The 144,179-nt window shown below is 48.2% G+C and overlaps 1 protein-coding gene and 1 long non-coding RNA gene across 2 annotated transcripts; one reads left to right on the top strand and one right to left on the bottom strand.

Moving 5' to 3' along the window:
* Window positions 1–33,422: 33,422 nt before the first annotated feature.
* LOC125947479 (uncharacterized) lies at window positions 33,423–37,005 on the bottom strand. Its single transcript, XR_007468327.1, has 3 exons — window positions 36,881–37,005; window positions 35,000–35,096; window positions 33,423–33,504 (listed from the first exon to the last, which is right to left on the bottom strand). It is a non-coding gene; the product is annotated as an uncharacterized LOC125947479 (long non-coding RNA).
* A 15,374-nt stretch (window positions 37,006–52,379) lies between these two features.
* LOC119462570 (uncharacterized) lies at window positions 52,380–128,807 on the top strand. Its single transcript, XM_037723907.2, has 5 exons — window positions 52,380–52,870; window positions 99,650–100,840; window positions 122,116–122,458; window positions 122,544–122,699; window positions 128,314–128,807. The coding sequence occupies exons 1-5, from the start codon at window positions 52,446–52,448 to the stop codon at window positions 128,455–128,457; spliced, it is 2,259 nt and encodes a 752-aa protein (XP_037579835.2). The 5' UTR covers window positions 52,380–52,445; the 3' UTR covers window positions 128,458–128,807.
* Window positions 128,808–144,179: the final 15,372 nt, after the last annotated feature.

Raw genomic sequence — 144,179 nt, 5'->3', positions numbered from 1 at the left:
CGGTTGTCGGAGCGCTTGGCCGCGCTGATGCAGCGAAACTCATCCACTTCCTAGGGGGACTTCGGGTCCATCCAAGTCTCGGTGAAGCACAGTAAGGTAGTCTGTGTTAGAACGAAATTATTGGCGACGTCTGCACAGTGTGCACCGAGGGAACGAACGTTGACAGAGCCAACGGTGACGAAGTACTCGGCCAGGATCTAGTTGCACTCGGCAGGGATGGTGTGGAGACGGTGATTGCCGAGTCTCCTGAATTCATCGTCAAGAGCGCGATCCGAGTTGTCCTTGACATGATATAGAACCGATGGTCGTTGTCCTTGTTCGTCAGATACAACCCGTCGATGGTGATAACCCTGCTAAGAGTGACGTACACGAGCTTCTGGTTTTGCGACTTTCAGTAATGGACCACAACCTCATCGTAGGTGCCACCCTCGGACTTCCGAATGGTTATGGCGCTCGCACGACCATGGGGAATCGGTTGCGCCTGACGGTTACGTGGCCCATCCCCTTTCCCTTCAAGTGTCACCCGATGGTTATGAGCTCGATAGGAACCCAATTACCGCAAATGTCAGGATCGTTGGCTCGGTAGCGTCGTGCCTTCAGCAGGGCCGCTGCACCCACACCAGTGGGAAACTCAATCCATTAGCGCAGCGGGTTGTTGTCGGTGTTTCTTTGCACATACCTGAGAATCCCCACACTACCATTGACGAGACTGTCGGACACGTCGATGTTACGTAAAACATGTCGGGCTTCCCCACGCATAGCAGGATGTTGTGGGTCAAGTTGCCCCCTTCAACTTTGGACATGTTCGTGACTCTGGCTTAGGCGTGTGCGTACTCCTCGTCGGACCTGTGCCCACAAATGGTGTCTAGAGCCGAGCAGTGGATCGCGTATTCGGTGCAGGCTTCGGCGGTCGCGATGTGAAATGCGTCAGCTTCTTTTTTCGTGTAGAAGAGGCGCACTCCGGATGGGCACTTCTGCGCGGCTTCTCCGGTGGTGACAAAGCCGCTTTCCAAGAGAGACACCTTGTCCGGAGCGAGCTCCCTCCCATCTCCGATCTTGGTCAGTATTCTGGCAAACCGCTTCTCGCTCTGGCGCACGACATCCTTGAGCTGGAAGTAGGAGAGGTTATGCCACGGCATACTTTTCGTATCAAAGACACTTTGGTGCAATTTAGATGAGCAATTTAGTCAGGGCAGTACCCTGACAGGCGGAAGCTGCCTAAGGTCGCCACACGGAATCAGATCGAATCTACCGAAGGCTTTGGTGTACTTCAGAGAGATGGTGCGAAGTCACCGATCAATGAGTACGAGCGCGTCCGCCGACATCATACTGATCTCGTCGATAATGATACACTTCATATCTTTGAAGATGCAGCGGAAGGAATTAGCGTCGCTTGAGCTGAGACCTCTGTCCTGATTCTTGCCCCATATGATGAGTTTGAAGGCGACGTGCGCGGTAACCCCACTGATTGCAACGGCTGCTTTGCCGGTGATCGCACAGGCCACGAAAGAGTTGATGCTCACATCCCGGTTTGCACTTCTGAAGTAGCGGTTGTAAGCGTCCATTATGGTGCGCAGCACGAAATCTTGCCACAACCCGCTGCTCCAGTAAAGAAGACTTGCAGGGGCTTGGAGTCGGGCGTGGTCAGGCGATGAATGACTTCTCGCACGATCTCAAATTGCCCCGAATACATCATCCTCATTCGCTGCAAGTAGACGTTGGTTGGCATGACGTCGGCGCGCATCTGGACGGCCGGACGTCTCGCGGCAGCCGCTTGAGCACTCTCGCCCTGAGCCTCCTGCATAGCCGTTCCTTCAGCGACTTCACCAAGGCTGTCGGTGTCGTCGTTTGCGTCCACGAGTGTATCGGTAATTCTGCGCTCCGCCTCTGCCTGTCTGTCGAAAGCCTCTCGCTGAGCAACTTCTTGGTTGATTATGCTGTTACAGAGCTCTTCTATGTCTGCAAGATCAATGTGCGGGCTGCTGAAGCGAGCTTTGACGGCCAGGATGTCCATCACGCAGTTGTAAATTTCAACGAACTTGTTCTTGTCTAGGATATCCACTTCACGCCCAAATGGGTGGAATAGCAGCACGTGCTCACGCTTAAATTTGAGCACGTCGGACAATGGATACGCGTGGTAGCGAAGAACCGCAGGCTGCGCTCTTGGTCGGCCGTTGTCATTGAACGACGTCAGGTTTTCGGCGTACGTGAGCGCAGCTTGATCTTCTGGACGGTCTTCATACTTCTGTACGGTCGTTTTGGACCACACGTCCGTGCTGCTCTCATCCTCGTCATGATCTATTAACGCCCGACTCTTTCGGATGCGAACTCGTTGTTCCGACCACTAGGTGTTGGCTGTGACTACGATGTGACTTGTGTGCGACATGCCAAGGCCGAGCACATACCAGGCCGCCTCCTGCGCCGACATCTCGACTGCCTTCAGCATATTGCCACTGAGTTGTCGGAGAGCTTGGGTGTAATTTGCGCTCCAGTCGGGAGATTCGTCCGCGACTGTTTTCCGCGACTGTCCGCGACTCGATTTTCCTTGTTAGCATACTCGACAACGTATGCTGCACACGCGTACATGTCATTGACGATCTGTAGATCCACGTTCGAGTTCAGCACCCAGGCTATCCATGGGTTGAAGTTATTTAAGTTCACTTGATCACAATCCCTTTTCAACATCAGAGTCGGGCGATAAATGCCAGCACGTGCGATTGCAATGTACTCTTCGGCATCCGCGACGTTATGGTGGCGGCGCATATCCTCTATCGATTTGTGCATTGTCGTTTCAAGAGCGTCATCAATCTTGTTGTACCTCTCCTTTAACTTCATGTGAGACTTCACGTCTTCATGTGAGACCTCGCTGCCAGACGCACCAGCCTACACGTCTGTGTAGGCTGGTGCGTCTGGCAGCGCGGTCTTCAAATGCTTTCGGCGTCCAGAGACATCAAATGTTCGGCCATGCGGACTGTTTCGGCCATTTCGGGAGCAATCTCTTCATTGGGCACATTTTCGAGCCAGAGCAGCAGATGAGGATGAGCACTACCCCGGCGCTGAAACTCAATGCGTTTTACGTACTCATTCGCCACATAGGGGGCGAACGGGGAAACGGTTTTGTGTTGGAGAATCTGCATCATCACCCGGACAATCTCATCGAAGTACACTGAGCACAACACCGGGTCATCGCTCACGAGCATCGACTTCTCATAAAGGCGGAGCTGTTCGAATGACCCTTGCGGATGGTTCGGATCTATGTGCAGGCGTTGCAAGAGCCTAACCAATCCGTCCCAGTGTATTTCAGAGGCTGAGCAAGGAACGCAGTTGGCTTACCGAGCTGGCGGATCATGGCGACGTCCTGCTTGCGTCGGTGCCAGTACTGCACCGTGTTTGGGACACCATTCATGAACGCCATGTCATGATCTACCGCATTCTCGACAAACTCTCGGTCCTCCAACTGCACCTTACTCACAACGCCCATGCCAGACGTGTTTCTAAAGAAGACGTTCACCGATGACGCAACTCCTGTACGCATCACTTTGGCTGCCATGTAGAGCACGTGGTAAGATGCCGCGCCCCTTTGGTCTGTTCTCCGACATTCGCTCGATGCCATGGTGAAGACACTCGGCTTGCTGCCTGGGTTTATATTTCTAGGCTCACCAAGGTAGATTTGGGGGAACGACAGCTCCTCCGCCTGCTAATCGTACACGATGCTCACGGGTGTAATTTCTTCGCCTGATGCTACAACCAGAACGTTGCTGTCGTCGATTACGAGTGTCTGTTGACTGAGTGACATAGCCAACGCTGCCTCCATCGGATTAGGCTCGTCTTCAGGATAGTGTACACGTTCGGCATTCTCACGGGTCGGGCCTGGCAGGTTGTCGCACACTTTGTCCGCCTTCTCTGGACTGATTAGTAGAGGCCGGATCTTTAGGCATTAAAAAAGCGCGTTTTAGGCGCCAAAAATAGGCAGACAAAGCAACGTTTAGGCCTCCAACGTCGTAAATATAGGCATGATAAAGTTTTACATAAATGCAAATAATTTCAAACGAAGACGTGCGCGACCTGTATCTACGACAGGAAAACAAGAAATGTTATTGTTTATGTTGGCACAAAGGCGCCAACAGTTGAACGTAGCCCTTGGAATTGTCCCATAAAACTGTTGTACTAATGACGATCATTTGGCGTAATTCAGCAAGCACGCTGCTCATATTCATGTTCAATGGCCACTGTACTCGAGCGTTGCGCAAAGTGAAACAAGCATGAAAAATAATACATGAAAGCTGGGAATACTGATTAAAAAAAGCGCTACGTTATGTCTGCCTTAAGCAATTTCATTAAGACTCAACAAAAACAGACAAATAATAAATGCAAGAGAGACTACAATTATTTAACAAATTAACATGTTCTTACACCAGGACTGATAGGTACAACTCTGGCAATTTTCTCATATACAATGACATTATCGGAATTGTACAGGCAAAACGTCCCAACACTGCCAAATATCCGCCCATTTGAAGTGCACATGTTTGAAGAAATCTGTTTGGAGAGCACGCAGAACGTAGTCTAAGAATCACTGTGAAGATTGTGGAAACAATAGCAAACTACCACTGTCTCCAGATTTTTGGATTAAAAATTGTCCCTCTTGTCACTGAGAATGATCTTGTACGCTGAGAAGGAACGCTCGACGGCAGTGAACACCTTAAAGAGTAAATTACAAACAAAACAAAAGCCGTGTGCACATCACATTTCTTCTTTCTTTTGCTCTTCTTTCCACTGACCGCTCTCCGCGGTTTCGCATTCGCCAACCGCGGCGCGTCCCATTTCACTGCTGCTAGCGGTTGTTTTCCGAGGGTTCGTTGAACTAGATGACTAGGTTGAACCCCATAGAGTTCCGAACAGTCAATGTTGCCTGGTAACATGAATTGGTCTCTAACTGCACTCGAAAGCGAAACTTGATGCTAAATAATAGTCATATAGGCACCGATATTGAAAATAGACATTTATAGGCATTGATAGGCATTTAGGCACAAACGCCAAAATAGGCATTTATAGGCACTATAAAAACACTATAAAGCCCTCCTTAACCTCTAATTCATGCTCATATATAAAAGTGGGGCGATAGCAGCGCAAGGAACAAAAAAATGCCATTTGCCTAAAATCCGATCTCTACTGATTAGGATGCGATACAACATAGACTTTTCCGGAAACGCAAACCATGGTAGTAAGTCAGCCTTCCTGACCATACCAGGAATCTACACACTGTTGTATATCATGCGGCGCTTGATGTGAACACGCAAAGCTTGATCTTAAATAGCTCGAGGGAGCATTTGGACGGTTATGTCGACGTTGATGGGCACGTTCACAATCGGCCCCCTGATGGCGCTGTCACTGTACACCAGCCTCCTGATCTGCATAAAGGGGATCCGCGGCGACACAAGCCGCTCGCTGACGAGATCAAGCTTTGGTAAATGCGGCGGCTTTGGTGGGTACACACACCCATTCGTAGGGATGCGGTCTCGCCGGATGGCCTACATGCAAGTGCGACACACCTCAAACCCAAAAACATCGGTGTGAAATGCAGCTGCAACCGCTTCGGCATGGGCCTCTGCAAGAGGCTTCAGATCGTGCTTGTGCCAAAGCCGATCGCATACAGAGCAAGAGCAGCCAAATGGGTTCTGTGTGAAGCGTTTGTCAAACATATTTATCGCACTGACATGCTGGCTTAACGTCTCTCGCGCTCGATGTTTTGCCTCGGCTCGTCGCCTCAGTCGTTTGGCTTCGGCTTCCCTGGCTCGAATTTCTGGATAATCTTGCCGCTGCTGTCGCCTGGCCTCGGCTTCACGTGCTCTGAACTCGGCGTCTTCTTCCCTATGCTGACACTTGATCTCAGCTTCACGCACCCTCAAATGAAGATCTTGTTGTCGCTGAGACTGCTAGGTGGCGTCGAATAGAATGGTCCGCTCAGGATGGGCTTCCATGTCTTTTCGCCTTTTGAGAGTTTGGTATCCAACACTGTGGATACCAATCTTTCCGGTGAGCACCTCGCAAAACCTTTGTAACGGACTCAAACGTTCGCACCACGCATGTGTGAAGTGTGAACGCTAACGGCGGCGGTGAGGCTACAGTGTACTAGAAGGCGCAGTGTAGCGGGCGGCACTCTCCGCGTGGCTCCCGCGGCGGCGCCAGTAGCGGCAGCGCTGCGATCGACCACTCTTGAAGAGAAGCAGACGACACATTCGCATCCACTGCGACGCTCGTATATGCTTGGCGCGCGCTGGAAACGTTCAGATTTTTGCCCGTAAGCACTTAGTTTACTTAGTCTGTATTGTCTGCTTATGATCAAAAAATACAATGCGAGCTGCTTCTTATTCTTTTGTCTTGACACAGAAACAAAATCAGTCTCTGAAATAACTATTGCGCGTCTATCCTCGCCGCTTTGAATCTAGCCACGCTCTCGAGAATATACGGGCAGTTTCGATCGCAACTGAGCGCCATCCAAAAGAACTTTTTCAACACGTTCAGCAATCAGGATCGAGTTTGTTAAGCTTACAGAGCTTGAGGGCACAGACGAGTCTAAGATCGCGAGCGAGAAGATTCTAACTGTACATAATCGCAATCGGCTGGCCCCTTGACAGGGGAATTAAACGTAGCTAGTTCCCGCAACAACGAAAGAAAGTTTAAATTAAGCGGGTACATTGTACACTCGTTCTCCCCCTGACTACACCTTTCAATGGCACGATAGGTGACGGCCTGGAAAAGAAGAGGAAGAAAACTGTACCAATCATTAACGTCGCGCAGAATCAGCTGGACTCGTTGTTCTAAGCTGAAATTTTCACGAATTAAAAAGCTACACAGAAAACATTCATGCACGAATTGAAAAATCACATACGTCCACAAAAGCAATTCAAAATCACTGAAACTCAGCTGTTACACCATGTCTCACCCACAAAGTCAACACAAATGAAAAGCAGAGGACTCGCACAGGAAGCCAAATGGCAATTTCAGTGAAATGGCCATATCAGCCTCGAGTCGCTCTTTCTCACATGGTACTCATGTTCTGCAGCATTTCCTGAAGTAGACTCGGTGGAAAGCGACTGCTTGTTCATGTAGAAGTTAGTTGCATCCATCAGTTTCTGCTTTGCTTTTATTTCATGGTCTGCAATGCTGAGGAGGGAGCTGATTGTATCTCTCGCTGCATTGCCACCTGTCACACTACGAGCAACGTTATAAAATGACAGGCAGTTTACCGTGAGCAGAAACTGCTGTGGCGTAGGGTGCGTGTTGCAGCCTGCTGACATCCTTACGATTCCAAAAAAATTATCAACTTTATCTTGGCTTATGAAAGAAGCTAACGTCGTCAGACTTATATATTCCTTCGCCATAAGTCACATTATATACGTGGCGGCATACCTCAATTGGTATTCAGCCGAAAAAGCTAAGATCAACGCACTCATAAGAAAGGCGTACAAGAAAGCTCTAGGCCTTCCAGATAGCACCAGCACCGAGCGACTACTTTAACTGGGTGTACACAACACGTTAGAGGAACTGATAGAGGCTCAACAGATTGCTCAGTTGGAGAGACTAGCCGGTTCGCGCACGGGCAGGAATATCCTCAGCAAATTAGGGATAACCTCTCATAATCAACAAGGACGTAAATATCGGTTCCCAAGGTGATCAGACAAAAAATCCAGGTCCCCATTCTGCCTAAAAATATGCACCCCGAACTTTATCAGGGAAGGAGGGAAAGCAGAGCTAAAGCTCTACTCAAGGCATACGGTAGAGACAAGGAGGCGTTGTTTGTGGACGCAGCGGAGTACCCGAGTCACGAATCCTACGTCGCAGTAGTAATAAACTCCGACCACGAGTGCATAAGCGCATGCTCGATACGCTCTAATAATAGTGAAATTGCAGAAGAAGTAGCTATCGCTCAGGCCTTAATTTCCCCCAAATGTAGATACGTCATCAGTGACTCGCAGTAAGCTATCAGAAACTATGCGCGAGGACGAATATCGCCCGAGGCCGCTAACATACTCCACGGGAAAGCACAGTACATATCATCAGAGGAATTCGAAGACAGATACATCATTTTGTTTCCAGCCCACACCTCATGTGAGTCCCTCGCTCCCAACCTCAACGAGGAAGCCCACCGCGTCGCGCGAGGTCTCATTTACCGCGCTCGCGAAGAAGCTTCCCCCGAAGGAACGGGAGGGGAGACCTGGAAGGAGAAGGACAGAATGTTCAGATTCTGCGACGTCACCCGCTTCTACCAAAAATCGAGGTGCATATTCCCACCTCCTAGCTCCAAATTAGACAGATCTCAGGCGGTTTACTGGAGGCGACTTCAAACTAGAACCTTCCCCAACCCGGTGCACCTACATCGCATCTACCCCGAACTATACCCAGATGACTTGTGCAAATTATGTAGGACAGAACACGCCACCCTAGAACACATTCTATGGGATTGCGCACATGTTCAGGATGAACAGAACTGCTTGGGATGCGGTGGGAAGCCGCGCTGATCACCTCAGATCTGCAAGATCAACTATGGGCCATCCAGCGAGCTCGAGAGGCGGCCGGGAGACAGGGTCTCTCTAACGCCCCTGGCGCGGCCTAGTCCCAGGCCTCAATCCGCTGGTCTAAATAAAGTTGTTTCACTCACTCACTCATCTTGGCTTAATCGAGGTGTCAGCAAATAGATCTATCCAACTTTCTTGTGTAGGTAGTCAAGGAGCTCAAGTGTGCTGGTGAGGGTGACTCTTAGCCCTTCTGCTGTGGATTGGCTTAGGAACTGCTTTTTGTCTGCCTGGTCCCCCCACTGGCTTAGGAAGTCAATCATTTCCTTTACAACTCCTACACCATGAGAGTTTGGTTGGACAGCTTCTGCAGTATATGTTACGGGGTTGTTGGGAGTATAGGCTGGATGTATTTACAATATATACACAAGTAGAGTTAGTGCGGTCAAGATAGCTGACCAGCTACAACACGAAGCAGCCAGTGTCTCTCGATCTTCTTCTTTTCTTTCCTCTTATCCTTCCGTAACAGGACCCCCGGGTGCTGAAGCGCCATCTCGGCGCATGTCAGGCGAAGAACTGCGAGCGAAGTATGGCTTCAACCGCGAAACGTGCACGATGTCAACTGGCGTCGGACTTGAGGACGTATCAAACTGTAACGGTGAGATCTCATAATTGACGTCGTTAACCTGACGTAGGACTTCATAAGGCCCTGTGTAGCGAGAGAGAAGCTTCTGGGAGAGACCGACACGACGACATGGTGACCAGAGGAGCACCCAAGCGCTTGGGCCGAACTTAACGTCGCGATGGCGGCGATCGTACCGCTCTTTTTGTATATCCTGCGATGCCAATAGACGAGATCGGGCGACTTGACGCGCCATGTGAGCGCGATCGATGACTTCACGAGCGTACTCAGTTGTAACACGTGGCACAGAAGGTAGGATGGTGTCAAATGGCAATGTGGGTCGCGACCATACAAAAGATAAAAGGGTGAATATCCTGCGGTGTCATGTCTGGACGAGTTATACGCGAATGTCACGTAGGCCAGCGTGGCGTCCCATTCGCGGTGATCATTGGAGACGTACATCGACATCATCTCTGTGAGTGTTCGGTTGAGACGTTCCGTAAGACCGTTCGTTTTTGGGTGGTAGGCGGTGGACAGCTTATGCTCTGTGGCACAAGAGCGGAAGAGGTCGTCAACAACTCGGGACAAGAACGAGCGGCGGCGGTCGGTTAGTAACTGTCGAGGTGCACCGTGGTGGAGGATGACGTCATGAAGGAGAAAATCTGCGACGTCAGTTGCGCAACTAGTCGGCAACGCCTTGGTTATCGCGTAGCGTGTCGCGTAATCGGTAGCGACGGCGATCCACTTATTCCCTCGAGTCGTCGTCGGAAAAGGGCCAAGCAGGTCAAGGCCTACGCGATAGAAAGGTTCAGAGGAACTTCAATTGGATGGAGTCGTCCGACAGGTGGCAGGGGAGGTTTTTTCCGGCGCTGACACAATTCGCAAGTTGCGATATAACGACGCACAGAGCGGTAGAGTCCCGGCCAGAAGAACCGGCGTCGTACGCGGTCGTATGTGCGCAAAACTCCAAGGTGTCCCGCCGTTGGTGCATCGTGAAGTTGCTCGAGAACGACGGATCGTAGATGACGAGGAAGGACAAGGAGAAACTGAGGGCCCTGAGGGTTGATATTGCGGCGGTAGAGGATGCCGTCGTGAAGCACGAACATGTGGCACGGGCCGTCGGTGCTGCCAGATTGCACTCCGGCGATGATGGCCTGCAAGGACTCGTCGCGATGTTGTTCAGCGCGCATGTCACACATGTTAGTGAAAGCCAACACGCAGGTCTCCGGACCATGTGCAACAGTATCAGGAGGATCCACGGGATGACGAGAGAGGCAGTCAGCGTCCTTGTGCAGACGTCCAGACTTGTAGATGACAATAAAAGAAAATTCCTGGAGCCGCAAAGCCCAGCGACCAAGTCGTCCTGTCGCGTCCCGGAGGGAAGACAGCCAGCAGAGGGCATGATGGTCTGTAATGACCGAAAACGTGCGGCCGTACAAATATGGCCGGAACTTGGCGACAGCCCACACTAAAGCCAAGCACTCACGCTCGGTGATGGAGTAATTCCTATCAGAAGGTGACAGCAGGCGGCTGGCGTAAGCTATCACGCACTCGGTACCATTCTGCTGCTGGGCGAGAACAGCACCGATGCCGTGGCCGCTGGCATCAGTGTGGACTTAGGTCGGTGCAGATGGATCAAAGTGGGCAAGTATGGGAGGGGTGGTCAGAAAGCCGATGAGAGTGGCGAACGCGTGAGCCTGCTCCGGGCCCCATGAGAAAGGCGTATTCTTCTTGAGAAGATCTGTCAAAGGGCAAGCAACGTCGGCGACGTTTTTGACGAAACGCCGAAAGTAAGAACACAGGCCGACGAAGCAGCGCACGTCAGAAGCAGAACGAGGCACAGGGAAACTGCGAACGGCGCGAACTTTATCCGGATCTGGTTGCACACCGGTTGCGTTAACGAGATGTCCCAACACAGTAATCTGACGGCGCCCGAATTGACATTTCGTTGAGTTCAGCTGAAGGCCGGCTTTTCGGAAGACCGCAAGAATTGCAGCGAGTCGCGTAAGGTGGCTGCCGAACGTGGGAGAAAAACAATAACGTCGTCAAGATAACAAATACAGGTGGTCCATTTGTAGCCTCGCAGAAGAGAGTCCATCATTCGTTCAAATATCGCAGGAGCATTTCATCGGCCAAAGGGCATCACTTTGAACTGATATAAATCATCAGGTGTTATGAAGGCAGTCTTCTCGTGGTCCATTTCATCAACAGAAATCTGCCAGTAGCCGGATCGAAGATCAATGGACGAGAAGTATGTAGCTCCGTGTAAGCTGTCCAACGCGTCATCCATGCGTGGTAATGGGTAGACGTCTTTTCACGTGATCTTGTTTAAATGGCAATAGTCGACGCAAAAACGCCAGGTACCATCCTTTTTCTTTACAAGGACGACTGGCGAAGCCCAAGGACTGGCTGATGGCTCGATGACCCCTTTCCGGAGCATTTTGTCCACTTCTGATTGGATTACTCTACGTTCAGCATGTGATACACGATAGGGACGCCGACGAATAGGATTCATGTCTCCAGTGTTTATACGGTGGTGAACAACAGATGTTTGGCCGAAAGGGCAGTCGCCGAAATCAAAGATGTCACTGTACGATTCTAGCAGGAGACGGAGGTCCTTAGCCTGAGCAGAGGTGGGGTCAGGTGCAATCATTTTGGCGAAGTCATCCGTGAAGGAACCAGAGCTGTGAGCTGCAATTGGTGCTAATAATCTACTCTCGGCATCCATACTTTCAATGTCAAATTCGGACGTACTCGAAATTCTGGCCAAGAACATGCCGGCCGGAAGCACTTGAGGGCACAGGCTGAAGTTCAGAAGCGGGAGAACGACGTCATTATTCGTAACCGTGATCACATAATGCAGAACAGCAACGTTTCGGTTCAAAAGCACGTCGACGATGGGGTGAAGCACATAGTCACCGTCAGGAACCTGTGGCTGTGCGGTCAAAGCGACGTAAGTGACTGCCTCGGGTGACAGACGCACATCTTGAAGCGAGCACAGGCGCGGTGGCGCGGTGCTTGGAGCATCGGCGAGTTGAGGCAGTTCCAACTGAAGGACGCCGGTTGCGTAGTCGATGAGAGCATAATGGTTGGATAAAAAGTCCAACCCAAGGATAACGTCGGGAGGGCAGTTGTCGATCACAGTTGTCGATCACGAATGGCTGATCTTCACACGCCGACGTTGCGGCAGTATTGGGGAGTCTGGCGAATGGTTGCAAGACGCGGCGGCTTTTGGCCTGCTCTAATTGTCGGCACTCTTTCAGGATAGCGTCAACTGAAGAACAGCCTTTGCACATGAGCAGATTAAAGGCGTCGTCAGCGATTCCCTTCAGCACGTGCCCGACCTTCTCAGCTTCAGTCATGTCGCGATCGGCTTTACGACAAAGCGCCAGCACGTCCTGGATATACGAAACATAGGACTCTGTGGGGGTTTGGGCACGGGAGGCGAGTTCCTGCTTTGCGGCAATTTTACGGCCGGCTGGTTGGCCAAACAACACCTTTAACTTCTCTTTGCATTGGTGCCAGCTGGTCAGATCCTCTTCGTGGTTTTCGTACCACACCTTTGCCGTGCCTCTTAGGTACAACAACACGTTAGCTAGCATAAGCGTAGGATCCCATCTGTTGACTCCACTCACGCGTTCGTACATAGCCAGCCACTCTTCAACGTCGGCGCCATCGGTCCCACAGAAAGTTCCGTGATCCTTGGCTTGTAAAACCACAACCGATGGGGACGACGACGTAGCTGGCGACGGCGACGTCGACGTTGAAGGCGGCATCGACGTTGAACCCGCGTGCTCACCGTCAGTCATAGTGGGGACGGTGATGCGACGTCCATTGCGGAGCTCCGTTTCCAGCCTTGGTACCCAGCACCTCCACCAATATGTTACGGGGATGTTGGGAGTATAGGCTGGATGTATTTACAATATATACACAAGTAGAGCTAGTGCGGTCAAGATAGCTGACCAGCAACAACACGAAGCAGCCAGTGTCTCTCGATCTTCTCCTTCTTTTCTTTCCCCCTATCCTTCCGTAATAATATCTAGCAGTCATAACAGCAATCAGAGATTTGATTCTTCTAAAAAACTTCTCTGTGGCATCGATGTTGCCAAGCCGTCTATGCAGCTGTGTACGATACAAAAAATGTCACAGTTTCGCCCTAAGGGCGAAGCAATGAATGCGATAGCAACACAGCAATGTCATACGAAGTAAGGTGAGCGGCTTTGGTAGCAATATGAATTGTAGTAAACATGAGCTGATTAAGTAAGCAGGTGTGCTGCGGCGTAAGTAGACCGACATGAAGAGAGACTCGATGACCACGAGAAGGCGCGTGTGAAACGGTGGTGTTGATGAGAAGCGCTTCCCGTCGGCAGCGCGCGTGCGAAGGGACACACCTGTAGCGCTGCACTGCCGATCTGGGCAGCATTACATGTGTAGCGTGCGTTGGAAAATGTGGCCCGACTATTACTAACTGAATGAACAAGCGTGGTGTGAGCGCGCACAAACAAACATGAATAGATCACACTGAATGACTGCAGACAACGACTGTCAAAACACTGGCAGCAAGCGCATATATACGCCGCAGCAGCGGGCGAAGGTACGTGCGGTCTATCGCTTCAACAGAAACTGAGCGGCGAACGCATAGTGCATAAAGGTCAGAGCCGTGTGGAGATAAGAGACGGTGCGGCGAGCGACGAGCGCGGTTGTTGGCAGTGGAAAAGTGCGCCCCCCCCCCCCCGCTCCCTCCGGCGCTGGCTTCCCGCTTCGTTGCTTGCGCGTGGGAGATTGAGTGCGTTCGCTCTCCGTGATAGCGCGCGTCCCAGCACGCTTCCGCTCGGGCATACGGCGCGCGGTGAAGATTTTATCTATACGGAACCTCACACGGCGACGGCGACGACGACGGCTACGGCGACGGCGACGCCGACGGCAGAAATCCGGTTGAAGTGTCCATATAATTGCTATCGCAATAAAAAAGGGCTGCAGTGGACCACGTCCAAAGATCTGAAAGACATAACTCACCCTCATTTTCTCAAAATTATTGGGCATCAAGTGAACAGCGGTAATACTTGGCATCGCTTTCAGAATGACTGAATCGCTGTCAAGCTTGAATGCTTCTTTAAGAAACTGCAGAGAAACTTGTCCCTCGGGTGTGTTGAATGTGGTGTTCAAAATTTGGTTGCGCACATTTTTAAGAAGATGAAGAAATTCTGAGAAAAAGTGAAGGAAGTGGTTGCTATCAACAGGGTGCACTGTCTTGCAGACGACTTCCTTTGATGAAGCGTGTATGTTGAACTTTCTCCACATGTCCCTGTTCCCCGACGCTGCATCACAGGTCAAGAAGTCTACAAACAAACCTGCCTTCTCCGCCAGAACTGTTGTCTCGAGCACAATCTTCGCTAATAGGTCACCCTTGACATTCTCATGGCTTGCGAATGTGCCAAGTACCTGTGACCAGGTACCTACGGGTGGCACGAACATCACGACAAGCCCATGATTGCATAGAAGGGACTGTTTGATTGGCGTATACTGTGCCAAATCAACAAAGCCTTCAATTCTGCCGTCTGCACTTAGACAGATTTTCTGATAGTTTCATTTCATCTATGACAATACCTCCATGTAGATGCAAGCTATCAAATCTCTTCCTTTTCCGATGCTTCAAAGAACTGCCTGACGTCAAGTTGTTGTTTTGGGGACAGCATGTTTATCTTTGCGGCCAATACTTCTTCAGCAGTCGCAGCGGAGTCAGCTTTCAATCTACGAATATCTTTTGCTAGGTTCCCAAGCTTCATCTTGAGCCTCTTGTTCCTGCGGATGCACACCTTCAGCTTTTTCACAGCGCTGCTGCAGGTCCTTGTCTTCTGACGTTTCTTGAGCCGCGACTGCCGTGTGATGAGGGCCGCTCTTAAATACTTGCAGCTTAAGGAAGGCGTTCCCTCTTTCTTCGTGCTTCCTAGGCACTTCACGCTGAAAACTATCCAGACTTCAGCTCAACCTGGCGTTGCAAATTGACAGTAATGTCGTCTGTCAAACAATCCGCTCGAGTTGCGGCACCCTTGCACAAATGCAGTACACACGCTTGTTTCAATACGGCTTCTGCGTCCCGCATCGTAAGAACCACCGCCTCTGTTACGGGTTTTCCTTGAACAAAAGTTCTCGCGTCAAGACCACTGTCGGAGTTCACAGTAAAAAACACGGCCTTTTCCACTTTCACCTCGCCCGTGGCAGCATTCGGTAAACAAGTATAAGTTTATTTTCCAGGTTCAACTGGAGGGTTTTCTGGCAAAAAGTTGCATGCGCAGCTTGACTGTGTCCAGAAAACTCCTACAAGCAGTAGCACACGAGTGGTACAGGAAATCTTCAACAAACACACATACAATAGTCACATTCATTAAAGAGAACATGTACCATCTATGCATAGAGAGTCTAATAATCTCTGCACAAAATTCGAAGAATAAAATCGAAAATAGAAACGCTGAAATGGTCATTCATATGTTCAGAAATAATAATAGTAATAATCAAGCAAAACATGCAGCATCTACAAGCGATGACATAAAATCACATTTCAACAAAATATTTCCGCCGTCCAGCTTTGGTATACCCTATTGTATGAGGCAGTGCTGACGACGGCACTGAATCTCGCCTAATCGCTGCTGGTTCTTGGTGCAGGTCTCCGATCGTTCAGCTGCACTACGTCCTTCCGTTTCCGCGCATCACCATCTGCGCATCAGTGCTTGCTGCCCTCCAGCGACGTGTGTAGATAACATCCGGACGGAAGTTTAACAGTGCGTGGAACCTGCGACAACTGGCGGCGGCGTTTATCAACTTGAAGCAAGCGCATATAAGGACTTACAAGAGCTGCTAACAGCTACATTTGGCAGTGTTGACGACGGCACTGCATCTCGCTTAATCGCTGCTGGTTCTTGGTGCAGGTTAGTGCTCGGCAAACTTACAGTATCTTCCGGTTCTTAGACGTATCCGTTGTTGCCACTGCCATAGTTTGTTGTTTGTCTGTTTTTGTAAACGTACTTCTTTTAGACTTTCCTGCTTGCTGCCATAGCGTTGTGTGAATGAAATGGCCAAGGTAAAAGAAGATTTTAAGGCAGAAATGAATAAACTCAGAGATGAACTTAAAACTTCGGGAGAAACATTGCAGAGAGACTTGCGAATTGAAATTCGTGAGCTCCGTACTGAGCAAAGAAACGTGACCGAAAGCCCTGAATTTTCACATGGTGTTGTGGCGGAATGAAAGAAGAGTCTCGAAGCAGAAATTGCCAAAAATGTTAAGTTGAAAATCGAAAACGAAGCTTTGCAACCCTTGAAAAGCGTGCTTGTGAGCTTGAAAGACGTGTCACGAATCAAGAACAGTACTCCAGAAACTGCAATGTTGAAATTCAAGGTGTCGAAAAACGCGAGAACGATCAGGTCATCGACATTGTTTCACAGATTGGTACTGCTATTGGTGAGCCAATAGCACTTTCCGATTCTCGAATCCTGCCATCGTGTGCCGACAAGAAATCCTGATAAGACAAACATTATTTTCCAGTTTAAATCACGCGCGAAACGGGATATAACGCTGAGAAAGGCCAAAAAGACAAAGTTCACTAACTTGCAGATTGGCCTTAACAGCTCGAATGCCCTTTTCGTTAATGAGCATTTGTGCCCTACTCTGAAGCGGCTTCTGGGCATGGCTATAAGACGTATGCATGAACACAAGTGGAAGTCTGTGTGGACATTCGGTGGCAGGATATTTGCAAGGCAATCTGATGACGCAGTCATGATTCAGATCACAGACGAGGCTGACCTTGACAAAATACGCTAGATTATACGGGTTACATACGTTGATTCCTACTCAGAAACAGAAAACCTCAAAAAATGGATTATCACGAATTTGTCTTGCCACGGCACATTACCCCAGCTAACGCAAATCTTCGCTCTGTTCTGCCCATAAATGCATGCTCAGCTTCTTCCAAGCATGAATAAATATGTGATTTTGTAACTGCATTTAGCTTCCAATTTTCCACTGTACTAATCACAAAAACATGGTATAGTGATGGATGCGCTATGCTTAATTTACCCGGTTATAATAATATCTTTCTAAATAGGCCTCAACAACGAGGTGGCGGCGTCACTATCTATGTTAAAAAAGGACCAACGTATGTCTTAGCACCAGAGTATTGCGGGGTTATTGATGACTACGAAATACTAACACTGCGGGACAACACAGAGTTCATAACTGTCGTATACCATCCACCACGTGGCAATACGCATAGATTTTTAGGGGCGAAGCTCCTTAGGGTGTGGGTCGTTCCCTCCTCTGTAGTAGTAGTAGTAGTAGTAGCAGTAGTAGTAGTAGTATGTAGCCACCTCTAGTTTATGATTTGCTCAATAGATGGCGTTGTGTGTCCGTACGTTAAAGAGACGCCGCATGTAGTTTTATGAAGTGTTCACTAGAAGTCCGTAGCTCTGGTTGGCATGGAGACCGCTATGTATGTATACGCATATATGCATATATATGTATATGTATAGTATAACCGGAAGCCGACTTCCGCTTCCGTTTCCACTTCCGTTTCCACTTCCGGTTCCGCTTCGGGCGTTTTTCTCTCGTCCGTAGCTAGGGGCGCTTCGGTGCAAAAGGACGTTCCTTCCCGACGCGCGCTCTCTTTCTCGTCCGTAGCTAGGGGCGCTGCATTGCACAAGGGCGTTCGTTCCCGACGCGCGCTCTCTTTCTCTCTCGTCCGTAGCTGTGGTTTACCCGAATGATCCCCCGGAGCTTCGCCCCACTCATCATCATTCACCCCGTGGATATGCTGTGATTTTTTTACTTACCTTGAAAGCTTCCTAGATTACATCTCGGTAAACAGTTTTAACCTTATTTGTGGCGGTGACTTCAATATAAATATCTCCGAGAAAACACGCGAAACGGCCGCCTTCAAAAATATTCTTAGCTCTACTGGTTTCACTAATTTAATTGGTACTGCGACACGTGTGACATTTGCTACCGCGTCAACTCTCGACTTAATAATTACGAACCTCGAAACCAGAGTATTACATGCTGGAACGTTAGCATCAGGTCTAAGCGACCACTGCCCCATATTTTCTGTACTTGATAGTATAATGAGTGACAAAAAACGCGAAGTTGAGCCTCTCGTTGTTCAGCACTTATCTGAAAAAGCCTTGCAGTCGTTCAAGCATGAAATAACTAAGTGCGATTGGTCACATGTTACGCGTACAAGAGATGTAAATGAAGCGTATTGCAGATTTCTTGAAACCTTTCTTTACGTGTACGCTAAGTATTTTCCGTTTAAAACTGTTAAAAATCTAAAAAGATAAGGAAGCCATGGCTTACACGCGACCACCTAGTAATGATAAAAAATAAAAATAAACTGTATCATCTATTTCTACGCACACGTTGCCCGTCACAGCTTAAAGAATTCAAGGCACTACGAAATAAGCTAAACAGTGAGCTAAAGCGTGCTCAAGTTACTTATTATCATTAACTTTTCTGTGATATCGCTAAGAAACGCCCAGACCTGTTTGGAAGGTGATGAACTCGGTCTTGGGTCGCGACAAGAAGCAGATCACTCCAGAAAGTGTTACAGTCAATGATCAGCGTGTCACCGGCACGAATCTAGCTGAACACTTTAATGCATACTTTGTGAATGCTGACTTGCTGATTATAACAAAAGACCTACTAAGATGTCACATACGGAATTTTTGAATTACAACATCAGTGACAGCTTGTTTTTAGCTCCAACCGATGAAGCTGAAATCTTCAAAACCTTCATGAACCTCAAGAACAGCAGGGCCTTAGATATAAATGACCTGAAGATGAAGCCAGTAAAATACGTCATTGCCTGTATCTCTTCTGTGCTAAAGCATATCTTCAACCTTGCACTAACTTCTGCTGCCTTCCCCCAAGAAATGAAGATAGCAAGGGTATCTGTAATACACAAAGGTGGTGATCATCAGTCCATGAAAAACAACAGGCCAATATCCGTTCTCCCAGTTTTTTCCAAAGGCTTAGAAAAAATCATTTGTACGCGTATAACCGGTTTCTTTTCTAACAAACATATCATATCAGATGCGCAATTCGGCTTTCGAAAGGGAAGGTCGACAGAAACAGCTCTACTAACAATGAAAGAATTTATAGTGTACAACATAGAAAACAGATTTTACACGTTAGGCCTGTTTATTGACTTTTCCAAGGCGTTCGATTCTCTTAGTCATGAGATTCTTGCGGACAAGTTGTTCGCATGTGGAATTCGCGGGAAACCCTTGGATTTGTTGAAATCTTACTTAAAAAACCGCCAGCAGAACGTATGTTTGCATGGTTTCCATTTACGAACGTTTATTTAGTGACGAATATTCTAGAATCTGCTCGAAATAATCCGTGAAATTTTTGATGTTACCATTTGGGGGTCGGTATACCACTGAAATGATTTGATTTGGATTTTCTAGTGTTAGAACTTCATAATCATCGGTAAAGTCACTAAGATTAGGCACAATATTTGCACGCAAGAGTATAAATAGCGACACCGCCACCACGTTTGTTAGGTCTGTTAAGGAAAAACATTTCGTAACCAGGCAGCTCTAGCATCTTGCTATCAGTTTGATACCACGTTTCAGTGAGCATTAAAACCGTAAATTCGAAAGAGAATTGTATTAGAAGCAGAACGATTCCGTCTTGCATGTTGCCTACCGAGCGGGCGTTAAGGTGCAAAGCGATTTCACAGTTTGGGTGTTTTAGCTACACCTGTTGTGGTAGGGCTGGTTCGTGATAGGTAATTTTTGTTTAGTTGTTTTGTGATCACAGAGCGGAAAGACGCCAGATTTCAATTGCCAGGTGAGCTATGATTATCACCTGCTGCTGGCTCTGCAGGACTGCTTGCCGGTGAGAAAAGCTTGATAAGGTCTCTCTCGCTGGTTATCGGCACAACCGCTGAGCCATCAGATTGCCTCATGAAAATCTTTCCATTTTGTGACCACACAGACTTCCATTGATGCTCATACTTTTTTTAAACAGTGAAAGCAAGCAGTTTCTTTTGTGCCGGGCAGAGGTGCTCATTTGCGTATACAGGATCAGGATTTTCCAGTCCAATGTCTGTGTTTTTCAGCCTCATCTTCTTGGCTTTCTGGAGGACAGCGTCACGTTTGGCTCGAGACCGAACTGAACTATAATATTCGACCTATCTCCCTTTCGAAGACGTAAAACACGCACAATCAGCCTCACGAAGTTCTTGATATGTCCAGTACTTGTTGGGAAGTATCATCTCTCTCAATGTTGCAATCGTTGCAAGGGCGTCGTCGTCCGTCGCGGGCACGTTGAGGACATCGGACCCGCCTGTAGGAGACTCGTCCAAGACACCAGGCTTGTCTGTAGTTGACAGAAGTCGTCTTTAACTTGGCACGGCATCTTCTTCAGACCTCCGCGTTCTAACGTTTCTCTTTGGAGGCAAGCGCTTGCTTAAATGTGGGGCAACGTTAGGCAAGATGGTGGGCACAGCTTCCGGAGTAATCGTTGGCGTCCCCCGCGGAATCCGTACCTCCGTGCCGTTGATGCAATGTACATAGTCTCTAACAATGAAGCGCTGCACAAAATGTAGCTCACACACTGCGGAATCCGGTGTAAGCCTCTTATCGCCTCTATGCAAATTGCGTTCCCAAACGCTTCTTCGCTCCGGGTCTGCGGGCGCTTTAAACAGTGAAAACTTCGCAGTTTCTTTGCTTCGCGAATACCCTGTGCTGCACCCAGGGGCGAAGCAATGGTTTAAGCGCTGCTTAGGAGCCATTCGCGCGCTTTAGCACTACACATTCCACAAAAGCGGGAGAAACACCACCTCACAAGCACTTCCCAACCACGAAGCAAGCAACCGCATTCAAGAGTGGCCGATTGCAGCGCCGCCGCTTCTTTCGCCACCGGAGGCGTCAGGCGCCCTATGGGCCGCTGGCTCCGCCCGCTGCCTCCGCCCGTACACTGTAGTCAGGCGGCGGCAGCTGGAATGCGGAATGCGTCGGCGACGCGGCCGCGACAACTGGTGACACTTACGCCGACTGTAGCTGCGGAAGCGCCGAGAACGCCGACGACGACGACCAACAAGGCAGGAGGGCCCGAGAAAACACGCAACGCACAATTCACCTCCTCGGATTTGGACAGAGATGAGATGGAATACTACGAAACCGATAATGGGGATGACATTATCCTCCAGAGCACCGAAGAAACTGGCGTACCCCGTCGACCCCGTGGACGCCAAGACGAAGATGGAGATTTGCAAACGGTTTGGACCGTGCGCCAAAAGAAGGCGCTCGCAGGAGCGGGCAAAAAGGCTATTTTCAAAGAGGGTGGCTACGAATCATCGGGATCATCTTCCAAGCCCCCGCTACAACGAGCGAACAGTGTTGCCAGGCCTCACGAGGCGGCGTAGCCAAAAACTAGAGAAGATGTAGGCCAAAAGTAGCCAAACACAAAAAAGTGCAAAAAATTTCGTAGCCAAATATAGCCATTTTCATTTGCAGTTTTATTTGTGTATACATTTTCACATTCGACTACGACAATCCTTTTTTGCACAACCCGTCGTAACAAAATGTCCGTGCCGACGGGACAGTCGGCCCTTGGCATAAACAACAGCGACATTATGCTTGCACAGAACACTTTTTGGTTGGGCCCGGAAGCTCTTAAGTTACCGAGAATCGCTACAGAGGGAGAAATTAGTGGTTTTATTTTTTTACAGACAGTACTAAGTTATTATTTTTAGTTATTTACAGTGATATTAACTACGAACTCTGCTTTTTAGCTGCCGTGAACGCAAAATAATGTTTAGAATCACCGATCTGTCACGTCATCTCTGCCTAAGGCGTGAAGGTACAGCTGTCCAGCGATCGAGGACGGCGACGTGCCCACGGCTTCTTTTTTTATGAACTAAAACAAGTCTTTCGCGCTATGATATCTCGTGTTATTTGTCTCATCGTCCTATCTTGTTTTCTCATTTTTTTTTCAATTAGCTTGTCCCGGTTTAGCTGGTACATGCTCTATATACTGTCCATTTACATCAACCTGGCCGCCATCTATAGTCTCTATATAGCAGGGCAAGAACATGCGTTAAAATAAAGTGACCGACAACAGATGCCACTCACTGTCTGAATCTGTGTAAGCGAAGCTTTAAAAGATGCTCTAGATGCATCTTTAAAGCATCAATGCTTTAATAGAAGCTCTATATTGACACAGTGGTGGGGCTTCCGCACCGCGGGACGGCGAGCGCAAAGGTCGGCGCCATGAAAGACGAAGCGCGTAACCTGCTCGTTATTCTTCTGGCCCGCCAATATAGGGACGCGTCTATTTTTTCAAGCCTCCGTCTACAGCCTGCGTTACAATATACTGTCTATTTACATCAACCTGGCCGCCACAACACGGCAAGAACATGCGCTAAAATAAAGTTCCAGACAACCGATGCCACTCACTATCTGAATCGGTGTAAGCGAAGCTTTAAAAGATTACTGCGCAAAACGGCACTCTAGTGTAAGAAGCGCGCAGTCGTTTTCAGCGACGAGCTCGTCCCGAACGTAACTCGCTCGAAATGGTAAAAGCCGCGACGGCGCCCAAAGAGCTAATGTAAACAACAAATTGATAACAGTGGTTATGCTGTGAAAACCGGTTACTGTCAAAAAGAAAACAATCTTGATGTGCTATTAAAGTTTTAGAATAGGGGCCCCCAAAGTTTGGGGCCCCAAAGAAATTTGCGCGTGTTAGCGTTCGGGCACGCAGGAGTGAAGAGTTCTAGTACAGGCGTTTTACGTTTGCGGATAGCGTGCTGCGCTTGCAGCGTCACTATGGCGTCAAAGAAAAGCTCTTATAAATATTAAAATAAATTATACCATTTTATGGCAAGAATAGTAATTTACACTTTCGTGTTTTTGCGTTTAATTACAATTTAGAACTTATACTACTAGCAGCAAGCAACTTGTTGTGCTTAGTTTTGAGTAACCAACTTTACGTACCTTCACCCAGCCAAGTAAATCCGTGTTAGGCCTACAAACCATGAAATTGACAAATGAATTCGGAATAAGCGGCGTCTAATAAGTGAATCTTCATTACACATGTTAGTTGAGAGAAGCCGACAACCGCAATTACTTCTTATACCTTACGAACTTTACGCGTTACCACGAATCGAGCCCAGTTTGGTTCTCCTTGCAGGCGGCGGCTGCTTCTTGCTGTGGAAGCTGTGGCTGTCTGTAAGGTGCTAGGAGTGACGGCGGAAACTTGGGAGCGAAGGTGCATTTACCCAGCAATTCCACCAGTAATGTCGCGGGCGAGACAACAGAGACAGCCAGAAGTCCACGTCTTCATCGGAAATAGACCAAAAGAACAACGTTCTTTTCTTCTACCTACCCCCAAGCGTGTACGTGCCACAGTAGATGGCTCATATGTGTCGGCATGTGCCAATATATAAGATAATAGGCCCTCAGGTAAACGGTGGCTTACCAATTAGTGCATCCGAGAGCCCCTAACTTACTGCACGCAACTCGGGAAAAAAAAGCAAGCACACTTTATTTACCCGCAAAAAAAATTACTGGTTCACGTTCAGCTACATTGAAAAGTCCAAGCTGATTCTTTTCTTTACACTTGTAGCGGCCATCGCTTGCGGAAAATAAACTCGGGAATAGGCACTCAACCCACACGACGACGCCTCGAAAATCGGATAGAAGGAATGTTGTCGCCCAAGGTAGCGTGAAGGCTAGCCGAACAGCCAGACGGGGCTCAACTAACTGCACTATCTCTTCTCCACCTCCATGTGCCAGAATACCTCAAAGTGTACAAAGAAGTGCACTATGAGGTCTCCTGCGTGGCGCCGCGTTCGATATATCAAATGTGCTGGTGAACGAGCGTTCCTTATACGCGTGCACCAGCCCGATACATTTGCATGGAATTTTCAAGGGGATTTTGCAGCTGTTCGATGTACAGAATAATTCGTTATAAGTTGGCTTGATATATCCGCGTACGACTGTATCTCCGTCACCATATATATGGCATCGCATTGATCAGCTATACAAAATACGTATCAGATTTAGTCACATTAAATTCCTTCAGCTCTTTCTGGCCTCGCACAGCCCTTGAATGGTATCGCCTCCCCAAAGAAATCTTAAAGAGTACTAATAAACGCAAGTTTCATGCAAAATCAACTAGCGTACGTTGTGTAATCTGAATTTGTTAATTACTTACTATATTCATTTTCAATTCTTTGTAAGGTCAGGTACGTAATATGGCATAATTGTAAAGCTGCCTTCGTCGTGCGCACTAAAGTTTTTTCCACGTACCACCAGCTAAAATCATATGATTAGAAAGTTACTTTTTAATAATTGCATTGTTTGTTTAGCCTCCTCAACCCACTTCCTTCCGTAATGCCTTCGAGTGCTGACGGCGCAAATAAATGAATTATTATACTGTAAAAAATATTTCTTGCATGAGGGGTGGTCACCTCCGGCAATGTTTCATCATCATCATCAGGCTATATTTATGTCCATGGCAGGACGAATGCCTCGCCCAGCGATCTCCAATGACCCCTATCTGGCGATGTATAAAATATGTGCATTATTTAAAGCTACATAGTTTAACACTACATGGCTAAACTCAGTTATTCTTCTGAAATAACTAGTCAGTTGTTCGTCTTAGCCGCTTATTTTGTCTCTACATGAAATTCTCTCGTCCTATTTGCTCAAATGACAACCTAATTAACCAGCTCTTGAAACTTATATCGCTTTGGTAAATAAGTTGTTATGTGTTTTTGGACTCACGCGCTAAAATAAAGAAATGCTAGATTGTTTTATAAATGCAGTGGATGAAATTGCTGCGTAATGACAAAGCCGTGTAATACATTTGAGCTTTTCATTACATGGCTATAGCCAGGAAGCTTATGCAACCAAATGATTGTGTATTATTACATTCTCAAATTCCTACGACATTTCCTCTATGTGGAGAAGCCAGTTTAACTTTTAAATGATTCGCAATTCGACTTTGTGATGTTTCAACCATATATTTGATAGAGAGAAATGTGCATGACCAATAGGAACATATGTTGGAGGCAAAAATTCTTATCAAATTTTGCAAGATAATCTGTGTTTAGCAACTGAATAGCATATTTCTACCCTGGAACAGATAGGAAATTGAAATGAATCACATGCATCAAAGTTTGCAGTGCGAGTATTATGAAGTACAGTTTCAGTTCTATTTCTTTCAATTTATGATATATGATAGTTGATGTGAAAACTTCAATTTCCTGTTTTATGTTTAGGCTACTGACACTGCACAAACTATATTTTTTGTCATAATACGGAATACAGGCCGCAGAGTGCGGCTCACAAACACATCAGGATATTAAGGTGTGATTTGTGGATACATTTCTCGCTATGGGTAATATAGGAGCCCCTTTCTAGCAAATCTGTCTTGGTTGAGAGCGCGTGTGGTGAAAGTGGACTGATTGCCCGCACTTTCCGTGCAGCTACCGAAGTAACTGTGACAGCGTTTCGCTGTTTAAAGGTTTAAGCCTTTCGATGCCAAGCGCCTGAAATATACACAAACAACGCGCTTGTCCAGAACCAGAAAAGTCTTGGCGGTCCTGCTTGGACCGCCAAGGTCTGCAGTATATTGAAATAAATAAAAATAAATTCAGCTGGGCGCAGGCTACCAATCTGCGTCTGCTACAAACAAATACGTACCCTTCACCCGCCCGCCTCCACCTTATATTCCCTGAAGTTTACAGTACCCCAAACTGCCGGTGCTGTGGCACTCACCCGGCTACGCTTCCGCATATGCTGTGGGAGTGCCCAGCACAGTACACTCACATTCACACCACGACCCTCTCGTCGAGGTTGCGTGAGGCTCTGCGGAGCTCCGCCCTCGACGACCAAACCTGGGCGGCACAGCACGCCCGTGAGGCGGCGGTGAGGCAAGTCTCGACGTCCCCTCATCGCTATGTTTGCGTCGTGAAGTCGCCTGAGCTTGCACAAGTTATACAATTCTACACTCCAATATTCCATCATCAAGAGCTCGGCGCTTGTCATCACGAATAAGCTAAAAAGTAACCTCGCCTTCAGAACGTAAAGTCAGCGTGAAAAGCATTCGTACCCCGGAAGGTGAAAAAATATTTATATTTCTACGCCTTAGGAACGCATCGTGGTATTCGGATTTACAGCGTATACTGGTCTAGAGTAAACGAAACAAAAGTTTTGCATAGTTTTACTGGCTGCGGGTGTAACTGCGTTGAAAATGAACTTATTCGCAGAACCTCGGCCGCGTAAACTTTTGACGGCGACTGTGCGATTGAACACCTGCATTTTCTTTATTTTGCACACTATTTTTTAAATGAATGACCTTCCAGCCAATGTCATGCAGTGCTTACACCTGATTAATTTTCAGGACAGCCATCTCAGACATGACTTATTAGGTAGAAGAACTGAACTATTCTTTAGTACGCCATTATTATCACCAATGAGGTGTAATATGTAAACATAAAGGATAATAGCATTGCCTATAAAATTTTACTCAAATCTTAGGACTACTTCAAAACTTCGCCTGTTCGTCTTGTGTACGTCCCTATGCTTTCTAGGAAACTGAAAGGGAGAAATTCAAGGGGGAAATAGACATTTCTTGTAGGCACCATGGCAGAAAAGCGAAGGTGTTTCTCAGTGGGCCCATATGAAAGGATCAGCTGCGATTGTGCTACTCACGCACAAGGAACGACACTTTTGTATTTTATTTACAGGCAGTAAACTGATAAATGGTGTCAGCGGACGCTGGCGTGATCACGACAATACCACCATACCGATATGGGTCATAAACGATTCTAATAAGGGAACATTTCTGCAAACCTTCACGGTCCTTTCTCGTGTTTCTTCAATCGTTCAAACACGTTAAATTTAAGGTAGGAGAATATTCTCACAGAATTGCTGAAGCATTTTACCAGTAATTATATCATGGTGCTGCGATCTGATTTAGTAATATAGTTAGTTAAGAAGAGAACAGCAGAATTCCAAAGCAACTTTGGTGATTGTAGCCGAAAACAATGTCTTCTTGCCACACTTTGTGGGCATAACTCAAAAAGGGTGTGGTCTGTGATTGGAATCGTTCTCTATTTTTACACGACAAACTGCATTAACACGTCCCGGTGTCTTTTCGCATAATCTCCAATACTCCTCTGCGTACGTCGTGGTAAAAGGATATGAAGACCTTTAGTATTTCTGGAATTTCGTGAAGGTATATGGGCATGGTTCAAATGATAAGACACGTGCGCTGCATATTGAGGATAGAATATTTATGTTTCGAGGTATCGGTTTGTACTAAGCAAAAAACTTGTGAAATAATTCGGACAGCCTTCATTTGCATCGAAGATGCGGTACGCAAAAATTCTGCTTTGATATAATGCAAATGTACTCAGTCAAAAAGCTTCTGTATTCCTTTGTAAGAATACTACTTCTGGGGCTGCAGCCAAGTTTTCTACTTCTGTGTCTTTTAATTGCACACATGGGACGCTATTTATTTTTGTGGTAGGTTTCAAGCTGAAGAAAAGTCGCACAAACACGCCTTTCCATGACATAGCTGAAGAGGCCCAAACATATTTCTTAGTAATGTCTTCATAAATGTGTGCCTTAAGAAAGAAATGAACTTTCAAAACACGTAACCTGGGTGTATTGTCTGAAATATATTACACCTAAAGTGCAAAAGAAGTTTGGAAGCACGTTCGCATGTTCACAAAACCAGCCAGCTATTTTTTAGGAAGACGTTGGTACAGTAGAAAGAAACGAAACAAGAACCGTAACTAAATGGCCTGCATTTCGGAATATGCCATATGGCGGGAAACCGCCAAACTAAGCAGCGACAGTGTGATAAAAAAATTAGTGTAAGCACATTTCACGTACTTCATCGTTCTCATTTGTATATAGCCATCATCATCCCTGTTTCTCTTCTTCTTCGTGTTTGAGCCTCGGCCGTGCCGGTGGAATAAACGGGCTGCCAGTGCTGCCTGTCCTGGTCGTCTTCCGTCTTTCAAAGTGGTGGAGGCGCGTCAAGATCCCGACGTCCTCCTGCGTTCCTGCCCTACCTGGAGCTACGTTCCGGTCGCCGCCTGCGCCCGGCCACCCCCACAGCTATGACCACCCCTGCGTCGGCCGCCGGCACTATCGCTACCCCTGACGCTCCTGCTCCTACGACATCGGCTGCACTGACATCGTGCACCATTACCACCCCTCATCGTGATCCACCAGTCTTTGCGGGTCTCCGCGGGGAAGACGTCGACGACTGGCTCGACAACTACAACCGCGTGAGTTCGGCCAATGGGTGGACCGATAGACAGAAGTTGACTACCGTCGCGTTCTATCTGACCCACGTTGCGAAGACGTGGTATTTTAACCACGAAACTGACTTCACCGACTGGTCAGCGTTTACTACCAGCTTGCGGCAAATTTTCGCGTCTTCATCTGGCCGTTCAGAAGTCGCCAAACAGAAGCTCGCTGCGCGTGTTCAACTTCCACAAGAGTCATATACATCGTACATCGAAGATGTCCTGGCTCTATGCCGCCGCGCCAACGTTGGAATGACGGAAGCCGAACGCATTCGCCATATTCTTAAAGGCATTGGTTCCATCGCATTCAACGCCTTAGTTGTCCAAAATCCTACCTCGGTTCAAGATATTACATCGACGTGCCAGCGCTTGGACGAGCTTCAGGCCCTCCGTCTTCACCGTGACAGCGACCTTCCAATGCCACCTCATTCTGATTTACGTGCTCTTATCCGCTCTATTATTCGCGAAGAACTTCAGGAGCAGCAACAGCGGTGATCCACTGTTGTTCCCGCCCCATCGCCAACGTTCGACTTGCGCAACCTCGTGAAGGAGGAGTTGGCAGCCATGACGACACCGACAACGTCTGTTGCCCCAGCAGCGTTCCCGATGCCCACATACGCGGAAGTCGCTGCAATGCCACCTGCCACTGTCCCTTCTGGGCCTCCTGACCTCACCTGCGGCCATTTGGCCTCTATGGGCGCCCGAGCACCTGCTGCACCTTCGTATACTCCGTGGCGTCCACCTCGTCCGGTCTGCTTTTACTGCGGTATACGGGGCCACATATCGCGTTACTGCCGTCGCCGCCAGCTGGATGTAAGCCGAGGCTATGCCGATTTCGAGCGAGACGAGAACCGCCGATACGACGCTTACTACCCAGGCCCGTCCGCTTTTACGCTGCGTCGTTCTCCATCTCCTCCAGCGTCTCCACGTCTGCCTCAGGGCTCCCGTTCGGCTAGACGACGTTCTCCTTCTCCCTACCGCCGCTCTGCATCACCGCTTCGCCCCATCTCCCGCCTTGCTGACCAACACTCGGAAAACTAAGGATTGCAGTTTTTGGAGGGAAAACTGCGTCCTGTCGAACTTCGGAAATACCTCCTTGTCGCCCGGCCAATATGCTATCAGTAACTCTCGAAGGTGTTCCTGTGCAAGCTCTCGTCGATACTGCTGCCGCTGTTTCCGTTCTGCGTAGTGATTTGTGCTCACGGCTCCGTAAAGTCAGAACGCCTTATCTTGGACCCGTTTTACGCGGCGCTAATAACGTACCCATTCAACCCGACGGACAATGTACGGCTCGTGTTTTGATCGACGGCATTCGTCACCACATTGAGATGATTGTGCTACCCGCGTGCATCCATGAACTTATTCTCGGTTGGGACTTCCTGCATTCTGCCTCCGCTGTTATATCATGTAGGGAGAAAGTCGTCCACATCACAGATACCACGGATGCACCTATTTTGGAGTCGTCACCCTCCATCTTGAACTTGGCTGTCGCTGCAGATTACGTCCTGCACCCTGGTAACGAACACATTGTAGCTGTCACATCCGGCCAGCTAACCGACGGAGACGCACTGGTTACCCCCTCTTCACGCTGCACTTCACGAGGAATTCTAGTCGCCCCTTGTCTCGTCCGGTTTTCATGTGGCCGGGCTCTCCTGTACGCCTACAACACAACCCCAGATCCTGTATTGTTGCCCAAAGGGATGACCGTGGCAACCTTCACCGACCCGCCACTGATCTCTGTCGCAGCGCTTTCCCCTTCTTCGTCACCAGTACCAACCTCAGGTTTGGATTCTTCTCTCCGAGCCCTAATTGGTTCTGACCTAACCGCTGCCCAGTCGGATGCGTTACTCGCCCTTTTGGCTAAGCACAAATCCTGCTTTGATAGCTGTGCCACCGCATTGGGCCAGACTTCCGTAGCTGCACACCGCATCAAAACCGACGGTTCTGCAATTATACGCCGTCGCCCATATCGTGTTTCGCAGTCGGAACGGAAGATCATTGAAGAACAAGTTGATGACATGCTAGCACGAAATATTATACGACCTTCATCCAGTTCCTGGGCGTCTCCTGTCGTTCTGGTGAAGAAAAAGGATGGTTCCGTTCGCTTTTGCGTTGATTATTGAGCGCTCAATAAGATTACACGCAAGGATGTGTATCCCATGCCTCGAATTGACGACGCCTTAGATACACTACAAGGAGCGGAATATTTTTCCAGCCTTGATCTGCGATCGGGATATTGGCAAATTCCCATGAACGAGGCTGACAAAGAGAAAACCGCTTTCGCCACGCCGGACGGACTTTATGAATTTCATGTAATGCCATTTGGCCTGTGCAACGCTCCAGCCACGTTTGAGCGTATGATCGACACTGTTCTTCGTGGCCTTAAGTGGAAGACCTGCCTCTGTTATCTGGATGACATCGTTGTTTTTTCTTCCAGCTTCAGCCAACACCTACAGAGATTAGACGAAGTCCTCCAATGCCTTTCAGATGCTGGCCTCCAGATTAATACTAAAAAGTGCACATTCGCCAGCAGAAGCATCAAAGTGCTGGGTCACGTCGTTTCAAAAGACGGCGTCCAACCTGACCCTGAGAAGATTGCTGCTGTGCTTCAATTCCCTTGCCCATCAAATCAAAAAACACTGCGCAGCTTTCTCGGCCTGGCGTCTTACTTTCGCCGTTTTATACGCAATTTTGCTACAATAGCAGCTCCTCTACATAAGCTCCTGGTCACCGGCGCCTCTTTCACATGGTCCGAAGACTGTGAGTCGGCATTTCAAGCCCTTAAGAAACATCTCACTTCCGGACCGGTGCTTCGCCATTTTGATGAGAGGGCACCCACTCTACTCCACACTGACGCAAGTGCGCAAGGCATCGGAGCAGTGCTCATGCAACGAGGCCCCGCGTCTAAAGAGCAGGTTGTGGCGTATGCTAGCCGAACCCTCTCGCCATCTGAACGGAACTACGCGTAGCGTCAGAGTGACGTGGTAGAGACGGGGAGTGCGCACGATCGATAGAAGGCGAAAGCGGGCATCGAGACAGTGCGTCTGCAATAGTGGCGCCGCTGGCTTCAAAACTGCGAAGTCACAATCGTTGTTATCAGTGATCCCAATCTGTGGTCGCGCTGAATGCTCGGCTATCGGTTCGACGTGCTGCTGGGGGCAAAATCTAGGTTTATATACGTGCCACAATAAATTCTGCGACCTCGTTATGAAAACTGCGATTTTGGAACGACTTTTTTGCCATTTCAAGAGCTGCTGCTGCAACTAGCTGAAAGCCGAGTCACTGAAGTTGATAAATCCCCGGTAATACGTCGATCGATGCAATAGGCTCATCGCAAATTGCTTTTTACTGGCCAAAAAAGCCTCCAAAATTTGGCCTTTTCCATAGACTCCCATACTTCGAACTTCGCCCGCAATTTGGAACGTGTTTTCTGTCGTAAGTAATAGTACCGCTTGCATGAGATGTCGGGCTAAGCTCCTAGAGCCTATTTCCACGGTAATATTTTGAAAGATGGCTTCTATGATTAGTTATTTGAGAAAAACGACGCTCTCCCATAGAAAAGGCGCATGTTTTCAGAGGCGGCCGCTAGAGGCACTGTTCGGCGATGTCCCAGATTCCTGATATTGTCCAACAAGCATGTTGCTTCTGTTTCCACATTTCTGTCGCCATTACATTTACAAGGTCACAATATTCCCGCTCCTTGCTTGGCCATTTGTCAAGTTTTTTGTCGACTCTTGTGACTATATTTGCTTTTTGTTCAGCGTTCAAATTTGGACTGGTTGTTCTTCGTCCCTTGTTCTCTTTCCCAACTATATATCCCATTTCCAAAATGATGCGTTTATGGTCACTCCCTACGCTGCTATCCCCTTCCTCGTCAATTACCATTTCTTTCAACTTACCACAAATTCCTTCTGTCATCAGACAGTAATCGATGGCCGATTGTGTATTTCCTTTTGATGCAGCGCGAACCATAACAGGACACAAGAAGGCACAAATAAAAAGACAACACACAGCGCTACTAGCAACAGCAATGTTTATTCTCAAAACATTGCCACATGCGCCATAGCAGACATACATCACGTGGAAGCACTGAGAAAGATGCGCGCATGAATTCACACTATCGAACCATAATCAATGACCCGTGACAACCTGCCAGAACAACCTGTCCCCGCTTATGCAGGAAATGTAACTCCTTAGGAGACAGTGCTATCGAAGGCTTGCTAATGCACAATTCGCCAAGTGCGTAGATAAGCTCTGCCTCAACAATCAACCGGGTGATCTCTTTTTTATATTGACCAACAACAATGGACTTGTCAAATTAAGAACGGCAACCATGTGACTGAATATGGAGGCCGAGAAACCCATCGGGCAGCAGCTTTTTGTTTTGTTTTGTGCTCTCTCAACCGCTCATTTACGCACCTACTGGTTTGACCGACGTATTGTTTCTCACACGAGAAAGGAATGCGATACACTACAAATGCCTTGCAATTGATCTACGAACTTTATGTTATGCCTTTTTGTGCACTCAACTTTTTATGTCTTAGGGGGATTTATTTTCACACAGAGCTTATCGGGTACTGAAAAAAAGACCCTTATGTTCCCTTACAAAAAATGTTGGAATTCCATCGGTTTTCCATTGATATTTTGTGCCACCAACAACAAAAAATTGTGGAATTTTTATTGGCATTTCATTGTAGATTTGTTGAGCAGTCATGGGAAAGTGGCCACCGTGATTCCATTGGAAATCCATTGTAGTATTATTGTGTTGTTTTTCCATTGGTTCGTTACTGTATATTTATTGGATATAGACCAAGATGAATTTTCATTGTATTTTAATTGTACTGGGATATATCCCACCAAGGTCTAAAGTAGCAAGATTTGGCTCACTGAGGCTGAATATTAACTGCAGCCAACAGGAAAACAACAAAGGCACATGAAAAGGCATTTTTATATACTGATTTTATTTCCCTTGTGTGGTGAGACAACAGGCTGTCTTTTATATAAGAAACACTTGCGCCTGGAAACTTCATGCTGGCATATCCTGAAAGACAAGATATGTTATCAGTTAGATAACCAACATGTACCGTCATCAATAGCAGTGAAAGGTTAGGCTTAAAGCCATAAAAGTAAGCAAGTTATATTAGTGCTTAAAGCTTGTGTGGTTTAATGCAGGTGAAATTGTTCTGCATAAGGTATAAGAACAGTATAACGAGCCATGGTAAATGTGGCAAGAGTGATGTCTCTGCTGCGACACAGGATCGTCAATGAACTTCTATGCAGTGAACTATGAAATAAGTGCATATATGCAATAAGTGAACTTCTATGCAGATTAAACTAGCTTGATGTTCTTATCATCCACAAGAGACCTCTAATATTTTTGTGTTCTTGCCTAAATGCTATTCACCAATTACAACTTTAAAATTAACATATGGTCACTATGTCAACACAAGGCTTGCAAAGCATATTTGAAAATATTGCCTCTGTTTGCAATGCACTACTTTCTCTATAGCTATTTTTATGACTAAGTGAAAGACCTCAAATCTTCTAAGGTCTATGCAGCCTGCTGAACTTCTAAATGAAATTCATGCATAATGTGCCTGTCACACAAACGTGAAGAGGCTCTTCATCTTCGTATGGCTGCTAAGGTCCTGCTAATGGCGAAGCTAGCATTTAACATGAGTCGGGTTAATGCCACCTTGTGATAGCAATAAGCTATATGTGAGAGCTGAGTGAAGCCGAGAATCTTCTATTAAAAAAGATTTGCAGGTCTTTTTTTAAAACAAAAAGCAACGAAAAAGGTAGCGTGTCGCAAACAGCTAACAATGTTTTGAAATGTGCCATCATAGTCATATAGAGCACAAATACACCTAGGACTGTGTGTGTGCTAGCTGGTGGGCTATGATAAATTCATAACTCAAGCGATCATTTATTTTATCTCTACTTTAATGCCCTCTGGTTTCGATAAGATGTGCATTTGTGCCTTTCGCTTTCATTTCATGCTTCTTGGCTTCATCAAAAATATCTGGATACAACTGAGATTCTAGTTCTTTCTTTTTATTGCTCTTTCTTTTGCAATATCCAAACCATATATCTTCGTTCTCGTTTAACTAGGCCCAACACAGGAAACACTTGCATACACACAAATTGTCTTCTAGGTTTGTCACCCCTACTTGGATGAAACAACACTAGTATCCCTACATGTTCTCTATTACAAGAAACCTACACCTCCTTGTTGTGTTTCTGTCCTCTTTTTTGAACACTTACAATTCCCTCACCTTACTCTATGCACTGTCTGCATCATTCTCATCTTCCCCCAATGAAGTGGGGGAGCAGAAATCAGGTGCTGGCTTGACTTAAGACAATTCGCTTGCCAAAATGTTGGTCCTAGTGGTATTTTTGTTTAACCATTCTTCAAGCCTTCTTCTTCAAGTTCTGTCTTGTTTGAATTTCTACAAACATTGCGTGCTAGTAATCGCTTTACGAGATTAGCATTCTTAAAATTTATGTATAATGTGACAATGTTACAAGGCTCTCACCAACAACATTGGCATGCTGCTCTTGCATCTTCTTCCAACTTCTCCTTTCGGGGCCTGGGATGCCTCGTGAAGCTGTTGCACTTGAGTGGCACACATGCTGCATAGATAGTTTTGAATGAAAAAAATTACCATAGCTATTTTTTTCTAGCAGAAAAAGGAACGTAAAAATCAGCAGTATGAGCACATCGTAACTTCTTTTTAAGATGCCACAGTATTCAATATTCCTTATAAAAGCTGGCACGGATTGAAGGCTAACAGGAACAACATTGTTGCAGTGTTTTTATGTTTTTCCTGTCCGGAGTCATGGAGTTCCTACCTAATGCTGCTAGAGGGCGTCAATACCTACACACTCATAAGTATTATGGAGCGCGTGCACAGAACTTTTTATGAGGAAGGGCATGTTCAACTGTGGCTTGTTGTCTTACCACTGTTTATTCTGTGTGTAAGTATATTCACAAATGCAGGTAACAGTCTTAAACATTGTTTTTACATTCACACAAGTTTGCGCCCAGCAACTGCCATACCCTTTTGTCCTGATGCTGTGGATGCCACTATTTAAAAAATTGTAAAACGCAGTATTGTGCAAGCTACACAACGAAATGAACTCAAGGATAAAAGATGTCAATAAGCACTTGATGCTTATTAAGTAAGTGTTTGTTGGTACCAGCTACTGTGTTAACACGGTTTTTATGTGACTGAATGAATCAGTTGAACTTTTTATTGTTCACGGCATATGTTTTAGATATAGTGAAATACCAAGAACCAATTTCTTTTACCGACAGTTTTTCGCAGAACATTTAAAGAACTTCAAAAGAAATGTCTGACAATATGACATCGGCTAAAGGCATTTTTTGCGCCGAGTACATAAAAGTCGCAATTCTTGTCAGTCCTCCGACTTGCATATTTTCTCTCTCTGGCTTGCATTCTTTCACAGATCTTATTTTCTTTTTTTTTTTTTTGCGCGAAGGAATATACTTATAGCAACACCTGACTAGCGTGTTTTTTCTATCATACGCCACGAGTAAAATATTGGTTTTCAAATTATTAACAGTACAAAAATAATTTCGTAGAAATAGTTTTGCGACGTGTAAAAGATACCCTGGGATGGGAGGGAAACTGGTGGCGTCGATCCCATGTGCTGTGAGCATTTATTTTCTTTTTCACAATACGGTAGCATTCCATTCGCGAACAATCAAACTGGCTGTTTTTTAGACATGACACGATATCGTTCATATTTCTGTATGATTATTTTATAACGTACAAAAAAAAACAGACAGCGAGTTCGATGTTTATATAAACGGATATGGCATGGGCCCCGCTGCAATAGTACCGCTTAAAACACAGGGTCAAGCATTATTCTGATCAATCACATTCTGGGATTTTACGAGCCAAAGCCTTTATAAGGCACATCGCAGTGTATGGCTCTGGATTAAATTTAACCACCTATATCTAAGCACGAGCGTTTCTGCATTTCGCCCAATCGAAATCCGGCTGCCGCGGCCGGAGCTGAACCCGCGACCTTGCAGCGCAACGTCATAGCCACTATCAGCTACCGCAACGGGTAGGGACGAGCATGAGAACACATAAACAAGCGCCCCTCTTTAAGTGGTTTGTTGCAGTTCAGTATTTAGGTGGTCTGATTGCGACAAACTTGCTTAAACTGCAGTACAGATAAATCGTCCCTGGCTGCTCAATGCTCAGCTTAAACGGACGACATGCCCACACCTTGGCGCTCCATCGGCGGAAGGCGAATGCAACACGCCACACGCACACCGGACCGGCCCCGCACAAAATTCTTTGACACTGGCGCCGTGAACCAGGCGTGAAACATACATTCAGCTGGGAAATCAGTTATAGACGCAACACGAGACAAGTGCTTACCGGAGTCAAAGTATCGTTGGGTCAGTCGGCGCTCCTTTCTTCATGCCCGCGTCCACGCAGTCGAGTCGGTAGCATACCTCCGCGTCAGCCAATGCACGGACGGTATATAGATACATCCCGCTTTTCGTCTTGACAAAATGTTCCTTATCGCGCAGTAGCAGATGGCAACACACACTCACGTCTTAGAGCTCACGACACACACATGGCGCACACGCAGACCAAGAAAGAAATGCAAAATGGCGACAAAAACAAACGTAAAAAACCCAAGAAAAACGAAAAAAAATGATATACCAATGTTGCTTGTTAACTTTTTTAGATTTCGCTAGGTTTGGTAAAAAACATTGAACATCATTAAAAAAAAAACTTCAGTATTCTTTGATATGTCATCAGCTATACACAGAGTGTATTACAATAAAATATATCCTTGTGCAAATGACTATTGGCTGCGTTAAACAATCATTTAGTGTTGAGGACAACACTTAGGGAAGGCCTTTGAGATCACCTCAGCGCAACTGATCTCGAAGGCTACATTTCGATCAAGTTGGTCACAAAGCAACCGGTCGCAAGTGATCGCGAATCACCACTGTTCTGGCTCATTCGCTAAGTGCTTGATTTCTCAGTCGCGCGAACGCAGTGGCAAAGCTGGTTAACCAATGCGGTGAAGATTATTTTACGCGGCGATGACGGCGCGAGCAGACGTGAACGGCATCAATCGCGAAATGTTTTGTTGAAGCGATGGGCAGGTCGTGCTTGCTGCTGTGAACATGAGTCTCCATGAGTCGAGTCGCCATTTACAGATGTTGTAAATCGCGAATAAACCAAGCAAGCTAGGTGACATTTGTCTCCGTTCTGTTTCAAAGGTTTTTGATAGCGATAAATGTAATCATCATCATCATCATCATCATTGTGGCTGGTCGCACGACCTCTGCCAATCGGTGGTGTGAATCGCACTGCATTTTGTTGCATATCTTGCCGTAAAGTAATAGTGAAAATTTACTCGAGGTCGCCTTTCCGCTGGCTCTGTATTCGCGTGATAGCTTGCGATGCTACCTAATAGACATTTTAGTAGACACCAGTGAGATCCATACATCGACGTATGATAGGTTCGAAACACAAGTTCAAAAACCGGTCTTCTGTTAGTATTCTGTCTGCTTCTGCATGCATTGAGCAAGGCATGAAGCTAGGCATGCTGTCGCCAGCCATAGTAATTAAATGATGAGGGGTATTAGCGCAACAAATGAGGCGCTCAGTAGTTATAGTTCGTGGACAGCAGGAAACGTAAGTTTGGGCAAGTTGGTGCGTCATCCTGAAGTATGTGCCTACAGCGCGAGGCTACACGTGGGCGGAGAGAAGTAAACACGGACAACGTTTTCACTGTTTTGTCGCAGGGTCTCTTTTCTGGATCCGCCAATGGGTACGATGGGGGAGGGGGGGGGATTGGGGGAGGTGGGAGAGTGACCTCAAAAATTCAAGAATGGCAATCTTCGGCCTACGATGGCAGCGCATATCCGAACGTAACGCAAAGAGTTAGCCAGGATGCCTGGCTTCCTTCATTGGATCGCGCGCCTTAAGTGAGAAAATGCAATTAGAAATCCATGAAAATTCGTCAACAGAAAACTTATTGAGCAATGCACAACGGAATTTTTAGTGAAATCTCATTGTGCTGGCTCATTGAGTGTTGGAGTTTCATGGAATTTCCATGGAATCAATGATACTTAACAAATCGAGAACGGAAATTCAATACTCATTTTTGTAAGGGTTATCGCGGAGTGCCACCGTCTTGGGATTATGTTTGGGAATATAGGGGATTACGGCTGTGCTTCTCATTCCTGCACTCGCGCGGTGCTCAGTGTTAAATTGACCTGAACTTCCGCGAATTATTCTCAGCTGCTTTTCTGCTATCGACACTGACACATGTTCTGGATATCCAGCTTCCTTCAAGCGCGTTGTTTGATTCTGGAAGCTACGCTTCATTAGGTGAGCGCTAGATTTCTTTAATGCTTTGCTGAGGCACAATTCCTCTCTTTGTTGATTTCGAGTGGTTAGTATGGAATGACACGTTGTTTCACGCTACATCAAAGGTGTTCCTCATGGGTCACCAACAAGCCCCCATCGCTGCCCTTGTCTATTTACGCCTTCCTATGTGATCTGGCCATTACATTTAGGCCTCGTATTCACAATAGCGAGGGTACGTTACTCACAGAGATCTAGCATTAACCTTCCGTTGTTGTCGGTATATAACCGTCTAGATCCTCTATGTGGGCATTCATGTCGCCCAACAGGATAATTTCGCCCTCATTCCCGAAACTCTCAATATCCGCACTTAGGCATTCCACTAACTCTTTGTTTATTTGTTTCCAATTTTTTCTTGTCCATAAATGCGTCACGTATCAGGCACTGACTGTGCCTATAGCCAAGATGCTCTTCACACTTTGAATTTACTCTTTCCAATTCGCCCCCCCCCCCCCCCCCCCATTTAGGAGCATTCCGACTCCCGGCCCTTTCTTTCCGATTTGGTTGCATCCTTCCAAAACATAATTATCAATCATTGGTGGCACTTTTAAGTCTCTAAGGTGCGTTTCTGTAACCGCGTACACACCTATTTGTTCTCTATTTAATTGCTCCTCAATCTCTAACCTTTTTTTTCCTTTCTTCTACCACCCTGCATGTTTATGTAACCTATTGCACAGCGAGCTCGTTTTTAAATGCGAACGAATTTCTTAGTCGGGGCATGTCAGACGTCTGTCGGTGTCAGCGCGCCGGCAGGTGTTATTTCTCCGCTCTCACTCCCTCTCCCATAGCAACACCTGCAGGCGCGCGCGCTTATCCTCGCCCCTAGCAACCGGAGTAGGGTGCGGGCGGAGTAGCGGAGAGTGAGTGGAGAGGAGGAGCGCGCTCTGGCGTGTGAGGGCGCTCGCATCGCGGGAACTCGGCGGAGCTTCCGCGTGTGTGGAGAGAGTGTAGGAGAGGGTAGGTGCAGGTGCTTCCACGGTGTCGAGAGTGAGGCGCGCGCTTCACTCCATTTATATATACGTGCGAGCGAGCGAACGGGAGAGTGGGGCGCAGGGAGGAGAGCGAGCGAACAGCGAGAGAAGGAGTGGCGAATAACTCACGGTGTAAGAATAAGGAGAGGTGCTGACACTCCCCCCAACGCGCGCGAAAGCGCCGCTCGCTCGCGTCCAGATTATGTTCGGTTTGGTTGCAGCGGGTTCGGCGCCGTCGTAGAGGGCGCTGCGGTGTAATACACCGCAGCACCCCTAGCAAGAAGTGTAATACAATCCAACCCGAGCATTACACCTCTCGCTGGAGGTGACGTCACTGCAGTAGCCCCGCCCCCCCCCCCCCCTCTACCCGCCTTGCTACTACCCTCCTTACTACTTTGCTCGAAGCGGCAAGGACGGCGAATACTGCGGCGTTAATCTCGTTGCTAACGTGTATGGGAACCTCATATCGCATGCCGTTGCCACCTCGCCCGTCCGAGACACGTCTCCGTACAAAGACTTCTACACCCTTGCCTACACCGGAGACGGAGTCTTTGTGGTGACCGTGTACCTCGTGACGCCGTTGCCACGCAACTGGACGCGGCTATGGAAAGTGTGTGTGTGTGCGCTCCAAAGAATCTGACCCCGTCGTCTTGGTTGGTGACTTTAACGTGGACTTGAGAAAGAGGAGCGGCGAGTGGTTGGTGGAGTACATGCGGACAAAGTACTCTATGCAGTGTGCCTCCGCCGAGTCCGACAAGTGTCCGACTACCATTCACGGAAGTTGCATTGATCTCGCCTTTACCCGAAACTGTGACGTGCGCATGCTTCTCAAAGACCCTTTGACTGTACACTTTAGCGACCACAAGGCTGTGATTATGGCCGTCAGGTACAATGACAACACAAACAGGTGCTGATGAATGTGTAAATAAATGGTTACGGTATAAATCCTCGTCTCGTCATTAATTTACGCCATTAAAATTACTACGCCGTGTACTCTCGGCGCAAGAAATGCATTCTCATTTCCTCACGATTCCCTTCGGGGAGGTGGGGGCAATTTTTTTTTCGTTTTTCTGTTACCGGTGCTGCTAGTCAGAGGTTCATCATCGGCAGATCGGGCGCCCATTTTTCGAACTGGTGGTGTGGAGAAGACGACGTGAACGACGTTGGTTGTTGTGGCCGCTTCAGTAAAGGTGGCTGCCGGTGGAATTCTCTCGCCTTTCGTCTCGCGACAATAAGTGTTGGATGTCTTAGGTCCACGGTAGGTATCCGCGACGTTTTAGCAATTCGGGAATAGAAAGACATACCCGTATTTTGGACATTACCCGTGGGGGCATACGTGGAAGGTCAGCAGGAGCAAAGCATAATGGTATGGCGGATTCTTGGCATTTACTGGCTCTCAACAAAGTGGGGTCCAGCCGTATGTCGGAAGTGTCGATAAGGGTGGCTTCGGTGACGGCACAGCAGCCGCAGGAATACTCGAAGCCGTTCGCATCGTAGATACACAGCTTAGGGAGTGACGCGAGCTTCCTCAATTGTACCACAAGTTGAGGTGTAACGTAGAACCTCTAGACATTTTCTCAGCATCTGTGCCTGTGCACTTTCCAGCGTACGCAAACATGATGGGCTCATACTTCATAAAACTGCCAGGCTATACCGAATGTTGCCGACGTAGGGAGCCTGGTACAACCGCAGCAGCGACCACGCAGATAGGCCCCACTTCATACCGGCCAGAAAGCGAAAAAGTTGACCAAGTCCAGTTAATTTTTTTCTTTAACATTACCACATGCTTCGACCACGAAACAACGCGATCAATGACAACACCGAGGTATTTGTGGTGTGTCACATTTGGAATAGCATTGCCGTTGATAAGAATCGGATACCGACAGATAAGCTTCCGTGTGAAAGCTATCGCAGCGCACTTATCTGTGGCCAGTTCAATCCGTTACACACGTTGCATATAAACACGTCAAAAAGATCTGAGCTTGCCGCCCTTCCAGTGGCTATTGAACGTATTCAACCGGAATGACCCTGTATATGGGGAGGTTCTGCGATTCTTAAGCAGCCGTTCAAATCCGACAGGTGGCAGTGGGCTATGGGAATTATTAGCTGTTGATTTCAAGTGTAACAGAAAACTCTGGGCGCGAACATGATGTAATTTTACAGTGGTCTTATTCCATGAGGTCATTTTTATGCTCATACTACTATCAAAAAGGGACGCAGCCAGAGAACTCTATTGTCGAGTCTTCATAGAGGCACAGATCATCGGTGCTGTACCTCAACCATCATCAACTCAGAAAGTTATTAAAGTGCAGACGGGATGAAAAGTGAATTTGTTGGTACATTAATAAAACACTCGGCAACTGCGCTAAAAGATATTGTCACGCGCTTAGGCAAGCGCAAGCAACAGTACTTCGTGCCAGCAGCCAGGCACGAAGAATGCCAGACACGAAGGGACGGTTCTCCAGCTGGCGCGGGATCTTCGACTTCGTCGTCTCCTCCGTTCTTGCTGGGCACCCAATGATGATTGTTGGCTGGCTCAAAACACCAGGTGGCATTATTCTCCCTCCCAATGAAGCATCGACTCGATGCTCAAACACAGGACGTAGATGGAAAGTACACAAATTAGGTAAGACGCACAAAAAAAATGTAAACGCGCTATCCCAAATACGGACATGCACACTAGGCAAAAAATGCGTTCTGTGGTCGGGAAAAAAATTCGCTTCGGAGTTCTTCGGAGCACGACGCGACTACAGCAAAAAGTTTGTTCAACAGTACACTATGTGAACATCACCGTGTAAAATACGGCTTGAGGCGGACGACATGTACAATCTCTGCACGGTGTAATCGGCGCTTGGACGATGGCAGGTCTCCGTCACGAATCACTTCATAGTTCACGTCGCTGACACGCCTTAGTACTGTGTACGGTCCGAAGTACTTGCTCAGGAGTTTCTCGCTGAGGCCTCGCCGTCTAATGGGCGTCCAAACCCAAACTTGGTCGCCGGGCTCATAGGTAACTTGTCGATGGTGGAGATTGTACCTTATTGCATCTGTAGACTGCTGCTGTCTTATGTGCACACGGGCCAGATGACGTGCTTCCTCGGCGCGCTGAATGTACTCCTCGACGTCAGGAGCTAACTGGTCGAGCTCATCGATGTCGTCATACGGAATCATGGCGTCGAGCATAGTTTGAACATCTCGACCATAAACGAAACGAAACGGCGTGAATCGTGTAGTTTCCTGCGTGGCATTGTTGTACGCCAACGTTACGTACGGCAGGATTTCGTCCCACGTTTTGTGTTGCACATCCACGTACATAGATATCATGTCTGCCAGTGTTCTGTTTAGTCTTTCTGTCAAGCCGTTAGTCTGAGGGTGGTATGCAGTGGCCTTTCGATGACTCGTGTAACTCAACTTGAAGATGTCGTCCAGGAGCTTCGCCGTAAATGCGGTCCCTCGGTCAGTGATGATGAATGACGGTGCGCCATGCCGAAGCATAATGTGATGCATAAAAAACTGGGCAACCTCAGATGCTGTCCCGCGTGGTAGTGCCTTCGTCTCAGCGTAACGCGTCAAGTAATCGTTTGCGACAATGATCCACTTATTGCCGGAGGAAGACAAGGGAAATGGGCCAAGAAGGTCCATTCCAACTTGATCAAACGGCGTACGCGGAGGTTCGATGGGTTGTAGAAGGCCTGCAGGCTTGAAGGGGGGTGACTTGCGGCGCTGGCATTCACGACATCCTTTCACGTAGCGTTTGACGCAAGCAGTCAGTCTAGGCCAGTAGTACAGTTGTCGTACCCTGTCCAGAGTCCTTGAGTAGCCCAAGTGACCAGATGTCGGCTCGTCGTGGCAGGCTAATAGAATGTCGTCGCGAAGGGCTTGAGGCACTACTAGAAGATGTGGTTTGTCGCCGGCACCTGTGTTTCTTTTGTATAAGATGCCCTCTCGTAGGCAAAACGACGACAACTGTCGCGAAATCGAGCGAGGAATGGACGCGATGCCGCCTTCTAAGTGATCGATGATGGGCCTTAACTCAGTGTCCGATCGCTGTTTAGCGAGCAGATCCAGCCCGCTGAGGGCTCCCAGGAAGGCGCTGTCATCTTCCTCGTCAGGATTCTCAGATTCAACAGGTGCTCGTGATAGCGTGTCAGCATCTTCATGTTTTCTGCCTGACTTGTATACGATGGTGATGTTAAATTCCTGGAGTCGTAGACTCCAACGTCCAGAAGGGTCTCGAAGGTTGGCCAACCAGCATAAAGCGTGATGATCGATCACAACTTTAAATGGCCGCCCGTAGAGACACGGCCTAAACTTTGTAGTAGCCCAAATGACCGCGAGGCACTCCTTCTCTGTGGTGGAATAATTGGACTCGGCGCGTGACAGAGTTCGGCTCGCGTAGGCTATAACTCGTTCAGTCCCGTCTTGCCTTTGGACCAGGATATCTCCGAGACCGCTATTGCTGGCGTCAGTGCGTACTTCTGTGTCGGCGTCCTCATCGAAATGACCAAGCACGGGAGGAGAAGACAATCGACGTTGTAGCTCGGCAAAGGCGGTCTGTTGTTCATCAATCCAGAGGAATGGCACATCGTCACGCGTAAGGCGAAATAGCGGCTCTGCAATCTTCGAAAAATTTTCAATGAAGCGTCGATAATATGCTAACAAGCCCAAAAATCGTCTGACACTTTTCTTGTCTGTTGGAGCTGGAAAAACAGCTACGGCAGCAGTCTTCTCGGGATCGGGCCGAACACCTGCCGCGCTCGACGTGTCCGAGAAACTTCAGTTCCTCGTAACCAAAATGGCATTTCTCTGGCTTGAGGGTAAGGTCAGCCGATCAAATGGCTTCGAGTACATTCCGAAGGCGTCGAAGGTGTTCGTCAAAAGATTCCGAGAAGACAACGACATCATCGAGATAGACGAAGCAGCTTTTCCATTTGAGGTCAGCGAGAACGGTATCTATCATTCGCTGGAATGTGGCTGGAGCGGAACAGAGGCCGAAAGGGAGTACTCGAAATTCGTAAAGGCCGTCCGGAGTAACAAAGGCAGTTTTCTCGCGGTCCCGCTCATCTACTTCAATTTGCCAGTAGCCACTTTTCAGATCGATAGAGGAGAAATACTTCGCGCGCCTGAGCCTGTCCAGAGAATCATCGACACGAGGCAACGGGTACACGTCTTTCTTTGTGACGTTGTTTAGCTTCCGATAGCCAACACAAAACCGAAGCGTGCCATCTTTCTTTTTAACAAGCATGACTGGCGATGACCAGGGGCTGCATGAAGGCTGTATTACGCCGTCTTGAAGCATTTCCTTCACCTGCGTTTGAATGGCATGTCGTTCGGTTGGGGAAACACGATAAGGCTGTTGCTGTATTGGGTGCGCGTCGTCATAGGTGATGATACGGTGTTTCGTAATCGCCGTTTGACGTATCTTCGACGACCGTGCAAAGCAAGAGTGAAACTCGAGTAACAGCTTGCGCAAGGGTTGTTTGTTGTCTTCAAAAAGCGTTGGACTAATGTCGACGTTGCGTAAAGGTGCTTCAGCAGTGCCAATTGCCTCGGAAACAAAACATTCAGTGACATCGGCGATTGGGTCGGCGTAGGCGATGACAGTACCGGGGAAAGGTGGCGGTGTTCGTAGCTTAAGTTCGTGACAAGAACGTCAGAGTGGCCAGCATGAAGATCAATAAGGCGTCTTGCTACGCAAACGCCTTGAGAAAGCAGGAGCGAGTGATTGCTTTCTGCGACCGCTTCACCGTGTAAGAGCCTGTCACATGCCACTTGAACCACGACACTTGCACGCGGTGGTAACGTGACAGCGTCGTCGATAACACGGAGGTGCTCGAGGGCGGATGGTGTTGGTCGTCGCTGCGGCGCTCTTTGTCGAGAAAGTGACGAGGCGTTGTCGAATGTCGATGATAGCTCCGTGCTCCCTGAGAAAGTCCATGCCGATGATTAGGTCTCGAGAACACTGAGGGAGAATGCTCAAGCTGGCAACGAACGTAGAGCCGCGAATCTCTATTCGTGCCGTGCACATGCCGAGTGGTGTGACAATGTGCCTGCCGGCTGTACGAACTGGCGTTCGATTCCAAGGCGTCGTCACTTTCTTTAGAAGGGTGGCCAGTTTTTCGCTGATTATTGAATAATCCGCTCCAGTGTCCACTAAAGCAGTCAATTCACGACCGTCGAGCAATACAGGAATGTCCAAGGAAATTTTTCTTCCGTAATCAGCAGGTACTGTCGTCGTCGATGTATCGTCGATTCGCGTACGCGTCAGCAGGGGTCCTTGAGCACGTCCAGACTGAGCGGCCTCGCCCCCGAAGGCCGCTGTGGTTAGTTTTCCCGGCGCGGGCTGGGCGACCGACCCTGCACCACGCTCGAATATGTACGGCGAGTCGGAGAAAACCGCCGCGGCGAAGGGGAGCGTGACTGGTGTCGAGCTGATGAGGATCCGCGCTGCTGGGCAACGTATTCTTCAATTGCAGGAGGACGCTGGCCGCACCTAGGTCGCGGCGAGTTTGCTGGGAATCCGCGTAGTCCGAGCTCTCGATATGAGCACTGTCGGCAGACATGCCCAGCTTCGCCACAGTGAAAGCAAAGGGGACGGCGATCAGGTGCCCGCCACACGTCTGATTTTCTTGGGGCCTCCTGTCGGTTGTCGTGGTAATACGAGGCCGCTTGGTCGGGCTGTAGTATGGCCGGGGACGCGGTGCGAAACGGGGAGGAAGGTGGTGCAGGTTGCCGCAAAGCTTGCGAATATGACATACGGGGGCTGTTAGTTCTGACCGATTGAGCTTCTGTGTTGAAGGGTGGTTCTCTTAGCGCATGCTGGACTTCGTCACGGACAACGCTGGACAAAGAGCTGAGCATCGGCTGTGAAGGTACCGACAGTTTCTGGAGTTCTTCGCGAATTACGGAACGGATGAGCTCTCGGAAGAAATCGACGTGGCCCCCGAGAGCTCCGAAGAAGTCTGTAGGTGAGGCAGCGTTCACTTGGCGTTCGTATGATGGTGCCCGCTGCCGAAGAGTCTGTTCCATGGTGACGGCCTAGGAAAGAAATTCTGACACAGTCTTGGGAGGACTGCGTACGAGACCACCGAACAGCTGCTCTTTCACTCCTCGCATCAGGTACCGCACCTTCTTTTCTTCTGACATGCCGGGGTCGGGTCGTCGAAAGAGACGCGTCATGTCCTCGACATACATTGCGACACCTTCGTTCGGCATTTGAATACGGGACTGGAGATAACGCTCAGCTCGTTCTCGGCGATCAGGGCTCTCACACGTCTCAAAAAGACGGCGTTTGAATTCTTCCCATGAAGTTAGGGTATCTGCACGGTTCTCATACCAAGCACGTGCGCCATCGATAAGGCTGAAATATCCGTTTTTCAGTTTGTCTGCATCGTCCCACTTGTTGAACGTGGCAACACGTTCATAGTGCACCAGCCAATCTTCAACATCCTCATGCATAGCACCGTGGAAGGGATTCGGTGTTCGCGAATTGAGTAGCGCACAATGAATCGGCGTAGTGCCTTCCATCCGGTTGGGGTGGTCGGAGCTGCCATTGTCTCTGGGAGGAGTCCAAACTCAGGGGCTTGTCCACGGATCCTTCTGCTGGCGCGGTGTACAGGCGTAACCACCGGTACGGGACTGGAGCTCCTGCTGCTCGGAGGGGTTTGGTGCACAGATTAGATTACCCAGCAGCTCCACCAGTTTGTCACGCGCTAAGGAAAGCGCAAGCAACAGTACTTCGTGCCAGCAGCCAGGCACGAAGAATGCAAGACACGAAGGGACGGTTCTCCAGCTGGGGCGGGATCTTCGACTTCGTCGTCTTCTTCGTTCTTGCTGGGCACCCAATTATGATTGTTGGCTGGCTCAAAACACCAGGTGGCAATATGCTGCATTTCGGTTGTCTATTCTAGCCCAGTCGTTTTGCGTGGTTCCCAGATATTGCAGAAAGCTTCGCGTATTGGAATGACCTCTCAAAAATCGATGTACCTGTAAAGGCTTTTACGGACAACCTGCGTTTACTACTGCGACCGCGAACTTTTGCCTTCGCCGTCTCCTTCAATATTTCAATCCATCATGCCTTCCCCTCGGAGCAGGGCAGCCAACCGGCCGTACTTTTGGTTAACCTTCTTGCTTTTTCTTGTGTGTCTCTTTTGTCCTATTTGCGCTGCTGCAGTTATGTCGCAATAGCGCAAGAAGTAGTTTATTGATTGGAAAATGTAGAGAGGTCGACCGGAAAATGTGGTACCTGGCCTGCTACTCTACATAAGGGAAGAGGGAAAGAAAGAGGGTCACAATGGGGGATGATAATGGGAGAAAAGAGGTAAAAGAACACATTGCATAAATGTTATCATCACAAGCATGAATCCAGGCCCGTGCCGCCTAATAAACGTGAAAGAACATGCATTGACTCCATCGTCTGCCAATTCTGTGGCCATGCGCCTAGCAAGAGGTCTTCCGAGATTGGATAGTGCAAGAGTATCAATGCATGAATTTCGTGCTCATTCCTGATTTCATCATAGTGCACGTATAGAGGCTATAGAATTCAGGCCGCAGGTAAAAGGTTGAGTTCACGTAGTTTAGTTGCCGCTAATATGCACAAGGTATCCGATTCGTGGCCGGTTTGAGCTATGAAATTATAGGGTTTTGCAGTGTTTCTACACGTACGCGTGAAATTACGCACAAAGTTGAATATACTATACGAGTCACACAGGCGTTTTTCGATTTATTTTCGAAGGCCAACATGACTCCAATTTATTTAATTTGACTTCGTGGCACCTGTAAGGTGTCTCACAACCGCGTGCAATGCGCCCGTTGAAGTTGAAAGATCAGTGAGGGACTAATACCGCAAGTGCTCGTATAAGAGCCCCAATTTCTTTCGCAATCTTGGCGAGGTGTCGCGCTCACACAGGGGTGGGCCATTGTGGTCAAATTTTTCTATCGTTTCTCAATTTAGTTTTTTTTTATTCATACAGCTCCTTGTACAGGCAAGTTGCCCCGCAGCTGGTGCGCGTAGTGCACCGCCTAAAGTCATTGGAACCTGGAAAGTACCGCAACCGCCGTAGCGCTCGCAGACAACACTGTGCTGTTGTTGCCAGATTTCGTCCAACGCATCTCTCGGGCGGCAGCAGCTCAGCCATGTAGCTTTTGTAAAAATTCCGTAAAACCTAAATATGATCACCCTGTATATTGTTTATTCCTTCACTAGTTGCAATTATAGTTGGCCCTGAAGAATTTAACATCATTCTTTATCAAAGGTTATACCCTTTTATTTATTATCCTGGTTCCACCTTTCAAACGTTATAATAGGTACATACGTGAGTAGCTAACTGTGTTTCAGCCTGTTTAAAGCGTCCCCCCAAAAAAGGCGATTAATCGATTAATCGACGAAAAACCCCCCATTGACAGCGATTAATCAATTATAGGCTAAACCGACGAACGATTAATCGTTAATCGATTAAATTATTTAATCGACCATCCCTATCGATATGCATGATCGATTATTGAAAGAGGCAACAAAACGTTAAGCTTTTAGCTAATTACGCAATATATTTATATTACCAATTGAGCCGATAAGTTTGAAAGTCATATCCATTTGGAACGAATTGTAGAATGCCAGAGATTTCGAGATAGCTGCCAACAAACTTTCAGTAATTTTGTACTGTTGTTCCACTTAATTTCTTCAAAAAGTGCCGTTTTATGCATTGAAGCACAAAAATGAATGGGACGCCCATGTACTTTGTTGCAAATTTTGGGAATAAATATCTCGAATCTGGTGTCAATTGAATAAATTGAATAAATATCGAATCTGGTGGAAAGGCCGGAGCTTGGTATTTTTACGACGAAATACACGTGCGTTTCTACAACAAACCCGGGAGTTACTGTATAAATCATACGTTATGTCAGCGCTGGAATACGCGTGCTGTGTGTGGGACCCTTTAACAGTAACTAACAAACAAAGGCTCGAAAAAGTTCAGTCCATGGCGGCAAGATATGTACTTGATATACCAATGTATGACAGGCAGTTTAGTGCAATTAAGGTGATGCCAAAATGGGAATCTCTGCAGCACCGAAGAGCGTCTTTTCGATTGAAGCTTTTACACAGCATATATCATTTTCGTACTCGAATTCCCCGTGACGTATACATTAACCACCCTCACTACACATCCGCAGGCAAAGATCATGGACACAAGATTAGAGAATACAAATGTAATACATCGGCCTTTAGCAGCTCTTTTTTTCCAAGAACTATCAGTCAGTGGAACCGACTACCTTCCTCAGTTGTAGAAATCTCGTGTACTAACAAGTTCTTTTCTGCATTAAAAACGATACAATCTTTTGAACACTAACGCTCGATAAATATCGCGGTTATGTCTAACGATAACCATGACCGATAGAGAATCTTAGTTGCAAATGGTATTCGTTTCTTTTAGTGCTTCTTTTTTTGTACTGTACCTTTCATCACTACCGCGTGTTGCTGCTATTCTTAGCTTGTTCTTTGCCTTTTTATTATCAATCTTCGTTATCATTGTGCTTTCTTTTTTTTGTCATGTGACATCTGCAACGCGCCTGTGTCCGACGTGGCTGTGTACAACGCGGCCGTATGCTTTCGTGTCGGCGTATAACAATCTGTGTTTCATTTACACGAATTTATGCACACCTGCAATTTTTGTTTTTATGCTTGTTTTTGAAAATTCGTTCCAAGAAAGTACGCCTTACCAACTCACCGGCTGCAATTTGTAAACTTTCAGGTGTGTCATGAAGTAAATTTCAGCAAAATTAGTACACGTAACTTATTTGTAGTTGATTATGAATTTTGATTGTTCGTAAAAGTAATGTCCCCCTCGCTCAGTAATCCCTCTCGAGGACTAGAATTATACTATCTGCCTTAAGCAATTTCTAAAAACGTCTGCAACTGAGCCATGCACACACGTAATCCGTATCATTATATTGTTGCACAGTTATCACGCTGAAAGCTGCGCGTTAGCTTGGTCCACTGATCTCCAGCAGACGCCGCCAACCGGACGCCAACCGGTGGAAGCTGAGGAAAGGACCAGCGTACGTGACGTCGTGTGAATGCTACCTCTAATCTAAAAATATACATGCGCTGTGAAAACGCCAGAAAGGTGCGCAGACCGTACCACGCATTAGTGTAAAAAAAAAGAAAAATCGCATTTCCAAGCACGAAGCCTAAAATGATAAGCGGCCAAGAAGAGGCAGCTGTTGTAATGTTGGTCATTCTGTTTTAATTTTCGTAGCTGCAGCGCAATTCTTAACGTCTCGCTCTTATTTCTCCGGAAAGTCGTGACCACGTCGTCTAGGTGAATATATCTGTTATGGCACGTACACACTAGCGGCAAAACGCGCGCGGCGCGCCGCCGGCGGCAAAAGGCAGCAGCGGCAGGGCGGCCACACTAAAACCCCTATATATAAAAAGTAGCGCCATCCACTTCCCTCCTCCTCCGTTCCACTATCGCGCTCGGCGCGACCAGCGCGATCGAGGCGCGATATCGACAGTGGCGCCGCCTGCGTCGGGCCTGCCGTGGCAGACGACAGCTAACGCGCTACCAGAGGAAATCCGAGGAAAACTTCGATCGCGCCCTGCAGAGACGTTTTTGAGGCGCGATTTTGCTTCGTCAGTCAGTAACTGGTCTTAATAATGCCGTTTTGGAAGTAGCAACGCGACGATGCGAGACGGCGCAAATATCAAGTGTGCAGCAAGCGTTTGCGCACGCCGGATGGTAAACAAAAAAAGCCTTTTGCCCTCGCCTTGTCGGTTGCGGCAACTTAAGGCGCAGCTGCATGCCATCACAACGAAGTTCTTGTCCCTAACACGTTTGATCCGTTTGTGCGTACAGCACTTTCGTCGCACAGGCCCGAGAATGGCAGTCGGAGCGCGCTGGAAGGAAAAAAATATACAAAAGCGCGACGCGAACTTCCACGTGACACGGATTGGCCAATGGGGGAGCGGAGGAGGCTGGGGCGACAGAAGGCGGCTAAGAGAGGGCGAGGAGGAAGCGCCGGGGTGAGCGCGGTGGCGGCAAGATCTAAGAATGGCGCTACTTTTATAAATATCGGGGCTTTAGGCCACACCGATCGGCGGCGCGCCGCTGCGGCAATCACGTGACAGACTAGACTCCTCTCCCCTTCTCGAACTATCCGGGAGCTCACCCGCGCTGAGCCGTGCTCCCTCAAGGGCTGCAGAAGATAGCGCCAACCTTTCCCTTTCCCTCAAGAACCACTTATCATCATCACCCGTGCAGATGATAGTGCGAAACGAGAAACAAGCGGTCGGGCGGGTCCGCATGGCACCAGTTTCCCGCGCGCACGTCACGGAAGCGGGCCGCTCTCATTGGTCTCCTTCATCCGCGGCACGCGGCAAACCGCAAGAAATCGGTCCAGGAGCGATCCCTGCCGCGGCAACAAAAACCCGTTTCGCGGCTGCTTTCGCGGCGCGCGTCTTGCCGCCGGCGGCGCGCCGCGCGCGTTTTTCCGCTAGTGTGTACGTGGCATTATAAATACGATTTGATTTCGCTGTGCTTGTCCACTTAGGGTCAAAGCGGACGTTGCCGCTTGCGAATATCATGGCGGTGTCGCTGTTCGGCCTGGCTGTCGTCTCCGCCGCACTATCCGCACTCGTAGCTTCAGCCTCAGACGAGATGCGACGAGCCAGAGCTGCACCCACGGACCATGGGAAGATCGCTGTTGACGCTTTCCTCGGGGGAGCGTACAACCTGAGCTGTGCCAAATACACGTGGTGCCCAAAACCTGCCACTGGCCACAACAGCCAGCGGCCACAGCACGTCTCTGGGAATGCGACTCGCTTCGCAAGGCCCAGCTGCGACTGCGAGCCTTCGTGCTTCGACTACGGCTCCTGCTGCATCGGCACCCCGTTGAGGAATGCGCAGCCGGTCATGTCTTGTCGAAACGTGCGGCTCGCGGATGTCTCCTCGAGCGTCTATATGCGGACCACGTGCGCCCGTGACTGGCAAGACGACCAGGTGCGCAGGTAAGAATCTCCGAGTAATGTACTAGACTTTGTCGCTGGGGCTTTGGCGAGGCATTAAATATTTACAGGAGAGGAAATCGCTAGCGATTGTGAAAAACGGTTAGCTGCTGCATTTCACGAGGGTTTGCGACTATAGACCGTTTCAGTGATTACAAACATAGGCCGTGCACGGCTTCCGGTTCTGCCCACTGACGTAGCTGCTGAATTTAACTGGCAAAGAAGCAACCATGCGTTAAAACATAAGCCCTCAGATTCGCAACACGTTTACCCTCTACATACATAACCATTTTTACAAGTGCATGTAGTTTCCAGTGAGTTACACGAAAAAAAAAGTGTAAGTATTAGCCTTGAGGCATTATGCGTCATTTTTTTATTTTAAAATGTAAAAAGAGACTTTCCGTACACTGAAACAACTTGGAAACATGCTTTTTGTTCCCGCGTAGCAGACTCATAAGGCACGTGATCGGAAGTTTCTTAGGGGGCACGCCAAGGAAGATAAAAAAATTTTTAATCCTCCTTGGGGCACGCTCGCCGCTGTTATCGCGAGCCTGAAACCGTCTATAGGCAGCTGATTTCGCCTGCGCTATAGACATTTTTCTTTCTTACTGTGTAGGTGACGCTACCATCGTTTGGCGACAATTATCGTCAATTTTTGCATGCGCTAGCGTGCTTTTTCGTTGCATTTTCTGCTTCTGCAGTCATCCAGCTTCAATGCTGTACAGTACAAGGTCACTCAAGTGTTCGGAAACGGAGCTACATAGGTTATGTAACCATGGTAAATTGAAGTCGTTCATCCCCCATGTTAAGAAAGTTTCCTATTAGATTAGGTTAAGGCCAGCACGGCTACTGCCTCTAGAAGAGTACTGAAGTTAACTTATAGCTCCTAGAGCCCTGTACTCTGGTGTGCAAGGCGCTCTTCAGTTGCTTGTAAGCATCAAGTGGGCAAGCCGTCGTAATTCTCACTTTCTATTGACTTTTCATTGACATGACAGACAACTAGGTCAACAGTCTTTTCTGTTGCGTTTTTCTTGATACGATTGCATTCTACCGTCAGGACTGTGATTTAACGAAATAGCTCAGAAGCGATAACTATTTCGCCCTTTTCATCGCTGCACCCTGCTTCACTTTGTTTGTCGCAAAGAAGGCTTTGTAGGGGGTCCAGTTGACCAACTTGAAAATGGTTGCCTATCACCTCAGGAGATCGCGGGCGATGAAGTCGCGATCTTTTTGAGCGGGAACTCGGGAGCGCGTGGCTTTCCGTAATACCACTGATGTCACGCGGCGGCACCTGGAAGCAGTGCGCATGCGCAGTGCGTCCGGCGTACGAGAATTTTACCTTCGCACTCAAGCAGGCTCATGTCGTCTGCTGCACGCGTATAGAAATAAGGGAGCCGTACGCTTCAAGAACGGTAACAATGTTGCACTTGCAATTACTTTCCACATGATGTAGGAATAAACTTGAAACTGTCTTATCTTGTGCCAACGTGCCTAAGATCATTGTTGGTTTGTAACTACGATATTGCCACGCATGTGTATTATACATGCGGGAGTAATGTAACAGTGTCCCCCCCCCCCCTGACTTCGAGGAACGTATATACAGGGTGTTTCAGCGAACCCTTTCAGAAAGTTTTAAAAATTGCCTGTGGCAGATTGCACAATTCTGTTCCATGAGCTGGTCTACTCGAAGATGCGGACATTACTTGAAAAAAAAATGCATTATCGACTAATAAACAAAAATTCATTGCGTTTTTCACTAATTACCTGCTGCTGCTGCTGCTTCCTCGGTCTCTCGTTACGCAGAACGTCGGTGATATCCAGCGCGCTTGATTTCTCAGCGATGTCGTCCAAATAATTCCGGCTTCAGCCAATATGCCAACATTGAAACTGCACAAAAAACGCCCCAATTTAATCGCAAAACTCGAAACCATTACTTGCAGTGCAAAACTCGAAGAACCACTCAGCTGCGTTCAATTGGACGTTAATGCTTTCGCTTTCACAACTCGTATGGCGTGCTGAGGTGTCCTCGGATTTTTGGTTAGTCATAATGCGATAACTACCCGAGGGAGAGGAAAACCGCTAGCAGAAAAGCGAGCGCTCCGATGGCGTGAGGCGCTTGAAGGGAAGCTACTCTCGGCGCGCATGCGCACAGGCATTGTGAGGCGCCGCAGCACTGGTAGCGGAGAAAGCCACGCGCTCCCGTGTTCACGCTCTAAGAGACTGTACGCGCCAATGGGTGTTGACACTGCGGCGTTGTATTCTGTAAAGCAATGAATCAAAAGCAACAATCAGTGAACGTGAATTTTAACAGCGATGCTGTTTAAGCCCGCCGTAAAACGTGCGCGTGTCACGAAAAGCCAGCCACGCTGTAGCCATGGCAACCAGCGACGCCGCAGCTGCCTGCCGCTGCGTTTATCAGCAACCACCTCGCAGAGCGTCGCGCGCTATGCTCAGGAGTGAGAAAGAGAGCACTTGTTCGAGACTAAAGCTTGACACCATTGCCTGTTAAAGTGTCTGTTAAAGTAGTTTGAGGGCCCCTGTAACTTTGCAGCGCCGTTTGTGGATTAGGAGGAGACGGGTCTTCCATGGCGGTGCTGTGCCAGCTATGCACGCTACAGGCATCAGGGCATGAGAGGAGCAGACGACAAAACGGATAGGCAAGCAGGCGCCGTTGCTATAGCAAATGTAGCAATGACGAAGAAATGACAGACCCGCGTGGCGCCGAACCACCCCGACTCCCGCACTTGCCGACAGTGCCGTCACGCACGCGAGCCAATCAGGAGGCAGACACCTGCGCCTAGCGACAGTAACGTCACAGCACAGAGGAGACCAATCAGGTGGCCGGAAAGCTGTGATAGTTTCGGCTAACGGCAGCTGACCTTGAGAATGAGCCATTAAAGGCTTCCACCTTAAGCCCCAACCACACGTACGCGTTGGAAAGCGTCCGCGCGCGCCGCGCTCACTCGACGTCACGTCGCGTCCGATAGAGGAAGAGGGCGCCCACCCAAACGATGCACGAGTTGCTACGCGTCCCTGCGCGTTTCGTCGCGGCTGCCATGTTCACCTACCAAACGCGCGGAACGACGAACACAAAGCACGCAGCTTGCCCGGGCTTGCCTGCACGCCGCGCGAAGAGTCGTTCCGGAAGTCACGCTGGTTCGCCGTGGTCACGTCATAGGCGTTCTGTGGTCACGTGAGGAGCGTCGCGCGGGCGACGCGGTGGCAGCTTCCGGCGCGGGCTTAAAAATTCTAGCAGTGGTAGGTGTCCACGCCGCAACGCGTCCACACGCGACGCAGTCTTCGCGCCTGACGCCGTACGCGCCCACGAGCGATGCGGTGCGCGCGGACGCTTTCCAACGCGTACGTCTGGTTGGGCCTTTAAAATGAGAGCAAGCGAGAGAGCAAGAAATTGTAGCAGTACCAACGAGGCAAAGCGCCGAGGCGATGCCGACGCCAACCGCGCTTTTCCGTTTCCCCGCATTAGCGCCGAACGCTCGCGGTGTCCGTGAGAAAGTCCCTTGATAATTTGACACTACCGACATTCTTTGAACTCTGCCGCCGCGCGGAAGACCCTCACAGGGCCCCCTCCCCCGCCTCTCGAATCGGCGCTTTTCTGAGCGATGATTGGCCCCTCTGTCCCTCGCTAGGGCGCCGCGAAATGACGCCTTGCTTGCTTTAATTTTTCGTCGGCGCCATTAGCAGGCCGCCTCCCTCTGTCGCGAGTCGAGCTCCGTCGGGGTATACGAAGGGTACGCTCTGACTCTTGATCGCCTGCTGTTTACGTGGTTTTTGTCGTGACCAGGTGCACACAGCAATCGCGGAAGCAAGAGCATAGGGATGTGTGCCGCGGTATCCGGAATGCGGTAGAATATTCGAACCCTTCCTATTGATGCTGATGCGTATGGTTGTAAGGCAGCGCGTCCCCAGCTTCGGTTCCACAAGTTTCTTCTACAACTGCGTTTTGCCTAACGCATTTTATTTCCCTATGCCTGCCTTTATTTTCCCATATGTTTCTCGTGCAAAGCTCCAGGAGGCACCTCAAATAAAATAAGACCAGTACTCCGGCCTCGAAATTTGTTTTCGCAGCTCTGTATTTTCTCAACCAGTACCTGAACAAACAGGCAAAATGTCAAAACCCTGCAGCTTTCTCTCGGTCGGTGCTGTCACCCTTTTCTGCTCCTACTAGCAGTTTTGAGGGTGAATTGCAAGAGAAATGGTTCCTGGGTGAATCAGTAAGACAATACTTTGGAGAATAAACCGAATAAATCTGCAAAGGGAGGACCAGAACGGATATTTAAACATTTTCTAACGTAGGTATATACATCTGATTAGACCGTGACGGCCTTCGCTCCACCGTTGCGACACCACAACGCTAGTGCTCTTCCGATATCATGTGAGGAGGGATTCAGAGAAATGCCTTTTCACGTGAGCCTTGACTCACTACAGATGATCTGCACACAAGGAGTGTTTCTATTTCTTTAAGTTGTGGCGTTAAATACTTCGAAATTGATTGTGTAATCATTCGTGAAAGAAATAATTCATTAGAAAGTAGAAGAGAAAACAATCATGCGCCGCCGGTGGGATCCGACCCACGACCTCCGAATTTCGTGTCCGGTGCACTGCCAACTGAGCTACGGCGACGGCTGTCCAATCTTCAACTTTTATGGGTATTTATGTCTTGTGTAAGCTAATCTCGAGAGTGTTGACGAGCGCCACCATCCTCCATAGCGGCGGACGTGGTACGTCCTGTATTACTGCGGGTGTGACATGGACCGTGATCGAAATTTCTAATCAATTATTTCTTTCATAAATCATTACACAATCAATTGCGAAGTATTTAACACCACAACTTTAAAACTAACCCTATGCTTGCCTTGGTCTTACCGACTGTTGGTTTCCTTCACAGGTGATCCGAGTTATATCTACACTGAAATATATTCTGAAAAATATTCCAAGTTCATGACCTCGGTAATTTAGAAAATGGTACGAGTTACTTCCTTTCAGCTATCAATCACAAAATGCCTACGTCCTTTGTGACTAGGCTTCACAGCGCTAAATATTGATTCGTCAAGGGTATATGAAGGCCTCCTAAAGTGCCATCGACGGATTAGCCTAGATACTTCATTCAGAGAATGTAATATTTCCATACCTTAATCTAATTATCCGTTGGCGTCAGTAATAATCCAAAGATTTTAAGTCGCACCCTTGGCAGGCCACTTCTCCAAATGGTCGGTAAAATTGTTTCTCCCTCCAGATCATGAAAAAAAATGCTACTGTCTTTCAAGCAGCTGTGATTTTTTTATTCAACAAGTAATAAAGCAGCAGAATATGCAGATGAATATGCAGAATACAAAGATAATGTTCAATAGCCTGGCAAGGGAACAAGAATTCCGGATCGCCAGTCAGCCTCTAGAGTCTGTATAGGAGTACGTTTATCTAGGTCAATTACTCACAGGGGACCCTGATCACGAGAAAGAAATTTACAGAAGAATAAAATTGGGTTGGAGTGCATACGGCAGGCATTACCAAATCCTGACTGGGAGCTTGCCACTGTCGTTGAAAAGAAAAGTGTAGAATCATTGCATTCTACCGGTGCTAACATATGGGACAGAAACTTGGGAGGTTAACAAAGAAGCTCGAGAACAAGTTAAGGACCGCACAAAGAGCGATGGAACGAAAAATCTTAGGACTAACGTTAAGAGACAGGAAGAGAGCAGTGTGGATCAGAGAACAAAGGGGGATAGCCGATATTCTAGTTGACATTAAGCGGAAGAAGTGGAGCTGGGCAAGCCATGTAATGCGTAGGATGGATAACCGGTGGACCATTAGGGTTACAGAATGGATACCAAGAGAAGGGAAGCGCAGTCGAGGTCGGCAGAAAACCAGATGGGATGATGAAGTTCGGAAACTTGCAGGCGCCAGTTGGAATACGCTAGCGCAAGACAGGGGAAATTGGAGATCGCAGGGAGAGGCCTTCGTCCTGCAGTGGACATAAAATATTGGCTGATGATGATGATGAAAGCCGCTGCATGGAAATCACTCCGAGGCACCAAGAAACTATCCTGCCTCTAAAATCACTCGGGAAGAAGCTTCAGACAACAGCAGTACGTCCTGCTAAAATTCTGCACTAGATAAAATCTGCATTTAGCATTACGTCAGTGGGCTGAAAAATATTGAGGAATGTAGAAATATAAAACGTAAATATTCTACCATTAAAATTGCGCGCTATTAATACAACCGGTATTAAAATGCCAGAGCTTATGTGGGCTTTAATTGTACGCAGTTATTGTTAATGCCACAAGCGTTAACACTTAACGCTTTCATTGTGCAAACGAGATGATTAAGGGCCCTCATGGTGGGGTCAATCATCTCCCACCACTTTCTCGTCTTTGTGCTATTTATAGTAGAACGTGAAAAAAAAAACGTTAACTTAGGCGCGCTCGCGCGCGCCAGCCAACGCATAGGGCCGGCGCCCGCATGGTGGCCTTCTCAGCGTGCCGTGCGCAGAGCGCGCAGCCGGCTGGGAGAGGATATCGAGGAGGAAAGCGCGGGAGTGGAGGAGAGTGCGTGACTGCAGAACGTGACTCTGGCGGCGGCTCGGCTAAAACCCCTATACATAAAAAGTAGCGACACTCTCCTCCTCCGGCTTCCCTCCTCCTCGTTTCTCCTCTCTTTCGCACTCCTGTTTCGACCGTTGCGCCGCCTACACCGCTTGAACACGTGCACTTTTTTATCTTTCGCCGCTGATCAGATTCGACGATCGCCGACTGTGTTCACCGCTATCGTTGTGCTCCTCGCCAGTCGGTAGACGCTTCTCGGGCGAAAATGGCGATGGAGCGTAATCGTTAACAAACCCAGCCAGCGCTCGGCGGCGTGATGGTCCACGTGATGCCATTAGGCCTTGGACAGGGTGTGCGAGGAGGCGGCGGCATTCTTCAAAGCGTGACGCTACTTTTTATATATGGGGGCTTTAGGCTCGGCCGAGCTCCCACCAGCTGGAGGCTACGGCGCAAGCGTCGTGACGTCATCCCGGCGTTTCGTCTGCTGCGCGCCACTGAGCTTCTTCGATTTTTCACTTCTGGCTACCCGCGGGCTGCCAGAACCAGCCAGAACGATTTTGGTCTGGCAGCTCTTTGGAAGTTCTCTGGCTAGCAGGCGACAAAAAGTGGCGATGAGTGCTCGCGCCATCTTTTTGGGGACTTGACGGATTGCAACGCGGGCTCTTGAGAGAGAGAGAGAGAGAGAGAGAGAGAGATAATAACATTTTATTGAATGGAAAGGGGTGTTGGGAGTGGGTGGGTGGGTCCCTATTTCGAGACTCCATTGGCCAGAGCTACTCGGCGGGCCTGGTCGAGTAGACCCCTCTGGGTCTCCAGGTGCGTACGGGCAAGGATGCTCTCCCACTGCTCCCTATTTGTGATTTTAGATCCCAACAGGCGGGAATTGAATTTGGGGACCTACTCGTGCATTCCTACGTTACGTGGGCAAGAGTTGGCTTCCCCCAGCACCACGGGCAGTGGCCTGGATAGGCTGTAGGCCAAATGGCGTGGCAGAGCCCGAAGTGCGGGTAGGTATTTGTCTGAATTACCGCAAAAACCGGACTATAGGTCAAACCGGAATATAGGTCGACCCCCCAACTAACCAATTCTAAAAATGCAAAAAAAAATTTTTTTGCAATGGCAGAAGTATCGAAAGACACCCTTACCTTTAAACAAATGCGACTCAGCCGGTTGCACAATGGTGACAGTATTTATTTAAATGCTGCTCCGTGCCGTGATGATAAGGTGCTGACAAACACGCGGGTCGATGGTCAAACGATACGAAGCCCACGGCAACCTGGCGGGTCACCGTGGGCATCCGCGTACTCAATCGCCTTTTTCTTGAAGGCGACCGTGAATTGCCGTCGGCTTCCGCTCATTTTGAAACAAAATGTGAAAAAGCAGCCTGAATGCGATGGCGAAGGCAGCTGTTTACTTCATCTGCCCATTGTTGCAAGACTTCCGTAGTTTTTCCGCCAGTGTCCGGTATATAAGACGAGGGTCGACTTTTCGCAATGGTTTTTTGAAAAAAAGTTCGACCTATATTCCGGTTTTTACGGTAGCCTGAAATCCCGGGCATCCGCACCGCTCAGACTCGGATGGGGCCCCGCGTATGTTCTGCGTTCCGGACGCTGATACTTAAGGCGGCGGTCCCACTCCGGCGGCACGATCCCCCCGTTTTCAGTACTTTTAGAGCAACCGCGGCGGCCCTTCTACTTGGGATATAAAGTAGTGGTATATACCATGAAAAAGCCTAATTCTTGCAGATTCCAACTATATATAATATAATAAAATTGTTTGATGTGATTTAGAAATAAATGTTCAAGAACAAGCATGAGATACATGGTTTTTGCGAACTGTGTCTCACTTGTGACCTTATTTAGAAGAAACTACCGCACTTACTGCATTGCGGCCTGCTCTGTAGCTTTAGGACATATTTTTCTAGTTCCTAGACGTAGCAAAATAATTTTCAATTTTTACTTTTTGGATAATCTGCTTTTGAAAATTGCCAAATATCGCAATCTTCTTTTGTAAACAGCCCGGCAACTACATGCTTAAGGAAGCTAAATATTGGGTAAAGTAGAGTTCAAGGAATTTCCATTTAGGAAGCAAAATTTTATTCATGTAACTTTATTCGTTTTCCTAATAATGCGGCCGAAATTAAGCAATATTTAGAATTCTGGTTTTATTTTTTCCCATTTTTGCGGGAAGGTACTAAAGCTACGAAGCTGCGGTTTAAAACTAATAAAGGTAGATGGATGAAATTTTACGTCCTAAATGTAAATTCCTTGAATTCTACTTTATCCAAAATTTAGCTTCCTTGAGCATGTAGTTGCCGGGCTGTTTACAACAGAATATTGCGATATTTGGCAATTTTCAAAAGCAAATTATCCAAAAAGTAAAAATTCAAAATTATTTTTCTACGTCTAGGAACTAGATAATTATGTCCTAAAGCTATACAGCAAGCCGCAATGCAGTAAGCGCGGTAGTTCCTTCTAAATATGGTCACAAGTGAGACACAGTTCGCAAAAACCATGTATCTGATGCTTGTTCTTGAACATTTATTTCTAAATCACATTAATCAATTTCCTCATATTATATATAGTTGGAATCTACAAGAATTAAGCTTTTTATGGTATATACCACAACTTTATATCCTAAGTAGCAGAGCCGCCACGGTTACTCCAAAAGTACTGAAAACGGGGGGCTCGTGCCGCCGGAGTGGGACCGCCACCTTAAGGATGTCGCGTGTAGACGTCCAATGTTCCAAACGGGGTGTCTCGGGCTGCACTCTCCCTCGGTAAGCCAATGCTCGAGCGAGAGCACCTGCCCTTTCATTGCTCGCAACCCCGGCGTGGCCCGGGCACCAGATGACACTGTGCGTTTGCCGTAGCGTGTGACCTAGTATGCGTAGGGAACATGCCGGTACTCTGCCTTGCATGAACGGTCGACACGCCACCTATGAGTCCGTCTGGATCACAGATGGCTGGCCGGCTGCATCTTTGGTCTTAATTGCCATTGCAATGGCAGCTGTCTCCGCTGTGCCTATGGATTTGCTCCTAATTGTTACGCCAATTTGGAATTTCGATTGATCCGTCGGGCTTGTGGCCACCATTATATGGCCACCTGGCCCCGGAGCAGCATCTTGTACAGTGCTTCAGCATAATTTCCAAATTTTTTTTGAAGTTCTTGTGCCCGAGCCTTGCGCCGGCCCTGATGGTAAAAAGGGCTCATGTTTTTGGGAACTGGGGCCACTATAAGGTTTTCGCGTATCGCTCGAGGTCTAGAGCCACTGTCTTCCTCGCAGTAGTGCGGTCGTATGGGCTAGCCTAATGTTTCTAGCAGCTTTCTCCCGGTTGGGTATAAGTTTAAGCGCTCTGTTTGCGATATTAATACCACTGCCTTAAGTTCTTTGAAGGTGTTGTACAACCACAGTGCACATAGTTTAGCCATGGAGGTGCTCATAGGGAGTTCGATGGCAGCTTTGTAGGCCGTTCGTATAAGGGCGTCTATCTGCTCCAGTTCCGTTTTACACAACTCCTGGTAAGGGAGGCTGTATGTAATGCGGCTGATGACGAAGGCGTGAACAAGTCTCAAAGTTTCGGCCTCGCTAAAGCCGCTCCGATGCTTCGTCACTCTTCGTATAATTCTAGAGATTTGTTTGACTGTCGTTTGGAGAGTTCTGATTGTTTTATCTGCGCGTCTGTTACTTTGGTGCCGAAGGCCGAGTACGCGCATTGTTTGTGCCTCTTTGAGCTCTTCGCCGTTGAGCCGGAGCGAGAATTGTGGCTTGCGGTACCCTGTGCCGTGAATTCGGATAAATTCAGATTTCTCCGGCGCGCAAGCCATACCACCCTTTACTGCAAAGTGGTGTACGGTTTGTATTGCTTCTTGTAGCATGCTTTCTTTGTGTCCCAGGGATCCTTCTGTTACCCAAAGCGTGATATCATCTGCGTATAGCGCGAATTTTAGGTCCGGTATTCTTTCCAGTTCTTTAGCTAGCCTGTTCATGCCAATATTGAAGAATAAAGGGGATAATAGTGAACCTTGTGGGGTTCCACGATTGGGCATCTCAAGAGTTTCAGATCGGACTTCCCCTAGACCTATTGTGGCTTTTCGGCCCGTTAGGAAGGAGGGAATGTAGTTATAGGTTTTTTCTCCAGACTCCGTACTGCGTAGTTCTTGGAGAATTAGGTCGTGTGCTATGGTAACGAAGGCGCTTTTCAAATCTAATGCCACCACTACGTATTCTGCCCCTGATGTGATGTTGGTGATCACCTCGTCATGCAATCTTAGAAATATGTCTTGCATGGATAAATGCTGCCTAAAACCGTACATGCTGTCAGATAGGAAGTCGTTTTCTTCTGGGTGGTTAGTTAATCGATTTAATATGACTTTTTCAAACAGTTTTCCTAGGCATGAAGTGAGAGAGATTTGCCGAAGGTTTTGCAGACTGCGAGCTTTCCCGGCCTTTGGTATAAGAACTAAGGACGCTTCCTTCCATTGGATCGGTAACGTTCCCGTCTCCCAAACCTGCCGGTTGAAGTAGTCTGAGCTTTTCTAGATGATTATCGCTAAGGTTTCGTAGCATTGCGTAAGTTAGTTTGTCTGGACCGGGGGCGGTGTTCCATCGTGCGGATTGTGCCGCCGCAAATAGTTCGGCCTTTGATATCGGAACGTCTAGCGTCCGATTTGCGGGGCCATTTTACTTCCGTATGACTGGAGCCATGGTTTTTGCGCCGATGTACTTTTCCCGAAGGAAGTTTACGAGGGCTTAGTTCAAGCCCTTGAACTCCTCGGCGAGTGTTATTAGGGTCCTGTTAGGTGACCGTTTTGGTATTCTCCGGCTCCAGCATGCTTCGCAGTATTGCCCATGATTTGGCTGTCGTTAGTCTGCCCCTCATAGAGTCGCAAAACCGGACCCAGTTTTCGACTTCCAGTTTCCCAGCATAGTCGTTCGCGTTTTCAGTAATTTCAGCTATTTTGATTCTCAGCTTCCGATTTATTCTATGCCTTTTCCACCATCTGGTGAGGCCCCTCCTGCAATCCCATAGGTGCAGGAGATGGGTATCAATTATGGGGTTTTCCATGATAAGGGTGATTTGTTTAGAGGTGCGGCCGTGAGCCTCCCGAAGGTGAGCAACCCACTCTTCAGCGTTATCGAGCCCGTTGCGGGGTTGGGAATGTTTCGGTAAACTGACGAATCAGTGATTGTTACTTTCCCGATGGTGCGTCTGATTTTTGTTGAGTCCATTGATAGCCTGATATAGTAGTGGTCACTCACTAGGGTTTCGTCGAGATTTTGCCAGATCACATTGTTCAAATTTAGGGTAAATGTCAAATCGGGGAAAGTATCTATGCTGACGCTATTTCCTGTGCGTGTCGGAGTCATTGGAAGCGTTTCTAACTGCAAACCTGTAGCCTGTAATACCTGTAACCTGTAATGTTCTGTCACCTGTAATAGTAGCGCCCCCTTGGGAGTATCCCGTTTATATCCCCAGGTTGTGGGAGGGGCGTTGAAGTCACCTAAAAAACTGGTCGGTATTTCCGTTCTAGTGAGGAGATCGAGGATATTTTCAAAATAAGCTCCTTTCTCTTTTGTCGGGCTATATATGCTTACTATGATGGTTGTGGCCCTACCTCGTTTGTTGGCATGGATATTTATAATTTGGTGCTGCGCATGGGACAATTTTGTGCGCAGTGGGTACTCGTTGCGACGTCCCTGGCCACCAGTGTTGCCACACGTGGATAATCGGGGTTAAAAATTGCATAGTAGCCGCGTACCTTAACTGGTTTAGTACCGATTTCTTGTAAGCATATGAAATCCGGTTTGATCTTGTCATCACTGGGAAGAGGGGGCAGTCGCCGATAGTTTGATTTCCCTTTGGGCTTTCTGGGGGCCGGTGTGCTCGGCGTGCGATGAGCCGGCGATACTCCGGCGTTTTCCGAGTAGCATTTCTGGTTTTTCGCTTGTGCTAGGGCTGTCTTCTGCCTGAGCGTGAGCACTGTTTAGCTGGCCCCATCCGTCTGTGTCACAGACCCCATGAACGAGGCGCAGACGCCGGACTAAATTCCAAAGCCGACCTTTCAGCTTCCGAAAATAATCCCACGAAAGCAAGGACAATTAGGAATGGGCCCTCTGGTGCGCCAGCGAACGCCGGTTGCTGACCAAAGACCTAGTCAGAGCCCAGAGTTGTCAAAATAGAACAAAATATATTCTTCACACAAGGCAGTTACACACAAACTTGCACACTTAGGCTAGACACAACACAATACAAATCAGATGGGTATTAACAAACACAGGAAAATAATTAACGACAAGCACTAAGAGTCCAACACGTAAAGTACAAAATAAAAAAGGAACACTAAGTGCCAATCGTATTCACCCGTGTTGGTCTTGAAGTCGGACGATCTCGGCGTAATTCGGAGCAAATCTCGAAGAAAGAACTCTTCCGGAAATGCAGACGCTCGATGAACTCGTCGACTATCTTGCCGGGGAATTACTTCTTCCGCAGACGCTCGGTCTTCACGTTACATCACTTCACCGGTGCGGACTGAACTCCTGAACTCCTGAATTCCACCCTCTGATTCTCGCATGGCGGTTATGTAGCTTCCACAGGCGTTCTCAAACTTTCCTATCGGTGTCGTGATCTCGTAGCTTGGCCAAAGCTTGGGAACATTCGAATATTTTCTCGTACCTTCGACCGCCGCCATCGGAGTGTTGGCAAGGGGGGGTGATGACTCATGCTGTTGGCGCACGCTCACGCTGTAGTTATCTCTTTCCGCTCGCCGGGTGAGAAGGTGTCTCGGCGCGCGCGTGTCCTCTCTCTCTCTGGTTAACGTCGCTTCGCCGAGGTTCTTCTAGACGTTTCGGCGCCGTTGTTCGCACTGTTTGAGGCGTATGCGCTCTCCCCCTCTGTTGAAGTTGCCGCGGGGCTGGCGTGTTCTTTCGCTGGCTTGCGTGACACGCGGCGCGCGCTTGGATTACGCGCTCTTTTGTGACACTGACCCCCACTTTAAGAATATTATGCAATAATATTCAAGAAAACACAAAAGAAGCGCGCACAAAAGTCCGCTACACACGAGTCCGTAAGTCCATAAATCAGTCTACCACAAATCACACATAACTCACTCGCGATACATTGAGACAAACACATGTAACACAAGTACACTCGTACCACACAATAACACAATTCTCGCGTAACAAGTACTCTTGAGCTATACAAAACGCATATCTCGCGTAACAAGGCAAACATTTGAAATATAACATGTGCAACAAGCATACAAAACTATGACAGGGTAGTTTACAGAACACACACTATGACCATGATGCATAAATAAACACTCGGTGCACTCAATCAAAACGCTTTGCACCACACATAATCGTCAACGGTCCTTAAATTTAAATTTCCTGTCCATAGTTTTTCGATGGTAGGGCTTCGTATGGTGGTTATGAGTCCTGGTCGGTTTATTTTCGGAATTGGGCCTGGAAAGGGGCTGGAAATGTCTTGCCTGGGCCTTCGCTCGATTTTGGAAGACAGCTGCCGCGTTGTTCTCGTCAGCAGTGGCTGGTTTTCCGCGAGCTTCTTCAATCGGGTCGAGGGTTCGATCTTCGACTCTTCTTCCAAAGGTTTTGGATCGTCTGGGGCGCGAACTCCCTTGATGTTCCCTAGAATTAGGTCATACAGTGGGCTATCCATGCAAAGCGCAGTGACATTCCCACTGTATTAGGGGGTCTCGACCTCAATCTTGGCTTCGGCGAGCTTTCTAGCCGTACCGTCGACTAGGTAGACCAAACTGGTTTCGCCCGTGAGCTCATCGTCTTTTACTAAGACCCTTCGCACGATCACTGTGCTAGTGCCGGTATCTCGTAACACCGTAATTTGTTTTCCTGCCATTTTTCTGGCATGTACACGCATTCCCTTAACGGGAAATTCTGGGCGTTGTGTCATAACCGCGTTAACCACCGGAATTATTTTCCCATTTCGTAGTTCTACAAACCCGTCGTTTATGTCTTCTTGGTGTTTTGGCGGGGAATACACACAGGATATCTGGGGAGCTTCTTTCCCTCCGTTGCGACATGTATCAGCTTTGTGCCCAGTTCGCCCACATTTAAAACATTTGACGTCATTGGGGCGCGTAAAATTGCTCCGACAGTTGCTAGCATGATGGCCCAGTTGGTTACAGCGATAACACCTCGGAACCGACTTCTGAGGGTTTCTTCTTTCATCGGATGTCGGTTTCTTTGCGTCCCCTGGCTCTTCTTTTCTGATCTTGGAGAGACTGGTGCCTCCCTGTGCTTCCAAAAATTGGTCTACCAATTCCAACATATCTTGAAGCAATTTAGCTTTCTTTCAGATAGTGACAGGCTCGGGTGGAAACTGATGAGGAATCGCTCGTTGATCAGAAGCTCTCTAAGCGCACCGTACTCCTGTGCAGTCTCTGAAAGTTTGGTCCACCTATCAAAATAGTGACTGAGCCGCGCGGCAAATTGCGTGGCAGTCTCGCCATCGGCTGGCTTTCCAGTCCTAAACTTATCGCGGAAGCCTTCTACGCTGAACGTAAATCTCTTCAGTAAAGCGGCTTTCACCCTTCCATAATTAGAGGCATCCGTTGGCGTCAGCCTACCGTACACAGTAAGTGCTTCGCCACTCAAACACGGGCTCAACGCAGTGGCCCATTCATCCTCTGGCCAATTCTGGCTTTTAGCAAGTGTCTCAAATCTGTGCAAATAAGTATCCAAGTCATCTTTCATCAAATGCAACAAGCAGCTTGCTTGGGTTCAGACGGAAGCTAGTTCCTTCCCTTTCAGTGCTATCGACTCTTGCCTGGGCGGGAGCGTCTGTGCGCTGCTGCGAACGAAGTCGTTCGAGTTCTAACTCGTGCTGTCTTTGTCTTTCTCTCTCAGCTATTTCAGCCTTTGTTCTTTTCGCTCCTTCGCCTCTCTTTCTTCTTTTCGCTCCCTCGCCTCTCTTTCTTCTTTTAACTGTCGCTCTTTCGCCTCTTTCTTCTTTGGCCCGTTCAGCCGCTAGCTTCTCTCTTTCTACAGCGTCTTTTTCCTTCTGACTAACCCACTTCCGTAGTTCCGCACCGGAAAGACCCATCTAACCAAGGGCAACTAATTTCTCTAGATCCATAATGCCCTTCAAAATTGAGCCATGTGCAAAAATATCTGCCTAGATTTTAACTATCAAACTGCTCTCTGCACACAAGTTAGCAAAACGTGGTGCAACACTCAAAATCGTTTACAATAGCAATGTAAACGACCCTAGGTTCTTTCTCCCTACTATGGACACACAATTTGCATCAGAAAGGTCCTGTCGCGGACGCCAGAAATATTGTCACAGACCCCGTGAACGAGGCGCAGACGCCGGACTAAATTCGAAAGCCGACTTATCAGCTTCCGAAAATAATCCCACGAAAGCAAGGGCAATTAATAATTGGCCCTCTGGTGCACCAGCGAACGCCGGTTGCTGTCCAAAGACCGAGTCAGAGCCCAGAGTTGTCAAAACACAACAAAATATATTCTTCACACAAGGCAGTTACACACACACTTGCACACTTAGGCTAGACACAACACAATACAAATCAGATGGGTATTAACAAACACAGGAAAATAATTAACGACAAGCACTAAGAGTCCAACACGTAAAGTACAAAATAAAAAAGCAACAGTAAGTGTCCTTAAAATAAAATGATAAATTAATGAAACTAGGGCTCCACAACACAATAGCCGAAATAATTGAAGCTCAGCAAATTGCCCACAGATAAAGGCTTTCCGAAACAAGGTCAGGTAGAGCAATACTCGAAGAGCTAAGGTGGTACCCAAGCGAATCAGAAAATTCGGAAGACACAGTAGAACTAAAATATAGTGTAAGAGAGATCATCAAGACGACTCCTTTTCCCGGAAATATGCACCCGGTGCACAACCTGGAAAGAAGAAAGGCAAGGGCCAAAGCTCTCCTACAGGAGATAGAACAGGACAGAGAACATGCGGCTTTTGTAGATGCTGCATGGGTCAGAGGAAAGAAAGCCTTTACGGCAGTAGTAGTAGATGCAGATGGACTCACTCGGGATGCTATTATAATCATGACTAAAGAAGCGACAGTGGCAGAACAAGTAGCGATAGCATTGGCTTTAAAGAAAAATAAGTGGACGCGAATTTACAGTGACTCTAAGATGGCTATTAGACATTTTACCAAAGGCTTTGTAACCAAAAGGGCTGCCCAGCTGATCGGCGAGATGGACAGCCAAGGGATCGAAATCCGCTGGTTTCCTGCACACATGGGGTCTGTCGATCCATCTCGGAGGAATTTGAACGAGGTGGCTAACGCAGCTGCATGAGGACTTACTATCCGTGCACTACGTGACCAGGACCCCAATAATATGCTGGAGGAGAACAGGGACCGATTACTTACATATAAGGAAGTCACGAAGCATTAGTTACATGAACAGAAGGGAATTCCCAGTGCCACATGCTAAGCTCAAGAGAGCTCAAGCGGTGACTCTGAGATTGTTACAGACAAGAACTTACCCTAGTCCAAACTTTATTAACAAGCTATATCCAGAAAGAGAGGTACCAATCAATTGCGAGAAGTGTAATGGCATCATTACTCTGAATCATATGCTTTGGCAATGTCCTGTGGCTTTCACAGACTGGGACAAGGAAAGAGACTGGTGGCGGCGAGTGCTTCACAGTGGAGTGCTTTTAGATCAAGTACAGGCCGTCCAGAAGGCCCACGACACGGCGGTAAGGTTAAACCTTACTGTCCCGACGTGGGAGCCGCCTGCGTCATCCTAAGGGTTGATCTTCAGGACCTGAATAAAGTTTATCATACCATACTAAGTGTCCAATCGTATTCACCAGTGTTGGTCTTGAAGTCGGACGATCTCGGCGTAATTCGGAGCAAATCTCGAAGAAAGAACTTCTTCCGGAAATGCAGACGCTCGATGAACTCGTCGGCTAGCTTGCCGGGGAATCCCCTTCTTCCGCAGACACTCGGTCTTCACGTTACATCACTTCACCGGTGCGGACTGAACTTCTGAACTCCTGAATTCAAGCCTCTGATTTTCGCACGGCGCTTATATAGCTTCCACAGGCGGTCTCGAACTTTCCTATCGGTGTCGTGATCTGGTAGCATGGCCAAAGCTTGGGAACATTGGAGTCTTTCCTCGTACCATCGACCGCCGCCATCGGAGTGCTGTCAAGGGGGGGAGGTGATGACTCAGGCTGTTGGCACACGCTCACGCTGTAGTTATCGCTTTCGGCTCGCCGGGTGAGAAGGTGTCCCGGCGCGCGCGTGTCCTCTCTCTCTCTTTCTCTCTGGTTAACGTCGCTTCGTCGAGGTTCTTCTAGACGTTTCGGCGCCGTTGTTCGCGCTGTTTGAGGCGTATGCGCTCTCCCCCTCTGTTAAAGTTGCCGCGGGGCTGGCGTGTTCTTTCGCTGGCTTGCGTGACACGCGGCGCGCACTTGGATTACGCGCTCTTTTGTGAGTCTGCTTGGCGTTTTCCGTCCAGTGGGTTTGCGTCCGATGCTCCTGCGAGCCGGAAGAGTCGTGCGCATCAATTTCCTGGCAGTCCATGCTGTCCCGGCTGTTATCCGGAAGTTCAGAAAGCCTGGAGAGTATCGGTGTCGTTTCGGGAGCCGCCGAAGTCGACATGTGCACGCGCGACCACCGCACAGTCGCCGGCGCGTCGATGGCCGAGTTCCCGGCGGCGTTTGGGTTAGCGAAGCGCGCACGTGGGTGAACTGCGTTAGCGCTCAGAAAATAAAAGTTTGTCACTCACAGATGTGGCTCGTATCGACTTATACGGGTGAACTTCACGGATCCATTTGGGAACGGTGAAAATAGTCGTACTTGCAGAATTCCGCTTGAAAAGCTGAAAAAGTAGGAGCTCATCTGAGCGCGTCCGCGCTCTCCGACGCCCCGAGCGTTTTTTTTTTTTTTCGTTTTTTTTGGGGGGGGGGGGGGGGGGGCGCCTCAGGACTTTTACCTCGCTACTGGCTTTCGTCGAACGCTGGCGCGCACCGCCTCGGCGGACGTGGTTTTCGACTTGGTCTAGCTCGCGTACTCCTCGGCGCGATTCCCTACGTCGGCGCGGTGCATGGATCGCTGATTGCATTACTTCTAGCGTTATCTTACTAGGGTTCTAACGCACCGTTCCGCCTTGCGAGGCGGTGCGGCGGCGAACCATTTGGAGCTTTCTTTTGTGCGTGTGTGTGTGTCCCGTGAATGCTCATTCCAGGTCCTGAGCAGCGTGCTGCTCTCTCGTTCATGCTTGCATGGTATCCTCATCGTGTTCCGCGCGAATTGTCCGCGAAGTTGTAGACGCTCATTCCCACACATTGAGGTGCCTTTTCGGCTCATGTTTGTCTGGTGGTGTCCCTTTTCACATTACCCGCGTATATGCGGCGATATCTCTTTTTTCTGCAGTTAGCCAAGGCGTCGCAGCTAGCCCGTGTTCGCTCCGTCTCTCCGTCGTATACTTGGGTGGTAGATCGGAACCGATGTGTTCGAACTATATATATGGGCCGTTGATGTTAAAGGAATGCACTGGTTGAAATGAGTAATGGCCACACGTACATTACCTTTATTAATCTTCTCATGATCGACCAATACTATTTTTAGTGTGAAGCTTTTCGCACGGTCACAAGCGGCGTGCATTTTCATGCGCCAGCCGCTGCCCCAGTCAAAACAAACATTCTCAAATCGAATTCAAGCATGTCGGCACGAAATTTTATGCGTACAAGACGTACCCGATATGCTGCTTTTTCGTGTCTTGTGAAATGATTTCAAATGTCGCCGGTAGCCGACTGATCGCTGCGACCAGGCACCCTCGAGCGATCGCTATCACTTACGTGTGATTTCGCGTCTTGGCATCGGACGCGTCGCACGCCGTTTGTTCCGCTGTGCAAAGTGAGGTGCCAGTGCGCGTCCTGTGCCGAGTCGCGCGAAATCTTGCAAAAGTGATCGTATTCCCGAATGCAACTATATATTTTTAAGCTGGCAACGCAGAAACGGGCCGACTAGCTACGCCGAGCGCGCGGCGCCCACGCCGGCCGCTGCCTAGATGGTAGCATGTTTACGTTTATCCCGCGGCCAGCTGTCCAGGTGTTCAATTCTGCAAGCTTCGGGCCACTTCGGGTTGTCTTGGGGTCCCAGCCCACGTGACTTCCTATCAACGGGAACTAGCTGGCTGCCCTCTGGCTGCCAGCGGGCTGCCAGAACTCCGAAAATCGGAAGAAGCCCACTGTGAATAGCTTTTGCCTCACTTCCCCTACGTGTGCTCGGACTGCAAGTGCTTCGCGAGGTGTTCCCCGATGCCACGGACCAGGAGGAAATGCTTATACACTTAGTATAGCCACGCCCAGCTAGGAACCGATTAGCTCCGCTGTGTCTTTAACCTTGCGCTAATAGTGCAAGCTACCCCGATTTTTAAGCGAAGCTTTTTGAGGCTCACAAGTTTCAGCAGTGGTGGTGGTGGGGGTGGTGTCACGTTGAAAAGTGGGCCTATCCTGGCGATCGTGCAGAAAGGGTCCAAGCTCAATGACACATACCCCTGTGGGCTCGGGGACCTCTAATACACCCTTGAACTACCCCTGTCAAAAGTGCGAACAAAATCATCAGCCCATGTCGAGAATAGGAGGGGGGGGGGGGCGAACCGAAACTTGGCATCTGATTATAGCGTGAGGGCTTCCGAAGCCCTGGCGAAACGTCAGCGAATAGCCGCCGACCCTTAGTTTAGGGCAAACGAAGCGGAACGCCTCCGACAGTGTCGTCTTGCCACATGCTTCGCTTACCCCCATTTTCTGGACAGGAGAAGAGCTGGTGATTTTTTTAAAGTATATCGAGCGCAGGCGCGATAATTTGTATGACACCAGCCTATAATTAGAATTTGTGAAGCAGTTTCTTCTGTCACTTTTTGATGAATAAATGTATCAATATTCTGTTATTGATGTTTTTTAACAAATATAATCGATTCCTGGTGATAGGCTTTCGTAAAAAATTTGGTGTTTCAGTATTCCGATATGAGTCAATACGAATTAAATAAGTTTTGCTATTCGACTCGTATTCAGTTCGAGAATTCGCAATTTAAAATTGTCAAATATTCAATTGTGCCAGAAAACACACACTGGAATCTCCCTTACGAGAAGCGGGTTCAAGTGACTCACGTACCGAACAATTTTGCTGAACGAGAAGCGCGGTTGTTGCAGGGTCTTCCACGGAAGCACCAGTTCATAAGCGATTGCACGGATGGATGAACTATGAGAGCTAGAAGCTTAATTCCCGGGGTAATACGTACAGAAGCACTGAATCCGGCTCTCTAACGCCCTTGGGTGTCGAGCTTAAACAGCAATTCCGGCTGTTTTTTAGCACGCCAGGGTAATTGCAGTTTTATGCTTCCGAGACCTTCCTGTCACGCATCCGATAGAATTTCTCAGCGAGTTCTAAATTAATCATTAATAGGCAAAAAAGCATGCAAGCAAGACCTGACCGAGCAGTCGAGTGTACTTCGTGTAACGCAAATTGTGGCACGTAGGCGGGGCAGGCGCGCAAGGCATTCCGGTCCCGCCAGTGCGGTGAACAAAAGAGGCGAAGAGCCGACGCTCATTTCATTCGTGACCGCGCCGGACCATTGGCTCAATGTCTTCGAGTGACAGTGTCAGCTGTAACAGTCTTTCCGAGCTGTCAAGAAATGACAGCCACGATTCCGACGAACGTATTGTCCATGTATCGCCGTTCGCATTGGGCCCGCCGCCACGAGAGCCAGAGCCCAGCGCCGTAGATCGCAGTATCATGAAGACCGATGGCAGCCCTATTCGCCGATTAAATGCTTGCTTGCTTAATGGCATAATGTAGCGCCGCGACAGAACCGCAAAAGACGACTCATACACGCTTTGTTTCAATATTGCTACGTATGATTACGTCGAAAGACTGACGCTAGCTTTGGTCTTCCTCCTCTCCTACTTTCCCGGACCATACCGTAGCAATCAACGGTTCGCAGGGGAAGCCCGCTGGGCGAGTCCAATCATTGGCGAATGGTAGGGGAAACCAAATCTTATGAGCAACATGTGCCAAATTGGTCCGGCTAGACCAGCGACCAGCTGATGTCAGACCAGGAAGATCAGACCAGGTAGATCAAGTCGCTCAAACGTTGGGCTGCTGAGCACGAGGTCGCGGGATCGAATCCCGGCCACGGCGGCCGCATTTCGATGGGGGCAAAATGTGAAAACACTCGTGTACTTAGATTTAGATGCACGTTAAAGAACCCCAGGTGGTAGAAATTTCCGGAGTCCCCCACTACGGCGTGCCTCATAATCAGATCGTGGTTTTGGCACGTAAAACCTCATAATTTAATTTTTCAGAAATTATAATCATCGTGAGTAATAAGATGAAAAGTTCGCGCGTACTTCCGGAAAATGCTGGGCTACGATCGCCCAGCTTCGCTTTTTCAAGCGTTGCGCGGCCGAGTGCAAGGGTAAGCGTATTTTTTTTCTTACGTGGAAACAACAGACAAAGCCCTTTTCCAGATGCCGTTTGAGGTATGACTGAGTGGCCGCTGCCGCTCGTTGGAAGTACGGTTTGTGGACAGTGTTCGCCACAATGTCGATTACGGTCGCAGCACACGCTGTGCAAGAGATGCAACGGGCCCACGCATCAAGGACAGGTGCATTGTGTGCACACGTACGTCATGCGCGCACGCCGGTGTGCGGAAGTGCAGCAAACATCCTCATTCTCCTAGGCTCTCCGCCAAGCGCAAGTGCGTTATGGAACTACCTGAATTTCTCAAAGTAAATTGCATCGGGAAATTCATAAAGTACGACTTACACACGAGCTGCCGACATGATAGCTTCGTATTGTGATTCGAATATACAATAACGGCATAATCTGATGCCATCAAGTCTGTGATATGCGCTCGACGTTGTACTTGTGTTGTGAGACCTGCTTGACGAATGCAATACAAGCCCAAGAAGGAACAAGTCACAGCCCGGAAAAACAGGCTGCGGCAAACGGAACAGCGAGAAGATAGAGGCAGGTGCGGGGGCCAGTGTTCCCAGATGGCGCCGAGTGACATAGCCAAAACAGACGGATATTCTAACCCAAAAGTAGCCAACCATGTAGTTGGGCCTCGGTAGCTTGTAGCCGAAATGTAGCCATCATTTCTGCTAGCGTAAAATGGCAAAAAAGTTAGTCATTGATACAATATTAACGTTTTTTTTCTTTTTTTCCCAATAAAAGCGTCTACTAAAATTCTGTATTACGCCCACTTCCGCATGGCGCACACGTGAAATCTGACTTAAAGCGAACAGTTGGCCGGCGTCGGCAAAAAAACCCCACGCAGCATTTCTAACCAACATGATGATGATCGTATGGTGCTCTTCTCTTTGCAACGGGCGGAGACATAGCACAAAATATTTGAGCAAGCTTAAGCTTCGACTCTAAGAGTGGAACGCGAGAGCTTTATCGGGACCCGTTCGCATCGCATTTTTCTTTATGAGTAGGCTTCACATGGGAAAGCCAGCTTACAAAGGCCAAGCTTACACCGGTCCCCTTAAAGTCGGCTTCACTTTTAAACACAGGTGCATTGCTGGTAAGTAATTTTTACAGGGGTAATAGAAGCCGTCATATATCAAAATGTGAAGGCCCTAGGAACTTTTTTATTTATTAATTGTTATTCCCCGAGGCGCGCGCATGTCCAAATTTCGAGGACGCTTTATGCTTGTCAGGCGTCCCAAGGCAGCTGTTGTTTGATTTTTTTTTTACCTTGGCCTCTGCGCGCCGCTACTGTTTGACGCGCGCCATCTGGATGCGGCTTTCTCAAGTAACCTACCCGAGCCACGGCCGGGCTCGACTGGTGCGCGCACTCGCTTCTTACGGCCTTCGCATCGGGACTAGTTCGCCGCTGCTTGGTGGGGGGCGCTGCGACCTCACCCTGCTTAGGGTGCCTCGATGCCCAGCGCCGCCGTTCAGGGTGGAGACAACCCCGCTGGCGCCGCCATTCTGAATCACACGAGCTCAGACTCAGCTACGCTTGCTTTCATAAATAGTGTTACGCGCGGCGCACTAAGGTTATGTGAAAGATGAGATAAAAAAAATTCGCAAGGTAGGCTCGATACACAATTCGGGATAGGGAGAGTTTTTTAGTTTATTCATTATAACCAATAGCCGTTAACTCGTCGAAGGTCGAAGACGTAGATGTATGGCGCCGGGAACATTCCCCAAGTTGCCTAATTCAATCACATTTAATATCCCGTGTGTATGTTTGAAATACGCACAATTTTTTTTTTTGCGTTTCGACGCTTGGTATATAAGGTTTGCGACTCCCTGTGTGTGGAAGTTTTTCTTTTTCGCTGTTGTATTTTGGTTTACATGTCACGCCTCCTTCATCGTAGCCAGCCACTCGTGCACGGCGGTTAGTTTCCCTTGCGCTGCTCGTGCTCTTCGCGTTCGTTGCAATTATTTGACAATATCTACGCGAAATTTTGCTTTTGCTGCCCACAAAACTGTGTGCTGACGGGATTAAGCTGGTGTAAAAATAACTGCGATGTGAAAATAAAGTTTAGTTAGTGCTGTAGAGAAAAATGTAACGTATCTTGTCTGTGTTAATCTTGCGTAGTACACACAAGAAACCAAACGATGCACAAAATACATTTACTTAGTAATGTCGAGTACAGTCCATCATGAAAGAGATATGTACATGAAAAATTATATGTACTGTGAGGCGCCTGAAGGTTATCTTGAAAGATGAGATAAATAAAACATTCGCAAGGTAGGCTCGACACACACAATTCGAGATAGGGAGAGCTTTTTAAAATTTTCATTACTTGGGGGGGGGGGGGGGTTCAAGTGAGTACATCAACCTTATTACACACAATATAAATCGAAAACAATACAAACAAGAAAACGCAACCACGGTTCATATTAATCAAGATATCCAGCCAGAATACATCAGCTATCATCGAATACGTCGCATCAGCCAAACACGTCGATGGCGAGTACAGAACATTTTATAAATAACCATTAGAGCACTGATAACTACATTGAAAAAATAAACACCACTGCATACATATCGCGTACAAAAACCGTAAATGAAACTAAGACAGTCAAATACAGAGTAGCAATGTTTTTCACTTCGAAAATATAGTCCATGATGATGTAGAGCTCTTGACTTTAACAGACGGCGCCCATCCTGTCGATTTCCCTCGTACTGGTCCTCTTCAAAGTGTTTCTAAGTACAAGTAAAACAACAAAAGTGATTATTGGTATGAAAAGTTTCCTCGTAAATACAGAGAACCCATTACAGTGCTTAAAAATAAATTTAGCAGAAGTAATGCTGTATTATCTCGCTTCACAAGTTTCGAAGAAATGCACAGGCTACAACAGACACCACACCAGAAAGCGCCGAAACATTTTGGTCCCATGATGTCCCTTAATTCTACTACACCTGGGCATAGCGTGCACAGGCATTTAAAGACCGTCACAGTACCCACTACGATCGGGAATGAGCACAAATGACAGTCGGCTTACGAGCACCACGCTACAAATATATTCGTCTAAAAATCAGCTATATAACCTAACCACCTGAGATCCGCAAGATATCTGCTGAGAAATCAGAGAAAATCACAATGCTTCGCTTGCCACGTACACAACAGCCGCTCTCCCCTGAATAAGCACTGCGTTCTTTAGTCCCAAATAACCAGTAGCGAAAAAAGAAAAACTGAGGGGAAAAAAAAGAAACAAGAGACACACGGTGTGTGCTTCCCGAGAAAAGGTAAAATAGGTGGTTTACATGACGATTTGTAGCTAATGTAAGACTATTTCGCGGCGAAGCATTTTCGTCAGTCCTTAAAATAAGGGTACTACTCGCATGGACTGCGCCGATCAAAACGGCAAAAGCCTATGCGACGCGCGCTCGCAAACCATAGGCTACTCAGGCAGCATCGGTGCAGTGCTTAGCTCGTGAGCGAACGTAGGTACGTGAGCGAGGATCAGAGAATACTTTCTTATTTAAATGAAAAACACGATGCGATAGTCTAAACTTTCTTGACACTTACCTCGCAAATGTAGGCGCTATCCGTTGCCTTCCAGTGATACCGCTTTACTTGGGCTTCCCATCTCTTCCTTCGCTCTGGGTCCCGGGGGAAGCGTAAACAACGAAGCCCTTTACGCGTCGATCCGGTGCACTTGGGAACACAACAGCCCGTCATGTCGACTCGATGCACTTGACAAGCTTGTCATTCATGCGGCTGAACACTGTCCAGCAAGTGGAAGCCTTCGTCAGCGAACCATCCGCGCGCACTGTGTCTCGAACTAAGCACCGGCACCAAGCAATCGCAACCGCTGGCTGTGATTCAAGATGGCGTCGCAGCGAGAAAGCGGCGCCATCTGCGGGGTGGCGTCGATGGCGTCGCAGCGAGAAAGCGGGGGCAAGCTTTTTGCAGTTCCCCGTGGCAAACGAAACCTCAAACGGCGAGCGATATGGCTCCACCGTATCGGAAGAAAGAAATTTGATTGCCACTGAGGGAGGCCTTGCCAGGTCGATCGCTACTAAAACCTTTTGTCTATACGTGGTCCTCGAAGCCTTTGAGCCTCAAACAGAGGCTTGATACTGACGCTTAGCTCAAACGAAAAAAAAAAGCAGCGTGACATTACCGGCCGTATTTTCTCGTGCGGTTTCGATACCTATGAAAGCGAGATTGTTCTAGCTCGCTCGTATTGAACACGGGGTACCTGAAACCGCCGATAATTACAGCAGCATCTTTACTGTTCGTAATTTTCTTTCCATTTAGGAACAGTTCTACAATCGCCCGTGAATCACTTATTAAATAAGTCTGGTTTCTCTCTCAGCCACCCCGCAGCCCATAGATTTCACGAAATTTGGTGGCCACAAGTCGTTTGAAACAGATTCCGCAAAGGTTGGAGGCTGCGAAACTGGTGGCTTTAAATGTATTCATAAGTTGTTTTTAGGGTTTATTTTGCCGCAGTGCATTAAGAGTGTTGATCAGATGTGTACTATAAAACAGGATTGGCACGTACATAACACCAATTCACCAAAGCAATGTAACTTGTAATATACTGCGAAGCTGCCCATATGTATTTTGGAAAAAAAAGCACGTTGAGGGTATTTAGCACATAAATGTCTCCGCCGTTTTGTGTGTGCATAGTTTGATGTAGCTCTTTGTTTTCGTAAATGCGTCAGGTAAACACAACGCCATTTCATTCCGAGAAACAATCAGCAGTAGTCAAGATTGCTTAGGATTGTGTTTAACTTGTTTTACCTTTCATTTTCTTCTTCTTCTTATTCTTTCTGGGGCTTTACGTGCCAAAACCAGTTCTGGTTATGAGACATGCCGTAGTGGAGGGCTCCGGATTAATTTTGACCACCTGGGGTTCTTTAACGTGCACTACAACGCAAGCACACGGGCGTTTTTGCATTTCGCCTCCATCGAAATGCGGCCGCCGCAGCGAAGCAGATTCTACTAATAATTGAAGGTACTACATATCTTACGTATATATCTTACGTAGGAACAGCCTTGTGAAAGTGCGTCCATAACAGTCGCGTTTCAAACAGACGCTTCAACGCGACGCATGCGATACGAAATGAAGCGGGCGGCCGGGCGCGCTTCGCTCCCTAATGGCGGTAGATAGGGAGGGGCGAGGAGGAAACGGCGCGGAGAGGAGGAGTTTGCGCTACCTTTGAAAAATACAGGGACCTTAACCCTACTCAGCTATTCCCAGACGATCTGTGCAGCGCGTGCACCGCTGGAAGATGGGGTCGGGCGCGCTGGTTACCTCACCGTGCATTCAAGAACAAGTCGCCTAATTGTAGAGGACGCGTAAATGGTTCATCTAGGCTTCTTATAAATGCATGCAGTGTAACCGTAATAATACATCGAGCTTCATTAAATTCACTGGGGAACATGGAGATGCATGCGCCGGGAGAACAGCTCTCCGCCATCAAACGCATATGCATTTTGAGGCATCAAAATAAATATTTATTGCTCGTATGCACTTATACCCTTGTCACACGGCACATGTAATGTCATTTGCAGTAAATGACATTCATACCGAATGTCATTGCGGTCTTGCGTTCCCAGTCTACACGGGTAAACAATATGGCATTCGCAATTAATGACAATTCTTTCGACAGACTGCTATGATAACGAGACCTTACAGATCGTGCTACTTGTGTACATATTTTCACTATATTGTTAGCAATACAATGGTAAACATTGGGTGGCTATTTGAAAATATATTATACGTCGTTTTAACTTATCGATTTTTTAATTTTTTGCCAAGCCCCTGTCGTCGAAATTACACAAGTCGCGCCTGAATGAGTTCCGGAAGTATGGTTGCTATACTTTCAGGCGAAAACTCTTGCGGACATAGTAGCTCACAAATGTGTCTTATTAACAATTACAATCTAAAGTGTTTCGTTGGCGGTTTGTGTACATAGGCCGAATGCTTGTCGTTTTCTTCAGTCAGTTAGATTGAGTCATTTACAAGGAGTATTCTCAGAAACTTCTCGGCAATTAGATTTGCGGATTGCGGATCGCATGGCTGTCGTCAACACCTTCAGGGCAGCTCCAGATGGGAGCGCGTTGTAAATAGTGCTGGACTGCATGCTCTTCCTGCGTGGCAGGTAGGTGTTCGGAGGCTTTATCAAAATAAAACACTGTCTTGTCCAAAAGCGCTAGAAACTCAGGCTAGAAACTCATTGCTTGGGAACTGGTGACAAGGAACAGCGGATGTTTTCCCGGAACGGTACTTGCAATACGGAACAAAGCAATACACCATCACACAGCAGTTATTTACCGATGTGCAATGAACGGTACCAAGTCTTGGCTGTGGACACGCGTGCTAAAGGCTGTACGACTGTCTTCAGGAGCCCACAAATTACTGCATACTGAACAACACTGACAGAGCACCGAATAAAATGCGCGGGAAAACGATCGTGCGAGCGCGAAGGCAAGCGCATGTACGCTGAGCAGGGGAGGAAGGGTCAGGGTCGCAGCGCCCCTACCGCCGACGGGTGGCGAAACGTGCTGAGAAACTCTCCTATTGTTTCCCCGACGGGTGAGAAGGCCGTAAGAAGCGAGCGCGCCATTGTGGTTATGGTATAATTGCTGGAAAAGGGGATCGTGTTAGTTTCCTCGTAACAGAATTATGTTTTCTCGCGCATTCCGATTGCAATCCGACGCTATCTTGTCTGCAGGTTGTAGTTAAGTCATACTTTACGAATTTTCTGAGGAATTTTAGTTTGAGAAATTAAAATTTTTGTTCACTAAGGCCTTGCGCCACATGGAGGGCCGTATGGTCGGGGCGGTTCAGGGTGAATTTCTCCACCACGGACGCCGATGCCTATATGCCGACGCCAGATTATCTGTGAGACGGGGCCCTTAACGCTCTCGCGTTAAAATCCAGTGCATCGCGCCACGCCATGGACGCATATGTGGAAACAGCAACAGGTTGCACCAACAATGGATTGATTGTACCGCGAATCTTGAAACACGCTTATTTTACGATTTCTTATCCACATAAAAAATGTAGCTCAAAAATAGCCACATAGCCTACTCATCTAAAACACAGCCTAATGATCCCAATTTGGCAACACTGCGCCAGGCAGGGGCGCAGATGAGCGTGCGCTGCGGGGCTCGGAAGGCTGGCGATAAGGAGGCGGTGTTGGTTCGTGAAGCGGCGGCAGTGCGTCCATGGACAGAGCCAGCAGGCAGCCCTGCTAATCGCAGGGCCCAGACTCTTCCGGGGACGTTCACGGATGACGGTTCCCGGTCGAGCGCTGCTTGGTTGGTGCTGGTCGTAACAACACAGCTAGACGTGGCATAGAGCGTCGACAAGGGGCTTTGCGATCCGTCCTCCCCCGCGTCCTCGGCAACCACCCTGTCGTCTGGGCAATCACCCCGACGTCACTCCCCTGGTGAATCTGTGTGTCACAATCACGGTGACTTTATTAGTCACCGCGTCCCAATCACCGTGACTTTAATAGTTCGATAATAATAATCCATTTAAAAATGGATTATTCATTTTGTGGAACCAGATTGTTCCGTGGACCGTCATCCGTGAACGTCCCCGGAAGAGTCTGGGCCCTGCGATTAGCGGGGCTGCCTGCTGGCTCTGTCCAGGGACGCGCTGCCGTCACTTCACGAACCAGCAACGCCTGCTTGTCGCCAGCCTTCCGAGCCCCGCAGCGTACGCTCATGTCCGCACGTGTTTCGCGCCTTCCTCTTTTTCTTCTCCCTTTTCCGTTTGCCGCCTCCTGTTTTTCCGAGCTGTGGCTTGTTCCTTCTTGGGCTTGTATTGCATTCGTCGAGCACGTCTCACAACACAAGTACAACGTCGAGCGCATATCACAAAGTCAAACATGACGTCACGCGATGGCGTCTTCGTCGAGTGATGTCACCTGATGACGTCATGTGATACCTCTTGGAGAAGCAGCAGAGTGTGCGCTTCCCGCTTCTTTTCACTGCCTCGGGGACCGGCACACATTTTGGCGTCAGAACCACGCACGCGGACACGAAATATCCGATATCACTAGAGGGTGCTACGATTCGCGTGTGCAAAAACGATGATGGAAAGACCATGCCTGACCGAAACGCAGGGTGGATCCCAAATTTGCTATAGGTGTCTGAGATGGTTCCCGGCCTGGCTGGCGCCCGCAGTGATTACTGGCCCGTGCGTGTGCGCGTGCGTGTGCGCGTGCGCGCGTGTGTGCCGCAATTACAGACAGACAGGGTGGGGGGGGGGGTGCCTTCCGTGAACCGTGCAAGTCATGGGGGAGACCCCTTTCCACGAACCAAGCGGGACCCACGGGTTACCGCCAGCGGAGGAAAACATGTGCAATGTCGCCTAGACAACGCCACACTACCCAGTAGTAACACCAGTCGAGGTGCTTGCGACCGCATGGGCCACGGAGACTCACCAGCCAGCATAAATCGTGGAGGTTAACGATAAGGAACGGGCGCCCGTAGATGCAGGTCTGAAATTTTTGGACGGTGAAAATAGCTGTGAAGCATTCTTGTTCGCTGACAGTGCAATTGCGTTCCCCCTTAGTCAAAGAGCGACTGGAATACGCCGCAACGTGTTCAGAACATTCATGACGTTGCACAAGAAAGGCACTGATGCCGATGCCACTAGCATCAGTGTGCACTTCTGTTGGACAGAATTACTCAAATAGCGCAATATTGGTTCCGATGTTAGCAGAAACCTGAGCTGGCAGAATGAGTCGTTGCACTGTTAAAAGGGGTCTCTTTTTGGAGAAGACATCTCAGTGGGTACATCATGTCAGCGAATCTTGGCACGAAGCGACGGAAATATGAGCCTAGGCCCAGAAAGCTACTCATCGCTCGCACATTCTTTGGTGATTTGAAGGAGTTGACTCCCTCAAACTTCCACCAATATGGGAAGGGGGGCCGTTGGCGCACGCTGTTAGTATTGTCCATGCCCTGTCGACTGATGTCAGTGGACTAATGTCTCGGTTTCGCCAAAACGGCACTTCTTGGACTTTAGGATCAAGCTGGCTTTTCCAACATAGTCAAGAACAATGGCAAGACATCTGCTATGTTCACTGAACGTAAGGGCAAAAATATCATATCAGGATTCCACAACTTTCCCATTTAAGTCCTCGCAGATTGGTATCCATAAATCATTCAAACGTTGCTGGCGCATTACAAAGGCCTAACGGGATAACAATAAGTTCGTAAAGGCCATGCGGTATAACAAAGGCAGTTTTCTCCTTGTCATCTGGGTGCATAGGTATCTGCCACTAATCTGACCGCAAATCATCATCATCATCATCAGCCTATATTTTATGTCCAGTACAGGACGAAGGCCTCTTCCTGCGATCTCCAATTACCCCTGTCTTGCGCTAGCGTATTCCAACTTGCGCCTGCAAGTTGGAATACGCTCCTAACGAATACGAACCTAACTTCATCATCCCATCTGGTTTTCTGCCGACCTCGACTGCACTTCCCTTCTCTTGGTATCCATTCTGTAACCCTAATGGTCCACCGGTTATCCATCCTACGCATTACATGGCCTGCCCAGCTCCATTTCTTCCGCTTAATGTCAACTGGAATATCGGCTATCCCCGTTTGTTCTCTGATCCACACCGCTCTCTTCCTGTCTCTTAACGTTAGTCCTAAGAGTTTTCGTTCCATCGCTCTTTATGCGGTCCTTAACTTGTTCTCGAGCTTCTTTGTTAACCTACAAGTTTCTGCCCCATATGTTATCACCGGTAGAATGCAATGATTGCACACTTTTCTTTTGAACGACAGTGGTAAGCTCCCAGTCAGGATTTGGTAATGCCTGCCGTATGCACTCCAACCCAATTTTATTCTTCTGTAAATTTCTTTCTCGTGATCAGGGTCCCCTGTGAGTAATTGACCTAGATAAACGTACTCCTTTACAGACTCTAGAGGCTGACTGGCGATCCTGAATTCTTGTTCCCTTGCCAGGCTATTGAACATTATCATTGTCTTCTGCATATTCATCTTCAAACCAATTCTTACACTTTCTTGATTAAGGTCCTCAATCATTTGTTGTAATTCGTCTCCATTGTTGCTGAATAGGACAATGTCATCTGCAAACCGAAGGTTGCTGAGATATTCGCCGTTGATCCTCACTCCTAAGCCTTCCCAGTCTAAGAGCTTGAATACTTCTTCTAAGCATGCAGTGAAAGCATTGGAGAGATTGTGTCTCCTTGCCTGACCCCTTTCTTGATAGGTAACTTTCTACTTTTCTTGTGGAGAATCAAGGTAGCTGTGGAATCCTTGTAGATGTTTGCTAAGATATTCACGTATGCCTCCTGTACTCCTTGATTACGTAATGCCTCTGACTGCTGGTATCTCTACTGAATCAAATGTCTTTTCATAATCTATGAAAGCCATGTAGACAGGTAGACTGTACTCCGCAGATATCTCGATTACCTGATTTATGACATGGATATGATCCATCGTAGAATATTCCTTCCTGAAGCCAGCCTGTTCTCTTGGTTGGCTGAAGTCAAGTGTTGCCCTCATTCTATTGGAAATTATCTTGGTGAATATTTTATACAATACTGAAAGCAAGCTAATGGGTCTATAATTCTTCAGTTCTTTAACGTCTCCCTTCTTATGGATTAGTATAATGTTGGCGTTCTTCCAGCTCTCTGGTACACATGAAGTTGTGAGGCATTGCGTATAAAGGGGCGCAAGCTTTTCAAGCATGATATCTCCATCTTTGATTAAATCTACTCTTATTCCATCTTCTCCAGCAGCTTTTCCCCTGGTCATGTCTTTCAAGGCCCTTCTAACTTCAGCGCTAGTTATAGAAGGAACCTCTGTATACGGTTCATCACTATTTTGAATGAAAGTAGCTTGGCTGTTTTGGGCACTGTGCAGGTCAGTATAGAATTCTTCCGCTGCTTTTACTATGTCATCGAAATTGCTGATGATATTACCATGCTTATCTTTCAGTGCATACATCTTGCCTTGTCCTATGCCACGCTTTCTTCTTACTGATTTAATGCTGCGTCCATATTTTACGGCTTCCTCAATCTTTCCCACGTTATAATTTCGAATATCCCTTACTTTTTTCTTGTTGATCAGTTTTGACAGTTCAGCGAATTTTATCTGATTTCTTGAGTTGGACATTTTCATCTTCTGTCGTTTCTTTATTAGGTCTTTTGTTTCTTGGGAGAGCTTACCTACTGGTTGCCTTAGTGCCCTACCTCCCACTTCAATTGCTGCTTCTGAGACAAACCTAGTTACGGTTTCATTCATTACCTCTATGTTGTCTTTATCTTCAGTTTCTAAAGCTGCATATTTGTTTGCAAGCACCAGCCTGAATTGGTCTGCTTTTACCCTTACTGCCTCTAGGTTGGCCTGTTTCCTCTTGACTAATTTCACTCTCTCTCTCTTCAAATTGAGAGAAATCCTAGACCTCACTAACCTATGGTCACTGCACTTAACCTTACCTAACACTTCTGCATCCTGCACTATGCTTGGATCGGCAGAGAGTATGAAATCTATTTCATTCCTTGTTTCTCCATTAGGGCTTTTCCAGGTCCACTTCCTGTTGTTGCGCTTCCTGAAGAAGGTATTCATTATTCGGAGCCTATTCCTTTCCGCGAATTCTACTAACATCTCTCCTCTTGCATTCCTAGAATCAATGCCGTAGTTGCCAATTGCTTGCTCACCAACCTGCTTTTTCCCCACTTTTGCATTGAAGTCGCCCATGACTAAAGTATACTGAGTTTGCACCTTTCTCATTGCTAGTTCAACATCTTCATAAAACTGTTCTATTTCTTCATCATCGTGACTAGAGGTTGGGGCATAGGCTTGTACTACCTTCATTTTGTACCTCCTATTCAGCTTTATTACGACGACTGCTACCCTCTCATTAACGCTGTAGAATTCATCAATGTTGCCCGCTATGTTGTTATGCACTAGAAATCCTACCCCGGATTCTTTCTTATCTGGAAGACCTCTGTAGCAGAGGACGTGGCCGTTAGTCAGCACTGTGTAAGCCTCAACAGTTCTTCTAACCTCACTAAGGCCAATAATATCCCAGGAAATGCCTGATAATTCTTCAAATAGTCCTGCTAAGCTAGCCTCACTGGAGAGGGTGCGCGTGTTGAACATTGGCGTGGAGAGAGGTGGCCTGGAGCAGAGGTAGAATACCCGGCTTCAAATCTGACAGCAAATCAAGTGATGACAAATAGGCTGCAAAATGTACACTCAAGAATGTCGTCGGTTCGAGGAAAAGGATACAAATCTTTTTTGGTGACCGTACAAAGCCTGTATGATAGATCCTTTTTGACCTGGATCAACCGTGCTGCCCACGGACTAGACTCTTGAATGACACCCTAGCGTAGCATGTCGTTCACTTGGTGAGCGATAACGGTCCTCTCTGTCGATGACACGCGATAAGGTTTTTGTCCAATGGATTGAGCAGACCCGACATTAATTCTGTGACGAGCACGGCAACGTGGAATTGAAGCCTGCTTGTCACCTCACGTGAAATCATCGAAACACGGGAAAACGTGCCTGCGGAACTTGTGTAAGAGTTAGAGGCTTATTTGAAGCAAAAACTTGCTAGCCATTCTTATCTGATCTTCATAAGTGTTTCGATGAATAGGAGAGGTAGCACAGCAAGCACCAGCCTGTGCCTCGTCACTGAGTGTCGTAATGTAACTATGCGTGGTCTTGTCTAATTCGGTGAGCTTCATGCCGCGTGAAACAACACTGCGGACCGAAGAACAGTTTAATGCAAACAAATACGAAGCGTCATTCTTCAGTTACGACAGAACGCGGCACAAGTCACTTACCGGAAACCCCCCACTCCTGAAAAGTCAATCGGCAGAAGACCTCATTGCGGCAGTGCTGTGTACCAGGTATTCCGTTTTGAGAAACTTCTTCACTCAACGAAACGGCTACTTCACAAATATAAAGTGGCAGAAGGCACTCTGTGACACAACGTGACAACGAAACCTAGTACCATAATTCCAAGTAACTTTAACTTTGAGGCCAAGCCAGTCCTGGAAGGCCAAACTCATGACGGAAACGGTGGCACTGGAGTCCACTAATGCGTTTATAGGTATACCATCAAACAACACATGCAATTTGTTCGTCATTATAACAGGCAGAGTAATCTTTGGTGGAGGCGACTGTCGGGTGACCCTACCTCTGTCGGCCGCGCCGATTAGTTTACTTATAGCGGTGGTGATGCAATACTGGGTGCTGGTTCGCCAGCGGTTGTCGTAATTATATATTCGAACTGATGACAAGTCTGTGGTCAGCCACACCTCTGTCTGTCCGCGCACTCAACAGAACAGAGAAATGTGCCCAATGCTGCCACAGCTGTACTAGACGTGTGGTGCGCGACCGACGTTGTTGGTTTGAAGGTGAACCTTGGGACGCTGAAAGTGATAAACGAGATCTTCCAGGTGCTGATCAGTGTTGCCAGGTCCGACGAGGCGGCGTAGCCAAAAGCTAGAAAAGTTGTAGCCCAAATGTAGCCAAACATAAAAAAGCGCAAAAAAATTCGTAGCCAAACATAGCCATTTTTATTTGCAGTTTTATTTGTGTATACTTTTTGACATTCGACTACGGCAATCTTTTTTGTTTGCACAACCCATCGTAACAAAATGTCTGTGCCGCCGTATTGGTTGGCTCTTGACATCAACAACAGTGAAATCATACTTGCACAGAACACTTTTTGGTTGGGCCCGGAAGCTCTTAAGTTCCAGCGAATCGCTGCAGAGAGCGAATCAGTGCTTTTATTTTATGACAGATAGTACTAAGTTATTATTTTTAGTTATATACAGTAATATTAATCTACGAACTCTGCTTTTTAGCTGTCGTGAACCAAAAAATAATGTTCAGCGTCATCGATCTCTCACGTTATCTCTGCCTACGGCGTAGAAGTTCAGCGGTCCAGCGATCTGTGACGGCGACGTTTTCACGGCTTCTTTTTTGATGAGCTAAAACAAGTCTTTCGCGCTATGATATCTCGAGTTATTTGTCTCATCGTCCTATCTTGTTTTCTGCTTTCTTTTTGTTATTGTTTTTCAATTAGCTTGGCCCGGATTAGCGGGGACACACTCTACCTATATAGTGTCATTTTACATCAACCTGGCCGCCATCTTAGGTCTCAGCACGCCAAGAACATGCGTTAAGAAAAGGGACAGGCTGCAGATGCCACTCACTGTCTGAATCAGTGTAAGCGGAGCTTTAAAAGATTACTGTGCAAACCGGCACAGAAGTGTAAAAAGCGCGCAGTCGTTTTCGGCGACGAGCACGTCCCGAACTAACTCGCTCGAAATGGTAAAAGCCACGACGGCTTTTAATTGGTAATGCTGTGAAACCCGGTTACTGTCAAAAAAGCAAACCATGTTGATGGCTAATTACGTTTTAGAATAGGGGCCCCTAATGTTTGGGGCCCCAAAGAGCTTTGCAGGTGTTAGCGTGGGGGCATGCAGGAATGAAGAGTTTTGGAATGGGCGTTTTGCGTTTGCTGATAGCGTGTTGCGTTTGCAGGGTCACTACAGCGTCAAAGAAAAGCTGTTATAAATATTAAAATAAAATATACCATTTTATGATAAGAAAAGCAATTTAGACTTTCGTGTTGTCGCCTTTATTTACAATTTAGAACTTATTCTATTAGCAGCCTGCAACTGCTTTTGGGGTAGCTTTTGGGGCTCCCGCTAAATTGATGAAAAAGTGTGCCCGACGCTAACCCCAAACACAGTTTCCGTCGTGCGCATGCGCAGTGGCTTCGACGCTATTTCTTCGGGGCTTCAGTACGTTTGAGGCCCCTGTTCTTAAACTCTAATAATTGCTGGGGTTTTACGTGCCAAAACCACAATATGATTGGGAGGCATGACGCAGTGGAGGACTCTGGATTAATTTTGGCCCCCTCGGATTCTTTAACATACACCTAAATCTAAGTACACGGGTGCTCCTGCATTTCGCCTTGATCGAAATGCGGCCGCCATGGCCGGGAATCAAACCCGCATCATCGAGCCAGCAGCATGACACCTCACAAGCTAAGCTAACACGGTGGGTGAAGTTCATGTGACGTGGTGCACTGATGTCATTGTGTCGAACATGTTTCGATATTAGCAGAATGAGTATCTGCATCTATGACGTTACGGGCAAACCATGTAGAAGTAAAAGCACCAGAGCCCACCTTTGGCTCTGGGTCTTGTTCCCATTATTTTTTATACGTTCTCGCATACTTGGCCCACTTCCCCACGTTTGGATTCTCCTCTCTGAGGAGGATCCGATCTTACGTCCAACCTATCGAAATGAATCTCGAATCTAAGCACGAAGAAAAATTCATCTAGCAGGAAAAGGAAAATGGCAGTAAAGCTTCGCGCCAGAAACGTGGAGTAGGTCGAAAGCTGTGCCCGGCGCGATACTTCATCCGGAAGACATGGCCATGAACACACTGGAGCGTGTCATGCACCCGTGTTTCCCTTCATTCATGTCGGCGCCACCATCGCCCGACGGCCCCGACCCTATGTTGTTGCTCTCCTTTCCTGAGCATAGCCATGTTGGTACAGTGTACTGTGAAAAACCCACTACTCCCAGGTTCATCCCAATTTCCGGTGACCGGGTGCCTAACGAAACACATTATTCTCACATTCAGTACAAGTGTTCTGTCCGAGACCATAGAGACAGGATACATCAAGATCAAAGTCAGGCCCTACATTCCGAATCCTCTGCGTTGCTTTAAGTGTCAAAGATTTGGCCACAGTTCGCAGAACTGTCGTGGCCGCCTCACCTGTGCGAAATGTGCCCACGAACATGCATCCGAATCCTGCGAAAGCAAACTGCAATGTGTCAACTGCGACGGCGAGCATGCCGCCTACTCGCGGTCCTGCCCGTCGTGGAAAAAAGAAAAACAAATTGTCACAATCAAAGTCAAAGAAAATATATCGTTCAAAGAGGCACGAAGGCGGGTGTCATACCTGCCAAAGAACACCTTTGCCGAAGTGGCGCGTCAGGGGGCAGCGTCGCAACGGCTTCGAGCGGCTGTCCGGCCCACACACAGTGAGTGAGCCCGCAGTGACGCCATCCGCCCCCTCGGCGGCTGCAGCTAGCGCTGCTCCGCCAACTCACAAGAAGGGGCCATCGACCTCCGCGCTGGTGGCCTCCAGGGCCTCGTCCCTCGAGGCGAGGCCTTCTCGTCAAACCAACCGCTCGCAAGAGCGCGTGTCCAGCGCCTCGCAAGAGGCTATGGACACAACAACCAGCCAGACGGCGCCACTTGCGCCTAAGGAGCCGCGAGAATCTCGCGATCGCTCCAAAAAAGAAAAAGCCCGCATCACAGTGCCCAACAAGGGCTCCGTAAGTTAAGTTAGTCTCTTAAACGCACAGCACAAAAAACACTTTCAACATGAATACACAAATAATACATTGGAACGTCGGAGGACTCCTACACAACCTCGATGACGTTAAAGAAATCCTACACAGGTTTAATCCTAAGGTGCTGTGTGCTCAAGAGACACACCTTAAATCTACACAATCAAACTTTCTCCGGCAATACGCCATTTTCAGGAAAGACCGAGCCGACGCTCTTGCGTCGTCCGGTGGTGTAGCAATAGTTGTAGACAAGTCCGTAGCTTGTCAACATGTACCCCTTCAGGCGGCCCTTGAGGCAGTGTCAAATCGGGCAATTCTTTTCAATAAAACGGTGACAGTATCTTCTGTATACATACCCCCAAATTATATCCTCGGAAAAACTGAATTTCATAACCTCATTGACCAGCTTCCCGAACCTTACATACTCGTAGTATTAGTAGTAGTAAACACTTTATTTAGGTCCTGAGAAGCTAGGCAGTGGGGCCTGCTAGCCGTTGGCTAGTCCCATGTCCGAACAGAGAGGCCGTGCCTCTCCGCTCGTTCACGGGCCCTCTGGACAGCCAGGAGTTGGACGTCTTGTCTGGGATCTGTGATGGCCTTCGTCCAGTCTTCTTCTTGGTTAAAATCCTGTAACACAGGGCACTGCCATAGCATGTGATTTAATGAGCAAAATTCAGTGCCACAATCTGGGCAGAATGGATCGATGTCGGGGGAAGTTTGTTCAGAAAGCCCCTAGAGGGGTAGGACCCCGTCTGGAGCATGCGGAGCGAGCTAGATTGTGATCTGTTTAGCTTATTATGGGGGGAGGGAAAACTCTGCCTATCCCCTCTGTAATGTGATGTGATTTCTTGAAAAGTAACTATAGGATCACTGTGGAAGAGCTCTCCCGAACTCACCCGAGACACCATCCCGTCACGGCATATGAAACCTCGCGCACGGTCGTGGGCTATCTCATTGGGGTTCAGGTGACCCGGTAATACGTCTGATCCCATGTGTGCTGGGAACCAGACTATGTGATGAATAGTGTCTGAGGGGGGTCTGCCGTCGAGAATCCTGGCTGCCTGTTTGGCTATCAATCCCGATGCGAACGCTCAAATTGCCGCTCGGGAGTCCATGTAAACTGTAGTGCGTGTTGTATCAAGTAATGCGAGAGCTATAGCAGCCTGCTCCGCCACGTTGACCAATGATGTCTTTAGCGAAGCTGCCGAGAGGAGATCTCCACTGTCATTGACTATAGCTACGGAAAACTTGTCGGAGCTCGTGTGTCGCGCCGCGTCAACAAAGGTCTCCGTTCCGGATAAGTTCTTTAGGAAAGCCCTAGCCCTTGCCAATCTTCGACCTTTATTGTGTTGTGGGTGGAGGTTTCGTGGAGAAGGGTCTACAATAAAGGAATTCATTGTTTGATTATCAAGTTGCGTGGTTTCTCCCTGATTAAAACTAGGACGGAGGCCTGCCGCATCCAACAGTCTTCTGCCTGCTTTGGAGGTCGATAATCTAATAATTTGTGCTGATCTTTGCGCTTCAATTAACTCCGAAGTGGTGTTGTGTACTCCCAACTTCATGAGTTTCTCTGTGCTAGCCGTGATTGGAATACCAAGCACCTTTTTGACACTTTTGCGCGTGAGCATATCTAATTTATCTTTCTCTGTTTTTGTCCAATTGAGGGCCACGACTATGTAAATGACATGGCTCATGAGGAAAGCATGGTGAGCCCTAAGGAGTATATCCTCGCCTATGCCGCCTTTCTTGTTGGACACTCTCATAATTAATCTGAGAATGTTCTCTGTTTTCGTGGTGAGATGAGCTATAGACTTTGCGTTGCAGCCCTTCGAGTCTAATAAAAGCCCTAGAATTTTGATAGTCTACTCTAGGGATGGTATACCCCTCCCTGGTACGAACGCTAATGGGCACCTGATCGAGTGGGGTGAGTCACCTAGCACCTCGTCTAGCCTGTCTGTACAGCAGGAGTTCCGACTTTCCAGGCGATAGTGCAAGTCCCGTACCGTCCAGGAAAGACTCTGTAACGTCTAGAGCCTCCTGTAGAGCTTGTTCGACCATCGCCTCCGATCCTCCGGGACACCAGATTGTAATGTCGTCAGCATATAATGCATGACCAACATTAGCAATTGTTGCAAGGCTTTCTGACAATTTGCGCATTGCTATGTTAAACAGAAGTGGTGAGATAACTGCCTCTTGGGGTGTGCCCCTTCTTCCGAGTGTGAAAGACTCCGACACTGATTGCCTCAACTTTATGACCGCCGTCCTGCTCTCAAGGAAAGATTCAACGAAGGAGAAGAATTTAACTCCTAAGTTCAAGGCCGATATCTCCTTAAGGATGTAGTCATGTGTAATTGTGTCGAAGGCCTTGGATTTACATACTCGTGGGAGATTTTAATGCTCACAACACGTTGTGGGGAGACTCGCTATGCGACGCGAGAGGTCGACTCATCGAAAATTTCCTTCTGACCTCTGGTTCCTGCCTTTTTAATAAGAATAAGCCGACCTACTATAACGCCCAACATGATTCGTACTCATCAATAGATCTAGCAATTGGATCTGCTTCTCTTTGCCTGACCTTGAATGGAATGTCATTAACAATCCTTTTGGAAGTGACCACTTCCCTGTAATTTTAAACTTAATAACGCAGCACGATAACCCTCCCAATATTCCTCGATGGAAATTAGCATCGGCTGACTGGGAGCATTTTAAAGATTTAACTTATTCACCACGAGATTTTATAAACAATTTTACTATCGACGATGCTGTTGCATATTTTACTGCTTTTATTATCAATGCTGCTGAAAAGTGTATCCCACAAACGAATGGTGGCTCACTTAAAAGACGTGTCCCCTGGTGGAACGAAGACTGCAGACAGGCGCGAAATAGACAGAATAAGGCATGGAGCATATTGCGTAGATCGCCAAGTGCAGAAAATCTAATTGAATTTAAACGCATTAAATCACAGGGAAGACGGACACGACGTCAGGCAAAGAGAGAAAGCTGGGTGAGCTTTCTATCGTGTATAAATTCATACACACAGGAGGCAAAAGTGTGGAACGGCTTAAGAAAGCTGAAGGGTCACCAAATTCATCCGTTGCCTCTGGTGAATGACCAAGGGAATACCTTCCAGGATCAGGCAGACTGTCTTGGGGAGCACTTTGAGCGTGTTTCAAGCTCAATCCACTATTCGCAACCCTTTCTTAAATATAAACAGAGAGAATAATGTAAGCCATTCGTACGCAAATGTCGACAGAAGGAACCGCATAACCTTCCTTTCACTATTGCCGAGTTGAGAGCTGCCTTGATCGCATGTAAGAGTTCTGCACCGGGACCCGACAGAGTCATGTATGACATGATTAAGAACGTACACCCTGATAAACAACTGACACTACTCGCACTTTTCAACACTATTTGGGGTGCCGGATACCTTCCGTCCGCATGGAAAGAAGCGACTGTGGTCCCTGTATTGAAGCAAAGTAAAGATCCTTCCTCGGCGGCAAGTTAACGTCCCATAGCTCTCACAAGTTGCGTATGTAAGCTATTTGAAAAAATGGTTAATCGACGACTCATACATTTCCTTGAACTCCACAAAATGCTTGATCCCTATCAGTGTGGCTTTAGAGAAGGGCGATCCACAAATGATCACCTTGTGTGCATTGAAGGAAATATCCGGGACGCATTTGTGCATAAACAGTTTTTCTTATCGGTATTCCTCGATATGGAGAAGGCGTACGACACAACATGGCGTTACGGAATCCTGAGAGACCTGTCGCGAATGGGCATCCATGGCAATATGCTAAGCCTAATAGAAAGCTATTTGTCTAATCGTACCTTCCGTGTCAGAATCGGCAATGTAATCGTTAAGATGAATACACTCCGTGCCTCATTACCACCGGCTATTTTTTATTCCGTCTACGTAGACGACTTACAAATAGGCTTCAAGTCATGTAACCTCGCAGTGTGCGAGAGACAGGTGCAGCAGGGCTTGAACAAGGTGTCCAAGTGGGCAGACGAAAACGGGTTTAAAGTTAACCCCCACAAAAGTTCTTGTGTTCTTTTCACAAGAAAGAGAGGCCTGATCCCAGATCCTTGTGTAGAACTGCATGGACAGCAAATACCTGTGGACAAAGAACACAAGTTTTTAGGCATCATACTTGACTTTAGGCTAACTTTCATTCCCCACATAAAATATCTCAAAGGAAAATGCTTAAAAACAATGAACCTAATGAAGATTTTGTCTCACACAACATGGGGCAGCGACAGGAAATGTTTAATGAATCTTTACAAGAGCCTCATTAGATCGCGACTGGATTATGGCGTTGTAGTATATCACTCTGCTGCCCCAAGCGCGCTAAAGATGCTAGATCCCGTTCACCATTTAGGTAGCCGCCTGGCCACCGGCGCTTTCAGAACAAGCCCTATTGAAAGCCTATATGCAGAATCGAATGAATGGTCACTTCATCTCCAGAGATCATACATCAGCTTCACATACTTCCTCAAAGTTCACTCTAATCATGAACATCCATGTTCTCAAACCGTTAACGATTTGACGTGCACTACACTTTTCCATAATTGACCCTCTGTGAGACGGCCTTTCTCACTGCGTGTGAGAGAACTTATGGAAGAAATTGATGTCCCACTTCTCGAACACCGTCTAATGCCTCCAGGTAAGCTTTTACCACCCTGGGAGGGGCAGGTGATAGAATGTGATATATCCTTTGTGGAGGTCACAAATCACGCTCCTGAACTCGAAATCGCAATACATTTCCGTGAACTCCAATCGAAGTACTGTTGCTCTGAATTCTACACCGACGCGTCAAAGTCCCATGCTGGCGTATCTTACGCGGCTGTCGGTCCATCTTTCTCTGAATCAGACGTATTGAACCCTTATACAAGTATCTTCACTGCAGAAGCCTATGCAGTACTGTCTGCGGTTAGGCACATTAAGAAATTGAAACTACATAAGGCAATAATATTCACGGACTCCTTAAGTGTCGTAAAGGCACTAATGTCTTCAAGGAAACACAAAAATCCTGTTTTCATTGAACTTTATTCATATTTGTGCAATATTTACTCATCTGGTAGACATGTGACAATATGCTGGGTTCCTGGTCATAGATCCATCGAAGTTAATGTGCTTGCAGACCAAATGGCCATATCAATTACATCTGAAGCTACCAATCTTAGCAGTACTATTCCCGCCACAGATCTCAAGCCTTTTTTGCGAACGAAACTGCGAAACAACTGGCAACGCATGTGGGAGAGTGAAACAAATAATAAACTCCACCTGATTAAGCCACAGTTAGGTTTCTGGCTCTGTACAACTAAAACACGACGAACTGATGTCCTATTCTGCCGTCTCAGAATAGAACACACATATCGCACTCACAATTTTCTGTTGACTGGTAACGAGCCTCCAACATGTGGCCGATGTGGTCAGAGGCTGACCGTCCTCCATGTCGTCTTGGAGTGCCGGGAAGCCGAAACAGAGAGAAGGAAACATTTTCCTCTTGCATACCGCTAACCATATCCCTCTCCATCCCAGTATGTTTCTTGGCAAAGATCCACTTTTTAATACCAAAGCAGTCCTAGGTTTTTTGAATGATGTGGTACTACATGTGATTAGCCCTAGATATTCGTAGCACATCCTCCCGCCATAGGATGCTGTTGCGATAGTGCTCAGTATAGCACATGCCTCCAGGCCTTTATGTTCAAGGGCTCTGTTGAGGCAATAGTGCTTCATGGCAATTTTCGCATCGGGCATACTTTGCAAATAGTAACATTTATTTGCAATGCATATTTCATGCTCATAGCACACGCCATCAATCATTTCCATAATCTTATTACCTGTAGATTTTATGCACTTTACAGTGACTATTTTAGGCCCCCTTACAGCCACGTCATATCCACCACTCGTAATTGATCGCTTCAATTCATACTCATTAACACTGGCCTGGCGCTCTATGGCCATTATTGGCCCTTGCGCCATTAAACCCCACATATCATCATCTTACTCCGTATAGCTCTCTACTAATTTGCTATCGCTATTGATGCTTCGCCTTTCGGGTGAACTGGGACAATTGTTTTTGCTATTGCCGGACGCGACCGTCGAAAGGTGAGCCCTTAACAGCTTCGCTGTAAAACAGTTAACCCTGCATGCTGTATTGGGCGCACGTTAAACAACCCCAAACTATTGACCAAGGTTGACGTCAGAGGTTCATCGAATGGCGGCGCGTACCTGGTTTCCCAGATACCCATGCAGTGACCCAAGTTGGCGTAAAAAAGGTTCGTTGCAGTGACACATATTCCGTGCCACATATTCAGTGACCAAGGTTGAAGTGAGACGTTCATTGAACAGCGCGTCACGCCCATCGTCACATACCCAGATTGGCCCGGTGGTTGATTTCGAACGCGGTTCTCTAAGCACAGTAGTTGAAGGAACCCATTAGACCATGGACTAGTCAATGCTCCAAGTTAGCATGAGAGGTAACGTACGCACGGATAAACTCACAAATGAATCGCTAACTTAGCGAACCTATCAATGAATGCTAATCTCATTGAAAGTGTGTGAAAGAAACCTGTTGATTATTAATCGTATCTGTCAGATGATTTTCTCAAACTTGACCAAATACTCATGTGATAAATAAGTCGCTTTTAGTTTTGGTTCACCACAATTCTCGTTTTTAATAACACCGCAGAGCATCGTATTTTGTCAGGAAAATCGAGGTGGCATGCACTAGCAAGTTGTAAAGCAAGGATTTTCAAGTTGGCACTTTGTTGCGGTTTGTTCACATTTCTGGTTTTGTTTGATTATTAGAAATGCGCGTAGAGATAAAATTGCCCGATGCATGAGAACTTTTTGCCGACGATTGCTAGCCTTCAGTGACAATGACCATCTCAGTAAGTTTTGTGATAGATACATCCATATCTAAGGTACAGGATACCTAAACTGGTGTATCGAAAATACATATCGGTACGCATCTTTTAAAGTATATTGTGATTTAGTTACAATATACCCGAAGAATATCGTAAGATAGTATGTAAGACAATGCAGTAGAGTGTAAACTGGGCGAGCTGGTTGGTGTTCATTTTAACGGCACCGCATATGGGACGGCGACACGAAGAATAGAAACACATAGGAAAAGCGCTGAACATTTGTTCGTTAGCACTTGTTCTGTTTGTTTCCATTCTGTACCACCATTGGCACTACCGCTATGAGTAAGATATATTCAATACTGCTCGTCTCCGCTCCGGTATAATAGGTGATGCAGAGTGCCTGGCTAATTACCCAAGTACTGTCTTGCAGTAGGTTTGATCTCGCGGATCACGGCGGCAGTTCCCGCAGTACGTGACTCTATTCATAACTTCATAGTCTCGCAGCCTGTAAATTCTGGTAGCACACGTTTTTTTTTTCCTTCTTTGAGCGCAATTTTTATAGTTACTTGTAACAGATACTGCAATTTCGCCTTTCCAAAGTAATTATTTAAAGAGCTCAGTTGACGATCCATAGGTTACCCGTCGTGGTGGTGGCTAAGGGCGTTGCGCCGCTTCAGCCCGAAGGCGCAGCATCAAACTCGGTCCCGTTTTGATAGGGACGAAATACTACAAAAACGCCCGTGCAAGGGGTGCGCGTTCAAGAGCAGCTGGACGAAATTAAGTTGGAGTCCCCCATTATGGCGTGCCTCATAATCGTATCGTGGTTCTGCCACGTAAAACTCCTAAATGAACTTTTACGTAACATCTGCATGATCAATCAATCTTTAGCTTTCTGATGGGAAGGCTTCAGTCATTGAAAGTTTGTATATTTTGCGTCATTTTAGGGTTGCACAAATAAGGCGAAAAAACACGTAGCCGTGTCTATCCGGCAAAATGTGCAGTAAAGTTGCAGTTACATTTTTGCGCTGCGATAAGGATGTTTAGGGCAAATGGTCTAATGCAGCGCCAATGCATCTTGTGGCACATCTTCTGAACGAACATTTCAATGCTGCTCACAGCTCTTCCCATAACTTAAATAAACCTGTAATTGCCCAACTTCAATTGCAGCTGAAGCATGCTCCTTAAAGTGAAGTTTTAAGATTGACATAAAGTATTTGTTAATTAGGCAGTCAATATACTAGTACTAATTTTAGTACAGGTAATTACCGCCGGATCTATCAGTCCCCTCGTGAATAGGAAATGCGTCTTCGTATTGTTGCAGTGTGCTCTTGGCTCAAAACAATAGGCACTGGCAGAAAGAACAAGTACGCGTCTGGTATATGCTTTGCGTAGTTATCGCTGTGTTATGCTATAAGCCTACCAAAATAATTACCTGGGCCATAAACAATCTTGCTGCGAATGTTTTTTTTTTTCAATCAGGTTTGATTTATCTGTGCGCAGCGAATGCCAAGACGAATGGGCGGCGGCGATGGATCCGTTTCTTACCATCCCTGTGACCAGTAAGAGCACCAATATCACGTACAAGAACGTGCGCTGCGCCGTCTGTAACCGCGATTTCAACGTGAAGATGTGGACCGCCTTTCTGCGCTCTCTCAGCCAGGTCAATGGCGCGGCTTGTTCGCCCTCCAAGACCCATGACCCGTCGCAGTGCCCCGTCTTCCTGGGCTGCCCGGAGTTCATGCATGGCAAGAGGCCTGAGCAGTACTTTCGCGTCTGCCGCTCCGACCTGGTTTCCGACTGCCCGGCAGACTTCCGCGACCGCAACTCGCGACTTCGCGACGGCTGCCACACATACTTCGCCCCTGTACTAGATAGACTCACGGGCGTCAACTACAAGAATGCCTACTGCGCTCTCTGCTATGGCGTTGGAGCAGGAGACCTTGCTTGTGTCGAGGACGACAGTACGGTTGAATATCCATGGACAGAGTGGGATGAAGACCGGGAAGACATTATCCCCCACGCTGACGTTCTCCCCTCGTACTCGCTTCTCATCGACGTTGACTTCGCAAGAGGCGGAATCAAGGTGGGCCTTCAAGATCGCTGCGCACCGAACCAGGCGTATGACCCGTGGAAGCAGACCTGTCGCAATCTTGTGTGCGGAAAGCTCTACCAACTGCGCGACGGCCTGTGCGTCGCCGGCGCACTCAAGGCCGCCTACGGTTCGTCCGCGTTGCCTCGCGCGCTTCTCGCGTCTAATTGCAGCAAAGTGGCGCTGGACACAGACGAGTTCACGCTCTGGGAGAACCACACCGCCACCCTTCGAGGCGACGCCGGCAGCGGTGAGCTCTTGGTGCCCGGCGAATACGAGCTGCGGTCCGATGGTGCTATTCTGGTATGTGCCGACTCCAGCTTCCAGGGTACTGCACGAAGGATGTCGGTGTACAAGTTTCGCGACACCGAGGGTTACATTACGCTCGCTGGCAGCCTGATATCCCTGGCATGCCTTCTCATCAAGATGGCGCTCCAGATTCGCGCGCCTGGCCCACGAAAGCTGCCCGACAAGTTGATCAGCATGCTTTCCCTTTCCATCTTCGCCGCACAGCTGCTCTTCCTCTTCGTCATGGTGGCTGCCCGGTACCAGGCACTGTGTGTACTCATTGGCGTGCTTGTGCACTACTTCTTTCTGGCTAGGTAAGTGCAACTGTTGCCGTACTAAGCTTTCGCAAGAGCACGTGTTTCAGTGCGCACTAGTACAGTGGCCAGACGTGAGGAACAAAATATTCTTGCCTTCAGCATACAACTACCGCAGTTCTACTAGCCCTCAGTCTCCTGTTTGCTTATAGTGCTTTATGTAGAAGCTTATCTTATGAGGAGCTGGCAGTTTGTACATAATGTGCCTCCCCATATCATAGGAGGGCCCCAGGCAATCAGGAAGGCCGATTAAGTATTGAATGAAGTGACACACCAGCAAAGGGCAGAATTGGGCCACAAGGAGCCCAAGGAAATACGCACAAAGGATAAGAACACAGACGGTAAAATTTGTTAAATAAACATACAGGGTGGTCGCAAGCAGGAAATACGGTTGGAAGTTCCAACGCAGCTCAATGACGAAGCTATTAGCGTTTAATATTGACCGAAACACATCTACGAGATTAGGAGCAGCCGCTTGTTATTCGCAATTTTGTATGTGAGAGCTGCAACAGAATGACTGGGGCAAGGAAAGGCCGAGGCCTAGGCATACTAATTAGGCGAGGTGTGAAGTGCCAAAGGGCCAAAGGTAACGAGAATTTGTGGATTAGCGGCACATGGGATGGCAAAAACAAGTGGCCTGGAGGAGCTTACCTATAGACAGGTAGTGATAGCAGAGAAAAAAAAGTAAGAATTCATTGATTGCATAATAAGCGATTTCATGAGTTCATGAAATCGGGCCAGGTGATATCAGGAGGAGATATGAATACACACATGGAGGATTTAGATGGATATACTGATTACAACGGTTCTCTAGTGATGTTTGCGATTTTTTTCGTCTGTATTTTTTTAAAGAAACCAAACATAATCGTGGGGCTAAGCCCACACCACCTGTAGGTACAACAGGCATACATCCAACGAAAAAAAAATGAATTCGATGAAACGAACCCTATGGTAGTTAACAAGGAGAATAAGTGTCAGGAACAGGTAACGTGACAATGCGGAAACAAGCAGTCATGTACCGATAACGCTTTAGTCACAGAGGTCGTGGTATCGAACCTCGGCCATGGCGGCCGCATTTCGATGGGGTCTAAGCGCAGAAAACACCCATCTACTTAGAGTTAGGTGCACGTTAAAGAACCCCAGGTGGTCCAAGTTAATCCTGAGTCCCGCACAACGGTGTACCTCATACTCAGATGGTGGTTTTGGCACGTAATACACCATGATTCAATTCTTTAGCCTCATAAATCATCTACGAACGAATAGATGAAATGATGATGGATGAACATGGAAAAGATAGTCTGAATAGTGATCATAAACGTCTATACGTAAAATATGTAAACCGAACAAATAGCACCAGAATGCCTAAAAATGAAAAACGCTAATAACACAGATCTAAAAAAACTAAGACGGAGGCGTTTCGTACAAAGGTCTGGGAATACAATCAACTAGTAGACGTCATGGAGGAGGAGATAAGAGACACGGCAAGAAAACTGTTGGGTCCGAAAGAGGAATCCACGTAAATGGTGCAGTAAGGAAATACCGCAAGCTATAACAGAGCGTAAGCGTGCGTCTAAGTATCATCTAGAAGTCTCAAAGTCGGCATTACACGAAAACGTGCTCCTTAGTTGGAACAAATACCGAGAAAGAAGAGGCTGGTGAGTGAGCTCGTGCAAGAGAAAATTAAATGCACAATTAAAGGTTGAGTGCACAACATTCACAAAAGAAGCAAAGGCGCACCAAAAGTGTTCTGGAACCACGTAAGAGCACTCGAATCCGAGCTCCGACTAAAAAGTCCCAAACGGCTATGAGGGGTGAAGACGGCAACATCTTCGAAGGAGACGTTGCGCTGATGTACATCAGATACGTTATTAGGGGCCGGAAGACAGCGTAGTTCAGACTAAGAGATCCAGCAACAGCTAAGAAGCCTGAGTGATCAAAATTTAGCATACAAAATGTTCCTAATCACATGGCCGTAGGACTCAATGAAATCCCAATGCAGCTCATCAAAAACCTCAGTCTAAAGAGCAAGGCATTGCTCACTGATGCCATAGAGCAAATGATTAAAACGAAGGAAAACCCGTTTGGATGGCGCAAAAGCAAAATGAACGTGACCTACGAAGGCAGTGGTCATAAGGATAAGACGAGCTCGTACAGGCCAGTGACAGTAACGCTGGTGACAATAGAATGTAAATGCAAGCCATAAAATTAGACCTGTCTAAATGGGTGGAGAAAAACGATGCACTGGGGGAACTACAGAAGGGGTTCAAGCTAGGCAGACGCTTAGAGGATAATACGTTTGTACTAACTCGGTGCATAGAGATATCAGTAGCTTAGAACAGACCTTTATCGATGACATTTCTAGATAGTAAAGGAGCCTATGACAGCGTAAACAGGGAATTGTTATGATTTTGTTACGGGGATAACGTTTATTTAGGGAGTATTGCTATATACAAGGTTTGGACAAGCACCGGCGACGGATGCAAGGCTATCGCACGCCTCTGGTCACTTCACTGTCTCGTGGCACAACCCCCCCCCCCCCCCCCGGGGCGCGAGCGCCGACCCGGTGCTTGCTACGACGGACCAGAGGGTCCAGTTACGTACGGCTTAAATCTCGCAACGTTCACGATGGCAGAGGGTGGGGCATAGACGGCGCTGTCGCGGTGACTGGCTTGATCTCATACGTAACGTCGGTGACTTGACGTAGCACCCTGTAAGGACCATCGTGGCGGGACAATAGCTTTTCGGAGACACCGATGCGGCGGGACGGAGACCACAGTAGCATGAGGGCGCCTGGGGAGTAAGAAACGTCTCTGTGGCGACTATCATACAGGGCTTTTGGGGAATCCTGAGACACTGTGAGCCGTTCACGAGCGATCTGGCGAGCAGTGTCGGCGCGCGCTATGGCGTCGCGAACATACGTGGTGGTTCAGCTGTCAGGAAGTAAAGTATCGAGAAGCAGAGAAGGTTCGCGTCCATACAGGAGATAAAACGGGGAGTAACCAGTGGTGTCATGTCGGGACGAGTTGTAGGTATGGCAAAGTAGCGTCCCAAAGTAACGTACGGCAAAGTAGCGTCCCAATCGCCGTGATTGGCGGAGACGTACATTGAAAGCATATTGGTTAGAGTTCGGTTCAGGCGCTCTGTGAGTCCATTCGTTTGCGGGTGATAAGCAGTTGTGAGCTTGTGGTGGGTAGAGCAGGAACGAAGGATGTCAGCGATGACGCGAGACAAAAGTATCGGCCTTGATCGGTCAGAAGCTGTCGAGGAGCACCATGATGCAGGATGATGTCATGAAGGAGAAAGTCGGCGATATCCGTAGCGCAGCTGGTTGGGAGAACACGAGTAACGGCGTATCGCGTCGCGTAGTCGGTCGCAACAGCGACCCACTTGTTGCCTGATGTCGAGGTTGGAAAGGGGCCAAGAAGGTCGAGCCCAACACGAAAGAACGATTCGGCAGGAATGTCTATAGGATGAAGCAGACCGGCAGGTAACATAGCTGGCCTCTTGCGACGCTGGCATTTGTCGCAGCTAGCGACATATCGTTGGACGGAGCGATAGATACCAGGCCAGAAGAAACGGCGGCTGACGCTGATCATAAGTGCGGGTGACACCAAGGTGACCAGCAGTGGTCTCATCGGGAAGCTGGCGAAGGACATCTGACTGCAGATGGGCAGGCACGACAAGGAGGGGTTCAGGGCCCTCAGGATGCATATTATGGCGGTATAAACTATAAAACTCGTAAGTCTTTAGCCGAACAAGGTATAGAAAAATGCTTCACGGCGCGAACTTTTTCAGGATCGGGCTGGACACCTGTCGCGTTGACGAGATGGCCAAGTACGGTTATGTCGCGGCGTCCGAAACGGCATTTTGAGGCATTGAGTTGGAGAGGCGCTGAAGATGGCTGTCAAATGTTGGCGAAAAAACAATGACATCCTCAAGATAGCACAAGCAGCTCGACCTTTTCACGACACGAAGAAGCGCATCCATCATGCGCTCGCATGTGGCCGGCGCATTGCAAAGGCCGAGAGGCATCACTTTAAAGAGATAGAGGCCATCGGGAGTTACGAATGCAGTTTTTTCGCGGTCCAGTGGGTCAACAGCAATCTGCCAATAACCTGAGCAAACGTCAATAGACGAGAAATATTGGGCACCGTGAAGACAGTCGAGTGCGTCATCGATACGGGGCAAGGGATAGACGACCTTTTTCGTGATCTCGCTGAGGTGTCGATAATCAACGCAATATCGCCAGGTGTTGTCCTTTTTGTTGACCAGCAGAACAGGAGCGTCCCAAGGACTCGAGGACGGTTCGATGATGTTCTTGGCCTAGCATTTGATCGACTTCCTTTTGGATTATGGTGCGTTCCGCAGCGGAAACGCGATAAGGGCGCCGGTGAACCGGTTGAGCATCACCGGTGTAGATGGAGTGCTGAACAACTGTTGTCTAGCCTAAAGGGCGATTTTAGAGATCAAAGATATCGGAATACGACAGCAAGACCCGGCGATGATCTTCTGCTTGCGTATGCGGGAGGTCGGCTGATATCATTTTCTCGAAATTGGCACATAGCGACGAGGCGGCTGTGAGAGAGCCGCAAACAGTTAGAGGGCCGTCGACGGCTAACACAAAAATGGCGCATTCCTGCAACGACGACACGGTGGCAAGCGCGATACCAGCAGGTAGCATGTGGGTAGAAAGACCAAAGTTCAAAAGCGGCAGGCAGGTTTTGTTGTCGCGTACGGTAACCACAGTGTGCGGGAGAACGACAGAGTGCATCGGGACCACGTCGAGAATTGGGGAAATAACGTATTCACCATCGCACACAGAAGGAGAGGGACTTAATGGGGACGTACGTGGAGGAGCGTTCCGCAGCGGAAACGCGATAAGGGCGCCGGTGAACCGGACGTACGTGGAGGCTTGCGGTGGCAGATGGAGGAGCTCGACAGAACATAAGCGGCTGGGAGTGTCCGATAGTACGAGGGCGTCAAAAGGGAGTTCCAGTTGAAGGGCACCTTTGGAGAAGTCGATAAGGGCTGAGTGCTTCGAGAGAAAGTATAGGCCGATGATCACGTCGTGGGGACACTGCGCAAGCATGGCAAACAAACCATTGGTATGGCGGCCAGCAATGCACACTCGGGCGGTGCACATACCAAGGACGGCAGATGAGCTGCCATCAGCCACCCGTACTGTGCTCTGAATTGCGGGCGTAATCACAATGCGGAGCTGAGTACGGAGAGCAGCGCTCATTATTGAAATCTGCGCTCCAGTGTCTATGAGGGCCGTAACGGTGACGTCGTCCACTTGAATGTCCAGAAGGTTTCGGCGCGTAGGTACAGTCAACAGAGGATTTGTATATCGGGTCACTGATGCAGCGTCACCTCCGGGAGCTGCACGGCTTAGTTTTCGGGAGCGTAGGTGCCAGGCCGTGCAGGGGACGATGATCGGTATGATCGCGGCGATCGAGATCGACGGCCTTGTGGGGACGGTGAGCGGCTAAACCTGGAGTGTGGAATGGCGGCATCGGAAGCATGTGGATCAGAGCGAGGGGAAAACCGTTGAATGTTGCCTCCAGGACGACGCCAAGATCCAGTGCTCCAGTTTGAAGGCGACGACTAGCTACTGCTGCAGTGACGGGCAATGTGTCCAACGCGAGAGCAGTAGAAACATATGGGTCTGTCGTCTGCCGTCCTCCAGTCAGCCGGGTTTCTGTAGCGCGAAGGGTAGAGCTGGTTCTGGGTGATATTTGCAGGGGTACGTTCGGATGTACGGACTGGAACAAACGGCCTATGATAATCCCATGTACGCGAATTCCAGGCGGACGACTGCTTGTACGAGTGACACGATGGGCAGGTTGGCTGAGTGAACGTCTGGAAGAACGACCGTAGGAGCTAGAGCTTCGACTTCGCGGCGGACAATACGCGTTACATCTTCTGATGCTGTAGCCGGTACAGGCGTCGGTGGGTCCTCGCATGATGATGTGGCGGCGGTGTTAGGTAGCCGAAGGAACTGGCGGGTGATGCGGCGACTCTTCGCTTGTTCAAAGCGCTGGCATTCCTTAACTATGGCGTCGACCGTCGTACAGTCCTATACACCAGTAGATTAAACGCGTCGTCGGCTATTCCTTTCAAAATATGCGATATCTTGTCATCTTCGGCCATTTTTGCGTCACCTTTTCGACAAAGGCCCAGTACGTCCTGTTTGTACGAAATGTACGATTCAGTGGTCGTCTGAATACGAGATCCCAACTCCTTTTTAGCGGACTGCTGTCGGCCAAATGATCTGCTGAACAACTCACGCAGCTTCGCCTTGCAAGCGTCCCAACTTGTAAGATCTTCATGCGTCCGGTACCACACGCGTGCCGTCTCTTTCAGATAGAATATTGCGTTGGCTAACATAACCGTGGGGTCCCACCTGTTGCGGTTGCTGACGCGCTTGTACATGTCGATCCAGTCTTCCACATCCAAGCCATCTGTGCCAGAAAAGGTTCCCGGGTCGTGTGGGTGCAAAAGAATTACAGGAGCCGGTGGCTGCTGCACCGTCGGCACTTCACTGGTCATCACGGAGCAACCAAGACGGCGACCGCTTCGAAGTGCCGTGCTTGGTTGACGGAGCCGGCATGTTGACAGGTTTACCCAGCGCTTCCACCAAAAGATGTTGCGGTGATAACGTTTATTTAGGGAGTATTGCTATATACAAGGTTTGGACAAGCAGCGGCGATGGATGCAAGACTGTCGCGCGCCTCTGGCCACTGCGTCGCCGTCGTCTTCGTCCGACCTATAGTAGCAACCCCTTCACTGTCTTGTGGCAATATATTCTTAAGCATGAAGTCGTAGATGATGACTTCGTCGAGCTCTTGAGGGAGATATATAGACAACCCAGTACAAGTTGTATGGGAAGGTCGGAAAGGTAATGAAGGGGTGGGAATTCAAGGACTGAAGCAAGGATGTCGTCTCTCTCCATTGTTGTTCACGTTTTATATTAAGGTCATAAAAAGCTCACAGGGAAAAAGCAAATTAGTGTTTGATTTATCCTATATGCGTAATGGACAAATGGTGCAACAGAAGGTCAGCGGACTGATGCATGCGGATGACATAGTGCTAGTAGCGGACAATGCAAGAGATTTACAGACCATTGCGAATATGTGGGGTAACGCAGTGACAAATGTAGGCCGTAAGTTTAGCACAGAGAAATTGAGAATTGTGATCTTTAATGAAGGGGCGAGTAATTACGTGGTGTCAATTCAAGAAGTCCAACCCACAGTAAAGCAGTATAAATACCTCGGCATACACATAAACGAAGGAAAGACTTTCTCAAGCACCCATCAAGATAATCTGAAAATAATGGGGAAGCCGAATGCAGCAATAATGCAACATAGAGTACTTTGGGGCCACAATAAATTAAAGGTGTTGTGTGAAATCTGGAAAGGAGTAATGGTGCCTGCGCTAACGTTCGTAAATGCTACACTGCTTAAAAGCGGATATCTTGTTGGGGTTGAAAGTTCATCAAAAATCGGTATGCTGGTTCGCATTGGGAACCCACGGCAAAACCACAAATGAGGCAGTGCAGGGTGAGATGGGTTGGGCCTCGTTGAAGTCAGAGAAGCGCAGAGCAAAACTAGTTTTTAAGAAAGACTCAGGAACATGGATCAAAATAAATGGCCTGCTAAAGTGCACCTGAAAAGCGTGGACACAGAATGGAGAAAGTGGTCAAGTTGGCAACCAAGTAAAGGGTAATGGAAAGTGTAGAGAAGCGGAAGTCATCAGAAAGAAAGCCAGAGAAACAGAAAGTGAATTGGATGTAAAGAATGGAAACAAAAAAGAGCATGGAGATTTATAAGAATAAGATGGGTAGATCTGTACGATATAATGGAGGGAAGTGCCTTGTTCTTTAAGGCTCGAGCCGGTTACCTAAGGACAAAAACATAACGGAGCAAATATTCGCAACTGGATGAGGCATTTGTATGGTGCAGCGAAAATCCGGACATCACGCAGCACATCCTAAGTAACGCGAAGGGATTCAACCAGTGAGACCCGTAGGTAACGTTCACCTTCCAGAACCGGTTGGACATAAAGTGGACGTAAGGATCAACCAGTCAGCAGTCAAGATAAAGAAGACACTTGTAGAGTTTTGGTGGAAAAAAAGCAGGAAGAGATTGATACGACCGGATCCTTTACATGCACAGGTAGCGGTACAAGCTCGATAGAGAAGTATTGAGGATGAAAACAAAATGAAAAAATTCGTCGACCCTTCCCCTACCGAGAACTAGGGGGCCCGCGAAGCTTGTCGTAGGCTCAAAATTGGGTATCGCGTTCCCTCGCCTAGGGGTTCGCTTCCCTTCGTTGACGCTGGGCTTCGGTAAGACGGGCTTTTAACGTGGGATCCGCTGCTTGCAGCTGTAACCAAACCCGGACTTGAGCTGCCTTGAACGCAGGACCGCACGGCGAACGCGCACCTGCTCCGGGCGACGTTGACGGCGTTTCTCTTCGAAAGCGGCCTGTTCCGCCACCTACCGAACGCTAGGCCTTCCCATCCGTTTGGCGAGCGTGCATAGGCCCGACACAAAGCGCGCGAGTCCCTTTCCTTCACTTTCCCTTCCCCGGCGCGCGCCCGTTCCTGATTGGGTGCCGCGGTCAAGTGTTACAGGCGCGCGCCTCACGTGTTTCACCAGCGGTCGCGCTGTTGTTCCTACACTTGCGCGCGACGGGCTTTTTGCGGTCACAGCTACAACGGCACCGACACCTGTGAGGCAATACAAGCTTCGCTTTCATCAGGAGATATGGAGTTGTACAGTGCTCACGGATTCAAACGCGACACTGCGAGCGCGTGGCCGCTAGTGCATGCAGCGCTGTCCTTGGCCACCCGTGAAAGCAAGGTATTGCATTGTGGTATACTGCGAGGGTGAGAGCGTTTTGACCGTAGCCTTATTGCATCCGATTGCGAATGAGCGGGACTGTGGTTCACCGCAGGGCCAGCCTGGCGCGCTGGAGCGCGCTTGCGTGCCGACGGCAGTTGCTCGGGGGTACATGCAGAATGGCAGAGGCTGGCGGCGGGCTCCACCTTTACCACCAGCCTGTACGAGTCTGCCACGAAGAATGGCTGCCGTCGTGGCCGCGAGAGGAGAGCCGACTAAATACTCCGTACTTCACGCGAACGTGTGTGTGACTGCGTCTTCTTTCTTTTATTGCGATAGCAATTAAATGGACACTCCGAGCGGATTTCTGCCGTCATCGTCGTGAGGTTCCGTATAGATTAAAACGGCGATGAAAGCGTCGCCGCGCGCTGTATGCTGTATGTGCTAGTGAAAGCGCGCGAGGGACGCGTGAGGGACGCGCGCTTTCACGGGGAGCGGAGAGCAAACTCGGCTTCTTCCGTCGCGTTAAAGGCCGCGGGGTGACGGACGGACGGAGGGAAGGCGACGTTTAGCTGCGGCACCAAATGCGTTTTTATATAAAAAATCAGCAGCATATCCACGGGATGAATGATGATGAGTGGGCGAAGCTCCGGAGGGAATCATCGGATCTCCCGCTTAAGGGGACGCTAGCACAAACGCGTTAGAAACGTGCAGTACTCTCTAGTAAGGGGGAGCGGCCACAGCGTCTTACGCAGCCATTTACACATGCCGGAACGTGCACCGCGTTTGCCGACGCCATCACATGACTGCTGAGAGAGTATACCCCCCGTATTCATAAACGCTCCTCGACTTGAACTTGACTTGCCACCGCTTTGGGCAGCGCGTTCGAAACGCGTTGAAGGTAAGGCGGAGAGGCCACAGCGTCTTACACCAGCTTCTTACACGGGCCGTAACGCGCTAGCACAAACGCGTTAGAAACGCGCTAGAAACGCGGCCTTTCGTTAATGTTGGGTATTTATTGCCATCGTGGTGCGTGTGTCCATGTCCGCTTCGTGGCGTAGTGGGCTAACGCCGCGCGCTCGGAAGCGAGGGGTCCCTGGTTCGATTCCGCGCTACGGACACAACTTCGGAATTTTTTTTCTCATTTCTCTCAGACTGGTTACACACTACTACTACGACGACGGGGACGGAACGGGTGCCGCTATAAGGAGCTTCGCCCCTCAAATTGGTGTGGTTTAACTTTGGTTAACCTTTGTTGATAGCCAAAGCTTCACTGCCCTGGCTAGGCCCATTGCCGAATTGTGGCCTAGGTGTGGTTTCGCAATGACATACAGACATGTTTGTAATGAATACAGTGTTTATTCGTCATTTTGTATGCCTTTGAAGACACTGCGGTGATCAGTAAAGAAGTGAGACTTGGTTGCAACTCGCAGCCGGGCCCAACTCTACTTGGGCAACGGCGGCAATATCTCCTTTCAGGGATCCGTAAAGGCCTCAATACAGTCCGACGTAGCGTGAACACGCGCACACCTTATGTCACGTTCACGAGAACAACAGCGGCTATAGTCCGACCAGCTGCGGAAGAATACGACGTTCGAGCCAATGCTGATGATAACTTTGTGCGTACATGGGCGTCACCAAAATGTGAGTTATAACAAGCTTCGCTTGTTATATGGTAATTAATTCCCATCTTCCTATTAATTCCCATTGCCATTAGATGGGAATTATTGCAGAAGATAATATTAATATTTCTGGAAGTAGACTACCTGTGAGTAAAGAATACAAATTTCATTGCATGATTTTATACTCAAAATTTGCATTCGTTCCTCACATTAAATATTTGAACATGACAATGAATCTATCAAAGCGTCTCTCACGTACAGCATGGGGTATCGATAGGAAGTGCCTGATGAACCTGCACAACATCCTTATAAGATCACGATTAGATTACGACGCTCTAGTTTATAACCCTCCTACACCCAGTGGGCTGAAGATTTTAGATCCGCTTCACCATTTAAGTATACGACTAGCGACCGGTGCATTAAGCACAAGCCCGATGCAGAGGCTCTACGTAGAATCAAGGGAGTGGTCAGTAAATTTACAAATGGCATATTTGAGTTATTGATACTTCCTGAAAGTTCTAACTGTGAGCACCTGTGCCATTCTACCATAAACGATGCATCTGCCACTCTATTTCGCAACTAAGCCTCAGTGAGCGAGCACTTTTCAGTTCGTGTGAGGAGTGAAGGAATGGCTGTCCCGCTCCTGGAACATCGCCTAATGCCTCAGGCGAACATGTTACCACCTTGGCCGTGTGAGCTGCTCGAATGTCACACATCGTTTATGAAATTAACAAGGTATCAAGGCAGGTATCAAGGTATCAACGCGCACATTCGAGTGCACTTTCTTGAAGTTCAGGCGAAGTACTCACGCCTGGAGTATTACACTGTCGCGTTTGGGTCACATGCCGATGTGCTTTAGGCGGCACTGGGGCCATCTTTCTCTAAAACAGACGTTCGGCACACTGAAACAAGTACATTTATGGCTGAGGCATATGCCGTACTGTCGGCGGTGAAACATAAGAAAACAAAGTTAGAAAAAGCCATAATAATTCCTCACCGTCTAAATGTGGTTAGGTGGCTTATGTCGCTCCGTAAATGTAAAAAAAATCCTGTCGTAAATTATCTGTAAGCACTCCTGTGTATTACATACATATTCTTACACGTGGAAACACAGACAAAAGAGGCTATTTAGACGCTATTTACACTGAAGCCAGACCACCAGGCAGACTCGCGCTCGCACCAAGAGCCCAGACACTTCATCGTATTTCTCGCGGCGGCTCGTCTCTATAGCATCTGTCGGTGGTATCGTAATACTAACCCCCCCCCCCCCCCCCCCGGCGGCTAAAGCGCTGTCATGGGTAGAGTGTACTAGAATAGCTCTTCTAGTACACTGTAGTCGTGGGGCTGATAGATAACCAAGGCGCGTGGTGAGTTGTACGCTTGAGTCGGACAACGGCCGTCAATGTCACTGGTTGTTACAGCAGAGGACGTAGTGGGCGTGGCTAGAACGATTTCATAATTGACGTCGGTCACTTGGCGGAGCATGCGATATGGGTCTGTGTAACAGGAGCGCAGTTTTTCGCAGAGACCAACTTTACGAGGCGGTGACCAAAGCAACACTAGGGTGCCGGGCGCCAAATGGGCATCACGATGATGGAAGTCGTAGTGGTGCTTCTGTTTGTCTTGAGGGATTTGCAGACGAGCGCGCGCAAGTTGACGAGCATGATCAGCACGAGCAATTGCATCACGTGCATAATCGCTAGCTGAAGCTGTGGTGGACGGAAGCACAAGTGGCACGATACAATGCCAATAATGATTGATGATTTGTTGCCATCGCCTTTGCAACTTTCGTCATTCATACATTCTAGCACTTGGCTAATCAGGAGGCCTCTTCCGATAGGCACCTGTGATGGACTCGGAGAGGCGAGATAAAACCTACATGGGACGCGGTCGCATGCGGCCATTGGGCCACTCCAGAAAGGAGCCAGAGATAGATAATAATGAAATGCAGGCACGTTAACCAAGATCATTCCCAGCTGACATCATTCCCAGCTGACTCGCTTACACGTGGTCAAAGAGAAAGGGGGGAAAGAAAAAGTCAGTAGCCATTTAGGGGTAAGTGCGAGAGAAATGCGTTAACGTTACATTGCACTGCTTTGAGGACCCGAATCCACGATTTAAAACCGCATTCACCACATTGCATAGTGTTGTTCAGAAGCAGTCGAAACACGTCCTGCCTCCTCGAGGAGCCAAGTGTAACTAGCGAAAGTCCGGAGCAGACCTCCATCAGTTGCACAATAGTATGTGTGTGTATATATATATATATATATATATATATATATATATATATATATTGTAATGCAATAACGGAGACACAGAGACAGCACCCGTTCCTGGGCCAGCTGTTCTATTCTCTGCCTCGTCGTCTTCCTTTTTTCTCGTTCGCCCCCCAGCGCCCGGTGTCCGAGCGCCCCGAGCCCAAGTTCTTGTCTTCATCTTTACACTCGGCCACGCTGCTGAAGATAGCTCTGGCGGTTGTGAATGTGCGCTGATGCTGGAAAATTATTGTGTAGTCGTCGTTGGAAGTAGTCGACAAGACCGTCCAGCGCGCAACCAACTCCTCGGGGGATCGGCACTGACTATTGCGCTCTGGTCGCAGGTCTTGCCGTCGATTGTCCTGCCGCTCAGCGTTGTAGGTTTCGGGTGGGGTTGGGGAAATTCCCTTGGAGGGTGCTCCGTTGATTTTTGTGGGTGGTGCTACCGGTCTTCCCCTCTTCTCCTCAGGCTTTCGGGAACTGTCACAGGTGTAGCTTGGGAGGCTGTCCGCGGGTGGTAGTGCTCTGGGTGGCTGGAGGGCATGGTCGGAGCCATTCTGGGGCTGCGCTCCGCGCTGACCCTGGAAAGAGCGCCTTGACGCCTGCGTGGATGCTGCGCTTGATGGCGACAGCCCCGGCGGGAGCGTTCGCGGAGGTGGGCGACCATGGTGGTGGATGGCTCTGGTCAATGGCCGCTGACGCTTGCCTGAACACCGGGTCGTGATCTGTGGTGGCAGGAGTCGGGGCTGAGGGATTGCCACCGCCACTGCTGCTGGAACCATGGGGTGTTGGGACTGGTTGCTGCTGGGTACTGGAGGATACCGGGGTGCTGCGGCTGCTCCCCTGGTGCGGTGGTGGCTTCAGGTGGAGCGTACCTGCACGTGGCTGCTGCTGCTGCCCGAGGAGAGTGATTGCGGGACTCTGGGAAGGTCGGTCCGGGCCCTGGTCGGGTTCTCGCTGCTTGACACGTGGGCCTAACGTCGTCTCGTAGACGGGCTGGCGGGCTATCTCGTTGGTGGATGGCGCCGACGACACACTATTCATGGCTGACCGTTCAGCGTCTGTGTCCACAGCAGGACATAAGTCGTCGATTTTATCGAGGTGCACTTGAAGTAGTGGTAGCTCGCACGTCTCGTAGTAAGCCCGGTTGTGGTTCTCTTGTGGGGAGTCTGCGGTGTCGTTGCATTGGCACCTGCCGCAGAATGTTGTAGAGCCTTGTATAGATAGAGGATGCAGGTCCCGCGAGGAGCCTGTATTCAGCGTAGCGAGAGCCTGCCGGCGTCGTCCGCTTTCTTGCAGCTCGGCTGCTTTACGAGAAAAAACTTCTGCTGTTGTTTCGAGGGGTTGGGCCGCCAAAATGGCCCCATGTATGGAATTTAGCAGTCCATCCAGTACGTATTGCCGAGCCGTAGGAGAAGGCCAGGTCAGGCTGCATGCGCCGAGGAGCCTTAATTTGTCATAAATGTAGACGACGACATCTTCAGATGGGCCTTGGCGTCGAGCGCGCATCCGCATAAATCGATCATCGTATGACGAAGCAAGGCTCCCGAAAACTGTTAGCAGTGCTTCTGACCACTCACGCCATGACCGGTACGTATGACCGTTGTACCTGTTCCACGCTTCGGCGGCTTCACGAAGCCTTCCCTCGGCATACGAACGTTTGGCACCGTCGGACCAACCGTGCCTGTCGCCCAAGGAGTCGGCAATCTTCAGCCATTGCGCAGGATCGTCTTGGAACCCACGAAACTCAGGAAGTGCTAAGTCGCACACAGGAAGCCGCATACCATACGCGGTAGTGGATGTCAGAATCTTGGCGGCGTCTTCAAACCGTCGTGACAGTGTTGAGATGGCTCGAGTTATATCAGCCATGGTTCCCGGTGCCAAACCGGGCGAGGCACCAGGGGCGGAAACCGCGAACACTGAGGCGGCGGCAGCGGCCGCAGTACTCGGGCCAGCTGGACCACTGGCCAAGGGAGCGCGGACGGCATCCTTTGAGCCAGGGCTGGTGGTGGCCGCGGTACTCACTGCAGCCGGAAGCATGGCCAGGGGAGCTTGAACAGCATCCCTTGCTGGCTGAGAGGTCGATGATGTTGTGGGGCCGGGATGAAGGGCATGGGAAGCGTGGACGGCGTTCCCTGGCCGCAGAAGGAACGTACGACGGCGAGGATCCATGTCTAAGCCAGCGTGGACGGCATGCCTTGGCGGATCGGACCTTGACGTAGTCCCAGGCGCGGCATCTATGCGAAGGGAAGCGTTGACGGCGTTCCCTCGCCGGAAGGATCCTGGACGGCGAGATGCCGGAGGACGCAAGGCCTCCGCAGGACGGTGCTTAAGGCTGAAGCCCCTTAAGACTTGGCGTTCGCCGGCTGCGCCATTGTAATGCAATAACGGAGACACAGAGACAGCACCCGTTCCTGGGCCGGCTGTTCGATTCTCTGCCTCGTCGTCTTCCTTTTTTCTCGTTCGCCCCCCAGCGCCCGGTGTCCGAGCGCCCCGAGCCCAAGTTCTTGTCTTCATCTTTACAATATATATATATATATATATATATATATATATATATATATATATTATTTAAAGCAGGTTTATTGGACGAAAGACCGATGACGGGTCGAGCGTTGCACCGAGCACAATCTCTAAGCTCCAGCTTCTGCGGCACGCGATGCTGTTGGCAATCCTGCTGCCTAAGTCCAGGCGTTCTTCTTCATTACAATTGCCCCATTGGAAAAAGCAGCCATCCTGGCGAATTAGTCTGAAGATGAGGGCACAGAATCATGATACGGCTTGAGCCGCTGGACGTGGACGACTTCGTGGTTGCGACGACGCATGTCAGAAGGTGGTGTCAGTGGCTCGATCAGGTAAAAAATTAAAATTAAATTATGGGGTTTTACGTGCCAAAACCACGATATGATTATGAGGCATGCCTTAGTCGGGGACTCCGGAAGTTTGGACCACCTGGGGTTCTTTAACTTGCACCTAAATCTAAGAACACGGGTGCTTTCGCATTTCGCCCCCATCGAAATGCGGCTGCCGTGGCCGGGATTCGATCCCGCTACCTCGTGCTCAGCAGCCCAACACCATAGCCACTGAGCAACCACGGCGGGTAGCTCGATCAGGTAGTTGACGGGAGAAGTTTGCTGCAAAAAGCGGTGTGGTCCATCGTAATTCGGAAGAAGTTTTGAAGCAAGTCCTGGTGTGCGGTTCGGTACGGACAGCCAAACGAGGTCTCCCGGTTTAAAAGTTGGGGTCGAGTTGCGGGCTTCGTGTTTTGACTTTTCGAGAATCTGATTGTCCGAAGTGAAGCGGCGGGCCAACTGACGACATTGTTCAGCTTGTCTTGTGGCATCCAAGATTGGCCGGTATTCTGATGCGTCTGACTGGTAGGGCAGAATGGTATCAATTGTATGGGAAGGATGACGGCCATAAAGATAGAAGGGGGAGAAACCGGTAGTGGCTTGCGTAGCAGTATTGTAGGCGTAGGTGACGAATGGAAGAACTAGGTCCCAATTGGAGTGGTCGGATGCGATGTACATAGCATGTCACCAAGGGTGCGATTAAAGCGTTCCGTGGTACCATTGGTTTGGGGATGATAGGCGGTGCATGTGCGATGAACAATAGCGCATTCAGCAAGCAATTTCTCGACAACTTCAGACAGGAAGGCGTGGCCTCGATCGCTTAGGAGTTCACGAGGGCCTCCATGACGAAGCACAAAATGGCGCAGTATAAAAGTGGCGATTTCCTGCGCAGTAGCAGCTGGGAGGGCAGCAGTTTCTGCATAGCATGTCAAGTGGTCAACGGCAACTATAATCCACCGGTTGCCGGATGTAGTCAAGGGAAGAGGCCCATATAGATCGACACCAACGCGATCAAAAGGTTGAGAAGGACATGGCAGGGGTTGGAGTTCACCGGCTGAGAGATGTGGCGGGGATTTGCGTTGCTGACATTCACGGCAAGAACGGACGAAGTTTCGAACGAAGGTGTACACACCCCGCCAGTAGTAGCGGTGCCGAAGTCGTTCGTACGTCTTGAAAACGCCGGCGTGGCCACACTGGGGGTCCGAGTGGAAAGAGGAACAGATCTCTGATGTCAAGGCTCTCGGGATGACTAGCAGTCACGTACGTCCCTCAGGGGCATAGTTGCGCCGGTACAGGAGCTGATCACGGATCGCAAAATGCGGAACCTGGCGCCGAGGTGCTCTAGAAGCCCGAGCTGTTGGTGAATCCGAAAGAAGGTCTAAAAGTGATGCAGTCCAGGGATGATTGTGTAGTTCGGCAGCAATGGTGTCGAAGTCAAGAGATGACAACGTGCTCTCACAGGGGGACTCACGAGTGACCTCTGGCGAAACTGGTGAGCGGGAAAGACCGTCAGCGTCCGAATGCTTCCGCCTGGAACGATACACTACGCGTATTTCATACTCCTGGATTCGCAGAGCCCAGCGAGCGAGGCGACTAGATGGGTCTTTTAAATTCGAAAGCCAAAACAGCGCATGGTGGTCGGTCACGACGTCAAAAGAGCGGCCATATAAATAAGGGCGAAACTTGCCAAGTGCCCAGACGATGGCCAAGTGCCCAGACGATGGCCAAGTGCCCAGACGATGGCCAAGTGCCCAGACGATGGCCAAGTGCCCAGACGATGGCCAAGTGCCCAGACGATGGCCAAGTGCCCAGACGATGGCCAAGTGCCCAGACGATGGCCAAGTGCCCAGACGATGGCCAAGTGCCCAGACGATGGCCAAGTGCCCAGACGATGGCCAAGTGCCCAGACGATGGCCAAGTGCCCAGACGATGGCCAAGTGCCCAGACGATGGCCAAGTGCCCAGACGATGGCCAAGTGCCCAGACGATGGCCAAGTGCCCAGACGATGGCCAAGTGCCCAGACGATGGCCAAGTGCCCAGACGATGGCCAAGCACTCCTTTTCCGTGACGCTGTAATTGCCCTCCGCCTTGGTGAGCGTGCGGCTCGCATAAGCCACGACGTATTCTGCGTGGCCAGGATTACGCTGTGCAAGCACAGCACCAAGGCCTGCACCACTTGCGTCGGTATGAACTTCAGTATGGGCTTGAGGGTCAAAATGGCGAAGAATAGGTGGCGTTGTGAGAAGACGGCGCAAGGTTGAGAACGCATGGTCGCAGGCAGGGGACCACGATGAGAGGTCTTTGGCACCACGAAGCAGTTGCTTGAGGGGTGATAGGATAGATGCGAAGTTTTGAACAAAGCGCCGGAAATAAGAGCATATGCCGATGAAACTGCGAAGTTCTTTCATTGTAGTGGGCTGAGGAAACGCAGAGACGGCCCATAATTTCTGGGGATCTGGAAGAATGCCATCCTTAGACACAACGCGGCCGAGGATCGTCAAATTGCGTGCGGCAAAGCGACATTTCTTCAGATTAAGCTGCAGACCGGCGTTGATCAAGGAACTGAGTACGTGCTGAAGGCGGCGCAGGTGTGTTGCGAAATCAGGGGGCGAACACTACGATGTCGTCAAGGTAACATAAGCAGATCTTCCATTTAAGGCCGCGCAAAACATTGTCCATCATCCTTTCGAATGTAGCAGGAGCGTTGCAAAGTCCGAAGCATGACGGTGAACTCATATAGGCCATCTGGCGTAACGAAGGCAGTTTTTGGGCGATCGGCCTCCGCCATCGGGACCTGCCAGTAGCCTGACCGCAAGTCCAAGGAGGAGAAAAACTCGGCGCCTTGTAAGCAGTCCAGAGCATCATCAATGCGTGGCAGTGGGTAAACATCTTTCAGCGTGATCTTGTTTAAGCGTCGAAAATCTACACAAAAGCGTATGGAACCGTCTTTCTTTGTGACAAGTACCACGGGAGAAGCCCACGGGCTCTGTGAAGGCTGAATCACACCTCGATGGAGCATGTCGTCGACCTGGTCTGCAATGACGCATCGTTCCGCAGCGGATACACGATACGGACGTTGGCGCAGCGGTGAGTGGGAGCCGGTGTCGATGTGCGGCCTAGTAATTCTTGGGCGAAGTCGAAAGAACTTCGTAAATGCTGCAGAAGGGCAAGAAGCTGGGATCGCTGCGAAGGTGTGAGAGCCTCGTCGATGAATGGGGTGAAGACATCCGTAGATGTTGTGTCAGTAGCAGAAAGGGCGCTCAGGTCAAGAACAGTCGTAGAGGACGCCTCGTCGGGAACGGCGACAATCTGCTTAGAATCGACGGTCTCGACGTGGCCAAGACATTTGTGACGAAGCAATGTGAGCGGGGATGGAAGTAGGTTATAAACGGGCATGGTGCTGAAACCGGCGGCAAGGTCAAGAGTAGCAAAAGGCAGAGGAAGGGCTTTTCTGGCAACGAAGAGATTAGACGGCGTGAAGAAGACCGATGAGCCTGGTGGTATACTGGTGTCTTCCTTGACTACAAGTTTAGCGGGAGAATGAGGATCTATGAAGGCGAGGTCACTGAGTTGGAAGAATTTAACTTCAGCGCGAGCGCAATCGATGACAGCGTTGTGGCGAGACAGAAAATCCCATCCTAGAATTAATGCGTGGGAGCACGATGATAATACTACAAACTCTACAGTGTACATAACGTCTTCAATCTTCACGCGAACCGTACACGCTGCGGTTGGTTCGACGGGTTGAGCATTTGCAGTCCGAAGTGACAATCCAGAAAGAGGCGTCGTAAACTTACGAAGTGATCGGCAGAATTTAGCATCCATAACAGAAACAGCTGCGCCGGTATCGAGTAGAGCGACTGTAGCGACACCTTCGACAAACACGTCAATAACATTGTCAGGCAAGGAACGAGGACTTGGGCATTTCGATGCTGGCACAGTTCTTGCCTCGGGAACTGCGTCCTCTAGTTTCCCTCGTCTCTAGATACGGGCCGCCGACGCATCGGTGAAAGCGACCGGCGTCGCGGGGATGGCGAGCGGCGATGGTCGAAACGAGGACGATCAATCGGAGTACGAGTTGGCGGTGGGTGGGATGGAGTGTAGTCAGCATTGGACTCGACCGGGTAACGAGGCGCCTGTAGATCATTGCCGATCGTTTGCACGCGGCGGCAGAACCTTGCGACGTGTCCGGGATATCTACATGCGAAGCATATAGGCCGATCGTCGTGCGTGCGCCACGGGTTGGCAACAGGAGCGCCGACCCAAGAGATGGGGGGAGGAGGACGGCGCATCGGTTGCTGAAAAGCTGGTACCGGCTCGTGGCGTGGCCTGGCAGTTACCGCAGCATACGTGAGCGGAGCGGCCACAAGCGGCTGCTGGCAGGGGGCGCAACCGGCAGTGCTTCAGCGACTTCCCCTTGAATAACGGTGCGCAGAGTGGAAGGCAATGGACTGGCAGGCACCTGGGTGAAGGGTACCAGGGACAACTACTCGTGCGACTTCTTCGAGGACAAAGGCTTTGATCTGCGTGAGCAGCGACGCCTGGTCGGAACCAATGGCCAGACTGGAGATAGACGCATCGGTTGCAGGAGAAGGCCTCGTCAAAGCTCGCTGCTTGCGTAGCTCGTCGTAGCTCTGACAGAGGGTAATAACGTCGGCAACACTGTTCGGGCTCTTGGCCAGGAGCATTTGGAAAGCATTATCATCAATGCCTTTCATGATGTGCTTAATTCGGTCCGCTTCCGACATGGTGGCATTGACGCGTTTGCACAAATAGACAACGTCTTCGATGTAACTGGTGAATGTTTCACCCGTTACCTGCGCGCGTGTGCGCAAGCGCTGCTCAGATCGAAGTTTGCGGACGGCGGGATGGTCAAATACTTCTGTAAAGGCTGTTTTGAACGCAGACCACGTTCGGAAATCCGCCTCATGGTTCCTGAACCAGAGATGGGCCACGCCCGCGAGATAGAAAGCGACGCTGGTTAGCTTGGTCGAGTCGTCCCATTTGTTATGAGCGCTTACCCGCTCGAAGGACGCAAGCCAATCATCAACGTCGTTGTCGTTGGTCCCGCTGAAGATGGTAGGATCCCGTTGGCGGATAGCCCCAGCGCAGACAATGGGCGGTGACGGGAGCGTCTGTGGTTAGGCGTCTGGCAAGGTGGAAGTTAGCGTCTGAGTGCGGAGTTCCAGGATGCCAGAGTTGAGGGGTACCCAGCACGTCCACCAATGATAAAGGAGGTGTATTGGACGAAAGACCGATGACGGGTCCAGCGTTGCACCGAGCACAGTCTCTAAGCTCGAGCTTCTGCGGCACGCGATGCCGTTGGCAATCCTGCTGCCTAAGTCCAGGCGTTCTTCTTCATTACAATATATATATATATATATATATATATATATATATATATATATATACAGTTAATGTACCTACATTATATGTATATGCATTGATGTTTACACATTTATGTATATATTACGTCTACCACGTGACCGGTTTCCCACACACTTTTCCCTCTTTGACACCGCTAATTCTAACGCAGAAAGCTAGGAGCAGAAATGGACAAAACAGATTTATCGCACTGCCTCGCATAGGATCCCATGCCGGCATAGTATGGCAAAATAGCCTGAATAACTCCTATCACGATGTACATTCATATAACGGTCTCTTAGTGTTAGTTTCCTTTTTCTTTTGCATCAATTTCAGCTTTTTCTGGACCACTGCTCTCGCGCTGGATCTCTATTGGTCCGTGTCGTCAAGCGCGGAGCCGAGCAAAAGGAGAGGGGCCCGAGCCTTCGGCGTGTTCAGCGCCTACTGCTGGTCTGCGCCGTGTCTCGTTGTTGTCCCATCCGCTGTCATGGACCTGTGGTTGCTTGCGCCGAAACACCCGATGGCACCAGGTTACGGTCGTGGAGTCTGCTGGATCTCAAACCGACTGGCCCTGCTCGTCTTCTTTGCGGCGCCTATGGCAGCCGTGGTGGTGACCAACCTGGTCTTCTTCTGCCTCTCCATAGCCCGTATCTCTGGCACCCTCACGCAGACTGACAAGGTGAGTGTTGAAAATAAATATTGTTTAGCTATAGCCCCAGGTAAAGCAAATCCATTTATTCGGTTTGTGACACTCACCTTGGCAGCTCCGGCGCAGCGCCTGCAGCAGCAGCCGCTGGATGCTCGTGGTCTACTTTAAGCTGGCACTGGTAATGGGCGCAACGTGGACACTGGGATTCGTGGCACCCTTCGCACGAGTGCAGGCACTGTGGCACGCCTTCGTGATCCTCAACAGCCTGCAGGCAAGTTCCGTCTGCTTTTAGGTGAAAAGGAACCTTCTGGCAGATCCCATCTCTCGATTAACGTCGATGTTAATTCGATTAGCGTTCGAGAAATGTAGCGACACACTGTATTCCTGAAGATACCTTCATTTATATTTTGCAGTGGTCATTAGCATTTCTATACTTGGGCTATATGCGACATACACTGTCTCTGGTGTCGCCTGACTTTGCTTTGACACGCTTGCCAGGATCGACCCTAACGGCATGACGACGACTGCATGACAATAGAACGACGAAGCTTGTATGACGACGAACAGTTCACAATTGTCAAATGACGACGATGGTTAACGGGAAAGCGTGACGACATCTACTTGCATAGCGAGACTATGGAACGACTATGACGATAACGAAATGACAACGAATGCATGTCGAAGTCAGTGTTACGCAATGTGGACGGTGGAATGAGAATGGTCGCATAATCACATTCAATAACAGCATGATTACAATTGTTACAAAAAACGGAATGTCGTTGATGAATCGACAAACGTGGTAGGACGACAACTGCTTGACAGCATTGACATGACGTTTCGGAAATAACCATGGTAAGACTGCGTGACAACGATAGGATGTCGACACTGTTTGGCGACAATGAAGCGACGAAGAAGGCATGTTGCGAGTTGAAGGACGAATTTGGAATGGCGAGGATGGAATCACATTGGTATGACAATGTATGCTTGAGGGAAACTGTATGAGGCATAAAAAAACGTGTAACAGCTCAGGACATAGGACAACAAGGAGACGGACAAAGCGCTGAGTATCAATCAACCAGCGAAAACACGGGGAAGGTGGGAGATGGAAATTCAAGACGATGAGCAAAACTAGAACAAGGTGAAAGCAGGAGCCAACATTTCGATAAGTGGACTTGTCCTTTTTAAGGCGACATATTGTCGCGACATCGCAAACTCTAGGGACAAACGAAACGCATTTGTCAGCAGGAGCAGTAACAAGAACGGACGGCTTTTTAATACCACGCACTAGTCGCTGCTTCTTCTTTTTCTTGCTCTCTATGCATTTCACTAGTGCCGATATGTATTGTTACGACGTCTTCTTTGCCGCACAGCAGACGCATCATTAGCCTCCCTTTCAATGGAAGCATCGTCCCGATGTGCAACTTAAGCGTATGCATGTACGAGACATTAAAACGTGAGTCACTTGGGAAAGTATGGCTTCATGCGCACCACGTGCACCACTTCGGGTGAGTGCTTGTGGCGCCGCAAACAAGTTTCACCATCGGGCACGACCTCGTAAATCACGTCGTTCAGGAGTCGGATGGACAAAAATATCGCATTAGCAGTTTTATTGCGATATCAATTATATGGACACACCAAGCGGATTTCTGCCGTCGGCGTCGCCGTCGCCGTGAGGTTCCGTAGGAAGTCCAACGGCGATGAAATAGCGGCCCCGCACCATGTGCTGTTTGTGCGAGTGAAAGCGCGCGAGGGACGCGCACTTTAACGGGGAGCGAATGAACGGCGGAGAGCAAACGCGACTTCTTCCGTCGCGCGCAAGGCCGCGAGGGGATGGGAGGGAGGGAGGCAAGGTGACGTTTAGCTGCGGTACCAAATGCGTATTTATATACGTTGCGAGGCGAAAAGGTGGTAAAGACCTCCGACGCTGCTCGACGAGTATCCCGTTCTAATCTAGTCGAAAGCCTTCCAGCCACCGCCAGAGGCACCGGCAACAGTCACCAACGCCGCGCGCATTCGGTGCGAACGCTGTGAACGCGGGCAAAGCGCCGACGGCGTCGACAACAGTTTTGCGCGTTGCTGATGCTGCTACATCTCCAAGTTTATACAGCTGATAAAACTACTATCCTTACTCCGTATAGCACTCTACTAATTTGCTATCGCAATTGATGCTTCGCGTTTCGGGTGAAACGGCGACATTTTTCAGAAAGTCCCCTACGCCGAATGGGTATCCAAACCCTCACTCTCTCGCCGGGTGTGTAGGCGACCAATTTCTGCTGACACTTAATTGTACCGCACTGCGTCCTGGTCTTGCTGCTGGCGGATGCGTACACGTCCAAGCTGTCTGGCTTCTTCGGCACGTTGAGGAATTTCTTGAGCACCTGCATGGATGTCGTCGCACTCGTGCGGCAGCATTGCATCCAACGTTGTCGTGGCTTCGCGACCATGTACCCAGCTGAATGGTGTCATAGGAGTCGTTTCTTGTTGAGCGGTGTTATCTGCGAAGGTTGCAAAAGACAAAATCTTGTCTCAGTTCTTATGTTCTACGTCGACGTACATGCAAAGCATGCCTACGAGTGTCTTGTTCAAACGCTGTGTTAGTCCGTTCATCTGGGGATGATAGGCGGTCGTTTTTCAGTGGGCTGTGCCGCTGAGTTTGATAAGTTCTGCCGTGAAGGCGTTTCTTCTGTCAGTAATTACTACCGCTGGGGCACCTTGCCTAAGGACACTGTTTTTGATGAAAAATCGAGCTGCTTCATGATAAACTTTTTAAAGCGCAAACAAGAGACAAGGAACAAAAAGAGGGTGCTACTTTCATGAAAGTAGCGCCTGTCCGGTGTCTGACTCTCCTTTTCTGCCTTGTCTACTGTTTCCGCTTTAAAAAGTTTATCAAGTATGCACCAACTAGGCCCACAGAAAGTTCTCCTGAGCTGCTTCAGCTGCTGTTCCCCGCTGGGTAGCTTTTGTCTCCACATAACGGCTAAGGTAGTGAGTGGCGACAATAATCCACCTTTTCCCTGTAGTTTAAGTTGGAAACGGTCCTAGAAAATCGATGCCAATTTTAGCAAATGGTGCTCACGGCACCTCTACAGGATGTAGGGGACCAGCTGGTTTGTCGGGTGGCTCTTTGCGTCTTTGGCAGTCAGGGCAAGTGCGTACATGATGTTTAACATCTGCTGGGAGCTTCAGCCAATACTTGCGCCGCAGTCGGGACAATGTTCGTGTGTAGCCCAGATGACCTGAGGTGGCCTCATCATGACATGCTGCGAGAATTATATTACGAAGTGAAGCAGGCACGACCAGTAAATAGGTGCTTCCCGTCGGAGAAAAGTTCTTATATAGAGAACATTGTCCTTCCAACAAAATGACGCCAGACTTCGTCCAAACAGTCGAGGCACGTCTTTGCCTCGGCCTTCCTGGCAACCAATAAGCGGAAGTACTTCTGGGTCGTCGCGCTGGTGCCGGGAAATGATAAATGTATCGATGAATCCCAAGAATGCAGCGTCCCGTGCCCTTATCCTCAGTGACAGAAGGCTGTATTGGTGACCGTGAGAGGCAGTCAGCGTCGGTATGCTTTTTCCCTGACCTCTATACGACGGTTATGTCAAACTCTGAAGACTGAAGCTCCAGCGCGCCAATCGACCACAGGGATCTTTTAAATTAGTCAGTCAACACAGAGAGTGGTGGTCGCTGTTACCACGTCTCTACGAGCTTTGGTTCCTGAAGACAACGCTGCAAGACGTACAATTGCCAAATGTTGGCGAAAGCCTAAGGAATGTCCTAACATGCTATATGGAGGCTTCCGGCTAGCAGTCATTGGAGGGTTTCTTCTGAGTTGCGTGAACGAGCACTGAAAGGCTACAACAGACTGCGCAATCATTTGGCTAAGTGCCAACGTATCAAAAAATGTCAGTTTCGCCCTAAGGGCGAAGCAATGAATGCGATAGCAACACAGCATTTTCATACGAGGTAAGGTGAGCGGCTTTGGTAGCAATATGAATTGTAGTAAACATGAGCTGATTAAGTAAGCAGGTGTGCTGCGGCGTAAGTAGACCGACATGAAGAGAGACTCGATGACCACGAGAAGGCGCGTGTGAAACGGTGGTGTTGATGAGAAGCGCTTCCCGTGGGCAGCGCGTGCGAAGGGACACACCTGTAGTGCTGCACTGCCGATCCGGGCAGCATTGCATGTGTAGCGTGCGTTGGAAAATGTGGCCAGACTATTACTAACTGAATGAACAAGCGTGGTGTGAGCGCGCACAAACGAACATGAATAGATCACACTGAATGACGGCAGAAAACGACTGTCAAAACGCTGGCAGCGAGCCCATACGCCGCAGCGGGCGAAGGTACGTGCGGTCTATCGCTTCAACGGAAACTGAGCGGCGAATGCACGGCGCATAAAGGTCAGAGCCGTGTGGAGATAAGAGACGGTGCGGACGAGCGACGAGCGCGGTTGTTGGCAGAGTAGAAGTGCGCCCTCCCCCCGCGTTCCCTCCGTTCCCTCCGGCGCTGGCTTCCCGCTTCCTTGCTTACGCGTGGGTGATTGAGTGCGTTCGCTCTCCGTGATAGCGCGCGTCCCCGCACGCTTCCGCTCGGGCATACGGCGCGCGGCGAAGATTTTATCTATAGGGAACGTCACGGCGACAGCCACGGCAGAAATCCGGTAGAAGAGTCCATATAATTGCTATCGCAATAAAAGTCACAGGCCTGCGCGGCACACGCAGCACAGTCACAGCGTAAGCTGGTGGAGCGGCTCAAGGGTAGCTCCAATTTGGGCACCACGCACAACAAGGTCTTCGCGGCAGTCTGTTCGCCTCGTTTTGTCGAGAACGGTTTGAACTGTCCGCCCGGCGTGGACGGCGAGCTTCGGCTTGTAATGCTCCCTCCACAGCAGGCTGCTGAGCCCGATCAAGCCTTACAACTGCAACTTACATGTTAGGCGCGCCGCGTTTGCATGCATATTAACTAGATGGCGCCACTATACTGGCGGAGGCTCGGCAGCTCGTGAGCGCGTTGATTGCGCGCCTCGTCTGAATCGCACATCGTCATCTGCGCCTGCGGACGCTGCGTTTGCAGGCATCTTACCTAGATGGCGCCACCGTACTGGCGGAGGCTCGATTCGTCTCCCCCTGCGTGCTAGGCTTATAGGGTATTTTCCGCGGCCAGATAGCAAGAGCTTGTGTGGCTCAGTGGTAGAGTATCCGGCTCCCACGCAGCGGGCGCGGGTTCGATCGCGGCTGGAATCGGGTATTTCATGGTTCCTGCAATAGCGGTTCACGCGATCGCCGCCGGCGGCGGAATCATCGCGAACCGAAACGGCTATTGGAATGAGCCCATAACAGCTTAGGCTGTAAAAAATATTGTCACTCCCCATCTAATGGCTGCCAATCACAAATCTGATGTAGATTCGGCTCTTCCATCACTTTGATTTTCAGACTACATTCAAGTGATGTGTTGTACGGGCTCTTCGTAAATACGAGACCCTGGATATGCAGTGGCTTCCCACTTCCTTCTAGACAACATGCTTAATTCTCTCGATCAGAGCTGCAAATTCCCACGCGGCCTACTTGAACCTAAGCCACCACTTTCATTTCCAAGTGTAAGATACTTGATTCATTGATGTACAAATTGTATTCATGAATGCTCTATTTAGTGTACGCTATCTATTTGTTGTTTGCCATCGATAATCAAGCACGTGCGTACAGGCCACTGGTCAGAGTTGTATAGGGTCTCTGGCGTAGGGTATTTCTTACCACTTATTTCTCCAACATTCAGTAGCCCTGTGATGTGTTCTTTAGATTTGGTCTCTCGCCTGTTATTCGATTTGCTCTTATCACGGGGGTTAGGCAGAAGGTCTCGGTAACGCCGTTAAGTATCTCTCGCAGGGCGCCTTTGTCTTCTTCGCCTTCACACGACTCGCGCTCCGCCACCGGCTCGCCTCATGGCTTCAGAGACGCCGCAGCAAGGAGTCCTCCTCTCGGCGAGCGATCATGCCTGCATCAGTTGGGTTAAGCATGCCTCAGCAGTGACGACGTGCCCACTTCGTCTTTTAATATAACATTTTTGACGCGCAGTTCTTAGGAGTTTTAAATTTATTTTTTACAGCTTTTAGACATTTACCTCTTGAACCATTACGAAGCACCGTGCCTTGTTTTTCGTGCGTTTGCACCAGAGAATGTATTCTCAAATTCGTTCAGTCTTAAGTGTCTTTTTCTCGTGGTAGTCAACGTATACGGTGGCTGGTGTCAGCATTCACTACTGTGAAATGAGTTGCAAACTAGCGCCTCGAGCGTATTGTTATTGTTATTTGGCCACGGGAGTGAACATTTTTGTACACGAAGAGCAGTGATAACTGTAGAAGCGCTTTGCAACGGCTACAGGCGCGTGCTTTGTGTTGAAATGAATAAATTATTTCATTGAATCTTCACAAACCCTCTTATTTATTTTTGTTTTTAAGATTATGACACATTTTCTTCTCGCCAGCGATTCGTGTGAATTTATCTTCCAAGGCACAACACTGAAGACAAGAGCTGCAGGTGAAAAATTAAATTGCGGTGCCGCCATGCATCCTGCAACATGTGGGTAACAGCGCAAACAGACGACCACAAGAAGTGAGACAGATACACACAAGCGCTGACTAACTGGTTTTATTGGCAAGTATAGCACACCTTATAAATTCCAGAGTGAAGCAAGGAAAATGAAGGGGATAACATGTCAAGGGTGAAAGCAAGCGAACAACGCAAGCGCAATACCGCCAACCAAGAGCAACAAGACGCAAACAATTATTTTCCTTGCCAATCTGAACCCCCCGATAGCCGCATCCAGAAGATAAAATTCAGCATCAAAGATAGCAAGGGAAGGGGTGCCATTGCTACCGAACTTCCTAATGTGCTAGGCTTCCAAACTGATGCGCGCAGTCTTGTCACTGCTCTTACCTAGAATCGTCTTTCTCTTTCAACCGGCCGCCACACAATCTCTACACTTGCTGACGTGCGCAATTATATGTGCGTATATATCTAGTTTTTTTTTTCACTTTTAGAGCGTGTTTCCCTAATGGCCATTGACACAGCGACCAGTTTCGCCGACGTAGAACATCCCACATGACATGAAAATGCAATACACCCCTCCGGTGGAAGATTTAATGAACGGTGGTTGGCGGTTCTTCTGGCATCCTGTGGTTCCAGCTTCTTGTGGTCGTCTGTTTGCGCTGTTACCCACATGTTTCAAGATGAACCAACTTGCCCAAAATGTATTGATGCATCCTGTAATATGCATTGCACTGTCGACCACACAAACCTGGGTCACTCGGCCTCAGGCGACACGCCAAGGCTCCAGCAATGATAAATATTCGTTTCGCCGATGGTCTACGAAGTGCCGCAATCGTCACCGTTATTGTGACTCGGGGTCGACGACGAGAGACGGACTCTTGGAGCAAACGAAGAGGAGAGGAAAGCTTTATACAATATGTACAGATATAACAGGTGGGTGATTCCATGTAAGATTGAACAAAGGATGGCCGGTAGGCCTTCTAAATTTATTTCAAAATTTTATATGTTGTTGCCTGATGAGTGGAAAGAAGAAATCCGCAATTAGTTTTGCTGACAAAATTTTTTCGAAGCACCGTGAATCAATAATGACGAAGAGATGGAGTGCCGCGCTTACCTGCTCTGCGGTTTTGGCCAACTTTGGTTATGAATTACACAAAATATATCAAAGTTCGGAAGCTGAAATCTTTAAAAATAAATATATGCATGTTTTGCTTGTGTTCAGCTATTTTTGGCTTTTGTGGGTAGTGCAGAATTTCTTTAAAAAAACCTCAAAATCGGCCCAGGAAACGTTTGTTTGTCTACATTGTAGGTCTTTATCTCAAAAAAGGCTTTTGGTAGAGCGGCAAGAATTCCGCATTACGCTCTAAGCATATTTATTTACCAAACTGCTAAAGCTTATATTTATATAACTTTTCAATAAAGAGATACTATCGGGCTAACTTCACGAAAACACCGAACAATGGAAATTTCAGATGACAATTAAAGAAAAAACGCCATTTTTGATATTCCTTAACGTTTGCCCACTTATTCTCCTCCACATCAGCTTTCACAATCATTAAAAACATATTGCATAATTTTGTTCCATTCATAGTTACAGCCCGTCCAATGAGACCCTTACGCAAGGCTCAGCGCACCATGCAGGTATGAAGATTCTATGACATTTGTGATCGCGTACGACTTTTGAATTTTGTCATGATATTGTATCAAGTCATTTATGTCTCAACGCTGTAAATTAGCTGTGGGAGACACCGTAGTGAATGATTCGGAATCAGTTTTGTACGCGTGGGGTTCCTTCATGCGCTGCGGCATCGGAGAGCACACAGACGTCTTGCGCAATTCACCTCTACGAAAATGCAGTCAGAATTTGATACCCAGCTTTGATTACCCAAAAATAGGATAAAATTCAATAAGCAAGCAATGTATTCCAAATAATGTTTAGAGTAATGGAAAAATTGTGAAGGTAATGGAGAACCGCTTCATTAGAATTTGTTTCTGGGCTGCAATCGTTTATTCGAATGATTCGACTACGCTGATTGCCTTCATTCCTGTACACATAGTTTCTTCCATGCAGACCCGGCTATGCGTGCCACGTACAATTCAGGAGATGCTTCCGTTGACCTGGATAGCTGCCAGGCATGCCAAGGACTGAATGTCATGGAAGGCGGGCACTTTCATCCACTCATACTTTTTTAAGTCGCGGAAGGCAACAAATTCTTTTTATTCAAGAGGCATTAGATGCACACCTTTCAGTTTTTTTTGATAAAATTGTTAAAAAGTATCTGGCTGCCCGAATTGTACTTTCAGGGCTTGTTCTCAAGTTGTTGAGCATTGCTTGATGCTTGACGAGTCCTCCAACTCCGTCGCACGCGTTTTTCCCGTGTCCAGTTGCTGAGAATATCCATTGGGTATTGGGACAATCGCTCTGTTAGGGCTTTGTCTCGAGCATTCCAACTCGTCCTTCGTGTAGTACTTACGCGCCGTAGATACGCACTCAGGGCTCACCTTTTGCCTGGTGAAAGGACCCGGTCGGTACCAAACACCGTGATTTTCGTTCAATTTCCTGGACTTCAGCAATATGAAGACGATGCTTCAGCAATAATCTTCTTAATCTCATGTTTAGCTAGTGTTGATGGCAGGAGAGTGAGAAGTTGATAACGTTCCCGGGATGTCGTCGCTGCTGCATAGGCTTGCCGAAAGCTTTCGGTCCACTGCTCGCTGAAGGAGCACTTCCCTTCGGCTGAATTTCCTGATGCATCACATTATTCGTACGCCCGGCGTATCTTGTTGCGAAAATTTTCCGCTGCTGCCTTCTACACCTCACTTTGTTTTCTTTTGATGTAAGCAGGCCTGTCCCGACTTCTCACTGCGCCTGGACGTTTCAAAGGGCACACGTAGGTAGTCGCAATTATCTGGATGACGATATCGATTTCTTCTTCAGGGCGCATAAAAATGTCATCGCTCAACTGTGTGTTACGTTAGGATATTTCATTGCAGAAGTGGCGAAAGCACGGGTAGCACAAGTAGTCCTTCTCTTTGACAGTTACCGATCTTTCGGATGTTAAAAGTTGCTCCAAAGCCTTGACGTCTACGTCGGTAACTCTGCGAAAATTTCCCTTCTTTGCAATGAGCTTCTTGTGCTTACAAAGGTAGTCTGCACAATACACTCCCTCACAGCTAAACTTTGTCGCCATGAGACGCACAGGAGCAGTAGAGTAAGAGCAAAGCGCAAGCACTATCTGTGTCGAATGAAGTGGGAACAGCGGATCAATTCAGCCCATCTTCTGTCAGACCATCTGCTGTTCAGGCCGTCTGCTGTTCAGACCAGTGTGCTGCCGTCATCTGAGATAGTCGCGCGCATCCGGTTACCAATAGTTTTGCTTTTGTTTCCCTTGGCGTTCTACATCTTGATTTGCCACTGGAGCGCCACGTTCATACTTTCCACCTCTTTCGGTACTACTGGCCTTTCAAGAAACATAAATACAATCATGCCTGCATTCTATACACTTAGCGGTCAAGGAGTCGGATCTACAACATTTGCCTATCCTTGCGTAAGGGTCTCATTCGACGGGCTGTAACTACGAACGGAACGACATTATGCAATATGTTTTTAATGATTGTGAAAGCTGATGTGGAGGAGAATAAGTGGGCAAATTTTAAGAAATATAAAAATTGTGTTTTTTTCGGTGATTTCGTGAAGTTAGCCTGATAGTATCTCTTTATTGAAAACTTATATAAATATAAGCTTTAGCGGTTTGCTAAATAAGTATGCTTAGAGCGTAATGCGGAATTTTTGCCGCTCTACCACAAGCCTTTTTTGAGATAAAGACCTGCAAAGTAGACAAACAAACGTTTCCTAAGCCGATATTGAGGTTTTTTATAAAAACATATACACTACCCACAAAAGCAAAAAATAGCTGAACACAAGCAAAAACATGCATATATTTATTTAAAGAAATTTTAGCTACCTAACTTTAATATATTTTGTCTAATTCATAACCAAAGTTGGCCAAAACAGCAGAGCAGGTAAGCGCGGCACTCCACCTCTTTGCCATTATTGATTCGCGGTGCTTCGAAAAAATTTTTGGCAGCAAAACCCATTGCGGATCTCTTCTTTCCACTCATCAGGCAACAATATATAAAATTTTCAAATAAAGGCCTACCGGCCATCCTTTGTTTGATCTTACATGGAACCATCCAGCTGGTTATAGCAGTAAGAGCGCACCAGACCAACGGAGTGGCTGGTGGCGACTCTGTCACAAAGACCCGGTTCTGCCTTAAATCCCGTTTTGGACTCCTCGTCGACAGGAACGAGGCGGGGCGGATGCTGACGTCACCCGCGTCGCATTCTTCTTTCCTTGCGGGAAGGCCTGGTGTAGCTTGAAGTCACCCGCGTCTAATTCCTTATTCGTTGTGGTGATCAGCCGTGGTGTCAGAAGAACGCAGTGGGGTGAGGGCACGTCACGTCGATGAAGGCACGAGGTGTGGCACAATAGCACCCCCCCCCCCTCCCGCCAGACAATGCATCCAGAAGTCGACCTGTCCGACACAGCTCGGAAGATTGGATGCGCTGGTTGAGCGACGTCGTCGATGGTTTGGAGGTACAGGCATTGCCTCTTTTCCCGCCGGTGCTCTTTCCTGATGCGCGGCCCTGAGAATGTCCACTGGTACAACCGAGAATCAACAACGCGAAACTACTCCGTCCAAAGCAAGCACCCTCCGAATGCTCCCCAAACCGCCAGACCAAAATCATCGAACAAAGCATTTTCCGAGAACTGGCTACGCTAAACAAAACAACAACAAAAAGATCGAACACGAGATATGTATCCGATAGAACGTTCAAGATACGGACCTTTTTTTTCTTTTTTTTTTTTTGTCAATGCGTGACAGCGCTATTCAAATCAGAAGTGCTTCGCAAGCGATTCTCAACTATAAATGCGGGCAGGTTGGCAAAGATCACGCTTGCCAAAGATGACTTGACTTTGCCCCCGAAAGCCATGGCGCAAGGGCTAAGCGCTGGTAATCTATGCACTTGGGCGCCACTTCGCAAAAGTACGGAATGACATTCGACAACTGTAAGCGCTAACCAAAATAGCCCTGCGCTTAGTGGTGTCAAAATGCACTCGGCAAATCGAGTACCACATTTTTGAAGCACAGAAGCGGTTCTATTAAAAAATTTGAAACTCACGCGAACGACATGAAAGCAAGGGTGAATAAAAAATCTACACTGACACTTACGCCTAACGCGTACAATTCAAAACAAGTCACAACCGAAAATAAGTATTTAGGCTTTTCCTAGCCTAGATATACGTAAAAATAACAAATTAAAATACTGACGCTTTCTCTACTCGAGCGTTCGGATATCAGGTCTCAGTAAAAAATGATCAACAAACTAAAAAATATCGGTGTATCGCGAAAAGAAAGGACCAGAGCATAAAACAATGTGCTCTTCTTGAGATCTCAACCCTTTCATACGCTCAACACACGACTCAACCTTATCGCAAAAAAAAACACACACACACGCAAATTTAATACTAAAAGACAAATCACAGAATGGGCTTTCAAAATATCATGTTCTTAATCGATTGGTGTTCGCAAACGCATCCTTTTAGACGCGCTCGAGAGGGCCGTCCATTGTCGGGTCTATGCGTCGTCCAATCGCGACACCAGAAGAAAACTCATTTGCCTGAAGCACGCGCCGATTTCGACCCGCCGCCTCCAAATACTGGGGAAAGCGGCGCATTCACGGACACGCGTGCACGCTGTCCTTTTGACCGCTGGGCGGTCGCCTTTCTTTCCCCAGGAAGGGAGCGGCCATTGCAGCACACTATCGAGCATACCCGACGCTTAGCTACGTTACTCTGCTTACAATCCCCTGACACCGCTCAGAACAGGCGGCATTTGCGGTGTCTGCATTTCTGCGAAATCCTTTCTTTACCGACGCGCGTCATGCCTATTCTAGACCTCAGCAGCCACCTAAGCTTCGGGTTCACCCTACTCCACTTTTTCCTAATCTCTTGGCGGTTTGCACGCTTCACCCGGCTCGCATCGCCGCCCGAGTCCGACTTCCTCGGCCTCCGCCTTCGTCGCTTGCCCTCGGCGCGCCTCACAAAGCTTGCGGTTTCGGCACTCGTACTCGCAGCTACGCTGCCTTCTCGTCGCAATGAGATCGCTCCGGGCGGCAAAAGCAAGCTAGGCGCGTGGTCGTCGTTAGATGTCTGTGCCTCTGACAGAACATAACTGCATCCGGCGTCACGTCATCTGAGACAGCCGGCTCGCCCTGCGGTCTCACCTTCACTAGCCTGAGTGTATCGCTGCCATCAAAAGGGCACAGAATTTCTCTCTGGCCTTCGTAGTCAGCCATTGTTTCTAAAGCGGCCTCTTTAGACGGCGAAACAACTATGTGTTCGCGCTCGTCGATAAGCGTGTGCACCAAGGGCACCATAGCCTTTCCCTGGCGTACTGAGCTAGTAGCCATCTCAATACGCGATTTCTCCTCGACACGCTCGGCATTGGGGCCATCATATTGGCCCTGCCAGTCGGCCTGACTCAAATCATCAAAATGACTCAACAAAGCCTTCTTAGCGTCATCGTAGTCCATATCCTCCTCATCAAGCAGGCGCTCCAAAACACACGCGAGATTACAAGGTAGCAACAAGATCAATCTCTCGGACCAGAGTTCCCGCTTGACACCCTCTTCTTCGCACACCTTTTCAATGTTGGCGAGAAAAGTAACGATATTCTCGCCTGACTTGAAAATGTGGAGACGGTATCGCGCTGTGCGCCATGTCCATGTTTGAATTTCTCGACGGCGCTCTCGCCTTACCTTTTCCTCAGGACTTTCATGCTCCTTTCCTTCTAGCTCGCACCTCTCACGTATCTCGCGTTCCTTTGCCTCCAGCTTTCGCTCAACAATCATTTCCCAAGCCTCTTCAACTTCCTCGATCGTCACGTCATCTGCCCGCATCACGTCGAGAATCACTTTCCTTGCTTTTTCGGAGCCGTCCTGAATTTGGAATTCCTCCATCGCGATATCGTTCACCGTTTTGCTAGCCCACTAAATTTACCCTTACTTCAAAGTAGAATACACTATTTAAATAAGGTAAATTATTAAATTATAGCCTACCAAAAAAAAAAAAACTAAACACTCTCCTAACATCTGCGTGTGCTAGAGAGGTCTGGCGACATGAAAATCAAACATCGGGCACTCACCTAATCAAAGTGGTTGGCGCCGGTCGGTCTCGTAGCTGCCATCGAGCGGTGTAGCAGGTGTCTTCAGGCCTCGTATCTCGCAGCTTGCCCCCCGCTGTTGAGATAATGGTTCGCCAATCCCATAGCTGCCATCTACTATTGTGACTCGATGTCGACGACGAGAGACCCTTGGAGCAAACGAAGAGGAGACGAAAGCTTTTACAATATGTACAGATATAACAGGTAATAGCTGGCAATAGCTGGTAATAGCAGTGGGAGTGCACCAGACCGGCGGGGCGGCTGGTGGCGACTCTCCGTCACAAAGGGACGGTTCTGCCTTGAGGGCCTGTACACGCTCGAGCCGCACATCGCCGCAAGCCGCACCGCCCTCGCGCGGTCCGCTTAAAATGGCCGCTCTGACGTCACGAGAGGCGGTCGTGAACTTTTTCCAGTATGCAGCATGTATGCGGCGACCGCACAAACATGGCGCTGGTTCGAAGCGAAGCGAAGCGCGAGGCCTAGGCGCCTAGGCTGCTGTGGCAGTTTTTTTTTTTCGTCGTTTTTGTGGGATCATTGCAAGAGTTATCGAGCACTCGCGGAGATAATCGTCGAACGCAGCAATCCGATGTACCCTGCCTGACCTCTTCAGCGCGTGCGATCGTCAACGGCAACAGATGGAAATGTGTTGTGTTTACGCGAGCGTCGAAAGCAATGAAACCGGCGATTTCGTGTTTATTGGGCCGTATTTCGCTTGTGCAGTACAAGCAGTACAAACGCGAAGGCCATCACATACACGCGCATTCTAAGCATGACACATGCATTCAGTACGCGCCAGAACGAAAATAGTGCGGTCGCCCATCTCAGCGTATGGTGTACTGTACCTAGGTGTTGTGTGTGCGCGCTTCATCGCGGCGAAGCTCATACGTGTATGTGCATTGTGCAGTGCTGGTTTGTGTTTAAGAAGTGACCATATGACCTGTAGCGATTATCTTTATTGTCGCGTCATCGCAGCCATTCGTAATGTGCTGTTTGTGCCTTGCTTCATGTGAGCTGTTTTGGGGGCTGCGATGCGCCTTGGTGACCGCGATGCGCCTTGGTGACCGCGAACACATACAGAGCGTTTGAGTGCTGGGGTTCTTACTGTACGAGGTGAAGGGTACTGTTATGTATACGTGCAATGTGTCGCAGTGGTGCTAAGCGTATAAGTATTCGTTTTATGCGATATGCATATGCTCTGTAGTGAACCGTGCATACAGAACGGTTTGTACAGAACATTAGACCCAAAATTCAAGGATGCCAAAACCAAAATTCAAGGAGGCGGAAACAAACCGTACTTGTACACATACATTGAAAAATAATGAAACCTCCTTCTCCTTGGCCGAACTTTCTTGTAGCTAAGCAGCTGCTGAGTTGGACACACACTACAAGCTCTTTAGGGTGCTTTTTATGCATGTGCTCTGAAGTAAACAGTGCAGAAGCACTGCTGGTCGTTTGTGCTCTTTGCATCTCAGTATGGGTTTTGTATCAAACCAGCTTTCCTTGCTTTGTACACGTGTTTGTTTCCAGTGTTGTCACTGCACATTTTACTCTTTACGAAGAGGGGAGGCTAGGGAACAACTTAAAAGTTATATCACTGCTCCACGTATTGCAATTATTAATTTTGTGCTAGGTGTCATGTGCTGTAATGTAAACAATGCAAATGTGCCGCATGCTATTTTTTGCGGATGTGACGACACTGCAACGCACCTTCTCTGCCACTGCCCAACCTTTCATGCTGAACAATGTGCTTTGCCAGTTATACTCCATCTCAGTAGTTCCTTGCAGCACTGGGGCAGCGGCAGGGCTTCTTAGCCAATAGGAAGGCTGAATTCCCCTCAAGATGTGTTCATCCATGCTGCGTCAGCTGCTCAGCGTCTGCTTGCCATCCTTTCGATACATCAGCCACTGTTGGAGCAGTGACGCAACAAATGTTCCTACGTTGTAACTAAAGGCTGCGTTTCCATGAATGCTACGTTGGGCTTCGCTTCATCGACACGCTATCTGAGCAGTTCAATACAGCCTCCTGAGCCAGTTTTAGTAAAAGTGAACACCCTGATAAATGTTCACATGCACCGTGCCATCTGCTCAGCGTGTGTTTGACGTTTGCTCACCACTGTCATCACGTACCGTACTAGAGCAGAGTAGGAATTAATGATGCAGTGAACAACGACGCATTCGTAGCGTTCTGCATCGTCAATGCATCACCATTGCTACTGCTGTGGTGCCACCTGCTAAATAGAAACTGAACCACTTTTACTGCCTGTGTAGTCCTAGCAGTGTCAAAACAAACAGCTGATCTCAATAAGAACAACAAGAAATACCTAATGCTTTGTCCTCGGCATGAGATGAGACTACGCAGTGATGAATTTTACCATTTATTTATTGCTTTCAGGGAGTACAGCTAGTAAAAGGGCAAATTGAGGTTGAAGCGGGTGGTCTGGGCTACATGGGCGGTGCCGTGTTGCTGCGTAATCACGGTTAGGGTTGCTACTGATGTTACCAGTGCTAACCGCCACAGTAATTCATCGTACAAGACGAGCATGCGAGAAGGGCCTAACATCTGTAAATCTTTTGTGAACGTCACCATGTAGCCTGCACCAAAGGAAAACAGAAAGCTAGGCAGCATGAGAAACGTAAGGCGTGGAATTGACGAGGGAACAATGTTTAGCTTCATGCACCTTCGCAACGATCCATCTCCTTACATTAATTATCTGCCATCATGTCAACAAACTCATTGCAGTTCGACTTGTAAATGTAACATAGATGTATTATGTCGTTGTCGTGATCTAAATAAAAAAAATTAAAGGTGCATTAGGTGTTTTGCAAAAAAAAGAGAGGAGGTGAACCCTCATTTCTTATATGGGAGTAGGCAAGAGAGAAAGGTCCTTTGCGTTGCTGGTTGGGCAAAGAAAGAATGCCTCTGTGCACGAAGAGCAGGTCACATTCTTGTACTACAGATTCTTTGCTTCTATTTCGGCTGCTACTATGCTGTTTTAGAGAATTCTTGTGGTAGAATACTCCTTGGAAGACACTTTACAACTTTTATAGTATAACTAAAATTTTCCGCGGGGCCCTGGTGAACGGTCCTCTTAAATTTCTGAGGGGCCCATCAAGGGGTTGTACTAATTAGATGAGTTGTTTCTATGTAAACCTCACATTGACAAGCTTTGCAAAAATCTCGGCAAGGCTTGTTATATTCTGCTCAAGAGCCGAAATTGTTTCGATACAGAAACCCTTCGAGAAATTTATTTCAGCTTGTTCCACAGCCATCTGTGGTACTGTGTTACATCTCTGGGCTATTCATACATTGAGCCATTTATAAAACTTCAAAAGAGGGCTGTCCACTTTATGACTTCCTCACAATACAATGCTAACACGACACCGCTCTTTCAACACATACACATTTTACCGTTTACTTCATTACTAAATTTTTAAACTCTTGTAATGGTTAATAGTAGCATCGTTACTGACTACCCACTCTCTGCTACCAACTTTACCGAATCAGGACGCTGTACACGCAGTGCACTAAAACAAAATTGTCTGGTTCTAAAGGCTTGTGATGTGTGTGGTAAACGGATAATTTGAAGTGTTGGAGTAGTCGAGAGGAACGTTCAGCCCACGTAAGTTAGAAATGCAGCTAATTTTCAGAGATAATTAAAACAGGATTTTCGTGATCTTCTTTCGTATGTTTATTAATACATTCAACGCTTCCTTTTTCTTTTTTCTGGTGCATTTTCCTTGTAAATGTTCAATGATACCGTTTGCATTTTGAAGATTGTTTGTACTGTATTCTCTACTTCTAATGTAAAGTGCATATTGTTGCTGAGTTTAAGTTTATTAATTGCTTTGCATCCTCTACATTTGTTATGGTTTGCAACTGGCCTCGAGCTAGGGATCCCAATGTATTTGTTCACATTATGTTTTACTCTGTATTGAACGCAAGAAATAAAGTTTAATTCAAGGAAACATTTTTCTCACAGGGCCCCCTAGCCTGGAGCTGCAGCCCCCTTAGCCCATAGGTTAATCTGGCCCCAGTAGCAACTAGTATCACGAATGCAAGTTTTGGCTTGCCATCCCTTTTATCAGGTTAACATTAATTTGCACAGCAGAAATCTTAACATTCATTGCATGCAGAAAACAGCCTTACATCAAAGGACGCAAGTAACTTGTGTGCTCAAGAATCTAAACCTTGTTTGGGGTTTTCTGGAATGAAAGCAGTTTAGGTACCTTAGTCTGAAACTCTATTTTGCTTGACTGCAGCATTTATCATGCATGCGAAGTGGGTGTTGTGACAGAAAGCCAGTGTGCACATACAAGAAAAAGTACTGCAATGCCGCTCAAAAGTTTTCTAGGTGTATTGTGCAAAACCACAATTAATGTACGGGAATGACATGACAGTGGTCATAACTTAAAGCAATGGTTCATTACAGATGGGGTACACATGTATGGTCACATAAACATAATGGTGCAAGCTTGACATATAAGTGATAGTCCTTTTTAAGATACAAGTGGCATGGTGACATACCGGGAATCAATGCTTGTTATTTCTTTATTCCAAAAATTATCAGTTGTACAATACTTGTGCCCCGATACAATGACGTATCTCTGAATCACAGATGTAACATCCTATCTGCCCTGTGAAATACTTTGCCACATGAAATGGAAATCTCATTGACATAATCAGTTATAGATTTCTTCCAGTCTTGTCTTTCATGAGTACTTGCATAATATGGAAAAGGGTACCTTGACATTCTAAATGTTATCTATATATGACCACACAACTATTATTTTTTCCTAATCAGAGGAGGCTCTCGTGTCATTATATTAATTGAACTTCTTTAACAATGAATACGCGACAGATACTTGCATGTGAACAAGTGTATGTAGCCTCCCAAAGGCAAGCTTGTTTACGAAAGTATCTTTCAGTCATATTGGCAAGAAAACTTTCCCATAGGCTTTTTTTTCATGCGAAAGGTGACCACACATTTCTTGATCTAGCAGACTGATCTTTTATGCTACAAGTCTGTGCTGTTTTCCTTGCAACGAGTAGTTTTACATATGTCTACAACACGTAGGTCCTTCATCGGCTATTCTTTTTTTTTCTACAACTTTGATGTTTTCTTGGGAACAATATATTGCACGTTTTTGAAAGCTAGCCATTCAGAGGCCATTCTTTCTTGAAAAGCTTCTTTGCAGCCAGGCTCTAAAGTTGTTGATAGACTGTTTATGTCGATCTTGCATTTAAAACTTATCCTTTGTGCCCAATATTTAGCTCTCTTTTTGCCCTAGTTAAGGTGTGGTACCCAATTTTTTATATGAAAATAAATATTGTTACTACAGGTACGTGTGTTGTCGTATGACTGTTGAATATTTGATAAATAATATTTTATTCCGTTCGTATTTGAAAACGTTTACATTCGCCCACCTTTACTTCTTGTACAATGCACAAAGAGGCACGCAAGCCATAGTGGTGCTTAATGAAGTCTCTTTTTGCTGCATGTAATAGTGGCAAAAAGCAGCTTCTCACAGGGAACTTTATTGTGTTGTCTTGTGTATTGTTCTTCTGCCATATGTATTCTGAATTGATAATTATATCACAGACAGATATATAACCTCTCAATGGAACAGACATTTATTTGATACACATGAACTCGCACCCTGTTCAGCTGGCTTTCAGTTACGCTAATTGTGGCCAGCCTCTATAGAGTATGTCTGCAATGTGGTATGAGGTTATGCGTGCAGTGCTACTGTTAAGCCAACTATTGTTCTCACAGCAATGTATTAAGTAAGGTTATTGCATAATTATTATTTTAAAAAAGACAGCATTAGCCCAGGTTTTAAGGGTGAGAAAATGCTTGGTGCACCTCACCAAGCATACAGACAGCATATAATGTGACTACATACCATGTGCTAGTTTGTATTTACAAAGTGTTCGCAAAATGGGGAAGGTGGCAGTGAGACTCCTTGGGGAAGCAACACTTCAGTTGTACTGATGGTATGGCGTAACCATATAATTTCCTTATTGCTTGGTTAAAAATACGGTGGGTTACAACCTATGAAATGCCACACCAGCAAGGCTGAACATCCATCCTTACTTTTCAGTGGCTTAAATACACCACTGTGTTCTTGAGCCTGTGTTGTTGAGATTCCGAAATATCGCCTCGTGTGCCACGTTGTCAAATGCCCCCTTCAGGTCTAGCGCGAGAATGGCCCGTGGTGTGTGGCAGGGATGACAATCTCATTCTTCAATTGCATTAGCACGTCCTGGGTCTCAAGATGTCGTATAAAGCCAAACATGGGGTCTGGCATTTGCTGGGTTTCGTCCAGGTGTTGTTGGAGGCATTTGAGTACTATCCTTTTCATGATTATGCTTATGCATGATGTGACGGATTTCAGCCACAGGTTGTCAATGTGTGGGGACTTGCCCGGTTTGGGGATAAAGCATACTCCAGCTGTTTTTCATTCTTGTGATAGCTTGCGTGATGTCCAAAAGTCATTGAAGGGGTCTAGAAGCGTCTCTAGGGCCTGACCTCGAAGATTCTGGTCGGGTCCGGGGGCACTGCTTCGCCGGCTTTTTTCATCAATGGAACAACGACATAACACAGAACGAACAAACACGAGTGCTGTGTGACACGGTCATATTCCATCAGTTAATCAATTGTACGCTCACTTTTAACTTGGCAGCTACTAAAAAAAACCGTAAGTAAATCAACAAGCCGTAGTTGAATATTCACTCGCGTGCTCGGTGGTGAAGAGAGGTGAGTTGTCGATCTACACAGCTGTATTCCGCGATAATAGATATAAGAATATGTTAATATATAGGGCGTTCATTTTAAAGTGTTACGGAATTTCCAAAAATCGCCTGTGGCAGGTAGCATAATTCTTATCGTTGAGCTGGGGGTTATTCGATGAGGTGGACATTAGTAGCACAAAAAATCGAAAGACATTCAAGTAACAAAAAGCTTGCAAGGTGAGCTTGCAAGACACATCCACTTGAAATGAATTTCCAGGATGACGCCAGCTTTGAGATATTATTTTCCAGAGTCTGGGACAAAATACATGGGCGTTCCAGTTACTTTAGTGCTTCAATGTATAAAACAGCATTTTGGTAAAAAAGTAAGTGGAACAACAATGCATTTTTAGGGCGAGTTTGATGGCACATATCTCCAAACTGGCGTCATTCTGGAAATTCATCCCAAGTGGATACGCCTGCCAAGCTCACCGGCTCCAATTCGTAAATCACAATATGTACTGTACAATAATTAACTAAGAAGTTGATTAGTCATTTTTTAATTAGTTCAATATGGGATTTCTCGTGTTACTAATGTCCGCCTCATCGAATAACCCAGCTCAACGATATGAATTATGCTACCTGCCACAGAGGATTTCTAAAAAAATTTTAAAACTTATAAATGAACACCCTGTATAACGCTGCGGCGCTTCAGCGTGCTACGCTGTTGCTGCGACAAATCCCTTGTTCATTGGCTTAAAAACGCACGCGCGGTCTTGCAAGCTTTCGCTAGCACATCTACAAAAAATGCGCCGTCACGCCGCACACAACCGAGTACATAGCGATGTATGTTGTTACAACAGTATGCGGTAGCAATGATTAAAAAAAGAAAGAAAGGAGAACGAAAAAAAAGAAAAGGCGCAGGTAAGATCACTGCATAGTGTTCGAGAGGTGGCTCAGCGCGCCAACACGACACATGCAGTCAACAGAGTATGACAGTGCAAGAGTTTTGCGTTTTCGCCGTGACGCGGAAGCTTGAACCCACGCCGACAAAAATATGCCAGTGTCGTCTGCTGTTGACGATAGTTGCCGACTTAGAACATCTTTACCCCGCCTCTCGGTTGCCGGCTCTTAACATACGTCGCGTCCCCAAATCGGAGTGCGGATGCCGGCACATGCGAACCGCTCGAGCTCACTAATCAGAAAATTACCTAATAAGAAAACAAACGTAATACGAAAATCCTGG

Source organism: Dermacentor silvarum, chromosome 8 (assembly GCF_013339745.2).
Source record: "Dermacentor silvarum isolate Dsil-2018 chromosome 8, BIME_Dsil_1.4, whole genome shotgun sequence".
Classification (NCBI taxonomy): domain Eukaryota; kingdom Metazoa; phylum Arthropoda; class Arachnida; order Ixodida; family Ixodidae; genus Dermacentor; species Dermacentor silvarum.
The sequence above is the reverse complement of the archived record's forward strand: the minus strand, read 5'-3'. Positions and strand labels throughout refer to the sequence as shown.

Coding starts and splice junctions, on each gene's coding strand:
- LOC119462570 (XM_037723907.2), top strand. CDS start 52,446: ATGGCGGTGTCGCTGTTCGGCCTGGCTGTCGTCTCCGCCGCACTATCC. Junction 52,871..99,649: donor CAAGACGACCAGGTGCGCAG/GTAAGAATCTCC, acceptor ATCTGTGCGCAG/CGAATGCCAAGACGAATGGG. Junction 122,700..128,313: donor TGATCCTCAACAGCCTGCAG/GCAAGTTCCGTC, acceptor TATCTCTCGCAG/GGCGCCTTTGTCTTCTTCGC.